Raw genomic sequence first — 144,179 nt, forward strand, 5'->3', positions numbered from 1 at the left:
CTCCCTAACTGCACATGAAACATTCTACAAGATAACATGTTAGGCCATTAAAAAAAGACTCAGTACATTTAAAGTAGAGAAATTTTACAAAGTCTGTTCTCTGACCACAATGGAATAAACTTAGAAGTTAGTAATGGAAGGAAATTTGGGAAATTCACAAATATGTAGAAATTAAACAATTTCTGCTAAATAACCAATGGACAAATAAGGAGTCACAAGGAAATGTAGAAAATAGTTGGGTATAAATGATATTGAAAAATAACATACCAAAATGAATGGGGTTGCCGCAAGCAGTGCTCCGGGGAGGCGGGAACTTATGGCTGTCAGTATGTGTATTAAACAAGAGAAAAGATGTTAAATCAACCCAACCTTGAAATTAGAAAGTGAAGAGGAATCTATATGTAAAGGAGCAAAAGGGAGGAAGTAATAAAGATTAGAGAACAAATATGAGAAATCGAGGATAGAAAAAAAATAGAAAAAAAATCAACAAAAATACAAAGTGTTTTGCTGAAAAGAGAAAACAATTGACAAACCCTATTATCTATAAATGATGTTAGGTCTAACTGCTTTAAAGCATTTTCAAGATTTACCAAGAAAAAGAGAAAAGACACAAATTACAAAAGTCAAGAATCAGAAATACACAGGATTATAAAGGAATATTATAAACAATTGATGCCAACAAATTAGATAACTTAGATGAAATAGAAAAATTTCTAGAAACTCAGAAACTACCAAAACTGACATCAGAAGAAACAGAGTATCTGAAAGACAAGAGATTAAATTAGTAATTTAAAACCTTTCCACAAAGAAACACATAGACTCAGTGTGGCTTTCCTGCTTTATTATGCCAAATATTTGAAGAATGAGTACCAATAATTCACAAAAACTAGAGGAAGGAAGACTTCTCAACTCATTCTAAGTAGCCAGTATTTTCCTGATACCAAAGCTAGATAAAGATATCACAAGAAAACTACTGCCTGGTATAACTATGAATCTAAATTAAAAAATCCTCAAAATGTCCTAATTCAAGTTAAATTCCCAATAGAAATACTGAAGGTCTTTTACCAATGAATTCACTGCTGTTCTGCAGCAGTAAACTAGACATAATTTACTATTTACTGAATCCACAGGCTTTGAAATAATCTACTTATTTTTATTTTTTTTAAAGATTTTTTAAATTTTTTTTAAAGATTTTATTTATTTATTTGAGAGAGAGAGAATGAGAGATAGAGAGCACGAGAAGGAAGAGGGTCAGAGGGAGAAGCAGACTCCCTGCTGAGCAGGGAGCCCGATGTGGGACTTGATCCTGGGACTCCAGGATCATGACCTGAGCCAAAGGCAGTCGCTTAACCAACTGAGCCACCCAGGCGCCCAAATCTACTTATTTTTAAAAATGTAGAATATATTTACTATTTCAAAACTTAGGTATAAGATAATGTTTATATAACAGACCTCAATTCTCCAGCATTTAAATTTGCATAAAATGTGAATGCTCTGAAAGTCTTTTTCCCTAATATAAAGAAACTATTCATTTCCAAATTTTATTAATGTAGATAATCTACATGAATATTAATTATACATTGTGCAGCAAAATAACAATAGCTGTTTATGGTGAGTATGTGTGAGTGTCCTTCTGCACTTTAGAAACATACGTTAAGAATTCAGTGGTATTTTTTTCATCACGTACTTATGTAGTTCTCTTTAGCTTCCTGTTCAAACTCTGTTTATGTCTGATCAGTGATTTCTTTGCATAGATGCTATTAGGGAAAGTACAAAATTATTAGTGTCTATCTGAAATTACTTAAAGTTCAGACCTTAAGATACAGTGTCATTATCAACTCTGTTTCTATTAATTTGTCCAAAAGTTTCTATTAATGTATCTATTTGCTATCAAATAGTTCTGTACAAATGCTGAAAGCTATGACAGGTTATCTGACTTTCCTCTTAAGATGTTTCAAGACAAAACTTTGGGAATGCCTCATTCTAGACGTTGTGCATTTGAGGAGAGAGGCTGAGGAAAAACTGGGAAGAAGATAGGAAATAAAAGATAGAAAATATAAAGACACCTTTATGTTTTTTAGCAAACAAATAAAACATCCATGGTTAAATGTAACTCTTAGGCTTTGAATGTAGAAAGCCAGTAAAAATGCTTTAACAATGAACAAAGCTGGATGGACTACAAAATCCCAGGTTTGTTCTTCTGTTGAGCCCATTAGATCACTGTGGTCTCCAGGCCACCAAGTAAGCAAGTGATGAGAACTCCAGAGCAGGTTAGTTCTTTCCCTTCAGGGGACCCAGTGGTGGACCACCTGGGCTCTGGCCATGCTTGGAGGAAGGGGTGGTGCCATCCAAGAGGGCTAAGAAGAAAAGCAGCTGAGAGGCTGACCAGTTATTAGAGGCCAGGGTGTGCCAGAAGGTCTACAAGGAGGAGGGTTCACACTGCCTCACCAACTCTTTTCCCTGGAAAGGAGGGCCATGATACTTGTATTAAGACTTGTTCCTTCATGCTTTATTAGTTGTATTATTTATGCCCTGGCAGAATATAGAGCATCTCTACCTTACTCTATAAAGTTCTGTCACAGTGGGAAATTAACTTGAGTATACAATCACTTCCGATACAAGAAGCCTCCAACCCCACCATGAACCTTGTTCTGAATAATGCAAAAACAGATGGCCCTTGGAAGACAGGCAAGAGACTAGAGAGAGACACCCCCTGTGGCCCACCAGCCCTTTCTGAGGAATCTAGTAGAGGACCAGTGGCATTGGCAACAAAGAGATAACAGAAATCCTAAAATAAATGCGGGACAAGAATATTAACAAACAAGACAAAGTATACATAATAAGTATGCAAGTAGTTTTTGAGCCTTGTTAAATATAAAGTGAATAGAGCATATGTGCTTTGAACATAGATAAGAAGGAATGAAAGGATCAAGTAATGGCCTGGTGGTATTCATAAGGCATCGAATATTCATGCCTTAAGTTAGCCACCTGTTGGGCAGACCCCCTGTGGGCCAGCATAGCCTCTGCTGAGATAGGTATGATAGAAATGAACCACTGCTCAGCAGCTTTGAGGCAAGCTACAATTATTGACCAGATATAATTGCCCCTGTTGGCTGGTCTTCAACTCCTGCTCTTATAACACACCATCACCAGGAAGGGCCAACAGGACAGACAGAAACATGGCACAACACAGAATTTAGGGAGTGAGGTCTTCTCCTCTTTCTTGTACCCTCTCCCAAGTGTGTGAATCCACCAGTGATTTCCCTTTGCTTCTCACTGCATGTGTTAAATAAACATGGGATTCAAGTGATTTAATTTTAGCTATAATCTTTTCTCTTCTGCAGTGAAGTGTTATGTCACTTGGTTGTGTGTTGGAAGTGATTGTATACTTCAAGTTAATTTCCCACCGTGACAGAGCTTTATAGAGTAAAGTAGAGATGCTCTCTATTCTGCCAGTGCAGAAATAATACAACTAATAAAGCATGGAAGAAAGAGACATATGATGGAAAGTAGAATAAACCCAAAGTGCCTCATGCATAACAGCTGGGAGCCAAAGGGTATCCTCTACAACTGTCCAATCAAGTAGTAGAATTTCAGCGTGTTTAAGAAGACAAAAGTAAATTCTGAGAAAACTAATGCTATTAAAATGGGTGGGAGGAAAAAGATGGCCAGGTAATTTTCTAGTTGCTCTTAATAAAGAATAAATACATTCTACCCAATGAAAAAGGGAAATAAGATTATAAACTCTAACTATAAAAGATACTATAAGAACAAAATAATACAAAACTTTCTTAGAGCTAAAAATAACCAAAACAAAGAAAACACCTTACATAATGAAAGCCCTTTAAAACATGCATATATGCATGACAGAAGCAAGACCAAACATATCAGTCATATCAACACATTTAAGTGGGTTTAATTTATCTATAAAAATAAACATATATTCAGAATCATAAAGCAAAACTCAACTCTGTTCTGTTTCAAAAGGCACATCTAAAACCACATCTTCTGAAAGGTTAAACATAATATGTATATAGGTATGCCAGATAAAGGAGAGCATATGTTGTTGCTATTTTATAAGTCAAGTAAAAAGCACGAATTGAAACAAAGAAGTATTATGCTAAAATGTATAATTCATACAATGAAAATGTGACAGTTTTGAATATCAGTGCATCAAATAAAAGTAATGAAGCTTACGTAGTAGTAATTAAAGAATTTTCAAAAAACTCTTTTATTCTTCTCCTCTTAATCCAAGATAGATCAAGCAGCTAAGAAAAAGTAATGATATAGAAGAAATAAGCAAAATAATCAATGAATTAGAGTGGAGGTTAATATATTTTATTTTCTACTATAATTGATAAGAAAATTTATTTTCAAGTATATATGTAATATTCATGAAAATTGAACTTACATTAGGACACAAAAATATATTAATGTATTCTAAAAAGAAGAATTACTACAGACAACATTGTTTTATGTCAATATAATGTAACCAGAATTTTATTTCACAGTTCAAAACAAAAATGGACTTCACCTAAAATTTGAAAATATTCTAATAACTTATACTTGGGTCAAATTAAAATACAAAACAAACAATGAATTTTTAGAGAAGGACAAGACAGTTATCATATGATCTCACTGATATGTGGAATTTAAGAAACAAGGCAGAGGATCATAGGGGAAAAGAGAAAAAAATGAAACAAGACAAAACCAGAGAGAGAGAGACAAACCGTAAGAGACTCTTAATCTTAGGAAACAAACTGAGGGTTGCTAGAGGGGAAGAAGGTGGGGGGGAAGGGGTAAAGGGCTGATGGACATTGGGGAGGGTATGTGTTGTAATGAGCACTGGGTATTATATAAGACTGATGAGTCACAGACCTGTACCCCTGAAACAAATAATACATTATATGTTAATTAATTGAATTTAAATGTAAAAAAAGTCAAAAAAAGAAAAGGAGACAATAATGAAAATAGCATGTATCCAAAGCTATGAAAGACATTCAAGTAATACTAAAAGAAAATTTGTAGCCTTTAACACTCATATAAGTTTAAGAAAACAAAGGAAAATAAACTAAGCACCTGGAAAAATATATTTTAAAATACAATTAAATAAATAAAATTAGAAGAAAGGAATTATTGAAAAATAAGACAAAGTAATCAGTGTAGAACAAAAATGAGTAAAAAAATGAATAAGCAGAAAAAATGGGAGTTTTGATGCACAAACATATTAAAGGTTGATATACCATTCACAAACCTAATCAATACAAAGGGAAAAAGCTCAAACTCACAAAAGAAATTCACAGGATCATAGAGAATGGAAATTTTTAAAAAATCAGGAAACTGTTTTGGATAATTCTATGAAAATAAATATGAAACTCAGCATACAATTTTTTTCTAGGAAAATATAATTTAATAAACCTGACTCTAGGAAGGATGAAAAGCCAAAATAGATTTATTTCCATAGAAGATAAAATTAAAATTGTCAAAGACCTACTCCTCAGACTTTGAAACTAAAGGTAGGCTGAGACTTTCACAGGGAAATTTTACCAAATCTTTGAAAGGCAGGTAATTCCAATAATATTTAAAATTGTCCTAAAGCATTATGAAAGGAAAACTTGCTCATTTTTTAAAGAAGTGGGCATAATATAGATACCAAATTCTAATAATGGTTGTATTAATATGGAAATTTATATATTGGTATTATTTAAGAATATCAGTGCAAAAGTCTTTATAAAAAAAGTATTCCATAGCACAAGAAATTATATATTATAACCAAGTAGGTTTTATTCCCATATAATTCCAATATAATTTTATATAAAATGGAATTACATAAAATTCTAATATAATTTTAACATTATATTGGTGCTATTAGTCAATGAAATTATAAGTACAGATGTATGGAAATATAACAATCAGAAGGAAGAGGTAAAACCACCTCTATTTGTAAATATATGATTATCTAAATTCCAAATCCATCAATTAAAAAATCACAAACAATAAATTAAGTACCAATTAAAGCAGTAGTACATAAATTATCTATATAAAAATCAATAGCCTTCAAATACACAAATAACAATGAACTGGATGATATAATTAAAGAGAAAAGTACATTTTAAAGAGCAACAGAGATTATCAAGAAATGTGTGATAACTAAAAGTTAAACTTGAAACCTTTTTTGATGGACCCCAAGTAGATTTGAACAAGTGGAAACACATCGTGTCCTTGGAAAGGAGCACTCCAAATCTGAAGAAGGTCCGTTCTTTATAAATGTATAGAAACTTAATATCTCAATAAAAATAACAACTTTTTGTTTGTTTGGAACTAGACAATCAAATTCTCAGATTCATATAAAAAAATGAAGAAGTGACAAAAATTAGAGAAAATCTGAAAATGGAGAGCAACTGGGAGGGATCTTCTCTACCACATACTTACACATACTGAGCCTCAAAGATTAAAACGAAATGGCACTGGCATATGTATAAACAGATATCACTGGAATGCTAGAGAAAGACCAGAAACAGAACCGTGACACACAAGAACTTCAAATGTGGTGACAGTGGCATCCCAAGTTGGATATGTCAAAACATGAAATTATAAAAACACCAGAAAGAAAGCATGAGTAAATCATTTATGCCTTGGAATGGAAAGGGCTTTATAACTATGATTTTAAAATCCAGAAGCTACAGAGGCACCTGGGTGACTCATTCGGTTAAGCATCTGACTCTTGGTTCTGGCTCAGGTCATGATCTCAGGGTCATGAGATGGAGCCCAGAATTAGGCTCCGTGCTCAGCGGGAAGTTCCCTTGAGATTTTCTTTCTCCCTCTGCCCCAGCACCCTGCCCCCCAATGCTCTCTCTCTCTCAAATAAATAAATAAATCTTTAAAAAAATAAAGTCCAGAAGCTATATAAGACAGAGACTTAATGATCTGTATTTATTTATTTTGTTTTGAGCTTTTAAATCAGGTAAATGTATTACTTATTTAAACATGTAATTATACTAAGAATATTCTTTTAGCTCTAGCTTTCTAAGTTTTTTTTTCTTCCTGTGTATTCTTTTCATGCCCATTTAGAAGTGGTCCAGAAATTAAATGAGCTACTTCTGTGACCAATTCAGCACACCCACAAAAGGGTTCTGTAATATACTTTAGAAGAAACACCTCTCTAACTGCACACAGAGAGCAAGAGGGCCGAGCACTCTCCTGGGACCAGGAATCTGGTTGTTAATCCCAGCTTGGATAGCAGTAAGCCCCAGTAGCTCACAGCTCCTCTTTCCTCCTCTATCAGGTAAGGTGGATGGATCGAAGATTGCCAGTGTTTCTTTCAGCTTGGGAATCCCTTAGCAACGTCTACTCAGTTAGACATTTGGCATAAGCACTTTCAGGCATGTCTCATATTTGTCTTGGGAAGAACTGTCCAACATTCTAGTCCTGCAACCGATTTAGAGATTAAGCAGAATTTTAAAAATTTCTGTACTCTTTGCACCTATTTTTCCCTGAGGTATTTCTTCTTACACTTTTTTTTTTTTTTTTAGTTTGAGCACTTGTGTCCAGAAAGTGGTAAGCTCAAGGCTTTTATCAAAACAGATGAAAACGACTAGAACAATGTAGGAAGGGTTACAGTGACTCCAGTGTCCTGCTTGTCAGTGATTTAAAACAAAGAAAAAGGGAAGTAGGGAAGTATGGAAAGAGACTGTTACGTCCTAAAAATTCAGAGTAATTACCTAAGTGACTCCCAAATTTACTTGACTGAATTTCTTGGAGTAAATTTGGCACTACCATCTGCTTACTTATTTGCTTGTTTAAAATAGACTATAATTGATTTTTAGATTTAAACCTTCTGAAGACATTAAAAAAATTAAAGTTTATTCTGTCAGTCTTAGATAAAGTCCTCATTTGTTTTCCAGGGTACATCTGACTTGTAAAGCTTTAGTTAGTAATTATAATTTATTGACCATGTTATTACTATGTAATCGTCATTTGGAGATGAACATCATGTCCTGTTTAAGCATATTACATTTAAATTATCTACTATATTTCATTCTGAGAAACATTTACATTAAAGTTGATTGATTAAAAAATAATGATTTGTAATGGAATACAATGCCTTTGAGGTCAAATCTGGACATTGAATTTGCAATGTGTCCATGAATAGCTAAAGATAGAAGCCTTTTTTGAAGGTACATCTTCTCTAGAAAAAACACCTTCCTTGAAAAGGAGAGAAAGAGAACTAGGGCACATGTTAAGAGGATTGGGTCATATTTATGGAACTTAAAACTTAAAAAAAATACATGTAGGGGAACAAAAACACAGTTGATGCTTGAGCATTGTGATGGTTTGCCTCTCTTTGCGGCACTTGAAAAATAATTAATAAATGATCACATGTGAGTTATGTGACACTTAATCAATTTGTACCCCAAAATAAGTATCAGGTAAGGCACACTGATGGAATCAGAGCTAAAGCAGCATTGAGGTATTGCGGTGAGGAAGTGGCAGCTGAGATTTATAGCTCAGCGCTGTTTCCTGGTTACTTGTCCCACAAAATTTTAATGGACGAATAGAAGAGGAAGAATTGGAAACTATGCAGGGCAAACAGCACTAACAAATGTTCAGAAATTGGAATTCTGTAAGTTGACAGACAAAAATATAAGTGGCTCCATTAAATCAAGAGTCTCTGCTTGGGAAGAAGTAGTGAATTTGGTTGCTTGAGTAGGGCAGGTGCAGATGATAAACAGTTTTTAACATCTTGGAGAAATTTGGGTGTGATAACCCAAGTCTGTGACCTCTTGGGTCTGTCAGGAAGGAAAACACTTTTCCTCTACCTTCTCAGATTCGGAATTGGATGACCTCATATAAAACTGATAAAAGACAGATTAGCAAGAGAAAAGACAAAGTTCATTGACATAAATAAATGGGATCTCACAGAAAATGTGGCTCAGAAAGGCAGCTAGAATTTGGGACTTATACACCATCTTATTAGGAGAAGGGGAGAGGGAGAAAGACACTTCTGGGTAAGAAAATGACTTTTAGGCAAGACAAATGGGCTCTGAGGAGAGTAGTTGGAAGATATGATAGTTTTCTGACAATGTCTGTTTAAGGCGACTTCTTATTCTTGTGCTGACCTTTCCAGTGATAGGAGTCTGTTTTTCCTGGTTGGAAAACTCCTGGGGAGGGCATTTATAGCAGTTAAGTTCTTTTGGGAGACTCTGCTTTTAGGCAGATAAGTGGGGTGCAGGAAAACACAGACACACACACACAACTTTTCTTGTGTCTGTTGATTCTCAAATGTCTTCCTCTCAAAATGATCTTTATGCCACCGTGGTGTATTCTGGATCCATTCAGGCAGCAAAAATACAAACCATAGTGACATTCCCCAACTAGCCATATGCAAGATGGATGGCCCTGTGGCTTACCTGGAAGCCCTCTGGGGAAGGGTTGCAATAATCCGGGTTTGTGACTGATGTGAGTGAGAACCACGTTCGTGATATGAAGGAAGTGTATAAGAAATGAAAAACTGTGCTATCTTCATGTGAGCAAAAACAAGTCCAAAATTATTTTCAAAAATAACATCATCTCATCAACAGAGCATCAAGGAGACACATTGCCATGTAAACAAGATGTGACATTCCACTTTGTTGTTTCAAATTGCTTTAGATGTGTAAATATTCATCATTGCTTCAAAACTCTGATGGACGTAATGTGATTACATTGTTTACTACGACAATACATATTAATGGCTTGTTGAAAGTGTACATTGTCTCATTAAATCTCTTCTTTAGAGTTTTAAAGAGATAAATGAAAATGAAAGCATTTACAAGATATTTTTATATCTCCTTTCCTCAAACCTATCATCCTGCAGGCCTACTTTGGTTCCCAATTGCTGTCCTTTGAATGCCGGGTCTAAAGTGCATATCTGAGCCCCATCATTTCAACTCCACCTGACATTTACCACATCAATCACACCTCTGAGAAAGAAAAAAAAAAAAAAAAGCTTAAATGATTTTTCCCTATCTGTAGTGCTAGGGAAAGAAAAGATCTTTTAAAAATAATATATTAAATCTTTGTCCAAAAGTTTTCTTTTTAATATTTACTTATTTAAGTAATCTCTACACCCATCGTGGGGCTCAAACTAATGACCCCAAGATCAAGAGTCACATACTCCACTGACTGAGCCAGCCAGGTGTCCCTGTCCAAAAGTGTTTAATATAAATTTTTTTCTTTTTTTATTCTATTATGTTATGTTAATCACCATATATTACATCATTAGTTTTTGATGTAGTGTTCCATGATTCATTGTTTGCATATAACACCCACTACTCCATTCAGTACGTGCCCTCTTTAATACCCATCACCAGGCTAACCCAATCCCCCACCCTCCCTAATATAAATTTTTTCAAGGAGAATGAATACCAGGATGTGTCCAAATTCCAATCTTTGATTCTGGATACAGTTTGCAGAGAAGGCTCTGGTGTGTGAGCTCTCAAAGGGAACAAGAAGGCAGAAGAAACAAGAGTGACCTAGGGCTTCCACTAATTTTCCTTAAACATTTCATAGTCTTGGGGTGTGAATGTTCTCCCATGAGCATTAACTCCCACACATTAAACAGGATTGATTACATTTCTCATTCCATTGTACTGGTTTTCTTAGACTCTTAGAATTTGCCCCCAAATCTTTTCCTCCCTTCCCACCTGCTTCACCCACTTACCCTGGTACCAGCAAATGCCATGACCTTAGCATGGGCTGATCTTTTCTAGGCTGAGGAGTTCTCTTTTCTGTTCCTGTCTGATGGACAATTAATTCCTTCAGCTGTTTTTCCAAAGTTTCTCATTTGATCCTAGTATTTTCTGCAGTCAGGAAGGGTAAAGCCAACAATTCCTAAATTTGAAATCCTAAATTCCTGGGTACTTGGAGTAGTGTGGATGGTTATTAAATGGACTAGTGAAACTGCTTGGAACCAGTGGCTTGGATAGCATCGTAGTTGAACCCTTATTCCATCTAAGCTGCATGCTCTGGGGTAGGCCATACCAAGTGGCACTCGAACCCTTCTGATTCGAAGACTAATATTTTGTTCAGAGCATAAAGCCTGGACTATGTTTTTGTTATAAATGAAATGAAACTGTCTTATGCCTTCTAATAATGAAGGGGTTTTAAGTCATAGCTTTTCACCTTCTCTTGCTTACAATAGGAAAAAATTGCTTTTGCAGCTCAACCAAACTTATGAATGCCTGAAGTGGAAAAAGATACAAAGCAGAGCAACTCCTGAGAATCTATAATTTCATCATTCTGAGATAAACTGCAATCTTTAATTGCTCCTCTATGATAATTGTCTATAAAGATGGCTATAAGAACACCTAAGACAAAAAATTCTGTTTCTGTTTTATTGTCCCCTATGTGTGTGTGTATTCCTTGAGTGGATGTCCCCACTAACTCCCTACTTGCTTAACTGGTTGAGTTTTTTAGAAACATCAGCAACTAATAAGAGGTCAATCATTCCTCTGAATTATTGTATTTATTTGTCTATCCCAGGTTTTGTCAGACTAAGCACACACAAATTTAAACTGAAATTCAACTAGCCAATATGTTTGGAAATCTGCAAAATTATAATAAGAATTTGACATGATTTTGATTTGCAAGAGTTAAATCCTTAAATCCTTTTCTTTCTGTTGTTAACACATTTGTCAAGGTGCTATCCTTATTAAAAATGGAAAATGCTGACTCACACCTGCCTCAAAGAAAATTCTGTCTAGTGGTCGACTTGAAGAAACAATATCTAAGATTAGTGATTATTTGACATCTGCCATGAACCTAGTTGAGAACATCCTGTGCCCTTCCTCATTCCTTCTAGCAGCTTTCAAGTAGGTGTTGTCCTGCACCCCCTTTCACACTTGGGTAAATTGAACTTACAAGGGGTAAATATCTTATCTAAGGTCATGAAGGAAAATGTAGTTGCTCCTCAGAAAATGTACCCCCAGGGACTATTTAATTATTTTCTCTGGTTAATGGTTAATAACTACCATAGTTTGACACCCAGAAATTTTCTCAAATATTACACGTGAGTAGCAGTTCTGCCTAAAATCCACTTTTTTGGATTGAAATTGATTCACTGATGCAGGGTTATCTTTCATGCATGAGACCCTGTTTGATATTTTCCTTTTTGAAGACTGAATATTGTCAGTTCTCTTTTTACAAATGGTATTTTTCTGAGAGTGATGACAAGTATCTGGCAGTTTTATTTTTGTCTGCTTTATAAAATTTATATTTAGGAACCTATGAAACTATTCATGAAAGTGAATTCTCTTCTTTAATTTTTTATTATCTTTATACAAAACCTCCACAGACATTCCACACTCAGTGTCCTCTGAATCCATTTCAATAACTGCAGCTAAACCTGACCTTTCCGTGGAACATAAATGTAAGCGTGATATTCGCCACTGTTATTATACATTAATTTCAACAAAGATTACCTACTGGAAAAGGAGAACTGAGTGAATGTCTCTTTAGCTTGTTGTATGTGAGAGAATTTTTTTTTTCTGTGTTTGAAGAGTTACAGATTTTGTCTGAATGAAATGTTCGCTAATGATATACCTGGAAATGAACAGATGTTCATATCTTGATGGTTAACAATTTCCTTGTTTCTACCTTTTAATCTCTTGCTCTTAGACTAATGGATTATAATCGTCTGGTGTTCTAGGGGCCTGGAGATCCTCTTGGAGCACAAGGACAGCAAAGGGCTTTCTGAAACTCAATTTTAAGCATTTTTTTTTGTTGTTGTTGTTAAATTAAAATACAGATACCATCAATTTGGTAGTATCATGATATAAGAAGAGTGGGGTGCTTGTTTTCTCCTCCTGGGCTTTACATGGTTTCTTTTCTAAAAGGAAAGTTGGCTTAATGGAGACATCCAACTTTGGAGGATGCATTAGCTAGCAGTGAGTGACATGAAGGTCTGTTTACAAGGCTTTGTACTGAAGTCAAACTCAGCACACTTGGTGATTTTGCGTCCACTTTTAATCTACAATTTATGTACCACTGCTCATTCAATCTGAGACTTTCTTTCTGCTGCTTAGCAATGTGATCTCACAAAACCCACATGGAGGAGCCCCTGCCTGGGCTGAGCTGCAAGTGCCACAGGAAACTACCACCAAGATTTCTTACCTGTGAATTTTGTCCTGAAATTTCTCTCCTTCTGCCCTTTGGAGTGGGTCACAAAAAATGCCTGAAAGGCTTGAACAGGCTGAAGTCTCTGAGACTCAGAACACGGCCTTTGGAGAAAGATGGCAGCAGAGTAGGAGGACTCTACAATGGTCTCACCCCTAGAGCACAGCTAGACTACTATCAGATCATTCTGAATACCCGTAAAACTGACCTGAGTACTGACAACAAACTACACAACTAAAGGGAGAGAAGAGGCTGCATAGAGGAGGTAGGAAGTGCAAAGACATGGTTTTGGGGGAGAAAAGGATCTCAAATGCTGTGGAGGGGAGGGAGTCCTGATCACAGAGAAAGGAGAGAGAGAGACGTGCACGAGGAATTGCACAAGAACACTTCCCCAAAGCCATTGACTGGGAAAATGAGAGGCAACATTTTTCATGAGTTTTTGCAACCAATGGGGTTCAAAGACTGGAGGTTTAAAGGTCAGTGGACTTGGCTGGGACAGAGACCTGAGGACATTGCCTTACTCCTGAAGAGTAAGAAGGCACACAAATACTGGGGCAGATAGCATGATCTGAGGATTGCCTGGGGCACACAAGTAGAGACTGTTATTTTTGGAGTGCATCTTTGAGAGGTGGCATTGCCTCTCTGGGGACAAAAGAACTGGCAACTGCCATTATACTCCCCTGCTCCTTGGCATAGGCACAGAAATACTTGTTGAGGGCAGCTAACTGGACACCACTGTTTAGCCTGCTTGTTCCAAATCGCACGCCCTGCACTCTGGAGCAACTGCCCTTCTGGGTCAAACCTGCATCAGTGCCAGCACGGTGAGACCCTCCCCCAGAGGGCCAGCACAGGTCCCCACCACACCAGGTCCCTGAAGTCTGGAATTTTAAAAAGTCAGCAGGCTTGGCTGGGATAGAACCCAAAGTGCACTGCACTGCTCCAGGCAGGCAAGTGACCCAGAGACAGACAGTGTGAAATCAGCGATCCGAAAAACACCTGTGACCCACGAGGGGAAATTATTCACTCCTCTGAAAGTGTTTCCCTGAGTGCAGCGAGCAGGGACTCGCCTCTCCAGGGACACCATTTCCCTCGCCTGCCCTTCAGCCTAAACCAACTTCAGTAAACAGCACTGTGCCAACACAGTCTGCCTAACCTGCCTACACCAAGCTCCGGCCCCTGAGCTCTGCAGGTGCTTTTTTGCTATGGCAAGTGTGCCTAAAGACCAGCACTATGCCCCTCTCCCGGAAGACCAGCACAAACCCCCGCACGCATATCCTCTACTGACCATAGAGTTCTGCAAGGCTTCAGTTCTAGTGAAAACAGCATCAGGTCTCATTAAGAAGCAGATCATAGCACACCTAATTAAAACTCGCCACACTCTGGCCAAGGTTCAACACTGCCCACTGCAGGTAAGGAGAGCCCCTGCAGATGATTGTCCTGAGGGACAGAGCAGAACACACGTGCACACACCAGAGACACTCCCTGAAGTGCCAGGCCCTGGACCCTAGATGACCTCTTCTTCATAAAGCCATTACTCTCAGGAGAAGGAAACCTAACAGGCCTTTCTACCACACAGAAGAAGACAGAGACCTAGACAAAATGCCAAAACAGAGGAATTCATCCCAGAGGAAAGAACAAGATAAGATCATGACCAGAGATCTAATCGAAACAGATGGAAGTAATATGCCTGATCCAGAATTCAAAGCAATAGCCTTAGGGATACTCATCAGGCTTGAGAAAAGAATGGAAAACTTCAGGAAGGCCCTTACCACAGAGATAAAAGAGTTAAAAAAATATATAGTCAGAAATGAAATATACAACTGACATTCTGAATAGTCTGGATGTAATAATGATCACAAGGATGGAAGAAGAGGAATAAATAAGTGATATAGAAGATAAAATTATGGAAAATAATGAAGCTGAACAAAAGAGAGAAAGAAGATTTAAGGAACACAAAAACAGATTTAGGGAACTCAGTGACTCAAACGTACTAACATTTGTATCATAGGAGCCCCAGAAGAAGAAGACAGAGAAAAAGAGGAAGAAAATTTATTTGAGGAAATAATAGCAGAAAACGTCCCTAATCTGCAGAAGGAAACGGATATCCAGATCTAGGAGGCACAGAGAGCTTCCATCAAAATCAGCAGAAGCAGGCCAACACAAAGATTTATTGTAATTAAATTTGCAAAATAAAGCCAAACAATTATGAGAGAATATTTTCAAAAACTATATTCCAACTAATTGGAACAACCTGGAAGAAATGGACAAATTCCCAGAAACATATAAACTACCAAAACTGAAATAGGAGGAAATAGAAAATTTGAACAGACTGATAGCAAGCAAAGAAATTGAATCAGGAATCAAAATCTCCCAACAAACAAAAGTCCAGGGCCAGATAGCTTCACAGGAGAATTCTACCAAATATTTAAATAAGAGTTAATAACTATTCTTCTCAAACTATTCAAAAGAATGTGAAGGAAAACTTCCAAATTCACGCTATGAAGCCAGCATTACCCTGATACCAAAACCTGACAAAGACTCCCTAAAAAAAAGGACTACAGTCCAATATCCACATTGAACATGGATATGAAAATTCTCAATAAAATACTAGCAAATTGAATCCAACAATACATTAAAAGAATCATTTACCAAGGTCAAGTGGGATTTATTCCTGGGCTGCAGGGGTGGTTCAATATTCCTGAATCAATCAATGTGATATACCACATTAATTTTTTTTGATACACCACATTAATAAAAGAAGGGATAAGAACCATATGATCCTTTCAGTAGATGCAGAAAAAGCATTTGACAAAGTTCAACACCCACTCATGATAAAAACCCTCAACAAGGTAGGGATAGAGGGAGCATACCTCAACATAATAAAGGCTATAGGTGAAAAAACCATAGCTAATATCATCCTCAATGGGGAAAAACTGAGACCTATTCTTCTATGGTGGAATAAGACAGGTATGTCCTCTCTCGCCTCTGTTATTTAACGTAGTACTGGAAGTCCTAGCCTCAGCAATCAGACACCAAAGAGATATAAAAGGCATCCATATCATCAGGGAAGAAGTCAGACTGTCATTATTTGTGGGTGACATGATATGTTATATAGAAAACCCAAAAGGCTCCACCAAAAATTGCTAGAACTCATACACAAACTCGGTAAAGTCCAGAATTCAAAAATCAACATACAGAAATCTGTTGCATTTCTATGTACAAATAATGAAGGAAGTTTATCCATTTCTGGATAATAGTCAAAAAAATTCAATGAACACGTTCATTTTCTCCACAGCATTATTCACAATGGCCATGAGGTGGAAGCAGCCCAAATGTCCACCAGTGGATAGGAGAATAAAGAGAATGTGGTATATGCATACAATGGAGTACTTACTACTCAGACTTAAAAATGAAGGAAGTCTCATCACATGCTACCACATGTGTCAAGAGTTTAGCTCAACTACACCTCAGTATTGCTGCCTCTTCATCCATTAGTTGGGCCAAATGGCCTGCAGGCACCTTAAAACTGACCCTAGGTCCTTCATTCAAGCGCATGCCAGCAGCCTGCAGAGTCTCAAGCAAACCTAAGTTCCTGATGACTTCTCCAACAGCCTTATCAGTCTCTCCACCTTTCAGTATCATATACTTTATGGGCCACTTTAAGCCCCGGGAGCCTCCCGTGCAGCATACCCAAACCCCCCTCTCTTGGTTTAAATTGGCCGATCTGGCCCCAATCCAGCAACCCAAAAGCACTCTACCCTAACAAACACATGTCCCCAGGTCCTGCCTCTCTCTTGGTCTGCACTCTGCCTTGACCTCCCCCTGTGGCCTCTTGAAGCATGTCATGTACATGCTCCAGGACCTGTGAGAAATAAACTTCTCTGTTTCAGTTTCTGTTGTGGTCTGTTGTTGAACAGGAAGAGAGATTCAGTTTTGCAGGATGAAAAAGTTCCAGAGATCTGTTGCAAAACAATGCAAATATATTTCACACTACTTAACTGTACTTTTAAAAAATCATAAAGAGGGTAAATCTAATGTTGGTTTTTACAACAATTAAAAATCATCTAGAAAAAGAAAATAACCAACACACTGATACACACATACATACACCAGGATCTTTCTCACTTTTTGTGGGGTGAGCACTATTCCATCTCTTAATCTCCTCTCAGTCCTGAGGATAAACGTCCCTGTCCTGAGGCTTAGTTTGGCATATACTCTCCAGGCTTCTATTCCTGACTTCATTTCAAAACAGTCTTTGGTACCATGAGAGACGATGGACTCAGAGAAACAAACCGAGGGTTCTAGAGGGGAGGGGGCTGGGGGGATGGGTTAGCCTGGTGATGGGTGTTAAAGAGGGCACCCTCTGCATGGAGCACTGGGTGTTATACACAAACAATGAATCATGGAACCCTACATCCAAAACTAATGATGTACTGTATGGTGATTAACATAACATAAATAAAATTAAATTTTAAAAAATGAGGAAAATTAAAATTTTTCCCAGAGGAGGGGAAAAAAGTAAAACAAAACAAAACAAAACAAAACAAAAAACAGTCTTTGATTATTTTGCTTTACACATAGTGTTGTCTATCTGTAAGGTCTTTATGCAACTTCTTTTCCTATCTTACTTCTATTTATCTTTACTTCTACTAATCCTTCCTTGACCAACCTGCTTGCTTGTTCTGGGCTGGGTGCCCAGATGCTTACTTCTGCCAAGTACATAATAGATGTGTTTTAGTTGACTAGTTGTCTGTTTGCCCCCAGTGGTCTGTGAGGTTGTGGGTATCGGTGGTTCACATTTTGTGGGCTTTAAAAATTTATGTGAAGTACCTACCTACTTTAGATCCAGCACTTGGCGTGAGAGAGAGAGAGGGAGCTAGGGAATGTTTTTGAATAGATGGACTCTCAAGTTCGCCTCGTAAAATGACTAGCCCAAATGTGGCATAGCCCAAAAGACTGAGATTCGGCATTAGCTTACTGGATGAATTCTTTCTTGTGACATTTTCAAAACACAGAAGTATGACAAAAAGGACTACGTTTCTGAAATCAATACCTTATTTGGCTTGTTTTTCTTTTACATAAAGAGTAACTGTATGTTCAATTCACAAACATTGCACACCCTGTCCTTTTAATAGGGGTATTCAATTACTGAAGATAGCTGGGAACTGTCATTGCCATGTGAAGAGATCCCATTCCCTTAAAAAATTTATTTATTTATTTATTTATTTATTTATTTATTTATTTATTTAATTTAGACAATAATACAGATTTATTCATTTATAAATGTTGGGGGGTTTTCCAAAATGAATCTTTAAAAATTTTTTAATTTAAATTCAATTTAGTTAACATATACTATACTGTGTTGTTAGTTTCAGGGGTAGAATTTAGTGATTCATCAGTTGCATATAACACCCAGCGCTCATTGAATCACCTGCCCTCCTTACTGCCCATCACCCAGTTACCCCAACCCCCCACCCTGCAACCTTCAGGTTTTCCCCTAGAGTTAAAAGTCTCTTGTGGTTTGCCTCCCTCTGTTTTAATTTAAATGACAAGTTTCCCAAAACACTGTGGATAGTACTAAAAGCAGCAGAATCTAAGAGATCAACATGCTTTTTGAAGGAGTGGAGAGAGGGACAGCAGAGGAAGGGGGAAAAAAAAAGAAGTTGATTGGATGCCATAGGGAGGGAAGAAAGTAGCATTTGTTAAGGACTGGTCATTTCATTTAATGCTTCTCTGCATTTCACTTAGAAGGGAATGGAGAAAAGTGAAGACAGGGAATCTGGATTGCTTAGCTTGCAAGTGGTCAAGTGAAATTTCAGTTCTGAGGTGTGCATGCCAAACTCTATGGCAACCAGTATTTTATAATTTAAATTTACCCTACATTTGCAGAAGAATAAATTTGAACATAAGAGAATAATTTTATTATGGCTAACCCAAAGGAAGAAAAAGAAAAGTCTTCAAGCCTTTGATTAATGACTCAGAGAGTAATTTGACTGCATTATGATATGTTATTTGTTTCCTTCAGCAGATGGTGAAGTGGCTGTGGCTAACTTGATTATACTCATGAAGAAACTGAAAGCATTAGGAAGCTGTCTTGACAAAAGTAAAGGTGAGGCAAAGTACCAGGAAGGCCATTTTCCAGGTTTAGGGACTGCTCCTCTAATGTGGCTGCTGGGGTTGTGTTCTTGTAGCTACTACAGGTTATGTAACCAGATTTGGTCTGAAACTGGTAAAAGAACCAATCAGCAGTTTAGTGATGGAAACATCCTATAACAGCTTGGGATCTACTGAGCCTAGATCTTAATCAAATCAGGGTTTTAGATTCCAATGTGGAGAAGTTAATCAATGGTATTGATGTGTGTTTAAAAAAAAATACCTGCGAATAATACATTTTGGTTTTAATTAGTGATGTGGGTCCACAAGCAAACGGTCAAGAAAGAATTCTCGAGACATTTTTGGTGCATAAAGGTGCTTTTATTAAAGCACAGGGAGAGGACTTGTGGGCAGAAAGAGCTGCCCTTTTACTGTATGAAACTGGTAGTTAGTTATATGCTTAGTGCTCATGGGGGAGGAGATGTGCAGGGAGTGTTAGATCATAAATGTCTTTGAATTTCTACTCGTAAAACTACTTTTGCAAGGTTTCCCTGGTGCTTATCAATCAGCTCAATATTAACTATTATTGGTGAGACATACAAGCAGTCCTGAGACCCTTTAAGAATGTAGCAACCAGCACGTATTTGATCCTTATCGAAACTATGCAGGCTATAGGTTAGCCTTCTAGCTAAAGGTGAACATTTTTCTGCTTCTATTCCTCATCATCTAGGACAATGCAAATAGAAGTAGAAGTTTCACACTTTATGGTGCTCTATAAAGCTACATTGGTATTAATATTTGAAAGAATATGGAACAAAAATCAGTTGGAAGCAATAGATATGTATCATAAATCACCCCTACAAGGGTTGCTTCATTGCTTTTCCATAATTTTTCGTGGGAGGTGGGGGAAAAAAGAGATGAGAAAAAAATATTACCTTAACAATAGTCAGAATTGGTGAAGGTTTTAGAGAAAAGTAAGACACAAAATCTATAACTTCTATGTGAGTCAACATTCTACTAAGAAAATTATGTCACAGAATCTTTTTATGAATTTCAAGAACAAGTGCATGAAAAGTGAAATTTGCAAATTTTTATATTGGCTAATATTTTTGAAGATGCTATAATACACAACGTGAAATGGAAAAAAAATAAAAACAACTGATGAATTAAAAATTGATACAATAAAAGAGAAGTTATCAGTCTTGTGTGAAGTGGAATCCTCAACAGAACACACAATTTTTATCAGTATTTCTTTTCTTAGTAGGACCTTTCTTTTACATGTCCAAGATATAAAGCCAGCAACATAAACCACTTTCTTCTACCAAGTGATGTTCTCTGGGTTCGCATGATTTCATTCAGACCACACCCAAGGTCATTCATGTCATCTCCTTCCCCAGGGGATGAGACCCTGTGTGTTCTCGTCACTACAACCTACCTGGCGCCACGTAACAGTGCTCAGCCCAGTGAATGTGTAGAAGATCTGTTGTACGTAGTCAACAGTCAACTTATGAATGAGGTGTGGTCCAATGGTAGCTTTTTAAGACTATTTTGCATTGAAATTACATTATGTGTAGTGATTTTATTTCCAAACTAGCACCAAAGTGCAGGTCAGTTTTTATTTCGAATATCCTCCTTCATGTTCTTCTTACAGCATGAAACATGAAAACATTTTGGTAGGACAGTGAGTTGGTATGGACAAAAGCTTCTGGTCAGTGTTAATGCCTGCGCCCATGGCCTCTTCAGAGCCAGAACTCAACTACTGCTTTCGGAGAGAGCCAGAGTTTGTCCCTCCTTTATGGTTTTGTCCTGAGCTTGCACAAGGGCCTTTTTTTAATTAACATATAATGTATTATTAGTTTCAGGGGCACTGGTCTCTGATTCATCAGTCTTACACAATTCACAGGGCTCACCATAGCACATACCCTCCCCAGTGTCCATCACCTAGCCACCCCACCCCTCCCACCCCCCACCACTCCAGCAACCCTCAGTTTGTTTCCTGAGATTAAGAGTCTCTTATGGTTTGTCTCCCTCTCTGGTTTCGTCTTTTATCATTTTTCCCTCCCTTCCCCTATGATCCTCTGTCTTGTTTCTCAAATTCCTCATATCAGTGAGATCATATGATACTTGTCTTTCTCTGATTGACTTACTTCGCTTGGCATAATACCCTCTAGTTCTAACCATGTCCTTGCAAATGGCAAGATTTCATTTTTTGAAGGCTGCGTAATATTCAATTGCATATATATACCACATCTTCTTTATCCATTCATCTGCTGATGGACATCTAGGCTCTTTCCATAGTTCGGCTATTGTGGACATTGCTGCTATAAACATGGGGGTGCACGTGCCCCTTTGGATCACTACATTGCACAAGGGCCTTTTGATTTTTTTGTTGTTGTTGTTGGGGGGATAAAGATTTATGTTACCAAAGAGCTACAATAGGAAACAGAATCTGTTCTTTCTTGCTTCTTCCTCTCCTTTCCCTTTTCCCCCTTTAGACTTTGTGGGAAAAATAAGGGCACACATAGCAGAACATCATTTTTGTATAGGGAATGGGGTAAAGAAGTTGGAATCAGGAGCAGAATGCATCAAGGCAATGAGAGGAAATGCCCCAAGGAAGATCAGTGCTGGGCTGAGAAGTCAGTAGCTGGGGCAGAGGGAGGCATGGAAGGCTTTGCCTTCCCTGTCCTCCCCTCCTCCATCATGATTACCCCCATTGCTATCACTGAAATCTACACTGCAATAGCCTAACTATGGAAGTAATCCAAGTGTCCGTCAACAGATGAATGGATAAAGAAGAGGTAGTTTATATACACAATGGAACATTATTCAGCCATAATAAACAATACTCTTGCCATTTGCAACAACATGGATGGATCTAGAGTATAATGCTAAGCGAAATAAGTCAGTCAGAGACAGACAAATACTGTATGATCTCACTTATATGTGGAATTTAAGAAACAGAACAAAGGAAAAAGAGAGACAAACCAAGAAACAGATTCCAACTATAGAGAACAAACAGATGGTTACTAGAGGTGATAGGTTAAATAGGTGACCAAAAAACCCCCACAAAACTGCCTACATTGGCTTAGGGAAAATCAAAATAGGAAGAAAGTTTAAAAGAAAGTAATGCAGGTCCCCCCAAAATACAAAAACTGAAGCTGTATAATGCTACTAAAAATCAGTTTACAGACACAATCTATGCAGATGTATCTATCTATACAAAAATATAAAAGTTGAAACCGAAGAAAACAATAGACACAAATCCTATAGGGAAGAGTAAGAAATTCCTCTACCAGTTTTGCTGGGCCAATTATATCCAGAGTCAATGCACACACATCCACATAGACTTTACATGTATCCAGGAGGATCTGTGCCTTTCTCTGTTCTTTGCACTTTGAACTTCAGTATGCCAAATCCTTTTCTAAAGCAAATTAATTTTTTTAAAAGGTGGTTAACCATTTCTTAAACTACCTGTTTCACAAGTCGGTGTTTTCTTCTCTCAGTTGAAATGAGTTTTATTTTGGTGGGACATTTGGGCTTATGCAATATTAATAAATCATATCAGTAAAGCAGCAGAAGAATAGAAAAACTGGATAATGCTGTACAGAATTGCTGGTGTTTAAATAATCAGTCATAGGCTTCTATTTCAGCAAATATTTGCCCCGGATGCACCCAAATTTATATTTGACAGCTAAGTTTGATAAGATTTGAAGGACATCTTTGTTAGAGATAAAAGTAAGGAAAGGAATTTTCAAAAGACAGCCCAGGCTTCTCAAGTGGTGGTAAGAAGGCAGAAAGAGAGATAGAATTGGATGAGGTGATGCTGAGAGAGCATGATTTTGTTCCTGCTGGTTGGGTCATTTTCCCAGTGGGGGTGAGGGCGATATTTACAGCTAGAGAGCAATGCCTGCTGGGCCTGCTGCCCCTGCAATATGGCGGCCTGCTGGAAGCGACGGGAGTCCCTCCACTCAGCAGCCCTGGCTACTTCTTCCAGATTTGCTCTTGGTAGTAAAATAATGTGCGTGCGTGTGTGTGTGTGTGCGCGCGCGTGCGCATGCGAGAGCGTGTGCGCGCACGTACGTATTTCTTTAAATGATGCTTTAATTAAAAAGAAAAACATGATTTGCTAATCAGGAGAGATCACATAAGAGCTTTTTCTCGGAGGTTTTGAGATAATAGAATGGGCTAATTAAGTTCTTTTCTGCTTCAGTAGCTTCAGTTGCTCCTGGTGCATGTTGTCATTCCTGATTTTGCAGATGCTCAATGGCACACAAAAGAGAGTAGTGACTGTCCTTGGGTTTCATTTTAGTTGTGTTACAGAATCGTCAGGAATGAGTTATGTTATCTTTGAACACAGATGGCAACCATGTACACCTTTTCCATAATAACTGTATCATATTAAGCAATCCTGAGAGTCACTTTAGGTACATATTGTATAATGTAACTAGCTATAATGTATTGCATAATGCTACTAAAAAATAGTTCACAGAGCAATCTATGCAGATGCGTCTATCTCTACCGGTAATAAATGTAAAGTAACATAAAATAGAGTTTGTCATGGAGCCTGGTTCTCTCACCTGATTGCAGAGCTAATGTGGCCAAGGAGGCAGCTTCAATTTCTGGGGATGCTGCTCACCTTTGTATCTGTCTTACTGTCACAAACTGTTACCACTTGAGCCATCAACCTTATGGATGTATCTCATTAAATCATAAGGTTCTGGAAATTGAGGGAATCTTAGCAACTAACAGTGTATTAATATATAGATAAGAAATGGAGGCCAAAATATGGGAAAAGGTGTACTCACGGGCACAGCAAGTGCCAGAATTTGTGAGTGCCTGGTTAGAAGGGGGGATGAAGGTAGCATAGGACTATGATTTACTTAAACGGCGCAAAGTTTCTGCCGTATTTATGGTTTTTCTGGTTGAATATGGATGACAGGACGTTGTTTAAGAAATTCAGAGACTGATACAGACATATTTAAATCCATCTGCATATTTCTGAGCTATTCTTACCCTTATTCTCCCACCTCAGACATTGTACAAAGAAATGAATTGAAATGTAGTTCATAAAATATGTGATGTTATAGACAGCAGAAGAATACCATCTGTCAGTAATTACAAGTTCCTCGGATGGATTGTCCCAGAGGGCATGTGGACGCTTGCTTGGTTGCCTGAAGATACACTGGAGAGTAGAATGGCAATTACCTGGAAGAGCCAGTTATCTCATACCTAACGTCAGCCCTGCAGGCGTATGCTTGTGCGCAAAGAGAAGGAACTGAGCTCAGGAATCAGCATCCTGGCTTCCTACCTCCTTCATCCTCTGACTGTAAGAATCGCCTTGAAGAGACTCATCCCTAACCGGTGACTTTCTCATCCTAGTTTTTCATGCTTCTCCTTCTGCTGCTTCTTCATGATATTAGCAGCTAAAATTTACTGAGTGTTTACTACATGTCAGGTAGTTTACAATATTATCTCATCTAATCTTCACAGAAATTCTGTGAGGTTAAGCAGGGCATTTAAATCCCAGGAGGTGGGATTTATACACGGACATTCTGAGTCTGGAGCCATTGTCCTTGATCATTACCTTATTCTCACTCTTCAATACCATCTTTGGGCTCAGGAAAGTAGTCCTAGTAATGAATTATGTTGGAAAATTCAGGATTAAAATGACATGATTAACATTAAATCATGCTAGGGATGCCAAACAGGGTTTACACGAAGTTGAAAATATGTCCATGTATTTCAGGTTAATATACTGATTTTTTTTTTTTACGTATAGTTTTCAAATTATTGAAAAGCTTATTAAAATCAATCATGTAAGTGTATAATCTAGTCCTTTTATTTTTATTTATTTTATTTATTTTTTAAAAGCTTGTATTTGTTTATTTGAGAGAGAGATTGAAAGAGAGAGGGAACACAAGCAGGGGGCAGGGGGAGAGGGAGAAGCAGGTCACGTGCTGAGCAGGGAGCCTGATGTGGGGCTCGATCCCAGGACCCTGGGATCCTGACCTGAGCTGAAGGCAGACGCTTAACCGACTGAGCCACCCAGGTGCCCCTAATCTAGTCCTTTTAAAAGGCATTATAACCCCAATGAAAATTTTAAAGTGATTGTTTTATTTATTTATTTTTAAGATTTTATTTATTTGTCAGAAAGTGAGCACAAGCAGGGGGAGAAGCAGGCTCCCTGCTGAGCAAGAAGCCCCATGTGGGACTTGATCCCAGGATCCTGGGATCATGACCTGAGCCGAAGGCAGACACTTAGCTGGCTGGGCCACCCAGGGGGCCCAAAGTGATTGTTTATTTATTTATTTATTTTGTTTATTATTTTATTTTATTTATTTATTTGACAGAGGGAGACACAGCGAGAGAGGGAACACAAGCAGGGGGAGTGGGAGAGGGAGAAGCAGGCGCCCCGCCGAGCAGGGAGCCCGAAGCTGGGCTCGATCCCAGGACTGTGGGATTATGACCCCAGCTGAAGGCAGACGCTTAACGACTGAGGCACCCAGATGCCCCCCAAAGTGATTGTCTTAAATGCTGATGCTAACTCACTACTCTGGAAAAGGGAAACCCAGCTAGGACCAGATTTCCTATTGAATTTACACATAAGTCATGAAATAAAGTATTTTGATTATTTTTATAATTCCAACATAAGAGATTTATTTATAGTTGTGTCATTTTGACAAATTCTGTGGGAACTTATTAGCAAGCAGAACAAAACATTGAGACTTGCAGAGCCTTCGTTTATTTACAGAAGTGGGGAAATACGCTGCCAGCATCGCAAGAACACAAAAGAAGCCCATTTCTCAAGAATGAGTATATACCAAAATGTAGGTAACTCAGATCCCCTGTCCTCACACACCCTTGAATACAAACATGTTGCACTTATAGTTATACCCCAAATCTCAGTGCTCTGAGCATCAGGCTTGCTTGGTTGCTCGGAAGCTTGGCCTTTTCCAGCATTTCTACTCTATAATTCCCTCTAGGAGAAGTGGGGTGTAGACGCTGCCATGTGATCAGAGCTGCTCCGTCAGTCCTGACCCTTAGTGTTTGCATCTTTTGCCTTCTTTTGGCTCCACCAGCTATTATCTCTCTGTTCCCTGTGGGGTCAATATGTGCTTGCTTTCCATGAATAGCTGATCTCAAACTGTCTACATTTGGCTGCCCACACTCTGCAGACTTCTGTGCAGTCACTGGCTTCTGCTGTTCCTCCTCCCCTGCAATCAGCAAGAGGGCTTCCTCTGGTCCTCCTTACCTACTGTCTTACGGGAACTTGTTACAGGTTGAATTGTGTCCCCCCCTAAATTCATACTTTGAAGCCTAGACCCCCAGTACCTGAGAATGTGACTGTGTTTGGAGATAGGTCCTTTAAAGAGGTAATTAATTTAAAATAGTGTCTTTAGGGTGGGTCCAAATCCAGTATGACTTGTGTCCTTCTAAGAAGAGATTTGGACACAGATACACACAGAGGGATGACCGTGTGAGGACACAGGAGAAAGGCAGCCATCTGCAAGCCAAGGAGAGAGGCCACAGAAGAAACCAAACCTGCTGACACCTTGATCTTGGACTTATACTTCCACAACGGGGAGAAAATAAATTTCTATCGTTTAGGTCCCCCTAAATCCCTTTAAAGGGGGATTTTAAAGATTTTAATTTTAATTATTATAATTAATTATAAATAAATAATATACGAGAGAGAGAGAGAGAGAGCATGAGTTGGGGGGGCAGGGGAGACACAGAGTGGGAGGGAGAGGGAGAGGGATAGAGAATTTGAGGTAGACTCTGCTCTGAACATGGAGCCCTATGCAGCTGGATCTCACAACCAACCACAAGATCATAACCTGAGCCCAAACCAAGAGTCAGACACTTAACCAACTGAGCCACCCACATACTCCAAGCTTCACCAGCTATTATTGGTAATTTTCAGAATTGCTTTTATATATGGAAAAATCTCAAATGTTTTTCGTATATGAGCTATAAGATATCAGAACATTTCATGTTTTCTTTTGCACTGATTTATTTTTTTTCCCCAATGTCTATTTATTTAGTTATTTATTTTGCCCTATTGAAGGGGTTGGCAAACCATGGCTCACAAATCAAATCTGTTGCCTGATTTTGAATGACTCACAAACTAAGAATGGTTTTTATACTTTTAAATGACAAAAAATTAAAAAAGATTAATATTCCATGACACATAAAAATTGTATGATATTCAAATTTCGGTGTCTACAAGTGAAGTGTCATTGGAACACAGCCAAGCTTGTTTATTGTCTACAGATGCTTTCACATTACAATGGCCATACAGCTCATGAAGCATAAAACATTTACTGTGTTACACTTTATAGAAAATTTAACAGGCCCATTGTCTAGGATATAGCCATACAGAAACAACCAATTAAACAGATAATGATCAAATCCCTACCACAATATCAAATCCAGTCATTTTTAAAGAGTTCAAAATACTTCATCTATTTTTAATTAATTCTAAATATCCTAAGCAGTCCATTTTGTTCATATTTCAGCATTGTAAATGGGGACAGACAATAACTTGGCCAAAGTCACCAGCAGGTGGAGGGGTATTGCTCTGGATAGAACACAGATCTTGAGATCCTTAGGACAACATTCACTACTCATCTGCAGTGGCTTATTTTATATACTCTTTGAGTTAACAACGTTTCACTAACCAATTGGTTGTTGATAACATATTGTAAGCAATAGATCATGCATTTTATGTTATCTTTGTCAATGACGGTGTTATGCATTTGTATGATTCATTGCTTTTCATTAATTAGATTATTAAACAAAATGAAATTCTTTACTTCTACTTGAAATTTGTGTTAGCTTTTTTTTTATGTGAATCATTAAATACCTTTTAAGTTTTTATTTTAATTCCAGTTAGCTTTTAACGAAATACTTCAATAGGATATGAAAAATTTCTTGTTGTAATTCACTTCTTGAAGTCAGAATAATCTCTATTGATTTCATTAACCATCTTTATAGATTTTGTTTCCTATTCTATTAATTTTATCTGAATTTTGTCACTTCTTTAATAAATAAATTTAAATATAACAAAAGAGATGTCCTTCATGTAATTTCAAATCAGGAATCTTTACTTGTATTTTTGAAATAGTCCAAAATGTGTCCAAATTGTGGGTAAATGGTATTTTCCCAGTGAAGTGTTCCCAGATCTTAGCTGGATTTTAGTCCCTCTACCACAATCAACAAAATATAAATTCAAAATTTGAAATCAAATTATAGTAGTCCCCCATTATCCATGGGGGATATGTTCCAAGACTCCCAGTGGATGTCAGAAACCATGGATAGTACCAAATTCTATATATGCCATGTTTTCCCCCTATGCATTTATACCTATTGTACAGTTTAATTTATAAGTTAGGCAGAATAAGAGATTAACATAACAACATTAGCTAATAATAAAATAGAACAATTATAACAATGTACTGTTTCTTCTACTTAACCGTAAATCTTTTCAACTTTACATTATATGTAATCATATATGCATTTAAAGATGAAAAATCTTAACATAATAGATACATTTGTGTATTTGGGTATTAAAACAATTCAAAGAAGCCATGCAACTTTTCTGATCAACGTATATTATTTATTTATAATTAATTATAATAAAACCACAAAACACTATGTCTCAGCAGGATCCTAAGTTACATAAGTAGTTTACAAATGAAACTATTATAGATAAGTACAAACAGGTCATGGTGGGTGGTTAATCCCCACAGAGACTATTGAAATAAATTTAAGGTACTCTTTGGTGAATTTTTACTTGTAGAGATCTCACACCAGATATTAATGCCTCTGCCCTGTCAGCAGAATATAATGTTTAAGTATGGTAATCAATTTCTAGCACTACTTGCTACTTCAAACTTGATGTAATTATTATTAAATAGAGAAGAAAGAGTGCAAATGAGAACTGCGAACACTGGAGTCATATATTAACTATCAAGACTGAGAATTCTTTGTTTCATGACATTCTTACCCAAGAAGTAAGACTTTAATAAATAACTTTACTGTTTGCCTCAAGAAATTTCTGACAACTGATTTACCTAAATAAGCCTGTGAATAACTGGGCAGAAGTATCTGGGCAAATAACTTTCCTACCAGCACAAATTTCCTCACCTGGGCAAAGAGCTTGCTGGTTCATTGATGAAGACCCACCGTAATCTCTTGTTGTACCATTAAGACTAAACTATTATATCACAAATCCCAATCAGTTTCCTACTACTATGGACTGCATGTTTGTATCTGCCCCCCAACCTCAATTCATATGTTGAAAGCCTGACCTCCAATGAGATGGTGTTGGGAGGTGGGGCCTTTGGGAGGTGATTAGGCCAGGACAGTGGAGGCCTCATTTTGGGATTAGTGCCTTTAGAAGTCAAGAGAGTGCTTATCTCCTCTCCCCTGCTCTCTGCCACACAGGGGATGCAAGGAGAAGTCAGCAGTCTGCAACCCAAAATAGGGCTCTGTCCAGAACTGGACAACATAGGCACACTGCTCCTGGACATCCAGCCTCCAGAACTATGAGAAATAAATAGCCACTTCAGCCATTTAGTCTGTGATCATTTATTAGAGCAGCCCAAGTGGATTAAGACACCTACCTGGAAACATCTAGCTTAATCTACTTGAATCCAGTTGCCAAGAACTTATAAATTTCTTTCCTGTCCTCTTACCCCTTTCTAATGAAACTACTGTTATCCCTCTTGTAGTAAGTTTAATGACAACATTGCTTGATCAACAGACTATGCTGGCGGTTTTTTTGTGGAGTCAGGAGCCAATAATCCGGTGAGAAATCAAATGCACAATATCCCACTTCATCCTCAAACTCAAAAGGAAAATTTCTCTAAATTAATCTTAAACCCCTCCACTGTTACACAAGCTGTGTCTTGATGACAATGAGCAATTCAGGAGCCAAGTCCTAATAACCTTCAACCACTCTTCATGTTACAGTCAACAACCACCATCCTTGGACATTTAGCTGAGAGATATTCTTTTCTCCTCCTGCTAACTGCATAGGAAGTGATCTATGTGCAAATGATATTGCTCCATTAAAAGCTCCCCTTTTAGGCCCTTCCTCCAAATCCCTGAGATCTACTCTCTTAAGTAGGTCACAGTTAATTTGCATATTGACTTACCAGTATCCTTGTGTCTACACCAAATTCAAATTGAAGATTTCTTTAGGTGCTGTACTCCTTGTGTACAAATATGTATGCAGTAAGTCCATCAAACTCAGATTATTCCACCCAACCCCCTAATGACCAAGCTTTTACAATATCTTTTAATACCAGAACCTAAAGAAAGTCTAAAACCAAAAATCAAAAGCTTAGCAGCAGAAAGGATCTCATACCCTCTACCAATCCTTATAATACTCTTCACCTCCTAATCATTACACTGCATATGAGAGGACATACAACTTTTATGTATATGGTTATTTCTCATATACCTGTGGAACCAAACTTACATACAATTTTACTTTTTGGTCCCACTTGAGGCTCTATATTTTCCAGTTGTAGATTTCTGTTCTGCTTTCCTAATCATCCCCAGATACCTATTTACATTTTCATTAGAAGGTCAACAATATACCTGGACATTTGGTCTCAGGGGTTTACCAAAACATTCTCCTACTTTAAGTAGTCCTTAACCAGAATCTCAAGAAGCTTAAATTTCCCTGAAATTCTACTCTTACTCAATACATGATCTTCTGCTATGTTCTAGAGAAGAGGTGATTTCCAAGAAGGTTTAAAAGGTGTAAAGTTTTTAATGAAAAGTTACAGACCAGGTGCATTACTTCAGGTAGACTTATCTAAAGAAGGTAAATCCCTTTTTCTCAACTGACTATAACCTTTTAACCTTTTTTAAACTCTTAGGCCAATAGCTAGGGGACATTTAAAAAAGTCCTTGGGTCTCACTAACTACTGCAAAAAATGGATTCCTAGTGTTTTTGAAATTGCCACACCTCTGTATTGCTCAACCAAACCTACCATTCGTTGACTTTTTTGGGAAACTAAACATATGCAGGCATTTTGCAATTTAAAGTTAGTTTTTCAACTACCCCTTCCCCTGCCTACCTAATTATCGTAAGATTTTTCTAGCTATTCATGTTAGGTAGTCCAGACAAGCCTTTGGTGTGATGTATTAGCTTTATGGGAAACACCTGAGACCAATGGCTTACCACAGCATTCTTCTTCCCTTAGTAGCAAAAGCCCACCTACCTTGCCTAAGCCCAATAAGAGAATCAGCTAAGCTAGGGCAGCTTCTGGCCACTTGATCCTTGGTTTTAAAGTCTTATACTTAATGGTCCCTCATGCTATGCAAATTTTGTTGTAGATAGTTCAAAACATTTCTCAGGCATATCTCCTGTGAAATTCTATTACTCTCTTCCTCACATACTTCTATTCACTGTTGTAGTGCATTTAATCCTCCTATTCTTCTGTTACCAGAAGAAGGGGAAACTCATGACTGCTTAGCCTCTACCTGGGAACTATCTATATCCCAGATTTATTAGACCCCTCTTTCCTAGAAACTCTAGATTAATCTAGATTCATCTAATCCTAGATGAACTATATTTTAAGACTGAAACAGAAAACTATCAACTCACCCCATTCTAGATGCCAAAATATGATAAATGGCATTAATTCATTTCACTCACCAGAGCATGCCAGTTAGTTAGAGATAAGAGGGTTAATATATACACTGATGGGAGGCATGCCAGTGAATTAGTCCCAACGTTTGAGGTGCTTTTGAAAATAAAAAAATTATGGAATTCACTGAGAACCCCAATAAAGATGACCAAAAATATAAATAATATTTAGATGCTCTAATGCTTTCTTACTAGAGAGTAATTTTAAATATAGAATCTTATGCCAAAAAAGAACATGAAAGATAAATGGAAAGCTATGACTGATCATTATGGTAGATAACAGTCCCCAGCAACATCCTTGCCCCACGATACCACAAAAGCCATGTAGTTAATAGAGTTCACAGTGTAGTTAGTGAATTCAGGAGCTTTTCATGATGATTTCTTGGTGGCTCTGGAGAACCTCAAGTGAAATCTTAACATTTTTTTTACATGAACTTGACCACCACTGAAAAGACACATTTCTTAATGTAGTTAATAAACAATGCTAGTGAAGATTTACTAACATTACATGTTTCATCTGTCACCAGCATAATATAGACCAATCTATAAAAGTGGAAAATGGATAAGAGCCCAAGTTTCAAGCTACCTTTTGAACACCTCCAAGTGACAAGTACCCATTCAATAGATCTTAAATATATTCTGTTCAGTGGTCACTTATTTTTGAGAATGAATTGAAAATTCCCCTTGCTGGAGACTTGCAGTTCCAATAGTAAATATTACTTAATTTTGTGTTCTCAGGCTGCAGAATTTTAACCCCTCTTTAAAGTGACAGGAGCAATCATTTTACCAGAACTGTCATTAAAAAGAACACTCTCAGAAAGACATGTGTCATATGACCTCACTGATATGAGGAATTCCTAATCTCAGGAAACAAACTGAGGGTTGCTGGAGTGGTGGGGGGTGGGAGGGATGGGGTGGCTGGGTGACAGACATTGGGGAGGGTATGAGCTATGGTTAGTGCTGTGAATTGTGCAAGACTGTTGAATCACAGATCTGTACCTCTGAAACAAATAAGACAATATATGTTAGAAGAAGAAGAAGAAGATAGCAGGAGGGGAAGAATGAAGGGGTGAAATAGGAGGGGGAGACGAACCATGAGAGACGATGGACTCTGAAAAACAAACAGGATTCTAGAGGGGAGGGGGAGTGGGACGATGGGTTAGCCTGGTGATGGGTATTAAAGAGGGCACGTTCTGCGTGGAGCACTGGGTGTTATGCACAAACAATGAATCATGGAACACTACATCAAAAACTAATGATGTAATGTATGGTGATTAACAGAACAATAAAAAATTAAAAAAAGAACACTCTCAGAAACTTTACTTCCTATATCAGATTCAATATTTAAGAAAGAAAAAGTGGGATTCAGGTACTAAAATAAGGAAGGTTCTTAGAGAATCCTTCAAAATTCCATAGCCTAAGGGTATTCCTATGGCCTTATTGGCAATGTTACTAATTTCTTTGGGGTTCATTGACTCTTCCTTTATGCATGAGTAACAGGTTAGCCTACATACTCATCCAGGAATATCACTTCTAATTGTAGGCTCTAGCTTATTGCAAGCAGACATGATCAAATTCTACAAGGAATTTATGTGACATACCCAACCTCATAATCCAAAAGTATGAGCAGACTTTCATTATAATCTTAAAAACATTTGCATGACCCTAAACCTGGAGAATGGGTGCTCTGAAAGAGACATGAGAAGAAGCCCTAGAACTCCAATGGGGGAAGTTCTCATCACACAAGGTTAACAGCTAGCACAGCAGTAAAACTCCAATGCACTGACCCTCAGATCAGTCTTTCAGTTAATGAAACATAAATAATCTTTGACTCCCTGGAAAGCAACCTCAATCAGAGATTTCAAGATGATGATTGTTAGGATTATTTTGGATTCAAGTAATCTTTTGGAGGAGATGGATTCCAACAAGACCCTTGAATCAAGGAGACAACAGTATGAAACAGATGGTCTATACCTAAGACCTATGGAATGAGATCTAAATGACCAAAGCTACAGATGTTCAAGCTTTAATCTTCATGTTTTTGTTCTTTTCTTAGGTATTTTCTCCCTCTCCTGATGGGATGTGTGTGTGTGTGTGTGTGTGTGTGTGTGTGAGAGAGAGAGAGAGAGAGAGAGAGACAGAGACAGAGACAGAGAGGGAGAGAGAGCTTTATTGAGATATAATTCACATACTGCACATATCATCAATTTAAAGTACATATAAAACAATGATTTTTAGTATTCATACAATTGTGCAACTATCCCCACAATTAAATTTGGAACATTTTCTTCATTTTCAAAGAAACCCTATACCCATTTGAAGTCACTCCCTTTTTTCCCCTCACCACAAGTTCCAGCCCTAAATAACCAATAATCTACTTAATGTCCATTCCAGACATCTCATATAAATAGAATCATGCAGCATGTGGAATTCTCTGATACATTTCTTTCACTTAATCTAATATTTTCAAGGTTCATCCATGTTCCAGTATCAGTATTTCATTCCTTTTTATAGCTAAATACAATTACATTTTACAGATACCACATTTTATTTCTCCATTAATCAGTTGATAGACATTTGGATTGTTTTCACTTGGCTGTTATGTGTAGAGTGATAATTTGCATACAAGTTTTTGTGTGGACATGAGTACTCATTTCTCTGGATATAGATCTAAGAGTAGAATTGATGAATCATGTAGTAATTCTATATTTAACATTTTGAGGAACTATCAGCCATTTTACATCCCCACCAGCAATTTATAAGGGTTCCAATTTCTCTGCATCCTCGTCAAACTTGTTGATATCCATATTTTTTATTATAGCCATACCAGCAGGGTTGAAGTGCTATGTTATGATTTTGATTTTAACTTACCACATGGATAATAATATTGAGCATCTTTTCTTGTGCTTATTGCCCATTTGTGTATCTTTTGTGAAGAAATGTCTAGATTATTGGCCCATTATTTAATTGGGTTATTTATTTTTTAATGTTGAATTGTAAGTGTTCTTTATGTAGCCCAATTAAATGCCCCTTAGCAGATTTGCAAATATGTTTTACTCATTCTGTGGGCCCTTTTCTTTCTTTCTCTCTTTTTTTTTTAAAGATTTTTATTTATTTATTTAACAGAGATAGCACAAGTAGGCAGAGCGGCAGGCAGAGGGAGAGGGAGAAGCAGGCTCTCTGCTGAGCAGGGAGCCCGATGCGGGGCTCGATTCCAGGACCCTGGGATCATGACCTGAGCCGAAGGTAGCCTCTTAACTGAGTGAGCCACACAGGTGCCCCTCTGTGGGCCCTATTCATTTTCTTCATGGTATCCTTTGAAGCACAGAAGTTTTAAATTTTGATAAATTTGTTGATTTTTCTTTTCTACTTATATTGTTGGTGTGATATCTAAGAAGGTTTTGCCCAACTTAAGGTCACAAAGATTTACTCCTATATTTTCTTCTTCTAAGGGCTTTATAGTTTTAGATTTTATATTTAGGTATATGATTCATTTTTGTTTAAAATTTGTGTATATTGTGAAGAAGTTTAACTTCATTCTTTTGTATATGACTACCTAGATGTTCTACCACCATTTGTCAAAAAGAATATTTTTTTTTCTCATTGAACTGGCTTGCTACCCTTATCAAAAATCAACTGACCATAAAAAAAAAAATCAACTGACTGTAAATGTGAAGTTTTTTGTTTTTTTTTTTTTTTGTAAATGTGAAGGTTAATTTCTGGAATCTTAATTCTTTTTTCATTGTCTAGATTTCTGTCCTTTGTCAGTACCAGACTATCTTTTTTTTTTTTTTGTACCAGACTATCTTGATTATTGTAGCTTTGTTGCAAATTTTGAAAACAATAAGTGTGAGTATTCCAACTTTGTTCTTTTTCAATGTTGTTTTGGCTAGTTTGTATGGCTTGCCTTCCCATTTGTATTTAGAATCAGCTTGTCAATTTCTGAAAATGAGCCATCTGGGTTTTTGATAGTGACTGCGTTGATAGATAAATCAACTTGGGGCATGTTACCCTGTTAGCAATAATAAACCTTGTAATCCATGAACATGAGGTTTCTTCCCATTTATTCTTTAATTCTTTCAACAGTATTTTTTACTTTTCAGATATATGTTTTGAACTTATCTTGTTAAATTGTTTTATTCTTTTGATGCTAGTGAAATGGAATTGTCTTCTTAAATTCATTTTCACATTGTTCATTATTGGTGTATAGAAATATAACCGTTTTTTATATATTGATCTTATATTCTGTGTATTTGTTTCCTATTTCTGCTGTAACAAATGCACTTAGAAGCTTAAAAGAATACAAGTGTACTCTTTTATAGTTCTAGAAGTCAGAAGCTTAAAATAGGTCTGCAGGGCTGCCCTCCACCTGGAGGCTCTAAGGAAGAATTTTTTTCCTTGCCATTTTCAGCTTAAAGGTCACTTCGATTCCTTGGCTCATGGCCTCTTCCTCCCACTTCTAAACCAGCAATGTATCATCTTCTCCCCTTTCTGATTTTGTTTCCATCCCCACATCTTCTCTCTGATTATGGCCTCTTAGGTCTCTCTTATAAGGACCCTTATGACTATGTTGGGTTCACCTGGATAATCCAGGATACTTTCCCATTTCAAGATCTTTAACCTTACATGCAAAGTTTTGTTGCTATATAAGGTAACATATTTACGGGTTTATGGGTTTTGAAGTTACAGAAATTCTTGGGAGGCATTATTCAGCCTCTCACACCCTGCAACCTTGTTGAAAGCGTTTATTGTTTATAGTGTTTCAGTGGTTTCCTTAGGAATCTCTATATATGGTAACATAAATAGATGGGCCCATAGTTCAGTCAGGATTTAAACATTTTTCCTATACCAAATTTCTCAACAGAAATTTGTAATTGTTCATAATGCATATTCTTTGTTGAAGTGTTAATGAAAGCAAACAGACAAAAAAACCATAAGAAACATGGTTTAGATAAGACACAGTTGGATAAGTATTATCTGATAGAAATTTTAGTATATTCCTTTAAAAAATGTTGGCTAGGGGAACCTAACATGTTCTGAATATCTTTCCTCCAACTGAACAGTAAAGCAAGAAAGAGTCATTATGGTATAATCGATCCTTAAAAGAGTTCTCAAATGGTTTCTGAGAGACATCAAATACTACATGGTGATAATTTTTTCTTCTTAGAGCAATACTCTTTTGTTTATTTTTAAAATGTGTATACCTGTATAAATAGATTATAGAGAAATTTTTCTCTTTGTATCCTAAATGAAGCAAAAGAAAACTTTGATAGGATTTCACCATTGGGCAGGGGATTTCAGTGGATTCTGACCATTAATGTTAATAAAATCAACCAAAGTTGCTAAGCACTTTTCAAGTGAAGAAAGGCTGAATGTCTGCCCAGAAGGAGAATGACTAACAAATGCAAATATCCTACTTGAGATCCTTTTTTTTTTTCTTTTGTAAATGTGTATGCCTCTATAAATAGATTATAGAAAAACTTGTCTCTTTGTATCCTAAATGAAGCAAAAGAAAAATGATGGGATTTCACCATTGGGTAGAGGTTATAATTGGATTTTATCTTGGGCAGAGAATATAATTGAATTTCACCATGTGCCCACAATTTCTGTCCCAGGAAACATAATTAAATGGGCCAGAACTTCTCCATCTCCATTTCTATAACAGTAGGCTGGCAGAACCTGAGGAACCTCTTTGTAAAGGCAAGGCCTTCCCTTTGTTGTCATTTATCCCCATTTGCTGAGGACCTGCTTTGGGAAGTGCAGTATTCAGATGATTAAGTGTCCGTTTTCAGGCAAAGGGCTGAAAACTGTACATACCACATTAGAGTACTGTTCGTCGTTGCATTTGATAAACAGTAAGAAAAATGAAAAGAACTTTGTTCAGTCTTCATCACTTGGTTTCCTTAAAATTTCCATTTTATTTTAATAGAAAGACCAAGATTTGGACATACCAAAGCGAGGCAGCCTTTAAGATACAGTGGGGAGTCTCATTGTGTGAGAACTGGAGCTTCTCCAGAGAAAACAGAGATGAAGGAAGGATCTGCAGTTTCCATCAGCCTTCCTCAATTTTATTTAAACACATGCAAGATTTGTACCTTCTTATGATAAATATAAATGTTTACATCCACTTGGAGATTTAAAATGCTTCTCTATTTCCAATGAAAATGACTACTCCAAATGAAGAGAGCCAAGGAGAGTTACCAGGGAAAAGACAGAGGAACAAAATAAAGGAGAAAGGTTGGAAGGAAGGAAAAAGGAACAAAAGAGAGAAAGAATTAAGTGAATGATGTCAAACAGAAAACTTAGAACAGAAAATGGTGCTATGAAGAGAGTTCAAATAAGGTTAAAGGGGGGAACAGATTCAGAGGAATTTTGGAAAAGCTAGTTAAAGTTATGAGATACTGAATTAGAGAAAACTAAAATCAGATTAAGGAGCAGACCGATATTTCTCAGCAAGGGGTGCTTGCTTTTCAAGGTATCTGTCTTCCTTCAGGTTGCTATAACAAAATCCCATAGGCTGGTTGGCTTAAATAACACATGTTCACTTCTCATAGTTCTCAGAGTATGTCAAGTCCAAGATCAAGGTGCTGGGAGATTTGGCATCAGGTGAGAATTCTTCTCCTGATTTGCAGCTGTCTTGTTTCTTGCTGTATCCTCCCATGGTGGAAGGATGGAAGGCTCTAGGCTCTTTTTGGCGTGTGGGCACTAATCCCATCAAGGCGGCTCCACTCTCAGGACCTCATCTAACCCTAATTACTTCACAAAGGCCCCACCTTCAAACACCATCATTTCTGGGGTTAGGGCTTCAAATCATCAATATTGGTAGGGCACAAACTTCATAGCAATGTCCAAAGTAGATAGTGATGGGGGAAACCAAGGCAAAAGAAAAAAAATGTCCTTACTACTTACAGCCCATTGACAATTCTTTCAAACAGGCAGAGTGACCTTCCTCTGGGAGCCCCGCTGCCTCGATGTTGACACTTTGCTGAGGGTAAAAGGCAATCTTAGCCCCCTGACCCCAGGATCCTGTGAGTCTATTTTAAACATATAGAAATTCCTTTAGAAACTTAACCTTTATCTCTACCCCCCAAGATATATGTTAATAATAATCCTCCAAGGGTATGGCCCCCTGATATATATCTGAAGGGTCTCATGACTGAGATTTTACCAATCAGTAATAAATGACATTTTCCTAAAAATAGCCAGCCCCCTCAGGGTCCTGGAAACCTTGTTTCCAAAACACCTTGGAGGTTTGTGCTAGCCCTAACCCCCTCCCAACTTGAAAGTATATAATCAGCCCCTCCTTACAATCCCAGGGCAGCTCTTCCTGCCTATGGGTCTTGTCCCCGCTTTACAAAAACCACCTTTTTGCACTGAAGACATTTCAAGAATTCTTTCTTGACCATTTGCTCTGAATCCCAACACTTCCACATCAGATAGCTTCCCTGTCACACTACAAATTTACTGAAGATGCCAGAGCTTTTCCTGAAGTTAAATTCACGCTAACAAATTATGTCTTACTAAACTTCACTGTCAATAAGTAAAAAAAAGTATTAATTGGATACTAATTCTCTAGGCAGTTTTATCCCAAACAATTTCAAGTTCTTGGAACCATTAAGTTTTATATTTTCTCCTTCAGATTAGAAGATCTTTTTTTTATGTTATGTTAATCACCATACATTACATCATTAGTTTTTGATGTAGTGTTCCATGATTCATTGTTTGTGCATAACACCCAGTGCTCCATGCAGAATGTGCCCTATTTAATACCCATCACCAGGCTAACCCATCCCCCTACCCTCCTCCCCTCTAGAACCCTCAGTTTGTTTCTCAGAGTCCATATTCTCTCGTGGTTCGTCTCCCCCTCCAATTTCCCCCTCTTCATTTGTCCCCTCCTGCTATCTTCTTCTTTTTTTTTTTTTTAACATATAATGTATTATTTGCTTCAGAGGTACAGATCTGTGATTCAACAGTCTTGCACACTTCACAGCGCTCACCATAGCACATACCCTCCCCAATGTCTATCACCCAGCCACCCCATCCCTCCCACCCCCCACCACTCCAGCAACCCTCAGTTTGATTCTGAGATTAAGAGTTCCTCATTAGAAGATCTTTAGGACTAATTCTGCTCAGTAGTATAGGAGGATACTCTCTATTTGGTTTTTCAGGAGCCTAGGGAAGAAGGTGACTGTGGTTTGATAAGGTTGGTAACAGTGGTTTATCAATGAGTGTTGATATCATGGACCATAAAAGAATCTACCTAATTAAATAAGCCTAGTTAAACCTAGTACATTTATTTATAGGTATAGCAAATGTCTAAAGATCTAATATATAAAGCATTATCTCAACTTTAAGAAATATTAGATCTAAATCTAACAAATCTAAAAAGTATAGATCTAATGAGCAATGCATATTTAGTATGTAATTTTAATGTTAATATATAATATATAACAGATGATATATATTATCTGATATTAATATATAAAATTTTAAACTTTAAATAGTAAATACTAATATTTAAATATCAAGTGATTGAATTATAACATGTCACATCTGGGTCAATTAAAAGCTCAGCTTAAAAAAGCAAAATTGATATATTTAATATAAGGATTTGAAAAGAACAGTGAATTATTTTACTTCAGAAATGGCATCTTTCTTTAGAGGGATATATTCTTATCTATCCCTGGGGCTATGAGCAATTTTTCAGCAAATAAAACCAGTCTTAAAAAATATGGGATTGAGATGCCAATTGCTAAACTGTTCACTATATCAGGGAAAGTTGGGTTTTATTTAGATCTTTCTAGATAATTAAGAATCTAGATCTAAATTTCCATCTGAAAAAGTAACCTAACTTACATTTTGCCAAACTGAAAAAAAAAAAGATATCAAGTGTATTTTGTGTGGTGAGAGAGAATTTTTTTTCCCTGAAGTTTAAGCTAATTTGACTTTGAAAACTACTAGAAAAAGACAGGGTCACAGTATTTATTTTAATGGAAGTACAGAAAGGCCTGTGGTTTCTGAAATTAATGCTTGCAAAGGTATTGTCTGATTACAGCTTTACTGCTGCTTTTCAGAGATACCCTACTGGCTTCTGGGCTTGTTATTTAGAGTCAAGCTGTAAAAAAATAAAATGAATTCTTCCTAAAAGCTCAGGATTCATTATAAAATGTAGCTTACTAATGTTTAAGAGATCCTGTGCCTTAAATATTTTTCATAGTTTTAACCTTAATTTGATAAAGAATTGGACAAAGCACAGACCATGGGAGAGACTCCTTTCTCACTTTGCATTTCCTCCTTTCTTCCCTTGATCTCCTCGTTTTTTCTTCCATCTACATCTTTTGAGTATCTTTGATATGCCAAGCCTGAAGTTATGTACTGGGATCATGAAGACAATTAAGACCAGTCACTCACTTGAGGAGCTGACATTTTATTGAGAGAAATATTTGAGCTAAAAAGTAAAATACAGTATATTGTTGTTCATGCTGTGAGACGGGTGAACACAGAAGTCAAGCACATATGAGGGACCCTTATGAGCATCTCTAACTTTTGGAATCTGTGAGGGAAGCATGATGTATATAGACAAGGGCAGGTATCTTCAACAACAACAACAACAATAGCAACACAGAATCATATTGGAAAGAAAGATGCAGTGATGACTACTGGATAAGTAATAAACTGTAATCAGTAGACAGATGGTTTCTAAGTTAAAAATGGTTGGATGTATGATTTTCTGACTTTATGATGTTGCAAAAGTGATACACATTCAGTAGAAACTGTACTACAAATTCTGAATTTTGAAGAAGATCCTCAGACAACAGCCTGCAAAATATACAGTCAGATCCATTTCAGGGACAATCTACAGATTCAATACAATCCCTATCAAATTCCAATGGCATTTTTCAAAAAAAAAAAAAAGAACAATCCTAAAATTTGAATGGAACCACAAAGACCCCAAATAGAAAAAGCAATCTTGAGAAAGAAGAACAAAGCTGGAGGCATCACATTTCCTGATTTCAAGCTACATTACAAAATTTTAGTAATCAAAACAGTATGATATTGACAGAAAAACAGACGCATAGATCAACAGAACTGAATAAAGAGCCCAGAAATAAACCTATGCATATATAGTCAATTAATTTGTGACAAAGAAGCCAAGAATATACAAGGGGGAAATGATAGTCTCTTCAAAAAATGGTTGGGACAACTTAACAGCTATAGGCAAAAGAATGAAACTGGATCGCTTTCAAAAATCAACTCAGAATTGATTAAAGATTTAAATTAAAAAAAAATAATAAAACCCAATCTGAAATGGGCAGAACGACTGGATAAACATTTTGCCAAAGAAGATACACAGATGGCCAACAGATACCTGAAAATGTCCTCAACATCACTAATCACCAGGGAAATGAAAATAGAAAAACCACATTGAGATATCTCCTCATACCTGTCAGAAAGGCTGTCATTCAAAAGGTAAGAAATAACAACTGTTGGTGAGGATGTGGAGAAAAAGGAACAGTTGTGCATTGTTGGTGAGAATGTAAATTGGTGCAGCCACTGTGGAAGGTGGTATGGAGGTTCTTCAAAAAATTAAAAATAGAAATACCATATGACCCAGCAGTTCCACTTTTGTGTTATTCCAAAGAAAACAAAAGTACTAACTTGAAAAGATATACGTGCCCTCGGTGTTCAATGCAGCATTCTTTACAGAAGCTAAAATGTGGAAGCAATGTGTCTACTGATAGATGAATGGATAAAGAAAATGGGGTATATTTATACAATGGAATGTTATTTAGTCATTAACAAGAAGCTATAAAAAATCTTGTCATTTGTAATTGGTGGATGGTCTCTGAGGGAATTATGCTACATGAAATAAGTCAGAGGAAGAAAGACAAATACTATATGAATTCACTTATATGTGGAATTGAAAATAAAGCAGTTTATAGATACAAAGAACAGAAAAGAACAGATTGATGGTTACTGGAGGAGATAGGAGTGGGCAAAATGAGTGAAGGGGGTTAAAAAGTACAAACTTCTAGTTATAAAATAAATAAGTCATGATAGTGTAATGTACAGCATGGTAAAATTATAGCTATGTCTGGTGATAGATGTTAGACTTTTTAAAAAAATATTTATTTATTTATTTGAGAGAGAGAGAGAGAGAGACAGCACAAGCAGGGGGAGGGGCAGAGAGAGTGGTGAGAGAGAGAACCTCAAGGAGACTCCATGTTGAACATGGAGCCTGATGAGGGGCTGGGTCTCACAATCCTGAGTTTGTGACCTGAGCCAAAACCAAGAGTTGGATGTTCAAACCACTGAACCACCCAGGCGCCCCAGATGTTAACTAGACTTCTTGGGTGATCATTTCACAACATGTACAAATATTGAACCATTATGTTGTATATCTGAAATTAATATGTTGTTATGTGTCAGTTATACCTCAATAAAAAGAAACTGACTGCATGCTTCGAAAGTTCTGTTCCATTATTTAAAAAATATTCTACTTAATACTTTGGTTTTCCAAAAGTTTACTTAATGTTCCCATGCTTTTTTTTTTTTTACTTTTTTTATTTTAAACTTTAACTTATCTGGAATTTAATTTTGAATATGATATGCAGTAAGTGGTTAACATTTTCCCTGGATAGAAAGTCATTTCTGTCAGCATAATGGGATTTACATAATGTGTTTTTTGTACTTCTATGTTTCCTCATTTATTCTTCATGCTAGAACAAACGCTACAAATTTATTTTTAAAGGAATTTATTTTCATATGGTTATCAGGTTGTCTATTATTATTAATTCATCACTTTCTAAATGACCCAGAATGATATATATTATTTTTTTCCAACACATTAGTTCATGTTTTGTTCAATAGTACCTACTGGAGTTAGCTAGATCTGAGTCTGAATTTTGACTCTACTCCTCCCTACCTATGTGACCCCTGCAAATTACTTCACTTCTCTTTACTCTATCTTCATTTGTGAAAAGTGTCTAAAATTAAAAATAACTTTTGTTTTGAAGCATTGCTGTGAAGTTTAAATGAGATAAGCATGTAAAGCACTTAGCACAGAGCTCAAATCTTTATTCATTGATAGTCATAACATTGTAATTTTGTAATAGTCATCAAAGTTGTATTTGACTTACTTTAATGATATCAATTTAATTAAAATATGAGTGCCTAAATTACTTGTCAGAGTTCCCATTTGGTATCATCAATAGGCTGATGACATGGTATAATTCTCAGCTGGATTTTTAGTACCTCTGGAAGATTTGCAAGACAACAGCCTTGTGATAGCAAGTGTTGAAGCACTCCTCTAAAACGGGGGCTTGAATTTTGAAATTTCTTATTCAGCAGTTAATGAAGCTGTGATTTTTTTGACAATCTGAGAAAATGCACTTTTATTGATATGTATATAGGTATATACCAGGCATCCTTTGATCCATTCTTCTGAAATTCGTTTTGTATGTTGGTGAGAGATTTAAGCTTTGAATGTGCAAACATGGAATGAATTCTGACAAGATTTGACCATAGACAAGACGGATTATTGATGAGGAGCTGACTCTGCAAAAGCCACCAGTTTACACAGAGTCCCATGTTATGTAATAAACATATTTTCTTTAATGGGTCGTTAAGGTATATATGTATGTCTACATACCTATATAGTTGTTTTTTGAACAATATGGGTTTAAATGCCACAAGTTCACCTGTACATGAATTTTTTCAATAAGTATATTGAAAAAGTTTTTGGAGATTTGTGACAATTTGAAAAACTGGCAGAAAAACCACATAGCCTAAAGATACTGAAAAATTAAGAAAAAGTTATGTATTATTGTAAGAATATAGTGTATAATAAGTTTAACATACATAATCTGTGTTAATGGAGTGTTTATGTTATCAGTAAGGCTTCAGGTCGAGAGTAGGCTCTTAGTATTTAGTTACTTTTTGGGGGAGTCAAAAATTATATGTAGATTTTCAACTGTCTGGGGGATTGGCACCCTTAGATCCCAAGTTGTTCAGGGTCAGCTGTATATTTCTATCTCTATCTATTTATCTATCTGTATATTTATATGTATGTTTCTATCTATCCATGTATGTGTGTGTGTGTACATAGTGTATGTGGATAGTTTTGAGGACTTCTTAGTGATATTTGTACATTTTTTTTATTACCATAGCTTTTTAAAAAATTTTTTATTGTTATGTTAATCACCATACATCATTAGTTTTTGATGTAGTGTTCCATGATTCATTGTTTGTGCATAACACGCAGTGCTCCACGCAGAACATGCCCTCTTTAATACCCATCACCAGGCTAACCCATCCCCCCAACCCCCTACCCTCTAGAAACCTCAGTTTGTTTTTCAGAGTCCATCGTCTCTCATGGTTCCTCTCCCCCTCCGACTTACTCCCCTTCATTCTTCCCCTCCTGCTATATTCCTCTTCTTTTTTTTTCCTTAACATATGTTGCATTATTTGTTTCAGAAGTACTGATCTGTGATTCAACAGTCTTGCACAATTCGCAGCACTCACCATAGCACATACCCTCCCCAGTGTCTGTCACGCAGCCACTCCATCCCTCCCACCCCCCACCACTCCAGCAACCCTCAGTTGGTTTCCCGAGGTTAAAAATTCCTCATATCAGTGAGGTCATATGATACATGTCTTTCTCTGATGGACTTATTTCACTCAGCATAACACCCTCCAGTTCCATCCATGTTGTTGCAAATGGCAAGATCTCATTCCTTTTGATGGCTGCATAATATTCCATTGTGTATATATACCACCTCTTCTTTATGCATTCATCTGTCGATGGACATCTTGGCTCTTTCCACAGTTTGGCTATTGTGGACATTGCTGCTATAAACATTGGGGTGCACGTACCCCTTCGGATCCCTACATTTGTATCTTTGGGGTAAATACCCAGTAGTGCAATTGCTGGATCGTACGGTAGCTCTATTTTCAACTGTTTGAGGAACCTCCATACTGTTTTCCAGAGTAGTTGCACCAGCTTGCGTTCCCACCAACAATGTAGGAGGGTTCCCGTTTCTCCACATCCCCGCCAATATCTGTCGTTTCCTGACGTTAATTCTAGCCATTCTGACTGCTGTGAGGTGGTATCTCATTGAGGTTTTGATTTGGATTTCCCTGATGCCGAGCGATGTTGAACACTTTTTCATGGGTCTGTTGGCCATTTGGATGTCTTCTTTGGAAAAATGTCTGTTGATGTCTTCTGCCCATATCTTGATTGGATTATTTGTTCTTTGGGTGTTGAGTTTGATAAGTTCTTTATAGATTTTGGATACTAGCCCTTTATCTGATATGTCATTTGCAAATATTTTCTCCCATTCTGTCGGTTGTCTTTTGGTTTTGTGGACTGTTTCTTTTGCTGTGCAAAAGCTTTTTATCTTGATGAAATCCCAATAGTTCATTTTTGCCCTTGCTTCCCTTGCCTTTGGCGATGTTTCTAGGAAGAAGTTGCTGCGGCTGAGGTGGAAGAGGTCGCTACCCGTGTTCTCCTTTTGGATTTTGATGCACTTCTGTCTCACGTTTAGGTCTTTCAACCATTTGGAGTCTATTTTTGTGTGTGGTGTAAGGAAATGGTCCAGTTTCATACTTCTGCGTGTGGCTGTCCAATTTTCCCAACACCGTTTGTTGAAGAGACTGTCGTTTTCCATTGGACGTTCTTTCCTGCTTTGTCAAAGATGAGTTGACCATAGAATTAAGGGTCCATTTCTGGGCTCTCTATTCTGTTCCATTTGATCTATGTGTCTGTTTTTGTGCCAGTACTATACTGTCTTGATGATGACAGCTTTGTAATAGAGCTGGAAGCCTGGAATTGTGATGCTGCCAGCTTTGCTTTTCTTTTTCAATATTCCTCTGGCTGTTCGGGGTCTCTTCTGGTTCCATACAAATTTTAGGATTATTTGTTCCATTTCTTTGAAAAAAGTCGATGGTATTTTGATGGGGATTGCATTGAATGTGTAGATTGCTCTAGGTAGCATTGACATCTTCACGATGTTTGTTCTTCCAATCCATGAGCATGGAACGTTTTTGCATTTCTTTGTGTCTTCTTCCATTTCTTTCATGAGTATTTTATAGTTTTCTGAGTACAGATCCTTTGCCTCTTTGGTTAAATTTATTCCTAGGTATCTTATGGTTTTGGGTGCAATTGTAAATGGGATCGACTCCTTGATTTGTCTCTCTTCTGTCTTGTTCTTGGTGTATAAGAATGCCACTGATTTTTGTGCATTGATTTTATATCCTGCCACTTTACTGAATTCCTGTATGAGTTCTAGCAGTTTTGGGGTGGAGTCTTTTGGGTTTTCAACATACAGTATCATATCATCTACAAAGAGTGAGGGTTTGACTTCTTCTTTGCCAATTTGGATGCCTTTGATTTCTTTTTGTTGTCTGATTGCTGTGGCTAGGAGTTCTAATACTATGTTGAATAGCAGTGGTGATAGTGGACATCCTTACCGTGTTCCTGACCTTAGGGGAAAAGCTCTCAGCTTTTCCCCATTGAGAATGATATTTGCTGTAGGTTTTTCATAGATGGCTTTTATGATATTGAGGTATGTACCCTCTATCCTTATACTCTGAAGAGTTTTGATCAAGAAAGGATGCTGTACTTTGTCAAATGCTTTTTCTGCATCTATTGAGAGGATCATATGACTCTTGTTCTTTCTTTTGTTAATGTGTTGTATCACGTTGATTGATTTGCGGATGTTGAACCAACCTTGCAGCCCAGGGATAAATCCCACTTGGTCATGGTGAATAATCCTTTTAATGTACTGTTGGATCCTATCGACTAGGATTTTGGTGAGAATTTTTGCATCCATGTTCATCAAGGATATTGGTCTGTAATTCTCCTTTTTGATGGGGTCTTTGTCTAGTTTGGGGATCGAGGGAATAGTGGCTTCATAAAATGAGTTTGGAAGTTTTCCTTCCATTTCTATTTTTTGGAACAGTTTCAGGAAAATAGGTATTAATTCTTCTTGAAATATCTGATAGAATTCCCCTGGGAAGCCATCTGGCCCTGGGCTTTTGTTTCTTGGGAGATTTTTGATGACTGCTTCAATTTCCTTAGTGGTTATAGGTCTGTTCAGGTTTTCTATTTCTTCCTGGTTCAGTTTTGGTAGTTGATACATCTCTAGGAATGCACCCATTTTTTCCAGGTTATCTAATTTGCTGGGATACAGTTGCTCATAATACGTTCTTATCATTGTTTGTATTTCTTTGGTGTTGGTTGTGATCTTTCCTCTTTCATTCATGATTTTGTTGATTTGGGTCATTTCTCTTTTCTTTTTAATGAGTCTGGCCAGGGGTTTATCAATCTTGTTAATTCTTTCACAGAACCAGCTCCTAGTTTCTTTGATCTGTTCTACTGTTTTTTTGGTTTCTAGTTCATTGATTTCTGCTCTGATCTTTATGATTTCTCTTCTCCTGCTGGGTTTAGACTTTATTTGCTGTTTTTTCTCTAGCTCCTTTAGGTGTAGGGTTAGGTTGTGTATTTGAGACCTTTCTTGTTTCTTGAGGAAGGCTTGTATTGCTATATACTTTCCTCTCAGGACTGCCTTTGCTGTATCCCAAAGATTTTGAACAGTTGTGTTTTCATTTTCATTGGTTTCCATGAAATTTTTTAATTCTTCTTTAATTTCCTGGTTGACCCATTCATTCTTCAGTAGGATGCTCTTTAGCCTCCATGTATTTGAGTTCTTTCCGACTTTCCTCTTGTGATTGAGTTCTAGTTTCAAAGCACCGTGGTCTGAAAATATGCAAGGAATAATCCCAATCTATTGGTATCGGTTGAGATCTGATTTGTGACCTAGGATGTGATCAGTTCTGGAGAATGTTCCATGGGCACTAGAGAAGAATGTGTATTCCATTACTTTGGGATGGAGTGTTCTGAATATGTCTGTGAAGTCCATTTGGTCCAGTGTTTCATTTAAAGTCTTTATTTCCTTGTCAATCTTTTGCTTAGATGATCTGTCCATTTCAGTGAGGGGGTGTTAAAGTCCCCCACTATTATTGTATTGTTGTCAATGGGTTTCTTTGCTTTTGTTATTAATTGACTTATAAAAGTGGCTGCTCCCTTGTTAGGGGCATAGATATTTACAATTGTTAGATCTTCTTGTTGGATAGACCCTTTAAGTAGGATATAGTGTCCTTCCTCATCTCTTATTACAGTCTTTGTTTTAAAATCTAATTTGTCTGATATAAGAATTGCCACCCCAGCTTTCTTTTGGTGTCCATTAGCATGGTAAATGGTTTTCCACCCCCTCACTTTCCATCTGGGGGTGTCTTTGGGTCTAAAATGAGTCTCTTGCAGAGAGCATATCGATGGGTCTTGTTTTTCAATCCAATCTGATAGCCTGTGTCTTTTGATTGGGGCATTTAGCCCACTTACATTCAGGGTAACTATTGAAAGATAAAATTTAGTGCCATTGTATTGCCGGTAAGGTGGCTGTGACTGTATATTGTCTGTGTTCCTTTCTAATCTATGCTGCTTTTAGGCTCTCTCTTTGCTTAGAGGACCCCTTTCAATATTTCTTTTAGGGCTGGTTTTGTGTTTTCAAATTCCTTTAGTTTTTGTTTGTCCTGGAAGCTTTTGATCTCTCCTTCTATTTTCAATGACAGCCTAGCTGGATATAGTATTCTTGGCTGCATATTTTTCTCGTTTAGTGCTCTGAAGATATCATGCCAGTCCTTTCTGGCCTGCCAGGTCTCTGTGGATAGGTCTGTTGCCAATCTAATGTTTCTACCATTGTAGGTTACATATTTCTTCTCCCGAGCTGCTTTCAGGATTTTCTCTTTGTCTCTGAGCCTCCTAAGTTTTACTATTAGATGTCAGGGTGTTGACCTATTTTTATTGATTTTGAGAGGGGTTCTCTGTGCCTCCTGGATTCTGATGCCTGTTTCCTTCCCCACATTAGGGAAGTTGTCTGCTATAATTTGCGCTAATATACCTTCTGCCCCTCTCTCTCTTTCTTCTTCTTCTGGGATCCCAATTATTCTAATGTTGTTTCATCTTATATCGCTTATCTCTCGAATTCTGCCCTCGTGATCCTGTAGTTGTTTATCTCTCTTTTTCTCAGCCTCTTTATTTTCCATCATTTGGTCTTCTATATCACTGATTCTCTCTTCTGCCTCATTTATCCTAGCAATTAGTGTCCCCATTTTTGATTGCACCTCATTAAATAGCCTTTTTGATTTCAACTTGGTTAGATTTTAGTTCTTTTATTTCTCCAGAAAGGGTTTCTCTAATAACGTCCACACTTTTTTTCAAGCCCAGCTAGTATCTTTAAAGTCATGATTCTGAACTCTAGGTCCGACATCGTACTAATGTCAGTATTGAGTGGGTCCCTGGCAGACGGTACTACCTCTTGTTCTTTTTGCTGAGGTGATTTTTTTCGTCTTGTCATTTTGTCCAGAGGAGAACAGATGAATGAGAGAACAGAATGTTAACAGGTTAACAACGTCCCCAGCAAATATACTCTATAGAAATCAGAAAAGACCTGAAACCAGGGGAAAAGAAAGGGAAAGAAAGAAAAAAGAAAGAGAAAAAGAAAGAGAAAGAAAAAGAAAAAGATAAAAACAAACAAAAACAGAACAAAACAAAAAAAAAAAACAGAATATGATCAGATATGATCAGGCTAGTGCATAGATCAGTGCTACACACTAGATTTTGGGTGTATTTTGGTCTGTTAGAAGAAAGTGCCTCCTAAAATTTTAAAGGAAGAAAGACTTATATATGTTTAAAATAAGGGTTGATACATTGAAGGGATGGAAGCTGAATGTAAAGATGAAACTTATAAAAGGTTTTATAAACGGAATTGATAAGAAGTTGTTTGAAAGAAGAAAGAAGAAGATTTAAAAAAAAGAAAAAAGAATAGAAAAAAATGGGAGAGACTGTGATCAGGCAGGAGACTAGAACAAAGCCATACACTAGTGATTTAGGGTATAGTTTGATCTGTTAGACGAAACTGTATATCAAAATTTTAAAGAGAGAAGAACTTACATATATATGCCAAAAATAAGGGTAACTACTATGAAGGGATAAAATATGACTCAAAAAATGAAAAATAAAAAATGTTTTTTTAAAAAAGGGATTGATAAGATGTTGGTTGAAAAATGGAAAAAGAGAAATTAAAAAAAAACAGTTAAAAAATTAACTTTGAAAAACTAATGAATCATGGTAAAAAAGCCATGAATTCTATGTGCAGTATTCCCCTAGTGCTGGAGTTCTCCCGTTCTCCTTGATCGATAAACTTGGTCTTGGCTTGCTGGCTGTTCGTGTTGATCTTCTGGGGGAGGGGCCTGTTGCCATGGTTCCCAAATGTCTTTGCCGGAGGCAGAATTGCCCTGCCCTTGTCCGTCCGGGCTAAGCAAGCTGCTTGGGTTTGCTCTCAGGAGCTTTTGTTCCCTGCAAGCTCTGGCACAGCTTTGGAGGACCAGGGTTAAAATGGTGGCCTCCCACTCTCTGCTCCGAGGAGCTGAGAACTCGGGGACCCGCTCCTCAGTGCACCCCCAGAGTAAAGCAGTCACTCCCGTCTCCCCGGTCTCCGGCTGCACTCCGTGCTCACCTGGCCTGTGACCGAGCGTTTCTATCTCTGGCACCCGACCCCATGTGGAGTCTCCAAACCCAGCAGATCCCTGCTGTGCTCTCCCATGCCACTCCTCCTGGGGGAGGAAGAGGAGTCTCCCCGGATCTGCCACTTGTTGCGTCCCTTCTAGTAAGTGGTCGCTTCTCTGTTCAGAGAGTTGTTGCTACTCTCTTCTTCGATCTCCTGTTGAGTTCGTAGGTGTTCAGAATGGTTTGATCCCTATTCAGCTGAATTCCTGAGACCAGGCGAAATCCAGGTCTCCTACTCCTCCGCCATCTTGCTCCGCCCTTCAGTGATATTTGTACATTGTGAAAGGTTTCACAGTGGTAAAACCCAATCAAATAGTTTCTGAAAAAGTAGCATTTTCTGTCATTTAATTTTCTTTTTGTTTCCTAATATTTTACAAGCCCCATTATCCTTTTCATGACTTACCTCCTGAGCAGTAAACGATTTATTTTTCTCCTGACTTTTTAGATGGCATTGTCCACAGTGAAAGCACTGGTGTAATTAGTTAGTCTTTAATACGGTCTTTCACTGGAAGCCAATGAACCTAAAAGATTCTAGCAGCAAGGTTTTAGTTATTTTGGGGTATAGTTCTGTTTTTCATCTTGTTTTATTTTGTTTTTGAAGATACTCTAGAGATAATACTCCCTAACACCTTCATTATTTTAATTACTTTTTGGCTTCTTCTCTCTTCCTGGAAATTAAAAGAACAACGTGTTATAAAAAAGCTTCTCTTAACCCAGCTTTTTGTATATAACCTTTAGATAATTAAAATTCTAAAGTCTTTCAAGAGATATTGTAATTATACAAGAAGGTGTGATGTCTAAAAGTTTTTTAACCAAGTGGACTCTTTGCTTTCTGATAATTACTTTTGGCAATATTTCTTATTATTTTAGGTCATTGCAAGGTTGAATTGAACCTGTACTGAACCAGTAAACTGTGTACCCAGACTACAATTTTGTCTCACATTAAAGTTTCTTTTCCACACTATAGTTTATTGCAATGTCCGTGACTTTCACAGAAGCTCATATAAGAAGCAGCCTTATGGAGTGCCGCCCCCTCCATCCCCAGCATGGGTCATGCGGTCGCCTATGACCTCACTTACTCCACTCTCCTTTACAAATACTATGATGGTTCACAAGTGTTGTGGGTGAAGTGAAGATACTTTTCCTTCCGTCCAGAACCAGATCCTTATTGTCAAGCTAAATACACATTCTGTCCAACTGGCTTACCTATCCCAGTTACAAAAGGTGATGATGTCATTGAAGTCTTTCGGTTACAAGCCCCAGTATGGGAATTTAAATATGGGAACCTCCTGGGACACTTGAAAATTATCCATGATGCCATTGGATTCAAGAGTACTTTAACTGGCAAGAACTACACAATGGAATGGTATGAAATTTTCCAACTTGGAAACTGTACATTTCCCCATCTCTGACCTGAAATGAATGCCCCTTTCTGGTGTAATCAAGGAGCTGCCTGCTTTTTTGAAGGAATTGATGATATTCACTGGAGGGAAAATGGGATGTTAGTTCTAGTAGCAACCATAACAGGAAACACATTTAACGAAATGGCCAAGTGGGTAAAGCGGGACAATGAAACAGGTATTTATTACTAGACATGGACTGTCCAAGCCAGCCCAGCAAGAGGGGCGGAGACATGGTTTGAATTCTACGACTGTTCTAAATTCGTGTTAAGGACATATAAGAAGTTGGCTGAACTTGGAGCAGAGTTCAAGAAGATAGAAACCAACTATACGAGAATATTTCTTTACAGTGGAGAACCTACTTATTTGGGAAATGAAACATCCGTTTTGGGGCCAACAGGAAATAAGACTCCTGCTTTAGCCATAAAAAAATTTTATTACCCCTTCAAACCACATTGGTCAACTAAGGAATTTCTCTTCAGTATCTTGCAAATTTCTGATGCAGTGATTATACACAGAGAATTCTATTTGTTTTATAATTTTGAATATTGGTTTTTACCTATGAAATTCCCTTTTATTAAAGTAACTTATGAAGAAATCCCTTTACCTAACAGAAACAAAACACTCTCTGGTTTATAATATTTTAATTCTGCTCTTTCTTTCCTTTTATCACTAGCATATATGTTTTTCACGGGGTGATTTTACATTTGTGGATTTCTTAGGCCTTTCTACCTTGGAGCAGAAATGCATCTGGGCAAAAAAAAAAAAAAAAAAAAAAAGAGAAATGCACCCGGGCAGAATTGCCACATACCATCTCAGGACTATTTTTGGAGAGAAGTTGAAACTTACTGCATTGGTCAAAGTGGGTACATTAGGTGATCTTGGATTCAAACTCCAAGCCTTTCTTAATATGAATTACAGTTCATATCAGATATATAGGATCTTTGGACCTCCCTTTTTTTTTTTTAATTGTGGATATGTTGTACTAAGATTTTTTTAATACACTCAGTGACATTTTCATGATGGGAGGTACTTTTTTCTGGTATAGTAGTTATGCATTTTCATTTAAGTACTTTTTGGTGGTTTAGATGGACTTTACAGCTTTTGTAAGTTTTGGGACCAGGTCTAGTAGTTTGATTTTGTTCTGTTCACTTAAAGACCAATCTGGACACCATAGCTGCAGCACTCGTGCTTCTGGATGAGGTAAAAACAGTGTTAAAGAGCTCAAGTTACTAGCTAGCATTTTAGAATTAGCCAGTAACTGGCATTTTGTGATTTAGGCAGCTTAGCATTTCTGAACCTTACTGTCCTTATATCTAAGATGATTCATCTGTCAGGATTGTTGTAAAGACTGAAGCCGTGTATGTTTGTCATAGGAAAGTTACAGTAAATGGTTACTATAATGATGAGTCAAAGAACAAAATGCCATCCTCGATCTGGCCTAATGTAGTTTAAATGCCAACCTTTCCTGGGGTTTATAGTAATTCCCTAGACTTTGAGCTGACAGTTGAATGCTTCTGCAACTCTTCAAACACAGGGGACAGAGAAGTATCTGACTGCAGGTGCATCTGGGTGAACAGGCACCCTCTGACTCCTCTACTCTTCTTGAATTCCTTCCACCCAGTTGAGGTGCCAACTCAGAAGAGGGTACACTTCTCAGACAGGGGACAGGTTTTTGTCAAGGATCTCCAAGTAGCTGTGCTTCCATTTAGGGCCATCAAACAAGGTTTCAAGGTCCTTTAAATGTTTGATGATGTCTATTCATGGAAAAAACACCAGTCAGTAAGATGATGAAGCAGAGACAATCTGTTAAATATGTAAACTATGTTATTCAGTGTCTACTAACATTTGAGTGCCTCTTGAGAGGTTAGTTATCACTGAGTTCTCCTACAAAGCCCAAACATAGGTATTATTTACCTGACCCAAATGAGTAAACTGGGGCTTAGGTTAAATGACCTTTCCCTGGCTACCCAGCTAATGGTAACCGAGTCACATTTTGAACCAGTTCTGTTGACTGCATGGCAAACGGCTATCAAGCAAGGTTTCACCATTACTCAAAATGTAGTCCTCAGACCAGTGCCTGCACCACAGGTTACCAACACCATAGGTTACTGGTCAAGTACAGATAATCTCACTCAGAGATGGTACAAAACACTTGCTTTAGAATCAACCCACCTGGGGGACAAGGGCTGGAATGTTTATGTATCAGCTCCCACACTCACTGATTGAGGGCTATTCCCAGCAGGAATTAATTTCTAAGAATTGGTAGACTTCAATGTATATGACAGTATGGCTTCTTACACTTCCAAGGAAAAGACTCTTTTGTGGACAAACTTTTCAATAATGGCAGTTGAATGTCCACAAGAACACACTAAAAGTTTTAAGGAATAAAAACATTGCATTAACAGCATGTGTCACACATGGAAAGAAAATAGGAGGGAAAACGCAGAGAAAAGAATCAGAGATATTTGGACTGTGTTAAAATGGCCTGACATCCATGTAATTGGAATCCTTAAAGGAGAATAGAAAGCAAGAATAGGCCAGAAGTGATACTTGAGGAGAGAATGGCCAAGGATTTCTAAAATTGAGAAGTGACAGCAAGCTATAGATTCAAGAAATGATACAAATGCCAATAAGGATACATACAAATTATATCTAGGTCACATCACTATAAGAGCTGAAAACCAATATAAAATCTTAAAAGGAATCAGAGAAAAAAAAAGATACATTGCCTCCAAAAGAGCCACAATAAGCTTGAGGGCAGATGTCTCTACAGAAGTGGTGAGAGCAAAATAACTGGAATGGCATTTTTAACGTACTATAAGAATTGGTAACTATGAATTCTATACTAAAAGAAAATATTCTTCAAATTTAAAATGGCATTAAGATTTTTTTCAGACAAAGAAAAAAAAGATGAGATAATTTTTGCCAGCAGAAGCACACTAAAAGAAATGCCAAAGGGAATATTTTAGTCAAAAGGAAAGTGACCCTGGGTGGAAAAAAAAAAATGCAACCAAAAAATAAAGCCATCAGGAGATGTGAATATGTGAGTGACTCTAAATGAATATTGATGCTACGACATCATAATAATGTTCCCTGTGAGGTTTCAAGTATTTTTAGAACTCAGAAACAGGGCAATACACATAGGATGAGAAAGGTAAGTGGAATTAAATTATTTTGAAATCCTTGCATTTTCTAAGAGCTGGAAAAGTACTAATTTAAAGTACACTCTAATAAGACAAGGAAGCATATTGTCAACTTGAAGGTAACCAATGAAAGGATAATACAAAAAATTCCAATTATAGAGCAATTAAAGTTAAAAGAATTATTTAAAAAAAAAAAACCTCTTCATTGATCTAAGAAAGCAAGAGAGGAGAGAAAAAACAAAAAAAAAATGATGAAATGAAGTAAAAGACAAATATTAAGGTGGCATATTTAAACCCCAATATTTCAGCACTTACATTAATGCTAAATGGATTAATTTTCCAATTGAAGGACAAAAACTAGCAGATTTGATTTTAAAGCGCTACTCACTGTTTAATAGGATAACTCAGACATAAGGACAGAGAAATCTGGGAGTAAAAGGACAGAAAGAGATGAATTGCAAACTAAAGAAAAAACAATCTTATGGAGATATGTTAAAAAACTAAGTAGACATTAATTAAACAGCTTTACTGATGAGAAAGAGGAACATTTCATAATGATTAAAGTAAAAATCTTAACATAGCTTCCAATCTCAATTGAAAAAGGGGATATCAAAAAAAAAAGAAAAAAGAAAAAGGGGATATCACTGTGGATCCCACTGACATCAAAATGGTAAGGTAATTTTTTTTTTATTTTTATAATTTTTATATTGTTATGTTAATCACCATACATTACATCATTGGTTTTTGATGTAGTGTTCCATGATTCATTGTTTCTGCATAACACCCAGTGCTCCACGCAGAACGTTCCCTCTTTAATACCCATCACTGGGCTAACCCATCCCCCCACCCCCCTCCCCTCTGGATCCCTCAGTTTGTTTCTCAGGGTCCATCGTCTCTCATGGTTCGTCTCCCCCTCTGATTCCCCCCCCTTCATTCTTCCCCTCCTGCTATCTTCTTGCTTTTTATCTTAACATATGTTGCATTATTTGTTTCAGAGGTATAGATCTGTGATTCATCAGTCTTGTACAATTCACTGGTAAGGGAATCTTAACAAATTTACCAGTGAAAATATAGGTGAAATTGATAAACTTTTTGAAAAAGCAAACATCATATCACTGACACAAGGTGTAAGATCTGAATATTTCTTTTGAGGAAACTAAATCTATAGTTTCAGAAATGTTCCAAAAAGGAAATCCTATGCTTCACCAGTGAATACTTTCACAAATATAAGAAAGTGATTACACCAATCTTTTTCTTTTACACCAATCTTATATAAATTCTTCCAGAAAACAGAGAGAAAAGAAATGTTTGGCAACTCATTTTATAAATAGAACATAAACATGATATAAAAGTCAGTCAAAGACATTATAAGAAAAGAACCCAAAACTTCATGGCATACTTACATTCATAGAAGCCAACACCTTCAACAAAACAATAGCCTCCCAAAAAAAGAATAATACATCAACACCAAATTAGATTTATATAGGGAATGTAAGGTTGGTTTTACATTCAAAGTCAGGCAATGTAGGGGCGCCTGGGTGGCTCAGTTGGTTAAGTGTCTGACTCGGTTTCAGCTCATGTCATGATCTCATGGGTCCTGAGATCAAGCCCTGCATCAGGCTCCATGCTCAGCAGGGAGTCTGCTTGAGAGTCTCTCCCTCTGTCCCTTTCCTCTCTCATGCTCTCTCTCTCTCTTAAAAATAAATAATCTTTAAAAAAAAAGTTAGCCAATGTAGTTTAGCAAATTCAAAAAATAAAGGAGAATAAAGTCATATCTTAATAGATGCAAAAATCTAGCATTCATTTATGATAAAAATTCTTAGCAAACTGGGAAAGAAGAACCCTTATTTAATATTAAAAATATCACTTAAAATACTACAAGAATCATACTGAATGATGAAAAAAATGAATGTGTTCCCTCTGAGATCAGGAATTATACCAAGACAACTGCTGTAACCACTTATGATTAACATCATGTCTTATCAGGGCAATAAGGCAAGAAACAGATATAAAAGATTAAAAGCAGACTTCTAAATAGATTAGAAAGGAAGAAAGAAATTGTCATTATTTGCAGACATGATTGGCTCTGTAGAGAATCCAAATCTACAGAGAATCTATCAAAAAATAATTATATTGAGAAAGTTTGCTGGATAAAATATGAAAATCAACTGTGTTTCTATATGCTATCAAAAAAAGTCAAATCTATAAAAATATTAGACTTTAGAATATTATTTATAATAGCAACAAAATATCAAATAGTGCAGAATAAATTTAATAAAATATGGAAGATTTCTACACTGAGAGCTATAAAAAATTGAGAGAAGTTAAGAAACCTAATAAATGGAGATTTATACCATATTCAGATTGGAAGATATTCTTTTTAAGATGCAAAATTTCCCCAATTCTTGTATAGATTCTCTGCAATCTCAATGCAAATCTCAGTAGGTTGTGTGTGTGCTATTTGGCAAGCTGATTTAAAAATTTAAATAAAAATGCAAAGGTCTAAAGACAGTGAAGACCATCTTGGGGAAAAAAAAACAAAAACAAAACCAAAAACAAAGTCATAGGACTTACATTACCAGATATCAAAATCTATTATAAAGCTGCAAAACTATGGTGATTAAGACACTGTGGTGTTGGAGTAAGGATAGAAAAGATAGATTAGTGGAGCAGAATAGAATGTCTAGAAACAGATGCAGACATATATGGTTGCTCAAATTAGGACAAAGATGCTCCTGCTCTTTCAGTAAAGGATGCTAGATCAATTGGATAGCCATGTAGGGGAGAAAAAATCACATCCCTTTCCTAATGTATATACAAAAATCAATTCCAAAACAACAAGAAAACAAAAAAGAAGAAGAAGAAAAGATAAATACATTAAAATACACAAAAAATACATTAAATAAATTAAAAAATCAATTCCAACGTAGACCTAAGTGTGTAAGGTAGAGAAATAAGGTTTCTAGAATGTAACATGTAAAAACTAACTTTTTGACTTTGTATTAAGACAGCATTTTTTAAACCAGACATAAAAAGACTAATGACATATTGGATTATATTAAAATTACAAATTTTTGTCTATTACAATATACTATGAAGTGAGTGAAAACACAACCCACAAAATGGAGAGGAAATGATATATAAAAATAGATTTGAGACATATATGAAATATACATGATATGTAACATTTGTATATGTCATATGTATGATTTCTACATAATCAACAAGAAAAACAGCCTAAGTGAAACAATTTTTTTTTTATCCCAAAGATTCGAACAAGCATTATATTTTAAGAGGATATTCAAAGAGCCTGCGGGGGTTTACACTGACACCCTTCCCATTAAGAAATAGTGTGTATGGCCCTTCCTCTTGAATATCAATGGGATTATGATCATTTTTGCCCATAGAATATGGTGAAATGATGTTATGTGACCTCTGAGGCCTGGTCATACCAGGCTGGAGAGCTTCCACCTGATTGTCAAAATGCTCCCTCTGGTGTGCTCTACCCTAAAATCCAGTGTCCATATTGTGAGAAGCCCAAACCACATGGAAAGCCCAAATGTAAGTGCTCTTATCAAGGGGCATCTGACTGCAGAAGCTGGATTGATCCCAGCCTAGCAGCCAGGCATGTGAAGAAGTAGTCCTCACATGTTTCTAGCCTTCAGCCATTCTGGTCTTCCCAAATTAAGCCCAAACATTGGGCAGCAGAAGTTGTACACAGTCTGGTTTCTTGACCAACAAAATCAGTGACTACTAGGAATTGGCTGGTACTTTATGACATCAGGGGTGGCTTGTTATGCAACATTAGTAACTGGAACGTGGCCCAAAACAGAAATAAGATGATCAACATTTTTAATCACCACATATACTAACATTAAAACCAGTGAGATATGACTCTTTGTTTTATTTATTACTAATCCTGAAGGTAACAGTTTAACACAACCAGCATTGACTATTATTCATGATTCTGTGACTTGACTGGGTCATCATTCTTCTGCTTTGTGTGGTGTTGGCTGTGTTGCTAGAATTGCTGGCATTTCCAAAATGACCGCCCTCACGTTGCTAGAAATTGGTGCCATAAATAAACTCCATTTATCTAAATGTTTTGAAAGAGGTAAAAATAATCTGTAGCAATAGAAGTAAAAAAAAGGAAGGGGATTATGCATTATGACTGGGTGTGGGCACAAGAGAATTCTAAAGTGTCGGTAATATACTTTTTCTGCTATGCTTTCTTTTTCAAGTTCATGAACTTACACACTTATGATTTATGCACATTTTTGTGTGTATTATACACTTCAGTAAAATTTACATTTTAATACTATTTCATTATTGGGTAGTTCAGTAAAAAATTACATTTTATAAAAAATTTCATTACTAATTCAGGAAAACTACATTAAAATAAAATTCAGTAAAATTTACATTAATTCAGTAAAAAATTCAGCAAATATTAAAATAATTAAGTGAAAAAATAATTCAGTCAAAATTACAGTCAAAAATTTTATTATTGAGTAATTCAGTAAACAATTACATTAAGATAAAATTCAGTAAAATTTACATTAAAATAAAAATTGCATTAAAATAGCATCAGATCCTTGCTCAGAAGTCATTAGGAAAGACTCCCATTTTTATTTCTAACAAAGAGAAAAGTGACTGTTCAAGTGGATCATACTGTGTAACATCTCAATGGTCTTCTAATCAGAAATTTTGAAATTAACTTTGTTTTAATGTAAAATGGAATGGAGACTAGCACTATCAATATATCTTAGAAGATGGTAGCCATGAAGTAAATGCACCATCTGTGATCACTTATGCTCAAAAATCATCTCCAGATTGGAAGAGAATACATTCTATTTGGGGTCTGATGAGGAATGGAAAGCATGATGTTTTATTTGGATAAATTGGGAGACCAGAAACAAACAGGAAAACCTTTGGTGTGTATGTGTCAAGGATAGTAAAATCTTTTGGGTCAGTGACAACTTTTTTTTAATCATTTTTGGTACCCCCATATAATAGCTTGGGGGTTCATCGAAGACCGCAAAGATAGTGGACACGTGATTTTCATGCAGTAGAAGTGCTAAGTGGGAATAGCAGTCATCTAACTCAAAATAACTTAAAAAATACGGATATAAGAAATAATGAATTTAAAATTCTGATGCAAATCACTATAATGATGTGAATTATTAGAATTTAGAGTGGAGGAATGGAGACAGGAATCAGAATTTCTCTCCTACTGGCTGAAATTCTATAATTCCTCATCCACTGAAAACTGGCACCCTGGTCATGTTGGTCACTTGTAGAAGGGTTCTCAGGGAGGAAGTCTAAGATAAGGAGGTAGTTATTTTATCCAGTGTTTCAGCTAACTACCTTCACTTTTCAGACACAACTTGATGAATTCAAACCCAGCTGAAACCTTCTTTCAATTGAGGCTTTTTAAAACAATTGCACCTAAGTTTGGAATATAACATACTTTGGGAAAGAAGAAGGAAGTCCCCATTTGGAGTCAATTTTACACATTGGGAAGTGCAAAGTTGAAGCAGCAATTCATGTAATTTTATAATGTCATGTAATTTTATATTTTCTGACAGTGACTGTCAGAAACATACAAATTTAGTGTGCAGAAAGGAGAATATTCACTAATCGGCATGTAAAGTTCAGCACAAAATTCTTTAGCTTGTGTTCAGTCTCTGTTCTCAGATTTGCATCAGAACTGATGTTTTGCTCAAAATACTGATATCAGGGCTTCAGACCAATTTCACCTGTGATGAGTATGTGACCAAAGAAATCAAAAATTGTGACCAATTGATTTCTTTGAACATCCAATTTCACGATATTGTCTTTGATTATGAGTTATGATTCTGCAAACAGTGCTTTGCAGAATGAAACATGTCTTCCTTTTTTAAGGAAGAATTTTTAAGGCTGGATTATTTGAATCAAAGCAAATAGTATGACAGTGTCATTTGACATTCACGGACAATGGGCCTGGAGATGTTTGGGAAGATATAGTGGTTGGACAAATAAGGCAAGACTGGAGGCAGTGGATTGGCAAGGCGTGCATAAGCCCAGTGCCATCAACTACCTGTATGTTGATTTAATCCTTATAGAAATATTATAATGTAATAATGGCATCCCACTTTTCCCATAGCAAAATTATTATTCAGGAGGCTAATCAGAATTCTAGAAAGCTACATATTTGAGATTAGAACCCAGTTTCTCCTTACTTGTCCATTTATTGTTTATCAAATATTTATTGAGCCTCCTCTATGCTTCAGCTACTGTGCCATGTGAAAGGATCCCATGGTTAGCTAAAACAATCCTGGCCCCTGTTCTGATGGGACTTAAAATCTAGGAAAGGGAAAAAGAACTCAAGTAAAAATATCCATGAAATGTAGTTGTAAGCTATGATAAAAACTATTTGGAAAATAGACTATTTGAGGGAGAAGTAAGGGGGAATTTAATTTACAATAGAAGGTTATGGAAGACCACTATGAGTTCATAATACTTAAGATGACTTAGAGTATGAGTGAGGGTTTATGAGGCTGTGAATGAGTAACAGTATTTACCCAATAGGAGATGTATGGGGAAGGGTCATGTGGTGTTAGGGAGCACAGCATCGTGATGGAACTGAAACAAGATGGGTGGTGTCCAGTAAGAGCAGTGAGAAAATAGCACAGGATGGGATTGGAAAGGTACACAGGAACTAGACTGTATGGGTATTTGTATACCAATGATGAGGAAACTGGGCATGAATTAAAGGGCACAGAGCAGAGGAATGATATTAGAAGACTACTTGGGGAGGGGGCATGTAGATTGAAGTGGGACAAAGGGAAGCAGAAATGTCACATGAATGATGACTGGCTTGGTCTACTGTGGTCTAGTCTAGCACAAGTGGAAAGGGAGAGAGACAGCAATATGGGGACATGGATATGCTTTGGCATAATCACCATGACTAAAAGATGAACTGGATTAGGAGAATGAAGGAAAGGAGGGAGTCATATGTATCTATCTTGGATAATCTCCAAATTAATGAGTTGATTGTTTACATGAACTGTCTAACATTTACTGGTATGTGGAAACTAGAGAAGTAGATTTAGGGATGAAAATGAGCAGTTTACTTTTTTTTTTTTTTAAAGATTTTATTTATTTATTTGACAGAGAGAGAGAGACAGCGAGAGAGGGAACACGAGCAGGGGGAGCGGGAGAGGGAGAAGCAGGCTTCCCGTGGAGCAGGGAGCCCGATGCGGGGCTCGATCCCAGGACCCTGGGACCATGACCTGAGCCGAAGGCAGACGCTTAGCAACTGAGCCACCCAGGCGCCCCAATGAGCAGTTTACTTTGGACCATGCTAAATCTTAAACCCCTCTGAAACACTCAAGTGGAAATGTCAAATGGAAAGCTGAAACTCAGAAGTCTAGTCGCACTAAAGTTATCAATTGGGAATTGTTTGCTGATGGGGGATCTATTAGTTTCCTCTTGTTGTTGTAACAAATTACCCCAAATTTAATGGCTTAAAATAATACATATTTATCATCTTACAGTTCTGGATGTCAGCAATCTAAGTTTCGCTGAGCTAATGTCAATGTACTACCAGCCTTGTGTTCCTTCTGGAGGCTCAGGAGGAGTGTTTGTTTTTTGTTTTTGTTTTTTTGTTTGGTTTTCTAGAGGCTGCCTGCATTCCTTAGCTCATGGACGCCTCCTCCATCTTCAGCCATCCAGGTAGCAATTTCAAATCTCTCTGCTTTAAGACCCCTGCTTCCATCATCACATCACCTTCTTTGATTCTGACCCAGATGATTCCAGATAATCTCCCCATTTCAAGATATTTAAGCATATCTGCAAAGTCCCTTTTGTTGTGGACATTAGAATGTGGACATTTTTGGGGTCATCACTGTATCCCGTAAAAGGAGTTTGCAGCCATTAGAGGGATGAGATCACTTAGGGAAATTCCTAGTCCACAGATTTTATGAGTATGTAAGCTCTTATCAAATGTATTTCCAAATAACTTATTCAAATTCTTATGAAAATATATTTTTTTAAGATTTTATTTATTTCTTTGACAGAGAGAGACTCAGTGAGAGAGGGAACACAAGCAGGGGAGTGGGAGAGGGAGAAGCAGGCTTCCCACCGAGCAGGGAGCCTGATGTGGGGCTCGATCCCAGGACCCTGGGATCATGACCTGAGCTGAAGGCAGGCGCTTAACGACTGAGCCACCCAGGCGCCCTTTTGAAAATATTTCAGTTTCAGATTATTCTTTAAATTTCAGATTATGGATAAGATTACAAATGTGTACAGCACTTATGGAGTAGCAGTTTCTTACAATTTTCTAATTGAAGACCTTCTGGTCTTAAGGAATATTTGTAAGGGCTTTATAAAAAAAATATGAACACATGGGTAAATCAATATCTATTATCTGTTTAAAGTTCTTGTTAAGTTTAAAATGGTAAGACTTTTATATATAACATATACTACATAATATATGGCATGTCCTGTCATACTATAGTATATATACTATGGTAGCATAAATAAAAATGAAAATATTAAAAATATTTTTATTTAAAATATTAATTAATAATTTAAATAATTTAAAAATATTAACAAAAATATCCATGACAAGGAATATAAATGGGTGATAAATATTAAAAAGTCAGTCCCTTCATATTGAATGAAATGTCAAACAAACTTAATTTATCAAATTAGCTATTGGTGGTAAGGATTTGATGAAATTCAGGCTCTTACATTATTTTTGTTAAGAGTCTTAAGAACATTTAATCATTTGGCTCATGAATTCTAATTCCAGGATCTATTCTAAGAACTTAATCATAAATATAGAGAAATATGTATGCATAAAGTTAGAGGTTAAACATGAACAGAAAAACCTATTAAGGATTGGCTAACTACATTGATATCAGTATAATGGAACAGTATTAGCAATTAAATGATGTTTTAGGAAGATCTGTAAGAATATGGCAAATCATTCATGTATTGATGCAAAAAAGGATGTTACGTTTTAAAAATATATGCCATTTATATGGACAAAAAGGAGACTGAAAGGAAGCGTGTAAAAATATTAATAGCATCCACTTTTCACTGGTAGGATTATAAGTGAATAATTTTGTGCCACAGTATAATTTTGTATTTCTCATTTTTTTAATGACAAGTATGTAGTTTTATCTTCAGGATTAAAATAAATGCAATGCAAAGTTTTAGTAGGAAATGTAGCCATTGCATGGTCCTATTGGAATTCTCCCTATTATTGGTATGTTGGCTCAAGATGTCACACCCGTGGTCCGAATGTGTGTCAATGAGAGGGAACAAGAACACTTGAGTAGATGATCTTTGCAGGAGAAAGTGGCAGGAGAATATAGCTGATTAATAGCAGCACTCAGGGAGAGAGATGAATGGGGGCTCTGCAGATACCATCTGTGTTTCATCAGATTGGATTATAGCTGCTCCGTTGCCCTCACATCAGGGAGAAGGGAATAGCATTGCTGTATATGCAGATTTTCTATAATAAAAATGTTCCTGGCTGGCATATAGGAGCGATCAAAGTCAGATTTATTTTTTTCTTTTAACCAACTTTATCTGACATCTCAAAAAACAAAACCACAATGTGTCAGGTTCCACAATTGGGAAATAAGATTTGAGCTGATATGCATTCTTCACCTAGAGCTTAATTAAAACAAGAATTAAAGCACAGTTGTATCAGAAAAAAGTTAACAGGGTTCAGATTAATTTACTTCATGGATAATCATGACTTGTTAACTTAGAACCTCTTCAGAATTTTTTTAAAAAGTAAAATGATTGGCACAAGGAAGTCTTCAAACATTTCATGCCACTTACTTTAGAATCTGCATTATACGTTCACTATTTATTTTTTCACTTAGACTATACCTTGGGGCATTTTTCCTTTAGTCAGTTATATTTCAAACTATAGAAACTGCCTTGTTGTTGGGAATGTCCATCTAAGCAAATTATCAATTAGACTGGGGAAGGGGCAAAAGTAAAATGAGATCACTGAAACCGTAGTTAAGAAATTGGTTTCTTTCCTTTTATGCTTTATTTGATTATACATCAGTACTGTTTTACATAAAATAATGTTAGCTTGGAAGATTTTCTAAAGGAGCCCTATGGATGAAGCGCTTCCATTGCATAAAAGTATCTGAACCTGCGGCACCTGTCTGACTCAGTCTGTAGAGCATGTGACTCCTTATTTTGTGTTGTGAGTTCAAGCCCCAAGTTGGGAATAGAGATTACTTAAAACAAACAAACAATCAAAAAATATCTGAATCTTATTAGTAAAGGGGAAAATGATGTTTATCTATCTTTGCATTCATAGTTTTAGATTCTAGAGTGCTTCTTGCCATCCCCAGTTACCTTAGTTTTACTAATTTTTACTGATTATTATCATCCTATGGATTGAGTTATCAGAAAGGGAAAAACCCTCATTGCTACTTCCGTATGTCCCTCATCAAATCTCTGCCTTGGGGGACGTCAGAGTGTGTGTGTGTGTGTGTGTGTGTGTGTGTGTGTGTGTGTGTTTGGTTTAGTTTCACAGTCTATCCAATGAAGAAATTTAGATCAGCAGCCATTGAAATTTTGCCAAGGTGTTCCAAACCATTAAGTTGTAAATTCTGAGTTATTCTTTTTTGGGCAGAAAACAAAACAAAATATGAAAGACAAGGAGACCAAGGAGTTGTGTGGGAACAGCTTTGGGTGGAAATGCAGGTATCCTGGATTCAAAGGCTCTAATGATGCTTGTAGAAGTGAATGTCAGTGATTTTGACAAGTCACATAAACTTTCTAAGAGATGAAACTAGATAAGCTCTGGCATACCTCCTTGTTCTACTATTCTATATAAATAAATAAATAAATAATAAATAAATAAATAAATAAATAAATAAATAAATAAATAAGAGAGAAAGAGAACAAAAAATACGAAAAGGAAAGAAGGGAAAGGAATAAAGAAAGAAAGAAACAATAGACCCTGGAAGGACTCCTTGCAGTAAATTTGAAACCAGCAATGGACTGAAATGTACAGAATTAAATTTCTAAGCAGGGAAATGCCTCCATGCCAGTAAGGACCTGCAAAGGAGCTCATGTAGACTCCTTTCTTCCTTGTTTTGTAGGGAGTTTGTGCCTTTGAAAAGATCATGCATCTTTATGACCAATGCTATTGTTGCTTTCCATTTTCCCTTTTTTTAGTAAGACAGGAAAATGAGACACTAGAGTGCTGAGAGCATTCAGGTGGAAAATTATTACAGGATCTTATCTAAATCTGACAGCATTTTTTATATGACTACCAGACTCTAGGTCCTGTATTTTGAGGATTATTTGTCCTTACATATTTGTTCAAGTTTTATTTAATGGTTTGTCAGTTTTTAATACAGATTAATGATGAAAAAGGTTAAAGGGACACACTTAAAGGAAACAGTTTACAAATGTGTTTGTAAACTGTTAGCTGGCCATTGTGAGATGAATAGCATGTTATATATCACCCACATGATTGGATAAATTAATAGCAAACAGCATTTCTGAACAGAAAATAAAATTGAATAGAAGGGAACTATAAATTTCAAAATTGTAAAAGAAAATGACACAAGCAAGATCATATTGAAAGAATTATCCTGAGAAGATTAAGATTGAAACATACCTTAAAACACAGACAGATGCACACACACATGCACACAGTTTAAGTATATGTTTTTTACAACAAACATAAAGCATAATAATACAGAATACATTTAATAACAATGATCAAGCAAATATTGACTTAAATCAGGAGTGATAATATTAACAACAACAGCAAAATGAAGCCAGGGAATCCAACATTTATTGGTAAAAAGAGTCATATGACTACTTCAAAAAAAACCTTGAGGAAAAAGTAATTCCCCAGATATACAACCTGTTCAGGAATATAGGAATTATGAAGCTACTCAGTTCCATTTAATATGGAATTACCTAACTAATGTGAATGCCACATCAAACTGGGATGGGGGGGAACTACTGGAAAACATTAATGCACAATGTTACTTATAAATTAAATGTAGAATTTTCAAAAACAATGAGAAAATAATTTAAAATAGTCCAAAAATGGTCTATCCTGTGATTGTAAAAGTAACCTACATAAATGGCAATGGAAAGAGGGATTGGGACAATGAAGAAAGTACAACAAATAAATTCAAAGTGATAATACTGGAAGTGAAATTTGAATAAAAACTAACCGGAGTCCCGGAAGAAAGAGCTGAAGACAGGGGATGATGATGCTAACACTGGGTATGTGGCCGGAGGAGCTTAGTGAAGGCAAACTTACCAACATACAAAAAGAAAATAGATGTGAAGGAAAGGATGAAGTCCCAGGAAAGTGACCACACATGACAATGAAAATTGTGTTTTCACACAATGGCTCAAATGTGGGAAGCTGATCCAAACTTAGAAAGGAGCCTGACAATTGGCGGAGCACAGAGAAGACAAGGAGGTTCTTCTGATTCCATATGATACCTTATATGACAAGGAGAACAAGGTGAGAACTATTCTAACCCTTCTTCACAATTTTTCCAAAGGAAGGAAGGAGGTAATCCTCCCGGTTTCTAATTTTAAAGTTACAGCGTACTTACTTAATAATGGCTAGCTTTACTTTTTTTCTTATTCTGTTACTAAGGTATGTAGTAACCGACAGCAAGAGATTTTTCAATACATTGACAACTTTTTTAAAGGTCATGGCGCTATGATCATTCCCCACTGGGTACTTAGATGTGTGTTCAGGGTTTCAGCAAGCGCCATCCGGCAGGCAGTCCTACACCGCTGTGCTGAGCGGGAAGCGCCCGGAGTTCTCATCAGTCATCAAATACGGAGTGTTAACCGCAGCATCTAAATAACTGCGGGGGTTAGTCAAGCTACCACACATTCTTAATAAATTATAGGAAAAAATAGGTCTAGAAGATATATTATAAAATGATAAAAAACACATCCATTTTGAAACGAGTATATCCTAAACTATAACACACTAGAAGAAACTACTTTAAAGTAGGGGATAGCTATGATTTTACGTGGGCATAAGTAAGGGAGGAATGATTACTTTTTAAAGGTAATTTCAGGACTACCTAGAAAAAATATCTATTTGAGGGGCGCCTGGGTGGCTCAGTTGGTTAAGCGACTGCCTTCGGCTCAGGTCATGATCCTGGAGTCCCGGGATCGAGTCCCACATCGGGCTCCCTGCTCAGCAGGGAGTCTGCTTCTCCGTCTGACCCTCTTCCTTCTCGTGTTCTCTATCTCTCATTCTCTCTCTCTCAAATAAATAAATAAAATCTTTAAAAAAAAAAAAAAAAAAAAGAAAAAATATCTATTTGAATCAACTGAGACTTCACAGAAACTTATTATTACATATCCATTTCTCAATAAATGTATAAAGACAATACTTTTTACATACCAATAATAACCAGGTAGAATCTATTGGAGTAAGATACTATAATTGCTCTAGCAGAATTCCTAATCTAGGAATCTGGGAAATTGTTTGTAACAAAGATGACAGATAAAATATTTCATTTCTTTAAATATAAAAAAATGAATACTGCTAAGATAAGGAACAAAGGTTATTAATATAACATTTTCCAATATGTGAACAAAAATGGCTAATAACTATTTGAAGAAATGTTTCATCTTATTAATCGAATTTAATTTAATCTTAATTTTATCTAAAAGAGCAATTTTTAAAAAATATTTCATTTATTTATTTGACAGAGAGAGAGAGCACAAGCAAGGGGAGCGGCAGCAAGAGGGACAGGGAGAAGCAAGCTCCCCACTGAGCAAGAAGCCTGACAGGGGGCTTGATCCCAGGAGCCCGAGATCATGACCTGAGCCAAAGGCAGATGTTTAACAGACTGAGCCACCCAGGTGCCCTGAGCAAATGTTTTTTTAAATGATAATATTTTGCACTGGTAATGGTGATATGAGATAAATTTCAATCAACCATGCTGAGGGAAGTATAAGTGATTATACTCCTATTAGGAATGTACTCTGGGGAAACGCCAAACCTCTACTCACATGGTTGGTCCTCCTGGCAACCAGGCCCTGTCCCCCCTCCCCTTTTCTTAACTTTTTTTAAAAATGGGTTTCTTCAGCTCTGTGAGCATCAGACAGTTCATTTAAAGTCTTTGTCTAATTATCCCAAAGTCTGAGAACCCTCAGGGATAGTTTCTAATTTTTTCCTGTGAATGGACTATGCTTTCCTGTTTCTTTGTATACCTGAGAATTTTTTGTTGGACACTAGACATTTTTCATACTGTAATGTGCTGACTCTGAATATCACATTCTCTCCTCAGGGACTGCTGCTGTTATTGTTGAGGGCTCCTGTCTTCTTTTTATTTAGGAATTAAAAAAAAAACTATTTTTGAAAACACAATTTTCATTGTCATGTGTGGTCACTATAGTCTTCCATTTTCTGGATGTCCAGCCAGTGACTTGACAGAGATTTCCATAAGTGCTAGAACACAGTAAGAAAAGAAAAGAGAAAAGAAAAGAAGAGAAAAGAGAAAGAAGAGAAGAGAAAGAAGAGAAAAGAAGAGAAGGAAAGAAAAGAAAAGAAAAGCAAAGAGAAAAGGAAAGAAAAGAAAAGGTGTTGTATCTCTTCAGCTCATTCAACAGAGGCTAGGAATGCTGATTCATTGGCTGACACAGTGGCCACCTGTCTTGCTGATCTCTCAAGGAACCATCAGGCAGATCAAAACACACAGCCCTGAATCTTGGGGGACAAGATCCTTATTGCCCACCCTGGCACCTGCAAACCATAACAGGAATGTGGCTTGTCACCCCCGCAGCTGCCTGATGTAGGGCTGGGGGATGTGGTATGGCAGTTTCTATTCAAAAGGCTGAAATTTACCAGTCTCTTTCTTCACCAAGCACTACCTTGGATGCCACAAGTGTTCAGTCTGACTCCAGAGTTGTGAAATAGTTGGTTCTGATAGTTCTTTCCAGCTGAATAGTTGTTTCTGTGGAGTGAAGGATACTTGGAGAACCCAACTTCATCATCTGTTATGATACTACTCCAAAATATGCTAAATTTTGATCCAAAGATAACTACAGAAATAGAAAGGGTGGAAGACATCTCCCAAATGGAAAAACAGTCCTAGCCCTTCTTATATTTTCAGGCAATTAGGAGGAAAAATGAGCTTTCTAAGGGTCAGAATCTCATCGAAAATAAGAACAACAGCCTTCATAATATGAATCAGTCTATAGAAGAAATTTGTAAATGTGGGTTTTCATGAATGGGAGAGGGGAAGAGTTAGAAACATCTCCTATCAGGGAAGCCTGGGAACAGGTAAGGGATCTCTGATATTGGTGTAGCGCTCCAATATTTTAGAAAATTTTACCCTGGTTACAAACCAAGGAAATATGGTAGAGGCCCGGATGACATAGGAATAATAATTAGAATTGCTGAGCAGAAACTATGCTCCAACACTATTTTGGGCACTATATGTTCAATATCTTAGACACTCAACTCGACCAAATAAATTTGGTCTTATTTTGCCTCTGTGGTAAGCAGAATTTTAAGGTGGTCTCTAATATTCTGGCCTTCTGGTGCACTCATGCTGTATAATCCCTTTCTTTTGAGTGTGGGTGGGGCCAGTGAATATCTCATATTCACTCTCGTACATCTATCACTCCCAATATTGTATTATTATGGAAAAAGGGATTTTGAAGATGTAGTCAAAGTTTCCAATCAATTGTCTTTGAATGAAAAAAATCACATAAAAGGGAAGATTATCCTGGGTGGACCAGGATAATCAGGTGAAGGGTAGGCCTGATCTAATCAGGTGAAGTCTTAAAAGAGAAGATAGCAGGAGCAAGCACTCTCCCGCTGGCCTGAAGAAGTGAGCTGTGATGTGAGAGGCTGCAGCAAGGACCTGAGGATGGTTTCTAGGAGCTCTGAAAGAGCTAGCAAGAAGGCAGTGACTTAAGTCATACGGACAAAAAAAATAGCTTCAAATGAAATCACAGCCCCAGACACCTGTTTGATTTCAGCCTGGTGAGATCCTGAGCAGAAAATCCAGCCAAAATCCAAATTCCTGACTCATGGAAAATGTGAGACAATGAACCGGTGTTTTAAGTTGCTAAGTTTGAGGTAATTTGTTACACAGCAGTAGAAAACTAATACACTCATTTTGTGTCAAAATCTACTCTATAATGTTGGAAGATCAGGGTGAAGACATATTTACTCTAACTAAAAAACAAGGAGGTGTCACAGAAACTCAGGTAACAAGGTTGGAGGAGGTCCAGTGCTAAGGTTCGCTCAAACTGAACCAGTAATTCTAGCCTGGGGCTCCTTAAACATGCCCTTTATAGTAATCTTCAATTTTTAAATGAGGCAACTGCAACTCTTATTTCTGGTTAAATTAATTGGTATTTTATTTATGTAAAAATAAGAATGAAATTCACCAGGAGAAAATGTGAAAATTTTCTGTGATTGATACTGGTAAATAGTAACAATTTCCTGCAGATCTGTTAAGTACTATTCTCATGTGGTTAGAAGCATCCCCTTATAGTGACTGGAAATTCAGGTTAAACTGAAAGGTAAAGCACAGAAAGTAGAAAAAGACTTTAGGAACATACATCTAAACAGTAAACTTTCCATCAGAAGACAGTATTATATTTCAGATATACATTTGATTTTAGTTTGTCTCTTTTGGTTTGTATGGGTAATACTTACTTTTTAAAAATTTGTATATGATACAAAATAATCTTAATGGCTAGTAAGAAATTTAAAGTAAAAGGGAATTTATTTTTACCTTTGTTGTTAAGAGAATAGCACTGGCTTGTTTCGGCCTGGATTGCCATATCAAAGAGAAAGTGTGGCATGTCACAATTGAGGTGAATTTCATCCAAGAGTTCTCCAAGGTGGCAATTCTTAAGGGCATTTGCCTTTTCATTTTGAAGTGTTGATCAGACCTCATGAGGAAATATATAAATCAGGCACAAATACATTAATTTCTAAAGGACGTTATTCTTTCTTATGACCTGAATGATTTTTCACCTGTCTGCTGCAAAATATAATGATCCCATTTTTATAAAAGGAATCACTCCTGAAGACCTTGAACAATTCAAAGCTTGAATAATTCAAGAGTAATTTTCACACAGAAATAAATGTAAGGTGGGTATTATGCTTTTTCCAAGCTTAAAAACAGACTGAAAATGCAGTGTAGGGGCACATTGCCGGGTGATTTATTTTGTAGCCATGTTCTCTGCATTTTTTTTTTCATGATCCTTGCCTGATACGCAGTGATTTTTGTCAGCACATAGGTGTGCTTCTTTAATGTTGCTTTTTTATTTTCAGAGCACCATCTCTGACATTAACTGACAAACATTTTGTCGTGTTTATTGTTTTATCTAGCTATGAATCCTTGGAGTGGGGTTCTGTTTTTCCACTCCCATATTGACACCTCCACTTAATGAACATTTGAATGATTATACTTTATAACATTATTCTAAATTGTATTTGTAGTTAATATTAAAATAAAAGCATCATAGCTCCTAAATCACTTTCAGAAATTTCTGATGCACAGAAAATCATGGAGATGACGATATTAACAAGGAAAAGGAAGGATTTCTGTTTCTATTTAAAGTTCTGTCTGCATGAATGCCAGAAGCATGGCTTCAAATTCATCTTTTTTTTTTTTTAAGAATTACATTTTGTATGCTATTTCAGTATTGTTTCCCTTTTCCTGACTATAAGTTTCAAAAAAAGCTAAAATATATCATCACACTGTGCTTGCTGCTCCTTTGATGGTCATGGAACATTGTTTTCTCATCTTGTTGGATGTAACTAGAATTGATTGAGCTGTAGACTGGCTTCCCCCCACATTTGGCTCAGCCCCAAGGCATAAACTCATAGCAGCAGTATTTACCCAACACTGCCCTTTCCCCATTTGATGTTTTATGGCCTATCATCTCATGGTCTTTAGGTTGCCAAGGACATCCTATCACTCAGGGCAGAATTCAAGTAAATGATTTATGACAGGAGTTTCATAAAATAGGGGAAAAGAAATAAGTCAAGAGGTTACATTCTAAATGTGTTAGTGTGAATTCTTGACTCGTTTCTTGCACACCTACAAAGACATTCATAGCCATAGGGTGAAAATAAAAGGGTTTCTTGAATTGAAGAAACAAAAATGACAACTTTGTTTTTAAATTGCAATTTCGAGCCATTTTATCAAATACAGTAAGAAGTAGATTCTCTTATATTTCTAGCAGCCATATAGCAGTTTTATGGCCCAGAATGGTGTTTATGAAAACATGTAATGTTAAGGCACTTAAAATCCATTTTACCGTGCAGAAATTCTTTTCATTTTTTCCTGCAGATTTTTTTTATTATGTTATGTTAATCACCATACAGTACATCATTAGTTTCTGATGTAGTGTTCCATGATTCATTGTTTGCATATAACACCCAGTGCTCCATGCAGTATGTGCCCTCTTTAATACCCATCACCGGGCTAACCCATCCCACCACCCCCTTCCCTCTAGAACCCTCAGTTTGTTTCTCAGAGTCCATAGACTCTCATGGTTTGTCTCCCCCTCTGATTTCCCCCCCTTCATTTTTCCTTTCCTACTTTCTTCTTCTTTTTTTTCTACATATAATGTATTATTCGTTTCAGAGGTACAGGTCTGTGATTCAACAGTCTTATACAATTCACAGTGCTCACCATAGCACATACCCACCCCGATGTCTATCACCCAGCCACTCCATCCCTCACACCCTCTACCACTCCAGCAGCCCTCAGTTTCTTTCCTGAGATTAAGAATTCCTCATATCAGTGAGATCATATGATACAGGTCTTTCTCTGATTGACTTATTTCGCTCAGCATAATACTCAGTTCTATCCACGTTGTTGCAAATGGCAAGATTTCATTCCTTTTGATGGCTGCATAATATTCCATTGTGTATATATACCACTTCTTCTTTATACATTCATCTGTCGATGGACATCTTGGCTTTTTCCATAGTTTGGCTATTGTGGACATTGCTGCTATAAACATTGGGGTGCACATAACTCTTCGGATCACTACATTTGTATCTTTGGGGTAAATACCCAGTGCTGCAATTCCTGGGTCATAGGGTAGCTCTATTTTCAACTTTTTCAGGAAACTTCATACTGTTTTCCAGAGTGGCTGCACCAGCTTGCATTCCCACCAACAGTGTAGGAGGGTTCCCCTTTCTCCGCATCCCCGCCAACACCTGTCGTTTCCCGACTTGTTCATTTTAGCCATTCTGAGTGGTGTGAGGTGGTAGCTCATTGAGGTTTTGATTTGGATTTCCCTGATGCCAAGTGATGCTGAGCACTTTTTCATGGGTCTGTTGGCCATTTGGATGTCTTCTTTGGAAAATGTTCATGTCTTCTGCCCATTTCTTGATTGGATCATTTGTTCTTTGGCTGTTGAGTTTAAGAAGTTCTTTATAGATTTTAGATACTAGCCCTTTATATGATATGTCATTTGCAAATATCTTTTCCCATTCTGTCAGTTGTCTATTGGTTTGGTTGACTATTTCTTTTTTTTTTTTTTAAGATTTTATTTATTTATTTGAGAGAGAGAGAATGAGAGATAGAGAGCACGAGAGGGAAGAGGGTCAGAGGGAGAAGCAGATTCCCTGCTGAGCAGGGAGCCCGATGCGGGACTAAATCCCGGAACTCCAGGACCATGACCTGAGCCGAAGGCAGTCGCTTAACCAACTGAGCCACCCAGGCGCCCTGGTTGACTATTTCTTTTGCTGTGCAAAAGTGTTTTATCTTGATGAGGTCCCAATAGTTCATTTTTGCCCTTGCTTTCCTGGTGTTTGCCGATGTTTCTAGGAAGAAGATGCTGCGGCTGAGGTCAAAGAGGTTGCTGCCTGTGTTTTCCTTTAGGATTTTGATGGACTCCTGTCTCACATTTAGGGTTTTCAAGCATTTTAGTCTGTTTTTGTGTGTGGTGTAAGGAAATGGTCCAGTTTCATTCTTCTGCATGTGGCTGTCCAATTTTCCCAACACCATTTGTTGAAGAGACTGTCTTTTTTCCATTGGACGTTCTTTCCTGCTTTGTCAAAGATGAGTTGACCATAGAGTTGAGGGTCCATTTCTGAGCTCTCTATTCTGTTCCATTGATCTGTGTGTCTGTTTTTGTGCCAGTATCATACTGTCTTGATGATTACAGCTTTGTAAGAGAGCTTGAAGTCTGGAATTGTGATGCCATCAGCTTTGATTTTCTTTTTTCACATTTCTCTGGGTATTCGGGGTCTCTTCTGGTTCCATACAAATTTTAGGATTATTTGTTCCATTTCTTTGTAAAAAGTGGATGGTATTTTGATAGGGATTGCATTGAATGTGTAGATTGCTCTAGATAGCATTGACATCTTCACAATATTTCTTCTTCCAATCCATGAGCATGGAACATTTTTCCATTTCTTTGTGTCTTCCTCAATTTCTTTCATGAGTCTTTTATAGTTTTCTGAGTACAGATCCTTTGCCGCTCTGGTTAGATTTATTCCTAGGTACCTTATGGTTTTGGGTGCAGTTGTAAATGGGATCGACTCAATTTCTCTTTCTTTGTCTTGTTGTTGGTGCATAGGAATGCCACTGATTTCTGTGCATTGATTTTATATCCTGCCACTTTACTGAATTCCTGTATGACTTCTAGCAGTTTTGGGGTGGAGTCTTTTGGGTTTTCCACATAAAGTATTCATTGATCTGCAAAGAGTGAGAGTTTGACTTCTTCTTTGCTGATTCAGATGACTTTTATTTCTTTTTTGGTCTGACTGCTGTGGCTAGGCCTTCTAATACTATGTTGAATAGCAATGGTGATAGTGGACATCCCTGCCGTGTTCCTGACCTTAGGGGGAAAACTCTCAGTTTTTCCCCATTCAGAATATTTGCTGTGGGCTTTTCTTAGATGGCTTTTATGATATTGAGGTATGTACCCTCTATCCCTATACTCTGAAGAGTTTTGATCAAGAAAGGATGCTGTAATTTGTCAAATGCTTTTCTGCATGTCTTAAGAGGATCATATGGTTCTTGTTCTTTCTTTTTTTAATGTATTGTATCATATTGATTGATTTGTGGTTGCAGGCCAGGAATAAATCCCACTTGGTTGTGAATAATCCTTTTAATGTACCGTTGGATCCTATTGGCTAGTATTTTGGTGAGAATTTTTACATCCATGTTCATCAAGGATATTGGTCTGTAAATCTCCTTTTTGTTGGGGTCTTTGGTTTGGGGATCAAGGTAATGGTGGCTTCATAAAATGAGTTTGGAAGTTTTCCTTCCATTTCTATTTTTTTGGAACAGTTTCAGAAGAATAGGTATTAATTCTTCTTGAAATGTTTGGTAGAATTCCCCTGGGAAGCCATCTGGCCCTGGGCTTTTGTTTGTTGGGAGATTTTTGATGACTGCTTCAACTTCCTTAGTATTTATAGGTCTGTTCGGGTTTTCCAATTCTTCCTGGTTCAGTTCTGGTAGTTGATACATCTCTAAGAATGCATCCCTTTCTTCCAGATTATCTAATTTGCTGGCATAGAGTTGCTCATAATATGTTGGTTGTGATCTCTCCTGTTTCATTCATGATTTTATTTTTTGGGTCATTTCTCTTTTCTTTTGGATAAGTCTGGCCAGGGCTTTATCAATCTTCTTAAATCTTTCAAAGAACCAGCTCCTAGTTTTGTTGATCTGTTCTACTGTTCTTTTGGTTTCTATTTCATTGATATCTGCTCTGATCTTTATTATTTCTCTTCTCCTGCTGGGTTTAGGCTTTATTTGCTGTTCTTTCTCCAGCTCCTTTAGGTGTAGGGTTAGTTTGTGTATTTGAGACCTTTCTTGTTGCTTGAGAAAGGCTTGTATTGCTATATACTTTCTTCTTAGGACTGTCTTTGCAGTATCCAAAAAGATTTTGAACAGTTGTGTTTTCATTTTCATTGGTTCCCATGAATTTTTTTAATTCTTTTTTAATTTCCTGGTTCACCCATTCATTCTTTAGTAGGATGCTCTTTAGCTTCCGTGTATTTGAGTTCTTTCTGACTTTCCACTTGTGATTGAGTTCTAGTTTCAAATCACTGTGGTCTGAAAATATGCAGTGAATGATCCCAATCTTTTGGTACCAGCTGAGAGCTGATTTGTGACCTAGGGTGTGATCTATTCTGGAAAATGTTCTATGGGCACTAAAGAATGTGTATTCTGTTGCTTTGGGATGGAATGTTCTGAATATATCTGTGAAGTCCATTTGGTCCAGTATGTCATTTAAAGTCTTTATTTCCTTGTTGATCTTTTGCTTAGATGATCTGTCCATTTCAGTGAGGGGGGGTGTTAAAGTCCCCCACTATTATTTTATTGTTGTGTGTTTCTTTACTTTTGTTATTAATGTTATTAACAATGTTAATAACTTTTATTAATGTTATTAACAGTTGTAAATATCTATGCTATGATATTTACAATTGTTAGATCTTCTTGTTGGATAGACAATTTAAGTAGGATATAGTGTCCTTCCTCATCTTTTATTACAACCTTTGGTTTAAAATCTAATTTGTCTGATATAAGGATTGCCACCCCAGCTTTCTTTTGGTGTCCATTAGCATGGGAAATAGTTTTCCACCCCTTCACATTCAATCAGGGAGTGTCTTTGTGTCAAAAATGAGTCTCTTGCAGACAGCATATTGATGGGTCTTGTTTTTTTATCCAATCTGATAGCCTGTGTCTTTTGATTGGGACATTTCGCCCATTACATTCAGGGTAACTATTGAAAGATATGAATTTAGTGCCATTGTACTGCTTATAAGGTGACTGTTACTGTATATTGTCTGTGTTCCTTTCTGGTCTATGTTGCTTTTAGGCTCTCTCTTTGCTTAGAGGACCCCTTTCAGTATTGCTTGTAGGGCTCGTTTCACGTTTGCAAATTCCTTTAGTTTTTTTTTTTTTTTTTTTGTCCTGGAAGCTTTTTAAACCCCCTTCTATTTTCAATGACAGCCTAGCTGGATATAGTATTCATAGCTGCATATTTTTCTCATTTAGTACTCTGAATATGTCATTGCAGTCCTTTCTGGCCTGCCAGCTCTCTGTGGGTAGTTCTGTTGCCAATCTAATGTTTCTACCATTGTAGGTTACAGACCTCTTGTCCCGAGCTGCTTTCAGGATTTTCTCTTTGTCTTTGAGACTTGTAAGTTTTACTATTAGATGTCAAGGTCTTGACCTATTTTTATTGATTTTGACGGTGGGTTCTCTGTGCTTCTTGAATTTTGATGCCTGTTTCCTTCCCCACATTAGGGAAGTTCTCTGCTATAATTTGCTCCAATATACCTTCTGCCCTTCCATCTCTTCCTTCTTCTTCTGGGATCCCAATTATTCTAATGTTTCATCTTATGGTATCACTTATCTCTCGAATTCTGCCCTCGTGTTTATCTCTCTTTTTCTCAGCCTCTTTATTTTCCATCATTTGGTCTTCTATATCACTGATTCTCTCTTCTGCCTCATTTATCCTAGCAGTTAGAGCCTCCATTTTTGACTGCTCTTCATTAATATCCTTTTTGATTTCGACTTGGTTAGAATTTAGTTCTTTTATTTTTCCAGAAAGTGTTTCTCTAATAACTTTCATTCTTTTTTCAAGGCCAGCTAGTATCTTTAAAATCATTATTCTGAACTCTAGTTCCCACATCTTACTAATATCCGTATTGATTGGGTCCCTGTCAGTTGTTACTGCCTCTTGTTCTTTTTTTCTAGGTGATTTTTTCCATCTTTTCATTTTGTCCAGAGGAGAATAGATGAATGAGAGAAAAAAATGCCAATAGGGTAACAATGACCCCAGAAAAATATACAGGAAACAAATCAGAAGAGACCTGAAGCCAGGGGAAAAGAAAGGGAAAGAAAGAAAAACGAAAAAAAAAAATGAAAATGATAAAAAAACAATATGATCAAATATTATCAGGCTGGCAAATAGATCAGTGTCACACACTAGATTTTGGGTGTATTTTGGTCTGTTAGAAGAAAGTGCCTACCAAAATTTTAAAGAAAGAAAAACATATATGTACAAAAATAAGGGTAAATACAATGAAGGGATGGAATATGACTGTAAAGATGAAAATTATAAAGGATTTTATAAAAGGAATTGATAAGAAGTTGGTTGAAAAAAGAAAGAAGAGGATAAAAAAAAGGAAGAGAATGTGATCAGGTAGGAGACTAGAACAAAGCCATACACTAGAGATTTAGGGTATATTTTGGTCTGTTAGAAGAAACTGTATCCCAAAATTTTAAAGAGAGAATAACACATATATATATGTACCAAAAATAAGGTTAACTACTATGAAGGGATAGAATATGACTCTAAAAATGAAAAATAAAGAGGATTTTTAAAAAAGGGTTGATACAATGTTGGTTGAAAAGGGAAAAAGAAAAATTCAAGAAAAAAAGGAAAAAGAAAAATAAGAAAATTAAAAAAAATTAACTTTGAAAGACTAAAGAATCATGGGGAAAAAGCCATGAATTCTATGTGCTGTATCCCCTTAGCGCTGGAGTTCTGCCGTTCTCATTGATTGGTAAACTTGATCTTGGCTGGCTATTCTTGCTGATCTTCTGGGGGAGGGGCCTGTTGCCGTGGTTCCCAAATGTCTTTGCTAGAGGCGGAATTGCCCCACCCTTGCCGGTCCTGGCTAAGTAATCTGCTCAGGTTTGCTCTCGGGAGCTTTTGTTCCCTGCAAGCTTTCCGTACAGCTTTGGGGGACGAGAGTGAAAATGGCGGCCTTTCAATCTCTGCCCGGAGGAGCTGAGAACTCGGGGCCCCGCTCCTCAGTGTGCCCCCAGAGAAAAGCAGTCACTCCCGTCTCCATGGTCTCCGGCCGCACTCCATGCTCACCCGGCCTGTGACCAGGCGTTTCTATCTCTGGCACCTGACCCCGTGTGGAGTCTCCAAATCCAGCAGATCCCTGCCATGCGCTTCCGCGCCGCTCCTCCCGGGGGAGGAAGGGGAGTCTCCCCGGATCTGCTGCTTGTTGGGTACCTGCTGGAGGAGCAGTGGCCTGACTGTGCTGCAGATCACGGTTTATGGCCACTCCAAGCTGCGAGCCCGCGCCTTGGCTCCGTCTCTGCAGCCGGCTTCCCCGCTCCAGTACCTGGGAGCTCTGTGCACTCAGGTACCCCCGGTCTTTCTGTGACCCCGAGGGTCCTGAGACCACACTGTCCCACAAGGGTCCCACCCCCCACTTAGCCACTGGAGCGACGTCCCTCAGCGGAGCCGACTTCTTTTTTTTTTAAGATTTTATCTATTCATTCATGAGAGAGCAAGAGAGAGAGGCAGAAGGAGAAGTAGGCTCCCACGTAGCAGGGAGCCCGATGCTGGACCCGATCCCAGGACCCCGAGACCATGACCTGAGCCAAAGGCAGCCGCTTAACCATCTGAGCCACCCAGGTGCCCGGAGCCGACTTCTAAAAGTTCTGGTTTTGTGCTCCGTGGCTCTATCACTTGCCAGAAGCGGCGGACAGAGGTCCCTTCTCCCCCATCTAGCCTCCCAATACATCACCTCGGATTCACTTCTCCGCACATCCTACCTTCCAGAAAGTGGTCGCTTTTCTGTTCAGAGAGTTGCTGCTATTCTTTCCTTTGATCTCCTGTTGAGTTCGTTGGTGTTCAGAATGGTTTGATCCCTGTCTAGCCAAATTCCTGCGACCAGACGACATTTAGGTCTCCTACTCCTCCACCATGTTGCTCCTCCTCCCCTGTGCAGAAATTTTTTATCCAATAGGTTGTTTGCCATTTTTAAAATGAGAAAGCTTTTACACCTGAAACTAATATAACACTGTATGTTAACTGTACTAGAATTAAAATAAAAACTTAATTAAAAAATAAGTGAGAACGCTTTGATCTTTCACATTCAGCCACTTCTCCATAAGAATTTTATGTTTTTATTTAAATTCAGTTAGCTAACATACAGTGTAATATTAGTTTCAGGTGTACAATATAGTGACTCAACACTTCCATACATCACCTGGTGCTCATCACAAGGTCATTCTTTAATCCTCAACACCTGAGTCACCATCCCTCCCAACCTCCTCCCCTCTGGTAACCATCAGTTTGGTCTCTATGTTTAAGAGTCTGTTTCTTGGTTTGCCTCTCTTTTTTTCCCCCATTGCCTGTTTGTTTCTTAAATTCCACATATGAGTGAGATTATATGGTATTTGTCTTTTTCTGATAGGCACTTAGCATAATACTCTCTAACTCCATCCATGTCCTTGCAAATGGCAAGATTTCATTCTTTTTTACAGCTGAGTAATATTCCAGTGTGTGTGTGTGTGTGTGTGTGTGTGTGTGTGTGTACACATTATCTCTTCTTTAGTCATTCATCAGTCAATGAACCCTTGGGCTTTTTCCATTTTCCATAATTTTGAGTATTTTTTTAAGTTTTTATTTATTTGAGAGAGAAAGAGAGTGAGAAAAACCATAAGAGGGGAGAGGGTCAGAGGGAGAAGCAGGCTCCTTATGGAGCCGGGAGCCCAATGTAGGACTACATTCCAGGACTCCGGGATCATGACCTGAGCTGAAGGCCGTTGCTTAACCAACTGAGCCACCCAGGCACCCCATAACTTGACTATTGTAAATAATCCTGCTATCAACATCAGGGTGCATGTATCCCGTTGAATTAGTATTTTTGGATCCTTTGGGTAAATATCTAGTAGTGTAGTTGCTCTGTCATAGGGTAGTTCCATTTTTAACTTTTTGAGGAACCCCCATACTGTTTTCCAAAGTGGCTGCACAGTTTGCATTCCCACCAACAGTGTAAGAGTGTTCCCTTTTCTCTGCAACCTTGCCAATACTTGTTGTTTCTTACATTGTTGATTTTAGCCATTCTGACAGGTGTGAGATGGTATCTGATTGCGGTTTTGATTTCCATTTCCCTGATGATCAGTGAGGTTGAGCATCTTTTCATGTGTCTATTGGCCATCTGTATGTCTTCTTTGGAAAAATATCTATTCATGTCTTTTGCCCATTTTTTAATTTGATTGTTTTCTGTGTGTTGAGTTTTAGAAGTTCTTTATATATTTTGGATCATATCTTTTATCACAAATGTCATTTGCAGATACCTTCTCCTATTCCGTAGGTTGCCTTTTAGTTTGGTTCATTGTTACCTTCATTGTGCAGAAGTTTTTTATTTTGATGTAGTCCCAATAGTTTGTTTTTGCTTTTGTTTCCCTTGCCTCGGGAGACATACTTAGAAAGAAGTTGTTGTGGTGTGGCTGATGTCAGAGAGATTAATGCTTGCATTCTCCTCTAGGATTTTTATGGTTTTGGGTCTCACATTTAGGTCATTAATCCATTTGAATTTATATTTGTGTATTGTGGAAGAAAGTGGTCCAGTTTCATTCTTCTGCATGTGGCTGTCCAGTTTTCCCAACACCATTGGTTGAAGAGACTGTCTTTCTTCCATCAGATATTCTTTCCTGCTTTGTCAAAGATTAGTTGAAGATACAGTTGTGGGTTCATTTCTGGGTTTTCTATTCTCCATTGATCTTTGTGTCTGTTTTTGTGCAGGTACTATACTGTTTTGATCACTACAGCTTTGTAATAGAACTTGAAGTCCAAAATTGTGATGTCTCCAGCTTTGCTTTGCTTTTTTAAAGGTTGCTTTAGCTATTCAGGATCTTTTGTAGTTCCATACACATTTTAGGATGGTTTGTTTTAGCTCTGTGAAAAATGCTGTTGGTATTTTGATACAGATTGCATTAAATGTTTATATTGTTTTGGGTAGTATAGACATTTTAACAATATTTCTTCTTTCAACCCGTGAGCATAGAATGCATTTCTTTGCATGACCTTGAATTTCTTTCATCAGTGTTTTATAGTTTTCAGAAAACAGGTCTTTCTTCTCTTTGTTTAAGTTTAGTCCTAGGTATCTTATTGTTTTTTGATTCAATTGTAAGTGGGATTGTTCTCCAAATTTCACTTTCTGCTGCTTCATTGTGTAAAACTGCAACAGATTTCTGTACTTTGATTTTGTATCTGTGACTTTACTGAATTCATTTATCAGTTCTACAAGTTTTTTGGTGGAGTCTTGTGAGTTTTCTATATATAGTATCATGTCATCTATAAATAGTGAGTTTTACTTCTTCCTTACCAGTTTGGATGATTTTATTTATGTTGTCTAATTACTGTGGATAGGACTTCCAGTACTGTGTTGAATAAAAGTGGTGAGAGTGGACATCCATGTCTTGTTCCTGACCTTAGGGGAAAAGCTTTCAGTTTTTCACCATTGAGGATGATGTTGGTCGTAGGTTTTTCACATATGGCCTTTATTATGTTGAGATATATTCCCTTTAGACCTATTTTGCAGAGGGTTTTTATCATGAATGGATTGTAATTTGTCAAATGCTTTTTCTGGATCTACTGAAATGATCATATGGTTTTTATCCTTTCTTCTATTTTTTAATCTTTTCTTTTATTGATGTAACATACCATGTTGATTGTTTTGCAAATATTAAACCACTCTTGCATCCTGAGAATAAATCCCACTTGATTGTGGTGTATAATTTCTTTTAATATATTGTTGGATTTGGTTTGCTAACATTTTGTTGAGGCTTTTTGTGTCTATATTCATGAGGGGATAGAAGTCTTTTATTAGGTATATGTTTCATATATATTTTCTCCTATGTTCTCTAGGATTTGCCTATTCATTTTCTTAGAAGTATCTTTTGATTAACAGAAGTTTTAAATTTTAATGTATTCTGATTTATCACTGTTATTTTTTTATAGTTAGTAATTTCTGAGTTATGCCCAAGAAATATCTATTTGGCCACAAAGAAATTCTCCCATTTTTTTCTTCTAAAGATGTTATAATTTTAGGTTTTCTGTTCTGTGATTCAACTTAAATTAATCTTTGTATACACGGTAAGGTGGTGGTCAAATTTTATTTTATTTTTCCCTAGTGGATATCCATTTTTTCCAGTACAGTTTATTGAAAAGATTTTCCTTTCTCACTGAATTGCAATGGTGTCTTTGTGGAAATCAGTTGACCTCATAAATGTAAATCTATTTCTGCACTATATATCCTGCATCATTGAACTAGCTGTTACTCCGAATGGCAATGTTAGACTGTTGAGAGTAGCTTTGTAGTAGATCTTCAAATCAAGTAATGTAAGTCCTTTTTTCTTTATCAAGACCGTTTTGGCTATTCTGCATTCTTTGCATTTCCATATAAATTTTAAAATTATCTTATTAAATTCTGAAGAAAGCCTACAAGAATTCTGATTGGAATTGTGTTCAATATGTAGGTTACTTAGGAGATAACTAACACCTAAAAATTTTGAGTGTTTCAGTCCATGAACATAACATTTCTCTTCATTTACATAGCTTTTTTGTAGCTTTTTTTTTCATTGCAGTGCTTTGCAATTTTCAGTGTAGATGTCTTGCATATCTTTGTTAAATTCTAATTTACTTCTCATTACTTTATATTTTTTATATTATTGCAAAAGAATTGAATTTTATTTCATTTTCTATTTTTTTGTTGCTGATACTTAGCAATACAATTGGTATGTTATAACTTGACATTGTATGCTAAATTCACTTATTAGTTCTAATAGTTTATAGACTCCTTAGTATTTTCAACCAAGGAAACAATCATGTTATCACTATATATAGGGAGTTTTACTTCTTAATTTCCCGACATTATTACTTTCATTTCTTTTTCTTTCCTTATGTACTTGTTAGGACTTCCTGTGTGAATGTGGAATAGAGGTAAGAGCAGGTATTCTTGCCTTATTCTCAAACTTTGGGGAAAACATTTACTATTTCACCAATAAGTACAATGTTAGCTTTGGGTTTTTCTTAGATGTACTTTATCACATTGAAAAAAAAATTCATTTTACTCTTAGCTTACTGGAGAGTTTGTATCATAAATAAGTAATAAATTTTGTCATCTAATTTTGTTACATCTATCAAAATGATCATATGATTTTTTTACTTTTTAATGTACATTTTTAAATGCTTATTAATGTGATAGTCACATTGATTGATGTTAAAATATTAAACCAACCTTACATTTCTTTAATAACCCCATTTTATCATGCTGTATCCAATTTTTTATTGCTGGATTATATTTTATGAGATACATTTTTAGAATATTTTCTCCCATTCTGTGGATTGTCTTCTCATTCTCTTGATGATATTTTTCATGGTGTGAAAATTTTTAATTTAACGAAGTCCAGGTTATCAGTTATTTCTTTCATGCATCATGCCCTTGGTGGTATAGCTAAAAAGTCATCACCAGGGGCGCCTGGGTGGCTCAGTCGTTAAGCGTCTGCCTTCGGCTCAGGTCGTGGTCCCAGGGTCCTGGGATCGAGCCCCGCGTCGGGCTCCCCGCTCTGCAGGAGGCCTGCTTCTCCCTCTCCCACTCCCTCTGCTTGTGTTCCCTCTCTCGCTGTGTCTCTCTCTGTCAAATAAATAAGTAAAATCTTAAAAAAAAAATAAAATAAAAAGTCATCACCAACCCACAATCATCTAGACTTTTTCTATGATATTTTCCAGGAGTTTTATAGTTTTGTGTTTTACATCTAAGTCTGTAATCCTTTTTGCATTAATTTTTGTGAAAGATAAGAGGTCTGTCTCTAGACTCATTTTTTGGAAAGTGGATTTCATTGTTCCAGCACCATTTGTTAAAAAAACTATCTTTCTTCCATTGAATAGATTTTGATCCTTTGTTAAAGATAAATTGACTATATTTGTGTGGGTCTATTCTGGGCTATCTATTCTGTTCCACTGATCTATTTGTCTGTCTTGATTATTGTAGCTTTATAATAAGTCTTGAAGCTCGTAGTATCAGTTATTTGACTTTGTTTTTCTTTTTCAGTATTATGTTGGCTATGCTGGGTCTTTTGTCTCTCTATAAACTTTAGAATCAGTTTGTCAATATTCAATGAATAATTTGCTGGGGTTTTGATTTGGATTGTATTGAATCTGTAGATTGAATTGCAAGGAACTTACATCTTGGCAATATTGAATAGATATTTATTTATTCTTTGATTTTTTTCAACAGACTTTTGAGTTTTCTTCATATACCCCTCAAATATATTTTGTTAGATTTGTACCGAAGTATTTCATTTTGGGGGTGTGCTAATGTAAAACGGTATTGTGTTATTAACTAAAAATTCCACTTGTTTATTGCTGATGTACAGCAGGAAAACAATTGACTTTTGTATTTTAACCTTATGTTCTGCAAACTTACTATAATTGCATATTAATCCAGGAGCTTTTTTTGGTCTCTTCTCTTGTATTTTCTATATAGAAAATCATTTCATCTGTGAACAGACAGTTTTGTTCTTTCTTCCCAATATGTATATCTTTGATCCCCTTTTCTTGACTTATGCATTAGCTAGGCCTTCCAGTAAGATTTTGGAAGGACTAGTGAGAGGTGACATCATTTCCGTTTTCCTGATCTTAGTGGAAAAGCTTTTAGTTTCTCACTATTAAATATAGTATTAGCTGTATATTTTTGTAGATATTCTTTATCAACTTGAGAAAATACCTATTACTAGTTTGCTGAGAGTTTTAATCATGAATAGGTGTTGGATTTTGTCAAATATGTATTTTTAAAATGCTTTTACAGGCACTATATAATAAGATTTTTTTACACTTTCCTTATTTTTCTTAATTTACATGTAATTGACCTATATCATTATGTTAGTTTCAAGTATGCAACATAATGATGCAATACTTGTATATGTTGTGAAATGATCACCAAACTAAATCTAGTTAACATACATCATCATATATAGTTATAACTTGTTTTCTTGTGATGAAAACTTTTAAGATCTATTCTTTTAGCAATTTTCAAATATATAATGAAGAACTATTGGGGGGGCAGAGCAAGATGGCGGAGGAGTAGGAGACCTGGGTTTTGTCTGGTCTCAGGAATTCAGCTGAATAGGGATCAAACCATTCTGAACACCTACGAACTCAACAGGAGATCGAAAAAGAGAATAGCAAAAACTCTCTGAACAGAGAAACGACCACTTATCAGAAGGTAGGACGTGCAGAGAAGTAAATCTGAGGTGATATTCAGGAGGATAGACAGCGGGGGAGGGGGCCTCCGTCAGCCGCTTCTGGCAAGTGATAGAGCCGCAGAGCACAAAATCGGAACTTTTAGAAGTCAGCTCCGCTGAGGGACGTCGCTCCAGTAACTAAGCTGGGGGTGGAACCCTCATGGGACAGTGTGGTCTCAGGACCCTCGGGGTCACAGAAAGACTGGGGGTGCCTGAGTGCAGCACAGCTACCGGCTATCAGAGCAGGGAAGCTGGCTCCAGAGACGGAGCCGAGGCACGGGCTCTCAGCTCGGGGTTGCCATAAACTGTGATCCGTGGCCCAATTGGGCCACTGCTCCTCCAGCAGGGACCCAACAATCAGCAGATCTGGGGAGACTCCCCTTCCTCCCATGGGAGGAGCGGTGTGGGAGCGCACCGCAGGGATCTGCTGGGTTTGGAGACTCCACAAGTGTTCGGGAGCCAGAGATAGAAACACTCAGTCACAGGCCAGGTGAGCACAGAGTGCGGCCAGAGACAAGGGAGATGGGAGTGATTGACTGCTTTTCTCAGGGGGAGCACTGAGGAGCGGGGCCCTGAGTTCTCAGCTCCTCCGGGCAGAGATTGGAAGGCCACTATTTTCACTCTCATCCTCCAAAGCTGTACCGAGAGCTTGCAGGGAACAAAAGCTCCCAAGAGCAAACCGGAGCAGATGGCTTAGCCCGGACTGACAAGGGCGGGGCAATTCCGCCTCCGGCAAAGACATCTGGGAAACACGGCAACAGGCCCCACCCCCAGAAGATCAACACGAACAGCCAGCAAGCCAAGGCCAAGTTTACCGATCAAGGAGAACGGGAGAACTCCAGCGCTAGGGGAATACTGCACATAGAATTCATGGCTTTTTTTACCATGATTCATTAGTTTTTCAAAGGTAATTTTTTTAACTGTTTTTTTTTTTTTTGAATTTTTCTGTTTCCCTTTTTCAACCAACATCTTATCAATCCCTTTTTGAAAAAAAATTTTTTTATTTTTCATTTTTAGAGTCATATTCTATCCCTTCATAGTAGATACCCTTATTTTTGGCATATATATATAAGTTGTTCTCTCTTTAAAATTTTGAGATACAGTTTCTTCTAACAGATCAAAATATACCCTAAATCACTAGTGTATGGCTTTCTTCTAGTCTCCTGCATGATCACATTCTCTCCCTTTTTTTTCCTTTCTTTTTTAAAAATCTTCTTCTTTCTTTTTTCAAACTACTTCTTATCTTATCAATTCCTTTTATAAAATCTTTTATAATTTTCATCTTTACAGTCATCTTCCATCCCTTCATTGTAGCAACCCTTATTTTGTACATATATAAGTCTTTCTTCCTTTAAAATTTTAGGAGGCACTTTCTACTAACAGGACAAAATACGCCCAAAATCTAGTGTGTGGCACTGATCTATGCACTAGCCTGATCACATTTGATCATGTTCTGTTTCTTTTTGTTTTGTTCTGTTTTTGTTTGTTTTTATCTTTTCCTTTTTCTTTCTTTTTTTCTCCTCTTTCTTTTTTCTTTCTTTCCCTTTCTTTTCCCCTGGTTTCAAGTCTTTTCTGATTTGTATAGAGTATATTTGCTGGGGATGTTGTTAACCTGTTAGCATTTTGCTCTCTCATACATCTATTCTCCTCTGGACAAAATGACAAGACGGAAAAATACCTCAGCAAAAAGAAAAAGAGGTAGTACCGTCTGCCAGGGACCTACTCAATACGGACATTAGAACGATGTTGGACATAGAGTTCAGAATCATGACTTTAAAGATACTAGCTGGGCTTGAAAAAAGTGTGGAAGTTATTAGAGAAACACTTTCTGGAGAAATAAAAGAACTAAAATCTAACCAAGTCGAAATCAAAAATGCTATTAATGAGTTGCAATAAAAAATGGGGCACTAACTGCTAGGATAAATGAGGCAGAAGAGAGAATCAGCGATATAGAAGACCAAATGATGGAAAATAAAGAGGCTGAGAAAAAGAGAGATAAACAACTACTGGATCACGAGGGCAGAATTCGAGAAATAAGCGATACAATAAGATGAAACAACATTAGAATAATTGGGATCCCAGAAGAAGAAGAGAGAGAGAGGGGGGCAGAAGGTATATTGGAGCAAATTATAGCAGAGAACTTCCCTAATGTGAGGAAGGAAACAGGCATCAGAATCCAGGAGGCACAGAGTACCCCTCTCAAAGTCAATAAAAATAGGTCAACACCCCGACATCTAATAGTAAAACTTAGGAGGCTCAGAGACAAAGAGAAAATCTTGAAAGCAGCTCGGGAGAAGAGATATGTAAACTACAATGGTAGAAATATTAGACTGGCAACAGACCTATCCACAGAGACCTGGCAGGCCAGAAAGGACTGGCATGATATCTTCAGAGCACTACATGAGAAAAATATGCAGCCAAGAATACTATATCCAGCTAGGCTGTCATTGAAAATAGAAGGAGAGATCAAAAGCTTCCAGGACAAACAAAAACTAAAGGAATTTGAAAACACAAAACCAGCCCTAAAAGAAATATTGAAAGGGGTCCTCTAAGCAAAGAGAGAGCCTAAAAGCAGCATAGATAAGAAAGGAACAGAGACAATAAACAGTCACAGTCACCTTACAGACAATACAATGGCACTAAATTCCTATCTTTCAATAGTTACCCTGAATGTAAATGGGCTAAATGCCCCAATCAAAAGACACAGGCTATCAGATTGGATTGAAAAACAAGACCCATTGATATGCTGTCTGCAAGAGACTCATTTTAGACCCAAAGACACCCCCAGATTGAAAGTGAGGGGATGGAAAACCATTTACCATGCTAATGGTGTCCACCAAAAGAAAGCTGGGGTGGCAATCCTTCTATCAGACAAATTAGATTTTAAAACAAAGATGTAATAAGAGATGAGGAAGGACACTATATCCTACTTAAAATGTCTATCCACCAAGAAGATCTAACAATTGTAAATATCTATGCCCCTAACATGGGAGCAACCAATTATATAAGGCAATTAATAACAAAAGCAAAGAAACCCATTGACAACAATACAATAATAGTGGGGGACTTTAACACCCCCCTCACTGAAATGGACAGATCATCTAAGCTAAAGATCAACAAGGATATAAAGACTTTAAATGAAACACTGGACCAAATGGACTTCACAGACATATTCAGAACATTCCATCCCAAAGCAACAGAATACACATTCTTCTCTAGTGCCCATGGAACATTCTCCAGAGGTGATCACATCCTAGGTCACAAATCAGGTCTCAAACCGTACCAGAAGATTGGGATTATTCCCTGCATATGTTCAGACCACAATGCTTTGAAACTAGAACTCAATCACAAGAGGAAAGTCGGAAAGAACTCAAATACATGGAGGCTAAAGAGCATCCTACTAAAGAAGGAATGGGTCAACCAGGAAATTAAAGAAGAATTTAAAAAATTCATGGAAACCAATGAAAATGAAAACAAAACTGTTCAAAATCTTTGGGATAAGCAAAGGCAGTCCTGAGAGGAAAGTATATAGCAATACAAGCCTTTCTCAAGAAACAAGAAAGGTCTCAAATACACAACCTAACCCTACACCTAAAGGAGCTAGAGAAAGAACAGCAAATAAAGCCTAAACCCAGCAGGAGAAGAGAAATAATAAAGATCAGAGCAGAAATCAATGAAATAGAAACCAAAAGAACAGTAGAACAGATCAACGAAAGTAGGAGCTGGTTCTTTGAAATAATTAACAAGATTGATAAATCCCTGGCCAGACTTATCAAAAAAAAAAAAAGAGAAATGACCCAAATCAACAAAATCATGAATGAAAGAGGAGAGATCACAACCAACACCAAAGAAATACAAACAATGATAAGAACATATTATGAGCAACTCTATGCCAGCAAATTAGATAACCTGGAAGAAATAGGTGCATTCCTAGAGATGTATCAACTACCAAAACTGAACCAGGAAGAAATAGAAAACCTGAACAGACCTATAACCACTAAGGAAATTGAGGCAGTCATCAAAAATCTCCCAAGAAACAAAAGCCCAGGGCCAGATGGCTTCCCAGGGGAATTCTACCAAACATTTCAAGAAGAATTAATACCTATTTTCCTGAAACTGTTCCAAAAAATAGCTATGGAAGGAAAATTTCCAAACTCGTTTTATGAGGCCACCATTACCTTGATCCCCAAACCAGACAAAGACCCCATCAAAAAGGAGAATTACAGACCAATATCCTTGATGAACATGGATGCAAAAATTCTCACCAAAATACTAGCCAATAGGATCCAACAGTACATTAAAAGGATTATTCACCACGATCAAGTGGGATTTACCCCTGGGCTGCAAGGTTGGTTCAACATCCGCAAATCAGTCAACGTGTTCCAATACATTAACAAAAGAAAGAACAAGATCATATGATCCTCTCAATAGATGCAGAAAAAGCATTTGACAAAGTACAGCATCCTTTCTTGATCAAAACTCTTCAGAGTATAGGTTGGACGGTACATACCTCAATATCATAAAAGCCATCTATGAAAAACATATGGTGAATATCATTCTCGATGGGAAAAAGCTGAGAGCTTTTCCCCTAAGGTCAGGAACGCGGCAGGGATGTCCACTATCACCATTGCTATTCAACATAGTATTAGAAGTCCTAGCCACAGCAATCAGACAACAAAAAGAAATCAAAGGCATCTGAATTAGCAAAGAAGAAGTCAAACTCTCACTCTGCAGATCAATGAATACTTTATGTGGAAAACCCAAAAGACTCCACCCCAAAACAGCTAGAACTCATACAGGAATTCAGTAAAGTGGCAGGATATAAAATCAATGCACAGAAATCAGTGGCATTCCTATACACCAACAACAAGACAGAAGAGAGACAAATCAAGGAGTCAATCCCATTTACAATTGCACCAGAAACATAAGACACCTAGGAATAAATCTAACCAAAGAGGCAAAGGATCTGTACTCAGAAAACTATAAAATACTCATGAAAGAAATTGAGGAAGACACAAAGCAATGGAAAAACTTTCCATGCTCATGGATTGGAAGAACAAACATTGTGAAGATGTCAATGCTACCTAGAGCAATCTACACATTCAATGCAATCCCCATGAAAATACCATCCAGTTTTTTCAAAGAAATGGAACAAATAGTCCTAAAAGTTGTATGGAACCAGAAGAGACACTGAATAGCCAGAGGAATTTTGAAAAAGGAAAGCAAAGCTGGTGGCATCACAATTCCGGACTTCCAGCTCTATTACAAAGCTGTCATCATCAAGACGGTATGGTACTGGCACAAAAACAGACACATATATCAATGGAACAGAATAGAGAGCCCAGAAAATGGACCCTCAACTCTATGGTCAACTAATCTTTGACAAAGCAGGAAAGAATGTCCAATGGAAAAAAGACAATCTCTTCAAGAAATGATGTGGGAAAATTGGACAGCCACATGCAGAAGAATGAAACCGGACCATTTCCTTACACCACACCAAAAATAGACTCCAAATGGTTGAAAGACCTAAACGTGAGACAGGAGTCCATCAAAATCCTAAAGGAGAACACAGACAGCAACCTCTTCGACCTCAGCCGCAGCAACTTCTTCCTAGAAACATCACCAAAGGCAAGGGAAGCAAGGGCAAAAACTTGAAGTCCCAATGAACTATTGGGACTTCATCAAGATAAAAAGCTTTTGCACAGCAAAAGAAACAGTCCACCAAACCAAAAGACAACCGACAGAATGGGAGAAAATATTTGCAAATGACATATCAGATAAAGGACTAGTATCCAAAAATCTATAAAGAACTTATCAAACTCAACACCCAAAGAACAAATAATCCAATCAAGAAATGGGCAGAAGACACGAACAGACATTTTTCCAAAGAAGACATCCAAATGGCCAACAGACACATGAAAAAGTGCTCAACATCGCTCGGCATCAGGGAAATCCAAATCAAAACCTCAATGAAATACCACCTCACACCACTCAGAATGGCTAAAATGAACAAGTCAGGAAACGACAGATGTTGGCGGGGATGTGGAGAAAGGAGAACCCTCCTACACTGTTGGTGGGAATGCAAGCTGGTGCAACCACTCTGGAAAATAGCATGGAGGTTCCTCAAACAGTTGAAAATAGAGCTACCGTATGATCCAGTAATTGTACTACTGGGTATTTACCCCAAAGATACAAAGGTAGGGATCCGAAGGGGTACGTGCACCCCAATGTTTATAGCAGCAATGTCCACAATAGCCAAACTGTGGAAAGAGCCAAGATGTCCATCGACAGATGAATGGATAAAGAAGAAGTGGTATATATACACAATGGAATATTATGCAGCCATCAAAAGGAATGAGATCTTGCCATTTGCAACGACGTGGATGGAACTGGAGGGTGTTATTCTGAGGAAATAAGTCAAGCAGAGAAAGACAGGTATCATATGACCTCACTGATATGAGGAATTCTCTAATCTCAGGAAACAAACTGAGGGTTGCTGGAGTGGTGGGGGTGGGAGGGATGGGGTGGCTGGGTGATAGACATTGGGGAGGGTATGTGCTATGGTGAGCGCTGTGAATTGTGCAAGACTGTTGAATCACAGATCTGTACTTCTGAAACAAATAATGCAGTATATGTTAGGGAAAAAAAAGAAGAAGATAGCAGGAGGGGAAGAATGTAGGGGAGTAAGTCGGAGGGGGAGACGAACCATGAGAGATGATGGACTCTGAAAAACAAACTGAGGGTTCTAGAGGGGAAGGGCGTGGGGGGATGGTTTGGCCTGGTGATGGGTATTAGGGAGGGCACATTCTGCGTGGAGCGCTGGGTGTTATTCACAGACAATGAATCATGGAACACTACATTAAAAACTAATAATGTAATGTATGGTGATTAACATAACAATAAAAAATAAAAAAAAGAATTATTAACTGTGGACTTTATATTGTACATCAGGACTCCAGGACTTATCTTATAGCTGGGAGCTTATATTTTTTAATATCCAGCCCCATCTTATTCATCCGCCACCTTTCTCTTTCTGCCTCTGGTAACCATCGACCTGTTGTCTATATCCATGAGCTCAGAGTTTTTTGTTGTTTTTGTTTTGTTTTGCTTGTTTGTTTTCTTTGTTTTTGTCTTTTGTCTTTTAGATTTCACATATAGTGAGATCATGCAGTATTTGTCTTTCTGTGTCTGACTTACTTCAGTTAGCAAAATGCCCTCAAGTTCCATCCATATTGTTGCAAATATGAAGAATTCTATATGGCTAAATAATACCCCATTTTGTGTGTATGTATGTGTGTGTGTATCCTATCCATGAACATGGAAATATCTCTCATTTATTTAGTATTCTTTGATTTCTTTCATCAGATTTTTGTAGTTTTTTTCATACAGATCTTGATTATATTTTATTAGATTTGTACCTAAGTATTTCATTTGTATATGTTGGGGGGGGGGTGTCTACTTCTTACCCAGCAGCAAGAAAATGCATCCAGGCAGAAAGTTGGAGTAAGCATGGAATGAGTTTGGAGCTTAATTGATGTGCTATGCTTTTCTCTAGGATTATATTCATGTGCTCCTTGATGTTCAAAGCATGAAAAATTTTACCTTATATATTTTTCCCACTTTTACAGTTTTTACCAAGAGTGCAAGTACTGTGCCATTTATTTTCTTGTTGCTGGAAGCAGAAGTTTCAGTGTGTATTCTTGTACATTATTCATTAATTAGACACACATTTCCTATGTCAAACACTGCTAGGATTCTGCAGACATAGAGCCCAACAAAAATGACCAAACTCCATCCTTCATAGAGCTTATTCTTTGTGGATACAAACAAGAAAATGAATGGACAAGACAGATAAAGAGGTGATTTAAAAAATCTGTAAAGAAAAAAGAACAATATGAAAGCAATTCAGGGTGTTGTGGGCTACTACAGTAGGTAAGATAATCAAGGTAGGATTTAAAATATATTTAAGCTAGTCCTTAAAAGATGAGGAAATTAGATATTTTAGGAAAAATTAGTCAAGAAACAGCAGTTGCACAGATTCTCTTTTAAAAATTTTTATTTAAATTCAATTAGACAACATATAGTACATCATTAGTTTCAGATGTAGTGTTCAATAATTTGTCAGTTGTGTATAACACTCAGTGCTCATCACATCACATGCCCTACTTAATGCCCATCACTCAGTTACCCCATCTCCCCACCTACCTCCCCTCCAGCAACACTCAATTTGTGTTTTATAGTTAAGAGTCTCTCCCTCTCTGATGACTTCCCCTTCAGTTTTCCCTCCCTTACTCTATGTTCCTCCACACTATTTCTTATATTCCACATATAAGTGAAACCATATGATAATTATCTTTCTCTGTTTGACTTACTTTGCTCAACATAATACCCTCCAGTTCCACACAATACTTATCATTGTAATTGATAAGTATTCATCCTTTCTGAAGGCTGAGTAATATTCCTTTGTGTGTGTGTGTGTGTGTGTGTGTGTGTGTGTGTGTGTGTGTGTGTGTATTTCACATCTTCTTTATCCATTCGTCTATTAATGGACATCTTGGCTTTTTCCAGTTTGGTTATTGTGGACATTGCTGCTTTGAATATTGGGGTGCAGGTGCTCCTTCATTTCACTACATCTGTGTCTTTGGGGTAAATACCTAGTAGTGTAATTGCTGGATCATGGGTAGCTCTGTTTTTAACTTCTTGAGGAACCTCCATACCGTTTTCTAGAGTGGCTGCAACAGCTTGCATTCCCATCAACAGTGTAAGAGGATTCCCTTTTCTCTGCAACCTTGCCAACAATTTATTGTTTCTATCTTGTTAATTTTAACCATTCTGACAGCTATGAGGTGGTATCTCATTGTGGTTTTGATTTGTATTTCCCTGATGCCAAGGGGTGTGGAGCATTTTTTCATGTTTCTGTTGGCCTTTTGTATGTCTTCTTTGGAGAAATGTCTGTTCATGTCTTCTGCCCATTTCTTGACTGGATTCTTTGTTTTTTGGTGTTGAGTTTGAGAATTTCCTTATAGATCTCAGATACTAGCCCTTTATCTGATATGTCATTTGCAAATATCCTCTCCCATTCTGTAGAATATCTTTTAGTTTTGTTTACCATTTCCTTTGCTATGCAGAAGCTTTTTATCTTGAGGAAGTCCCAATAGTTCATTTTTGCCATTGCTTCCCTTGCCTCTGGAGATGTGTCTAGCAAGAATTTGCTGCAGCCGAGGTCAAAGAAGTTGCTGCCTGTGTTGTCCTCTAGGATTTTGATGGATTCCTGTCTCACATTTAGGTATTTCATCCATTTTGAGTTTATCTTTGCCTATGGTGTAAGGAAATGGTCTAATTTCATTCTTCTACCTATGGCTGTCCAATTTTCCCAACACCATTTGTTGAAGAGATTGTCTTTTTTCCAGTGGATATTCTTTCCTGCTTTGTTGAAGAGTAGTTGACCATAGAGTTGAGGGTCCATTTCTGGGTTCTCTATTCTGTTCCATTGATCTATGTGTCTGTTTTTGTGCCAGTACCATACTATCTTGATGATTATAGCTTTGCAATATAGCTTGAAATCTGGCATTGTGATGCCACCAGTTTTAGTTTTCTTTTTCAACATTTATCTGGCTATTCAGGGTCTTTTCTGGTTCCATACAAATTTTAGGATTATTTGTTCCAGCTCTGCAAAAGATGTTGATGGTATGTTGATATGGATAGCATTGAATGTGTAGATTGCTCTGGGTACCATAGACATTTTAACAATATTCTTTCAATCCATGAGCAGGGAATGTTTTTCCATTTCTTTGTGTCTTATTTTCTTCCATAAGTGTTCTGTAGATTTTAGAGTACAGATCCTTTACCTCTTTGGTTAGGTTTATTCCTAGGTATCTTATGTTTTTTGGTGCAATTGCAAATGGGATGGATTCCTTAATTTCTCTTTCTTCTGTCTCATTGTTAGTGTATAGAAATGCAACTGTACATTGATTTCCGTACATTGATTTTATATGCTTTCACATTGCTGTATGAGTTCTAGCAATTTTGGGGTGGAGTCTTTGGGGTTTTCCACATAAAGTATCATGTCATCTGTGAAGAGTGAGAATTTGACTTTTTCTTTGCTGATCTGAATGCCTTTTATATCTTTTTGTTGTCTGATTTTGTTGTCTGCTCTTATGATATTGAGGTATGTTCCCTTTATCCCTACACTGTGGAGAATTTTAATCAAGAAAGGATGCTGTATTTTGTCAAATGCCTTTTCTGCATCAGTTGAGAAGTTCATAAGGTTCTTGTCCTTTCTTTTATTAATGTGATGTATCAGGTTGATTGATTTGTGAATGTTGAACCACCCTAGTTGCATAGATTCTTTTTTTTTTCGGTTTTAACTCACAAAGCAGGTTTATTATGACAAAATTTAAAATAAAAGAAATCTGAAAACAGATTTTTTTTATTATGTTATGTTAATCACCATACATTACATCATTAGTTTTGATGTAGTGTTCCGTGATTCATTGTTTGTGTATAACACCCAGTGCTCCATGCAGTACGTGCCCTCTTTAATACCCATCACCAGGCTAACCCATCCCCCCACCCCTCCCCTCTAGAACCCACAGCTTCTTAAGTAAGAAAGGACCTCGAATTTAGAGAAACAGAATAATGCCCTGATTATTTTTACATATGTCAGTCTGTAGTTAACTAAAATAATTTCTTGTTAATACTCATTTTTTAAAAGAATTTTCCTTTTGAGTGTTCCCTTCTGCCTCCTGTAAGTCAGTTTGATAGTACCCTTTGTGAAATTATCTTTTGGTTTTGGGTAACCTCTCCCACTTCTTCATTTCTGGGCACTAATTATAATAACCTTTGGTTTGTAAAGACTATAAATGAGAAGTGCCTGATAGAAATGTTTATGTGTGCATATGTGCATGCTTCCATTACTGCCCATGATGGTATTATCCATTCTGGGTTGTGAAAACACAGATAATAGACGGATGTTGGCAGAGCTGACCTTAAAGAAAGACAGTTATAAAGGACTTTAAGGGATGCCAGAGGGCTCCGGGTTCTAAATTATTCCTGTTAGAATGACTTCAATCAGAAAGTGAAGAATATTCATGGATATTCATAATATATTTTGGGTCTGAAATCACAGCTCTTTCAGAATAAAGTCCCAGGTTTTATCTATTATTTCCTTATTTGCACTTTATCTTTGAGACAATCCTTTGAGTCTGGGAACATTTTTGGGTTCTTATTGAAATGCAAAGACCTTTGGAAGATATAACCTATTAAATCATTTTTAACCAACTAGCAGGGATTATTTCCTTACCTATAATGAACTGAAGGAGAAAGGCCAATAGGAAAGGGCCACATTCCTAAGGAAGTAGAGGCCTCTGAAAAATGAATGGGAGGGATTGAAGGTAAATACCTCATTTAAACAGTTACATTAATATTAAACCTAGCATCGAGTTGTTGTGAAATTAAAAAAAAAATTCATGAAACACTGAGCATGTAGCCTGGCATATTGGAGATACTCAGCAGATGGCTACAATTTATTGACTGTTTAGGCTGTGTTCAAGAGAAAGATTAAAATGTCATAGGCAAGCAAATTCTAGATAACTGATGATAATATTAAGGTGAATGAGTAAGATGGCATAACCTTTTGTTTCTATTTTTCTTCAGTATTATCAAAATAATTTTGAAAAATGATAAACACCTGACACAACTTTTAAATTTAATGTAAAATTTCCGTCATGTGCTAATCATCATAAAATTAATAATTTATATTATAGTGCAATTTAAAATTTAAAATACATGGGTGCCTGGGTGACTCAGTTGGTTAAGTGTTCAACTCTGGTTTTGGCTCAGGTCATGATCTATGGGTCATGAGATCGAACCCCATGTCAGCTCAGCATGGGGTCTGCTTGAGATTCTTTCCCCCTCCCGCTTCCTTCCCCTCTGCTCCTCCCCTCTGCTTGCCCTCGCTCTCATTCTCTTTCTAAAATAAATAAATAAAATCTTTAAAATTTAAAATACAAATGTTATATCACTTTTAAAATGTGTCACATATAATCTAAATAGCATAGGACTTAATATTCACTGTTATTTTTTAAAAATACATACACAAACTTTTTTAATCCAACCTTTTGAGATATAATTGACATATAACATTGAGCAAATTAAAGGTGCACAATGTGTTGATTTGACAGACTTATATACTTATACACTGTCATATAATTACCATTGTTTTGTGAGTGGCAAGAATTTGCAATCTTAGCAACTTTCAAGTATATAATACAGTATCATTAACTATAATCACCATGTTGTACCATAGAGCCTCAGAACTTATTCATCTTATAAATGGAAGTTTGCTCTCTTTGACGAGCATCTCCCCATTTCTCCTAACCCAATCCCATCATAATCACCATTCTATTCTGTTTCCATGACTTCAGTTTTTTAGATTCCGCATATAAGTGAGATCATACAGTATTTGTCTTTCTCTCTCTGACTTATTCACTTAGCGTAATGTCCTCAAGATCCATCCATGTTGTTGCAGATGGCAGAATTCCCTTTTTTCACAGGACTGAATAAGATTCCATTGTATACATATACCACATCTATATTCATTCATTCATTGATGGACACTAAAGTTGTTTCCTTATCTTGGTTAATGAGAATAATACCACAGTGAACATTGGCACTACAGGTATCTCTTTGAGATTTTGTTTTCATTTCCTTTGGATATATACTGAGAAGTGAGATTGCTGGATCATATGGTAGTTTTTGTTTTTAATTTTTGAGGAAGCTTCATACTGTTTTCCACAGTGGCTGCACCAGTTTGCATTCCCACCAACGGTGCACAAGCATTCCCTTTCTCCCATGTCTTCACTAACATGTATTATTGCTTGTCTTTTTGATGGGAGCCATCCTAACAGGTGTGAAGTGATATCTCATTGCAGTTTTGATGTGCATTTCTTTGATGATTCACAAATTGCTTTTTTTTTTTAAGATTTTGTTTATTTACTTGACAGAGAGAGACAGGGCGAGAGAGGGAACACAAGCAGGGGGAGGGAGAGAGGGAAAAGTAGGCTTCCCTCGGAGCAGGGAGCCTGATGTGGGGCTCGATCCCAGGACCCTGGGATCATGACCTGAGCGGAAGGTAGACACTTAACGACTGAGCCACCCAGGCGCCACCTCACAAACTGCTTTTAAGAGAAAGAATTTTTATATTGTTTAATTTTCATCTTAAAACTATATTCATTCTATTTTCCCTATAAAATTTTATCATAAGGCAACTAATGACTTATTTTTGCCTGATAATCCCTTCTCAACCTATCACAGTATTCTGGCAAAAATTTCTGTATATAAATTAAAAATAAAAATTATAAAATAAAAATTTATAAAATTTTTATAAATTTATAAATATAAAAATTATAAAAATAAAAATTATAAAAATAATTAAATAATTAAAATTAATTATAAAGTCTCACATGGCATACAAGGAATGGAATCATTGAGTCAAGGTCTGGGCCACAGGTGATAGAGCCAGTAGAGACCAGGTTAAGCCATGGAAATCACATTTGTGTTATCTCTCTCATTGCACTGTAAACTTTTAACGAGACTGTATCTTATTCTTTATTGTATCCACAATGTCTAGAAAATATTTGTTTGATAAACTTGGTTGATTTGACTTTTTAAAAGTCTACCATGTGCCTTGATTAAGAGACTAGAAGCTGAGAGCTGAAATGGTGAATAAGCATCATTCACAAATCTATTGTTGGCAACAGCCTGGAGCACTGTCCTGAAAGGGTTCTGAGGCTTCCTGTGGGCTGAAGATAAAAGAGCACAGATTGATTAATGGGCGTGTGCAATGAGTATGGACTGGGATACCTGTCTGCCTGTCTAGAGCTAGAGCATGAGTCATAATCCCAAAGCTGTCTTCCAGAGCACAGGTTAGAATAAGCCTCTTTTTGAAATTTAGCTGACCAGGGAGGCACATACCTTAGAATTGTTCTTTTCTCAAGATAGTGGTTTGTGGATTAAACTCAAAACATTTATGTTGAACTTTTTATTAAGATAAGCAATGAAGGGCACCTGGGTGGCTCAGTCATTAAACGTCTGCCTTCAGCTCAGGTCATGATCCCAGGGTCCTGGGATCGAGCCCCGCATTGGGCTTCCTGCTCAGCGTGAAGCCTGCTTCTCCTTCTCCCACTCCTCCTGCTTGTGCTCCCTCTCTCTCTATGAAATAAATAAATAAAATCTTTTAAAAAAAGATAAGTGATGAAATTAGGCTGTTAAGAGACATGGATCCCATCTCTGGAGCTCACCATGAGAAATCCGTGCTGGCAAGAGGCTATACAACAGTGCTCCCAAGGTTGGCTTAAGGTAATAAGGTGTGTGTATCACAATGGAAGGAAAAACAGATTAAGGCATGAGTTTAGACCCAAATCTGCAAATACACTCACTGCTTTGATCCGCTGTTAACCCAGGACAACCCAGTCATTCTCCAAGGAGCCAGCAGCAGTGAAATGAGCTATTGGCATTGAAAATTTTCTTGGAATATCCTATCATCTAATTGCCTTTGCAGTTTGCTTCTGTTCGATTTCGATTTCCATATAGGTCTTGGACTTGATCTTTTTCCTACTTCAGGGCTAAAATTTGCTACTTAGAGCAGCTGGTAGAAAGATACCCCAGGAAGAACTCTGTTGGAACTCATCACTGTGTACTACGGCTGTCTGTTTTCTGACTGGTGACCTACTGACTCTAGAACAGCCTCGAGGGCATCACTGTTCAATTTCCCACTGCCTGCATTTGTACCCGAGTGCCAGAGTTAACAAGGTTTTTCTAGTTGCCATCGATATGACATATGAAACTTAGACTAAATTTATTATTAGAAAAAATCAAATCATATGATTAGGATGATGAAAATATATTACAACCTATAATATTTTACCTTTAAATGCATTCCTAACATTCTCAAAACACCCTCCGATTGACAGGTCTACATACTGTGCTCATTGTCCAAATGAAGGAGGTGATGGGCAAGGAAGCTAAGACACTGTTTAAGATTATACACTTAGCAAATAATACAGGTGGAGCTATACTTCAAGGCTTGTGAACCTTAAGTCAGTTCCTTCTAGAAAGTACATTTGAGCTGAATGAGTGTGAAGGGGGTTGTCACAGACCAATATCAAACCTCCAATGGTTCTTCCAGTTCCTGACTGCAGTCACTTCCCAGCTTTGTTAGAGCAAATTCCTTCTACTCATTCAGGATGGTGTCTCTATTAGTTAGTTTTACAGAAACAGTATGCTAGAACAGGAAGTTAAAATAGATTTCCCCTAATAAATTTGATTAGAATTCTCAGTCTCAGTCCAGCCAATGTTATATCACTTAGGATTTATTGACAAAGAGATATGAAAAATGTGCCCAAATCCAAATGGGTTCTCAGGTTTGGGCTGAGGGTTCTCTCTTTGAGCAGTGAGTTATTGAGCTGCCACATATGAGTGGCAATATATCTGATCTGACCTGTGAGGAGATTTCATTGTGGAAAATGTCATTCCCAAGCTTTGTCCTTGACTGTGTCACATGGAAGAATTATGTGGTATCCACCAAGGAAACATCTACTTCTGATGCACTTGATGGAATATAACCCGAAGTTTATTTCATGAAGAATGGGCTTTTGTTGAGGTAGGAGTCCTGACTTATGGTTCCATTACTCCTCTGCTATAATATTAGTAAGGGTACAAAGGTATGAAAGCCAAAATAAAAGCCAAACCTATCTTTCTGTGGCCGACTCTAATGACATTTTATTTTAAGAGTCTGGGGATAGTCTGGAGATTTGGGGCAGGGAGAGATTGGGCAGGATGTTCTGATGTTGAATCACTATAGAAAAGGCCATTTTTACTCTTACATGTTAATGGAGTGTAGCTGAAATGTAGCTGTTAACAATCCACATTCACTTTAGTGATAATATGTACGCATATATACATGTATATATCTCATATATAATTTCATATTTTAAATAGATTATATATAATTGTTTTATATATGTGTAATATTCTAATTGTATAATCTTCTATATGTGTGTGCATATATGTATGTGTGTGTGTATATATGTATGCATATACATGAGAGGCACTCTGTAATTTGTTAATTCAATGAATGCATGCGCCTTAGGCTTCATCTGGTTCAAGTCTTCATTTTACAAATGAAGGAGATAATTCTCTACATGAGTGGAGGGGGGTAGAGTGGCTAAGGCATCGGATAGTTAGCACTTTCGCTTAGTTCTAGGTAATCTTAGATATTATAGTGGGAATGGAATTAACATTAATATTAGAGGCATCAGCTGCTCTTTATAAGCTGTTACATTTTGAGAGAGTTAATTTCTCCAAGACCAAGTTCCTTTTTGGTAGAATTTGAACAATTGTACATACTTCTCTGGAATGTTGTGACCACTGAAAGAGAAAATGCAATTAAAAGAGCTAATATTTTCTGCTGTGTTCCAAATAACTGTTAAGTTTTTCCTTAAGCCTTGCTATTTCTTGCTGTAGTTTTGTACGAGGCACAAAGGGTTAAACAAGTTCCAAGGGGAATTACCATGATTAAAGAGCCCGGTGTAGGCAAGGAAAAAAGACAACAAACCCTGACTTCTTCCATTCATTTTATTTTTATTCAGTTCATAAAATGATGAAAAGCAGAGACAACTGTGAGATCTCTGTGTTACTGAGATTAAGAATTTGTAGCCTGGGGGCACCTGGGTGGCTCAGTCATTAAGCGTCTGCCTTCAGCTCAGGTCATGATCCCAGGGTCCTGGGATTGAGCCCCGCATAGGGCTCCCTGATCAGCGGGAAGCCTGCTTCTTCCTCTCCCACTCCCCCTGCTTGTGTTCCTTCTCTCGCTTTGTCTCTGTCAAAGAAATAAATAAAATGTTTAAAAAAAAAAAAAGAATTTGTAGCCTGATCAAACAGGACAATGTGAATATTACAGTACTGCAAATAAGGTAAACAGTTCTCTGCTTGAAAATATGTATTCATTGTAACCTCTCCGATGAGGACAATATGAATTCACATGCAGATATTACTAGAAACCATGCTTTGAAATGTGCAAAGAAATGACAAAATCATATAAAGTAATAGGCTGTGGAAGGGGGTAGGAATTCTAAAGAAACATAACCAAGTCATAGTGAAGAAAGTTAACTTATTTTGTAGCGACTGAATTATCAACATTATATAGTTTGTGAGTGGATCTTTAAATCTTTTGATTATGTGCAGCATTGAACTTATGCTCAAGTTCACACCAGAAAGTATATTATAATGCATTGAGGGGGAAGAGCCGTTGCCCAAGTGTTTGAATATCTTATGAATCCCTATGTTGCTTCAATGTTAGCTATATAGAGAAAGTTGTTTTAGGAAACATTAATTAAATATTTGTGTATTGCAAATACTTGAAATTAGTGTCAGAATCATTATTTGGATGCAGTTTTCCTTCAGAGCACCTGTTGAAGTAAGATTTTAGAATTTTTTGTACTTACATGTTCATTGCCACTGCTTCTTCTGTGGTATAAGATTAATAATGGTAGTTATCGTTTCTACTTCTTCATTTCTTTTTCCTGTATTTGGCCATAAAGAGATGCTCAATAAATGCTTATTGAATAAATGAATGATTCTTCTTCCTGGTGGGATATATGTTTTATTTGTCTCTATATCCTCAGTATCTGGCTTAGTACCTTCTGCATGATCGATTGTCTCAGTCTATCTAAGCATGCGTCATTCTCGTCTATCTATCATCTATCTATCTTTCTCTCATCTGTTTTGATGTGGTACCTGAATAGCACCAGCAGTCCACTTACCATTTGCTGGGCCTGCCCTGTATTACCCTATCAAGCCTGGATTCTTTACACATCAGATACTCAAAGAATAACCATAACTGAGATCACTAGTTTTCCTTTAGAGGCTGACTCACAAAAGCGCTAAAGACTAGAAAAGTTCAAACAGGGTTATCTGTCTTCTTCTCAGACTTTAGTGGGTGTTGAACTTATGATATGGTTTGAAAAAATTTTGTGTGACTTGCTCAGGCTCCAGAAATATGTGAAATGCATTACTGATCACATTAATGGTTTGAACATAGAGAATTCTTTCTTTTTTTTTTTTTAAAGATTTTATTTATTTATTTGACAGAGAGAGACACAGCAAAAGAGGGAACACAAGCAGGGGGAGTGGGAGATGGAGAAGCAGGCATCCCGTTGAGCAAGAAGCTCATGCGGGACTCCATCCCTAGCCTCGAGGATCATGACCTGAACTGAAGGCAGATGCTTAACCGACTGAGCCACCCAGGCATCCCTAGAGAATTATTTTGAAGAGACTTTTTCCCAGTCAGGTACCAATGTAGTTTTATACAAGGATTCTACATAAACCAGAAAGATAAGGGGCATTTAAAACTCAAATATATTATAACTGCCTACTCCTAGTAACAATATGAATTATGCATAATAATATGAGCAACAGTATGAGAGTAACAATACAGAAAGCATCAGTAAAACACCAGTACTGCTATGTAAAAACATGATGAAAAAAATAAACTTTTCAAATGATAGGATATTCTTCTGCTGTGGACTGAATTGCATCTCCCAAAATATGGTGAAGCCCTATCCCCCAATGTAACTGTATTTGAAGGTAGGGCCATAAGATGGTAATAAAAATTAAATGGGGTCCTAAGGGTAAGGCCCTGATGAGATAGGATTAGTGTTCTTACAAGAAGAGATACCAGAGAGCTCGCTCTTGCACAAGCCAGAGGTCACACAATGAGAAGGCACCTGTGACCCAAGGGGAGAGCTCTCACCAGACACCAGCCCTGCTGGCACCCTGATCTTGGACTTTCTGCCTCCAGAACAGTGAGAAGTTAAATTTGTATTGCTCAAAGTCCCTGGTGTTTGTTATGGCAGCCCAAGCACGACATCTTCAATGGAGCAGGGCCAGAAATGTGGGATTCATTCTTTTCTATTCTGATGAGAAATCATTTTTGAAAATGTTATTGCCTTACTGTTTCCTGTCTAAAAGCTGAGTCTTTCATCGCACTGTCAGAATCTTCACTTTGAGTCCCTCATGCAGGTGATTGTGAGACTCCTGTCTCCCGGTGCCTGCAATACTCTCCTTGCTCCCGTTGTCACCAGTGGGTTCTTTCCAAAGGACAACTTTGGTCATATTGTTCCTGTGCTTAAAACCCAGAAGTAGATACCCTTTGTCAGAAGAACAAAATCCAATTTCCTTGAGTGGAATTAAGCCCACCCTGTACCAGCCCTCATCTGTCTGTAGACTCATCTCTTGCCAAGTGGCTGATGTCTTCAACTCAGTATTTCAACCCTAGTGAGCTACTCAAAATTTCTTAAAGGCATCTTTCTGTTTCAGAACACTGAAGTGTTTATTATACTGTTGGACTACTATTTGCCTGTAATTTCCTTTCCCTCTTTGCCTTCATTGAAAATATGTTTATCTTTAAAAATTTGGCTTAATTAAAATCACCTTTATAATACTGCTTTCTTTGACATTTTTGTATCCATATTGGTAAAACTGTCTACACCTTGTCTGTATGTGTCCTTCCATAACAACTGGACTATAACATGATCACAGCACCTGCAATTTTCTTTCTTTTTTAAAAGATTTTATTTATTTCTTTATTTATTTGAGAGAGAGAGTGAGCAAGGAGAGAGAGAGAGAGAGAGTGCACAGAGGGAGAAGGAGAAGCAGACTCCCCACTGAGCAGGGAGCCTGACCCGGAGCTCAATTCCAGGATCCCAAGATCCCAAGATCATGACTTGAGCTGAAGGTAGATGTTTAACCAACTGAGTCACCCAGACATCCCATCACTTGCAATTTTCTATTCTTATGTTTTTATTTTTCTAAGTATTTATTCTTTTTTTAAAATTTAATTTAATTTTATTATGTTAGTCATCATACAATACATCATTAGTTTTTGATGTAGTGATCCATGATTCATTGTTTTCGTATAACACCCAGTGCTCCATGCAGTACGTGCCCTCCTTAATACCCATCGCCAGGCTAACCCATGCCCCCATCCCCCGTCCCCTCTAAAACCCTGTTTGTTTCTCAGAGTCCATAGCCTCTCATGGTTCGTCTCTCCCTCCGATTCCCACCCCCCTTCATTTTTCCCTTCCTTCTCCTAATGTCCTCCATGCTATTCCTTATGTGCCACAAATAAGTGAAACCATATGATAATTGACTTTCTCTGCTTGACTTATTTCACTTAGCATCATCTCCTCCAGTCCCATCCATGTTGATGTAAAAATTGGGTAGTCATCCTGTCTGATGGCTGAGTAATATTCCGAAGGAATATTAGAAGGAAGGGAATAATAGAAGGAAGGGAAAAATAAGGGGGGGGGGAATCGGAGGGAGAGATGAACCATGAGAGACTATGGACTCTGAGAAATAAACAGCGTTTTAGAGGGGAGGGGGGATTGGTTAGCCTGGTGATGGGTATTAAGGAGGGTACGAACTTCATGGAACACTGGGTGTTATACGAAAACAATGGATCGTGGATCACCACACCAAAAACTAATAATGTATTGTATGGTGACTAACATAATAAAATTAAAAAATAAATAAATAAAATCCCACAGTACATTACTACTTTTGTTTAAACAGTCAATTATCATGTTTATTTCTACTTACGATGTCAATTTCCAATTGAGATGTTATAAAGTATTTTGATTTTGTCAGGTTTTCTTTATATTTTAGTAATTTCTGATATATGGGTATATACGTGTGTGTGTATGTGTGTAAATTTTCTATTTTAAGGCTGTAGCTTTTTGTAACCTATAGGTTCGTGGCAAGCATATCTCCATTATGTGCCGTACCTTTCTTTAATAAGAAAATAAGCCTCTTTGTTCAATGCTTTCATTCTTGAACTTTATATTGAATAAAATTTTACTTTTTCTTTATTATTATCTTTTGTGTGTTTTTAAGGGCATGAAATTGAAATTCTTGTCCCTGTCTATTAAAATGATAGTAATTTTACATTATTTACATTACATATTTTTTGGGGGGTATAATATCTACATTCTATTTGTCAATTAAAGTTATTAATGGTTCTTCAGACTTACTGGCCTTAGACTTAGCATTTGCCACCAGCTATTCATACCTTTACTTACTTGTTTATGAATTCTTTGTTTTCACCCCACTTTACTGAGGTAGAATTTATGTACAGTTCAATTTGCCCATTTGAAGTTTGATAGATTTTAGCAGTTGTACACGGTCTTCTGACCACCATCAAAATCAATTTCCTTGTGCCCCTGTGCAACTAGAAAATATCTTCCTGTTCCCAGCATAGGCAACCACACCCTCTATTTTCTGTCTCTATAGTTTTACCTCTTTTGTAATTTTATATAAACTGAATCATCCAGTATGTATTATTTTGTGTTTCTCCTTTTACTTAGTGTAATATTTTTGTGTGTATTTTGTTTGTTTTTATTGCTAAATAGTATTCCATACTATAAATATACCATAATTTGTTAATCTACTCACCAGTCGATCAGCATTTGAATTGTTTCATTTTGAGCCATCAGGAATAAAGCTGCTATAAATATTCACGTGAAAAAAAAAAAACCCAGTAGGAAATCAGGAGCTCGTGAGAAGAAAGGAGGAGACAACAGATGCTGGAGAAGCGAAGCAACAAATGCCCACTACCCAGTCTAGGGCTTTTCCCATTCATGCACAGTGGTAAGGAAGATAAAAAGGAGGTTAAGTGAATGGTAAACGCAGATGTCCCGATATATTTTGTAGCACTGGAGATGAACTGGAGAGTCTGTGTATATATGGGGATTTTCCTCCTATTAGGTGTGCTAAGCTGAGTAGGCTAAAAGCTACTTAAAAGATTTGCTCCCTAAAGCACTTACTTATCCTGCGTTCCTGAAGCAAAAGGAGACCAAAAGACACATGTCAACATTAAAACTTGTCCAACAATTGTGCAAGAGACAATGCTCTTTCCCCTGCTCCATATGCATAATCAGAGCTAGGTGATGGTGGTGTCTGGACTAGAGACCACACTAATGACTAACAGGCTGACTACCGCCTGTTACTAGAATTAAATGTCTTACACATTCAGTTACTGCTCACAACACACTCTAGGAAGTAGGTACTAATAATTACTATCCCTAATTTCACAGATGAGGAAACCGAAAATCAGAGAAGTTAAGTGATTTATCCAAGCTTACTCTGGATAGAAATTCAGCTCCATTTCAAAGTCTTAAATATTGTGCCATTCTGTCTTAAGTGAACAATTACAAATTTTGCTTCTCTGGCTCTCTTGGAGACTTGTGCCATTTGCAGGCAGTTTCTTGCAAAGCAAAACCCTTCTTTCATCACAACGCACCCCTTATTTTAAAAAGGGAGGGGCATCCAAAGAGTCCCTAGAATCCTTCTTCAGACTCTTTTGATGTTTTGATATTTTCAAGAAAGTAGGGTTCTGGGGTCCCAGAGACCTGTGTTTGAATCCTGACTTTGCTACTTACCCGCTGTTTGACTTAACAAGCCAGTTAACCCTTGTGAGCCCCACCTTCTTGATCTGTAAGATGTAGATACGACCTGCCCCTTGGATTGTGTGAGACATAAACAGGGTCATAGGCTGGAACACAGAAATTAGCGGCTTTTCCCTCCTCTCCCATTAAGGATAGGGAGCTCAGAACACATTTGCAGGGTCTTCTTTTTCAATATGTATTCCTTTCCAGAACTCTTGGTAACCATATACACCAAATAGGACAATTTCATTATTTGCAAATTTTTTCTCCCATTCTGTCGGTTGTCTTTTGGTTTTGTGGACTGTTTCTTTAGCTGTGCAAAAGCTTTTTATCTTGATGAAGTCCCAATAGTTCATTTTTGCCCTTGCTTCCCTTGCCTTTGGTGATGTTTCTCGGAAGAAGTTGCTGTGGCTGAGGTGGAAGAGGTTGCTGCCTGTGTTCTCCTTTAGGATTTTGATGGACTCCTGTCTCACGTTTAGGTCTTTCAACCATTTGGAGTCTATTTTTGTGTGTGGTGTAAGGAAATGGTCCAGGTTCATTCTTCTGCATGTGGCTGTCCAATTTTCCCAACACCATTTGTTGAAGAGACTGTCTTTTTTCCATTGGACATTCTTTCTTGCTTTGTCAAAGATGAGTTGACCATAGAGTTGAGGGTCCATTTCTGGGCTCTCTATTCTGTTCCATTGATCTATGTGTCTGTATTTGTGCAAGTACCATACTGTCTTGATGATGACAGCTTTGTAATAGAGCTGGAAGTGTGGAATTGTGACACCGCCAGCTTTGCTTTTCTTTTTCAAGATTCCTTGGGCTATTTGGGGTCTCTTCTGGTTCCATACAAATTTTAGGATTATTTGTTCCATTTCTTTGAAAAAGGTGGATGGTATTTTGATAGGGATTGCATTGAATGTGTAGATAGCTCTAGGTAGCATTGACATCTTCACAATGTTTATTCTTCCAATCCATGAGCATGGAACGTTTTTCCATTTCTTTGTGTCTTCTTCAATTTCTTTCATGAGTATTTTATAGTTTTCTGAGTACAGATCCTTTGCCTCTTTGGTTAAATTTATTCCTAGGTATCTTATGGTTTTGGGTGCAATTGTAAATGGGATTGACTCCTTGATTTGTCTCTCTTCTAACTTGTTGTTGGTATATAGGAATGCCACTGATTTCTGTGCATTGATTTTATATCCTGCCACTTTACTGAATTCCTGTATGAGTTCTAGCAGTTTTGGGGTGGAGTCTTTTGGGTTTTCCACATACAGTATCATATCATCTGCAAAGAGTGAGAGTTTGACTTCCTCTTTGCTGATTTGGATGCCTTTGATTTTTTTTGTTGTCTGATTGCTGTGGCTAGGACTTCTAATACTATGTTGAATAGCAGCGGTGAGAGTGGACATCCCTGCCGCGTTCCTGACCTTAGGGGAAAAGCTCTCAGCTTTTCCCCATTGAGAATGATATTCGCCGTAGGTTTTTCATAGATGGCTTTAATGATATTGAGGTATGTACCCTCTATCCCTATACTCTGAAGAGTTTTGATCAAGAAAGGATGCTGTACTTTGTCAAATGCTTTTTCTGCATCTACTGAGAGGATCATATGACTCTTGTTCTTTCTTTTGTTAATGTATTGTATCACATTGATTGATTCGCAGATGTTGAACCAGCCTTGCAGCCCAGGGATAAATCCCACTTGGTCGTGGTGAATAATCCTTTTAATGTACTGTTGGATCCTATTGGCTAGTATTTTGGTGAGAAATTTGCATCCATGTTCATCAAGGATATTGGTCTGTCATTCTCCTTTTTGATGGGGTCTTTGTCTGGTTTGGGGATCAAGGTAATGTTGGCCTCATAAAACGAGTTTGGAAGTTTTCCTTCCATTTCTAATTTTTGGAACGGTTTCAGGAGAATGGGTATTAATTCTTCTTGTAGTGTTTTGTAGAATTCCCCTGGGAAGCCATCTGGCCCTGGACTTTTGTTTGTTGGGAGATTTTTGATGAGTGCTTCAATTTCCTTAGTGGTTGTAAGTCTGTTCAGGTTTTCTATTTCTTCCTGGTTCAATTTTGTTAGTTGATACATCTCTAGGAATACACCCATTTCTTCCAGGTTATCTAATTTGCTGGCATAGAGTTGCTCATAATATGTTCTTATCATTGTTTGTATTTCTTTGGTGTTGGTTGTGATCTCTCCTCTTTCATTCATGATTTTGTTGATTTGGGTCATTTCTCATTTCTTTTTGATAAGTCAGGCCAGGGCTTTATCAATCTTGTTAATTCTTTCAAAGAACCAGCTCCTAGTTTCGTTGATCTGTTCTACTGTTCTTTTGGTTTCTAGTTCATCGATTTCTGCTCTGATCTTTTTTATTTCTCTTCTCCTGCTGGGTTTAGGCTTTATTTGCTGTTTTTTCTCTAGCTCCTTTAGGTGTAGGGTTAGGTTGTGTATTTGAGACCTTTCTTGTTTCTTGAGAAAGGCTTGTATTGCTATATACTTTCCTCTCAGGACTGCCTTTGCTGTATCCCAAAGATTTTGAACAGTTGTGTTTTCATTTTCATTGGTTCCATGAATTTTTTTAATTCTTCTTTAATTTCCTGGTTGACCCATTCCTTCTTTAGTAGGATGCTCTTTAGCCTCCATGTATTTGAGTTCTTTCCGACTTTCCTCTTGTGATTGAGTTCTAGTTTCAAAGCATTGTGGTCTGAACATATGCAGGGAATAATCCCAATCTTTTGGTACTGGTTGAGACCTGATTTGTGACCTAGGATGTGATCACTTCTGGAGAATGTTCCGTGGGCACTAGAGAAGAATGTGTATTCTGCTGCTTTGTGATGGAATGTTCTGAATAAATCTGTGAAGTCCATTTGTTCCAGTGTTCCATTTAAAGGTTTTATATCCTTGTTGATCTTTTGCTTAGATGATCTGTCCATTTCAGTGAGGGGGGTGTTAAAGTCCCCCACTATTATTGTATTGTTGTCAATGGGTTTCTTTGCTTTTGTTATTAATTGCCTTATATAATTGGCTCCTCCCACCTTAGGGGCATAGATATTTACAGTTGTTAGATCTTCTTTTTGGATAGACCCTTTAAGTAGGATATAGTGTCCTTCTTCATCTCTTATTACAGTCTTTGTTTTAAAATCTAATTTGTCTGATATAAGGATTGCCACCCCAGCTTTCTTTTGGTGTCCATTAGCATGGTAAATGGTTTTCCACCCCCTCACTCTCAATCCGGGGGTGTCTTTGGGTCTAAAATGAGTCTCTTGCAGACAGCATATTGATGGGTCTTGTTTTTTAATCCAATCTGATAGCCTGTGTCTTTTGATTGGGGCATTTAGCCCATTTACATTCAGGGTAACTATTGAAAGGTATGAATTTAGTGCCATTTTATTGCCTGTAAGGTGACTGTGACTGTATTTTGTCTGTGCTCCTTTCTGATCTATGCTGCTTTTAGGCTCTCTCTTTGCCTAGAGGACCCCTTTCAATATTTCTTTTAGGGCTGGTTTCGTGTTTTCAAATTCCTTTAGTTTGTTTGTCCTGGAAGCTTTTGATCTCTCCTTCTATTTTCAATGACAGCCTAGCTGGATATAGTATTCTTGGCTGCATATTTTTCTCATGTAGTGCTCTGAAGATATCATGCCAGTCCTTTCTGGCCTGCCAGGTCTCTGTGGATAGGTCTGTTGCCAATCTAATGTTTCTACCATTGTAGGTTACATATCTCTTCACCCGAGCTGCTTTCAGGGTTTTCTCCATGTCTCTGAGACTCGTAAGTTTTACTATTAGATGTCGGGGTGTTGACTTATTTTTATTGGTTTTGAGAGGGGTTCTTTGTGCCTCCTGGATTGTGATGCCTGTTTCCTTCCCCACATTAGGGAAGTTCTCTGGTATTATTTGCTCCAATATACCTTCTGCCCCTCTCTCTCTCTTCTTCTTCTTCTGGGATCCCAATTATTCTAATGTTGTTTCATCTTATTGTATCGCTTATTTCTCGAATTCTGCCCTCGTGATCCTGTAGTTGTTTATCTCTCTTTTTCTCAGCCTCTTTATTTTCCATCATTTGGTCTTCTATATCGCTGATTCTCTCATCTGCCTCATTTATCCTAGCAGTTAGTGCCCCCATTTTTGATTGCACCTCATTAATAGCCTTTTTGATTTCGACTTGGTTAGATTTTAGTTCTTTTATTTCTCCAGAAAGGGTTTCCCTAATAACGTCCACACTTTTTTCAAGCCCAGTTAGTATCTTTAAAGTCATGATTCTGAACTCTAGGTCTGACATCGTACTAATGTCCGTATTGAGTGGGTCCCTAGCAGAGGGTACTACCTCTTGTTCTTTTTGCTGAGGTGATTTTCTTCGTCTTGTCATTTTGTCCAGAGGAGAACAGATGAATGAGAGAACAGAATGCTAACAGGTTAACAACATCCCCAGCAAATATACTCTAAACAAATCAGAAAAGATCTGAAACCAGGGGAAAAGAAAGGGAAAGAAAGAAGAGAGAAAAAAAAAAGGAAAAAGAAAAAGATAAAAACAAACAAAAACAGAACAAAACAAAAAAAAACAATATGATCAAATGTGATCAGGCTAGTGTATAGATCAGTGCCACACACTAGCTTTCGGGCATATTTTGGTCTGTTAGAAAGTGCCTGCTAAAATTTTAAAGGAAGAAAGACTTATATATGTACAAAATTAGGGTTGCTACAATGAAGGGATGGCAGATGTCTGTAAAGATGAAAATTATGAAAGATTTTATAGAAGGAATTGATAAGAGAAGAAGTTGTTTTTAAAAAGAAAGAAGATTTAAAAAGAAAAACAAAAAAGAAGAAAAAGAAACAAAAAAGGGAGAGAATGTGATCAGGCAGGAGACTAGAAGAAAGCCATACACTAGTGATTTAGGGTATATTTTGATCTGTTAGAAGAAATCGTATCTCAAAATTTTAAAGAGAACAACATATATATATATGCCAAAAATAAGGGTAACTACTATGAAGGGTTAAAAATATGACTCTAAAAATGAAAAATAAAAAATGTTTTTTTTAAAAAAGGGATTGATAGGGCGCCTGGGTGGCTCAGTTGGTTAAGCAACTGCCTTTGGCTCAGGTCATGATCCTGGAGTCCCGGGATCTAGTCCCACATCGGGCTCCCTGCTCAGCAGGGAGTCTGCTTCTCCCTCTGACCCTCTTCCCTCTCATGCTCTCTCTCATGCTCTCTCTCTCAAATAAATAAATAAAATCTTAAAAAAAATAAAAAAAAATAAAAAAGGGATTGATAAGATGTTGTTTGAAAAAGGGAAAAAGAAAAAAGAAAAAAACAATTAAAAAATTAACTTTGACAAACTAATGAATTATGGTAAAAAAGCCATGAATTCTATGTGCAGTATTCCCCTAGCGCTGGAGTTCTCCCGTTCTCCTTGATCAGTAAACTTGGTCTTGGCTTTCTGGCTGTTCATGCTGATCTTCTGGGGGAGGGGCCTGTTGCCGTGGTTCCCAAATTTCTTTGCCTGAGGCTGAATTGCCCCGCCTTTGTCGGTCCGGGCTAAGTAATCTGCCTGGGTTTGCTCTCAGGAGCTTTTGTTCCCTGTAAGCTTTCCCTACACCTCTGGAGGAGGAGAATGAAAATGGCGGCCTCCCAATCTCCACCCCGGAGGAGCCGAGAACTTGGGGCCCTGCTCCTCAGTGCGCCCCCAGAGAAAAGCAGTCACTCCCATCTCCCCGGTCTCCGGCCGCACTCCGTGCTCACCGGCCTGTGACCGAGCATTTCTATCTCTGGCACCCGACCCCGTGTGGAGTCTCCAAACCCAGCAGATCCCTGCGGTGTGCTCCCGTGTCCCTCCTCCTGGGGGGAGGAAGGGGAGTCTCCCCGGATCTGCCGCTTGTTGGGTCCCTGCTGGAGGAGCAGTGGCCCGACTGGGCCGCGGATCACAGTTTATGGCCACCCTGAGCTGAGAGCCCGCGCCTCGGCTCTGTCTCTGCAGCCGGCTTCCCCGCTCCGATACCTGGGAGCTTTGCCGCACTCAGGCACCCCCGGTCTTTCTGTGACCCCGAGGGTCCTGAGACCACACTGTCCTGGGAGGGTTCCACCCCCCGTTTAGCCACTGGAGCGACGTCCCTCAGCGGAGCCGACTTCTAAAAGTTCCAATTTTGTGCTCCGCGGCTCTATCACTTGCCAGAAGCGGGGGACAGAGGCCCCCTCCCCCGCCGTCTATCCTCCTGGATTGTCTTTTTTTTAATGTAAAATTTTCAGACCTTGTTTTTAATTTCTCCTGCCTTTCAGCTGAGAAGTTAAAATCTTTAGGAATTCCTTGTCACATTAGAAAGAGCAAGCTATAATTTATTATTTTACAAAATTTTAAAATATAAGTTCATTGTGATTACACAAATACAGCTGAGGTCTGTTTGTGGCTAGGTGTAGTCTTTATTAGTAATACAAATCCTGCAACTCTATTCTGCTGGTATACGATTTCTGCAACTCTACTAAAATGCTTGCTGGTGGCTTTGGAGTGATAATTATTCCACCATACTCACATTTCCCAACTGTGTTCTGTGGGATGCTTGTTCTTTAACATGTCAGAGCTGTGGTCATATAGGCTTGAGAAATTATATTAAAAAGTTCCAGAAGTTCTCTTTGCTCCAGAATTTCTCAGAGTCCTTAAATAATAATGCTCATTGTGAATCTGTAGGAAGGAGATATGTTATAGGCATATCCAAACTTATTTGAGCACAGAACCTTTTTTTTTTTTTTTTTTTAATAGAAAACCCACTCACACTCACTGGAAGTCTTGTTCAGAAGAACAGTTTGTGAGACAGTTGTTTGACTATAGTAGGAAAGAACTGTCTTCCCCCCTTTGATTTAATCAACACCAGAATCAAATAAGGGAACAGAGGCTTATATGTGTTAATAATATGCCCACATTTTTTCCCCAAAGTACAGCTTTCTAAAACATAAATATGCCACACAATTTAAAATCCTACACATATAATTTAGGGCTCTAGTGGAAGAGGGCCCCTTCATGGTTATATCATGTCTTCTTTTGTTTTAAATTAAACCATTTGCAATTCTGTCATATCAAAATCTGCCTTTTCTTGTATCCCTTTACAATTTTGCTTCCCCTACCAAAATCAAATAAAGAAAAATTTTGAATTTTTAAAGGAATTTCTATAGGGAAAAAAACAACAACAACAATAGATGACTTGATTTATTTTCAGGGCCTGATCTAGAAGAGTTATAATAAGGGGTATTTTCAAAGTTTTTATTTCAAGTCATAATTCTCAAAACTAGAGCTGGATTATTTTGTGTATCTTCAGAGACACCTTATATTCATCACATAAGGCTGTGTTTGTCTTTTGGATATAATAGATTGTTATTTGAGCAATGCCTTCTGAATAAGCTTGATTAGCATACTCATAATAGCATTCTTGGCTAAACATAAAGTCTGATTATAAAGACACACCATTGTGTTGTTGGCCATTTCAGAAAATGGAATACAGAGTATGTGTTAAACAATGGAATTATTGACTCAGGCATATTTCAATCCAGTGCAAACACTCACAGGATGAAGAAACTCTAATATATGTACTAAAAATGTGGTGGTCTTGTAACTTTTTCTAAGCTTTGGTTATAAACATTGTAAATATGGTTAAGGTACAAATAAGGCCATATTCCTTTTAGTGATCAAATTAATATGACTTTGAACTGCTCTGTTTAATATTGAAGGCTTTTGTGTTCTCCAATTTTTTCTTCCACCAGTAGAAAAGATCAGCCTAGTTACTAAAATCTGGACAGTCTGTCATGGAGTCGCTCTGTCCCCTGACTCACGCAGGCTGGTTTCATGTTCTGACAGGGGCATGCATCTCATTCCAGATGTTCCTGGACTTCAACTCTTAGAACTTTCTGATCAGTTCATTTGGTGCTCGGAAGCAGGTCTCACCTAGGCATAGGCTCACGATCAGGATGGGGACCTGCTTATATCTGTGGAACCAAGATGGCATCCTGTGATTTCCCAAGAGCAAGGTGGGTCCATGCCAAAAGAAATTAAAATCATCTCCCAAGAGACCAAGCCTACAACATTTCCACATGTTGGTTTCTGAACCCAACCAGAGAAAAAATTCCTTTTTATGGGAACCCAACCACACATACTTTATTCTAAAAACAACATCAGAATTATGAAAGAGGACATAATTATATAGTCAAATTTGACTCATAGCACACATTGTTTTTGTTTTGTGTCACTGAAGCAATATCCTCCAGCTGGTATATTCTGATATGTTGGTATAAAGTCATAAAACATTAGAGCTGAAAGTAGCCTTAGGTATAATCTATTGAGTTTGCAGATGAGAACAAGAAGGATAAGCATAAATGCTTGCTCAGTAAAGGAGTGGCACAATTCTAAAATGGTACTCAAAGACACATCAGCAATTCTCAAGATTCATAAATTGAATAAACTCATAGTTTCATACTAACTAGACCTAAAAATCATTAGCACAAACACTGCTTGAGAATCAGAAAATAGATGGTATATGAATTTACTTAAGAGGTAAAACATAATTAACATTGAATAAGACCAGTATCCATTTAAAGCAAAACTATTCTAAAATTTATGTTATCATGGTGTCTAAAACATGTTTTTATAATGTTTTCATATCTCATTTTTAGAAAAAATTGAAATGTTTTTGGATATTTTTAATAGACAAAGAGCAAAAATAGAGCAAAAGAATTTTCCAAATTCAGTTTAAATTATGGTTGCTATTATTTAACATCACCCCTAAAAGTAGGGATCGATAAAACTGGTGTGTAAAAATATTAAAGAACTGTGGTGCTCTCTGGTGGTAATATTTTTGTATCTTTCTGAAAAAATAAAATCATCTAAGTTCTAGAAGGGAAATATGCAGTAAGTAATGATTTTTAAAAACTTCTATTCAATAACATTTTCATGTAATTGCGTTGTATTTTTTTTTTTTAGCTTAAGTTCATTATGAGAGTCAAGCACACATGTTTAGCCCAAGGATGTATGGGAAATGCAATTCTGTTCTAGGCTAGAGTGAGAATTCTGTCTGTGCTTCTGTGCCCTTTGATGTGTGTGAATGGTGTAGGTTAAGGCATTTGTGGATAGAGGGTGAGGGATAAGTAAAACCATAAGAAACTGAAATGAGGGATTTGGAGCTATTGCCATTCCTGAATTCGGGCACCACCCAGAAGGTAGATGACATCTTTGTGGTTGCTCGCTGGGGACACCTCTCTGAAGTGGGTCAGGAATTGATTCCAGACGATTGTAAAGTACACACATCCCCACAAAGCCCCTGCCCAATCATATGTATTCTAAGCTTATAAGAAAGTTTCTTATATTAAGAATAAATGACTGGGTCCTGGGATCAAGCTCTGCATCGGGCTCCCTGCTCCGTGGGAAGCCTGCTTCTCCCTCTCCCACTCCCCCTGCTTGTGTTCCCTCTCTCGCTGTCTCTCTCTTCAAATAAATAAATAAAATCTTAAAAAAAAAAAATGACTGGGTGAATGCCCTGCTTAAGAGGTAAGATACAAAAAAAGGAGAAGGCACAGGGAAGCGTGGACTCACGTGACGATAGGATAGACCTATGTTACCAATGCAAATCCACCAAAATATGCCACAGATTGTGTGTGACACAGGAAGCAGACAATGATCTCAAAACTAAAGGAATAAAGATGATGTTTAGATGACATAACATGGTTCTTCCCACCAGATTCAAAGCCCTTCTCTTGTAACAAAATAAAATTTTGAAACAACCTAGCTAATATTGTGTAATAAGTTAGCATTACTTAACAAGAGCCTATAACATAATTAACACACAAAGACTTTGTAATAACTTTTATTATTTAAATGGGAATTATAGATAACATAACCTACCTACAGATGTAACTTTAAAAAAAAAAATCAATGTAATCCCATAACTGCATTCTAGAGTAGACATAAAGAAAAGTAACTTTTAAAAAAATGTATTGCAATATAAGTTTTCAAGTAATATAATGAAGTAAATCTATGAAGGCAAAGCTAATGCAGCCTGATACTACTGCATTATAATTACATCAGTGTCTCCAATATGTTATTATGAACAAATCTTGCTAAAGATCTATTAAAAAAATGTATGCTCTTCCCTTAAAATTGCTTGGTTGTTACATTTTTGGAAATTTAGTGTATCTTAATTGAAACCATGCAAAAATACTTTGTATTTACATATAAAATGGAGAGAATTTCTAAACTCAGAAAAACATAAGCAGATTTTCAGCTACAGAATGTCTCATAGACTTTTGAGTTTTGTCTGGAACTTAGGACAATTCTTCATTTTGTAGTCCTGTTCACTTATGGAAATAGTCTAGCCTCTCTCTTCTGTGACTGTTAAATGCCAGTAGAATGTCACATCATTGTGACAACAAGAAAGATCTTCCAAAAATGCCATCTGGAGATCCGTAAGCTCTGTGAGAGCCACTTGCGTGAACACAAAGTGTTCAAGAAGGGTCTTGAGCCACTCAGCTGATTTGCTATCCTGACTCAGTGTGTCGGTGTAATTTTATTTTCAGATTAATTGTAATCCTAATTTCTTTTAAAAGCATAAAGTGTTTAAGTCCCAGGAGATGTCTGGCTTGTACTCTTATAACTTTATTACCTTTTTCATTTAAAGAAACAAAATTGCCCTTGTTAGACTCTCATGAGCAGACCGTTTGGTCTACGGAAGGATTTCCCTTGTCCCTCTCACCAGCTGCCTTATCCCTCTCAGCGGAATCACAGTTTACAGGAACATGCGGTTCAGGCCCGCAGAGAGACAGACAGGGCGTGCGATCCAGGTCATGTTCTGCTCACCTAGCCAAATCCTGGTATGTACCCAAGCCATTTTCTGATTTATGTACCCAAAGGGGATAACTTTTCCTTAGGGGAGTGGTGTAGACCAGACACAGAAGACAGGGCTTGATCTGGGCCCCCATGCGGCTGTGGAGGCCCGGGGTTTCTGTGCTCTCCAGTGACTGCTCCCTTTTCTCCCGAGCACGCACAACGCACCGGAGGCCAATGATGGGTGGCAGGCGGTGACATGCAGGGGCACAGCTGGAGTGCTGGCCCCAAGTGTGCACACAGTGGTGGGGCCGAGCTTGGAGGGGGACATCTAGGCTGGCGTCTTGCACTCATGCTGGTGCTGAGGACTGAGCTGGCTGCCGCTGCGGTTTCTAGGATCTGGTGGGGTTCAGGAGGGATTCGGGTGGCTGGCGTCTTGCACTCGCACAGCTATAGAGGCCTGAGCCGGCTGCCGGGGCAGTTCCTGGGCTCTGTCGGGGACGGGGAGGGACTCACAGCTGGCATCCCCCCATGCAAATATCTGTGAGGGCAAAAGGCCAAAGAAATACGCAGGAGATCTGTGGCAGCTGTGCCAGTCATTGGTTTCATCAATGGCCAAATCTGATGAGTTTTCTGCAGAGCAGGTCTCTGTGAACCATGATTGCTTCTGCTGCCCGGCTGCTGTTGGTAACCCTTGCTTTTCTTCCTTGTTCCTGCTCACCTCTCTATGTCTCAGCTTTGCTGGTCCGAGTTGAAACTGAGGCAGAATTTCTGTGTGGTGTCCCCAAAAGCTGGAGAAGCTGGTTGCTCACCCCACTGTGTTCTCTTTCTGGCAAGGGGATCTCTTTCTAGCTGGGAAATTCCATCTTGGGACTGAACAATGACAGCTTGGGGGATGGGATGATGCAGGTGAAATAAAGCTGTCTTCCTTCTCTTCTTGTGCAATTATTCTCAGGTGTTTATTTTATTTTATTTTATTTTATTTTATTTGTTTGTTTTATTTCACATGTTTCTAGAGTTTCTTAAGTGGATGTGAGAGTGCCCCCAGATCTGTTTTTATTAATGGATAGATGTCTAATTATTGAGGGATGAAGAAGTGTTTTCTAAGTAATCATTTTGGTGACATCTGTGGGGGCGGTTCTATAGTTCTGATAAAGTTTGCCCATAAAATGGGAATTTTAAAATATGTTGTTCGTTTGTTTGTTTGTGTTTTAGCTTGGAATATGCTCTTGAAGCTGAGAGTTTATTATTTTATTATTTTATTTTTTTAACGATTTTATTTATTTGACAGAGAGAATGAGAGAGCACAAGCAGGGGAACAGCAGAGAGAGAGGGAGAAGCAGGCTCCCTGCCAAGCAGGGAGCCCGATGCGGGGCTCGATCCCAGGACCCTGGGATCATGACCCAAGCCGAAGGCAGACGCTTAACCATCTGAGCCACCCAGGCACCCTGAAGCTGAAAGTTTATTTACGTCATCTAGTCTGGAAAGTTTTCAGTTGACATTTCTTAAGATATTGCCTTACACTTCTTTCTCAGTTCTTTCTTATCAGTGGTCTTATAAAATTTATATTGGACCTTCTTATTTTGTACTTCATCTGTCTTAACTCCTTTTCATATTTCCCATCTTTTTTTCTCTATGTCATGTATTCTAGTTAATTTCTCTCTATTTGTCGTTCAGGTCATCATTCTTCTCTTCAACAGTATCTACTTAAAATGTATGCTATTTATTAAGTTTTAAATTTCAGCGATGATGTCTGTTAGAAGTTCTTGTTTCTTTATAAAATTTTACTGGTAATATTTTATCTTATTTTTTTTAAAGATTTATTTATTTATTTGAGAGATAGAGAGAGACAGAGAGGCAGAGAGAGCACAAGCAGAGGCAGAGGGAGAAGCAGACTCCCCGCTGAGCAAGGAGCCCGACACAGGACTCGATCCCAGCATCTGGAGATCATGACCTGAGCAGAAGGCAGATGCTTAACCATCTGAACCACCCAGCTGCCCCTACTGGCTAATATTTTAATAGTATCTTTTGCCTTCTCAGAATTTCAGTTCCAGGTTTAATTCTTTAAATCTTTAAAGATTCAACTCCCTGCAGTCCAAACATACTATAATGCCATGTATTTCCTGTGTATTAAGCCTCTCTCCGGCAACAATAACTCTGTGTATCACTACTTAATTAATTTATGCCCAACAAAATATAAGCTATAATGTTAAGTTTAAAAAAAGTTCAAATGAAATTTAAAGGATATGTTGATCTCAGAAATAGTAACTCAAAGAAAAAGAAAGAAAGAATAACTCAAAAATAATAATAAAGGTAAGATCCTCCCTGGTTCTGCTTATTTATTCTTTCCACAGATATTTGAAGAGCATCTACTAGTGTGTCTGACACTATCCTATATGAGACTATGAGGTAAAAAAAAAAAAAATCACTATTCCTTAAAGAACTTGGAGTTACAAAGGTGAACTTATAGAAATGATGGAATGCATCGATAGGGCATAGCTCTCTTTTTCTGATTAATTGACTAGCTAAGAGAATCATCCCAAGGATATTTTCTTTGCAATGTCTTTTACATAGAAATAAAAAATTAAGTGAACAGAAACCTACATATTCAAATTTGGTCAACCGTGATAGCCATTAATGAAAGAGGCTCATATCATGGCCAGTACAAGATGATTCTCCAGTTCTAAGTTGAGCCTAACAAGTATATGGAGCAAGAACTCTATGGATAAATAAGAAGTCACGTCTTAAATATTCTCTTGAATTGACTGTTATAAAATATCCTTTCATTTCAAGTGCATAAAAATTTTCAAAAAGGAAACACATTGGACTTTGTTTCAATAGATATATAAAAAAGCATTTTTTAAATAGTATGTATTTAAGATAAAACTCAGCAACAGGAAGCAGAATGGCATTTTCTTAATCTGTTAAATGCTAGTTATCAAAACCTACAGCAAATATTATACATAATGGTAAAATAGCAGAAATAATCTCTTAATGTCAGGAGCACTACAGAAAGCCGTCTGCTATCTATTCTATTTAACATCTGCACATTTATTCAATGTCATGGTCATGGCTGAAGTACTAGCCAGCACAGTAAGGCAAAACACTAGCAACAACAAACCAGCAAGGACAGAAAATTTCAAAAGCCCTAACATTGAATGAAAAACCAAATTGCAAGAGAATATATTTAAAATGATCATCGACATCTATGTGTATGTGTGTGTATATCATTCAAATCACAAAATAATAGTTTATAGCCATTATGAATATACATAGATGGATGGATAGAGATAGATAGATAGATAGATAGATAGATGATAAATAGATGATAGGGAAGAAAACAAAATACTCAGAAGTCTGCTATTCCATCTGAGAAGGGAGGGATAGGAGAGGGGAAGGGTTGACCTGGCTGCATTTATAAGGATTACTTCTTGAATTAAGAGAGGGGTCTGAAGAAAATATCATAAAATATTGAGTACATGAGTACTTGTATTATTTCTGTACTTTTTAGTACATATGAAATCTTTCCTAAGTTAAAAATGATGTAAAAAATAAAATGAGTATCTATCTATTACCACATGATGGCACCATAAATCCACTAATATCTCTATCTTGCCCTTAGCAGTTAGGAAAAAAAAAAAAAAGATATGCATTATAGTCTATTGATCTATGTAGAAATGAGCAAAATGTCTATGGTTTCCCAAACACGGGTAATAACATATGTGCGCCTGCATGTGTGTATGTGAAAGAGAAACAGAAACAGAGAGAGACAGAGACAAACTTTTTCTTAGAATAGATGTCCCTGGCACTCAGAATTAAGAAGAAATCCAGCCTGCAATAAGAGAGAACTGGAGAAAAAGTAAAGTAAAACCTAATTAATCTGGAATCTGCTAAATTTGAATTCAGATTATTTGGAAAGGAAGTTGTTCTTTGCATTAATATAAATGGCTTGCTAAAGGCTTCTTTTCTGACCAGCAGAAATAAGATGCTGTGGTTAACTTAAATATGGATGGTCTTAACTTCCACTTGCTAGCTTTGGGATTACTCTCGATTCATTTATCTACAAAATGGGTAAAACAACAAAACCCACAGAGAGTTGTTTTGAGATACCTATCTTATTACACTCCTACTGATAAAGGACTCTCGGTTAATATCCTTGGAACCTCTTTATTTGAAGGGAGAGATCATTGCCATATATTTTAAGAATCCCATCCCACTAAACTGTAAAATACATTCTTAGATATAAAAAATGCTTAGTTAAAAGAAAAGGTTTTACACTGTATACTGGACTTTTGAATAATCAATTTAAAATACCTTATTTTTTTAAGAGCCTATATTGTGTTTCATGGATAAAAGAACAAAGATTTTATTTATTTTGGTTTTAAAATAAAATATTTAAAATTCTTACCAAAGCCAAGACTAGAAAGAACATATTTTTTTTTTTTGTCTTTTCTGTTACCAGTAGGCCTAAAATAAAAATATAATTTGACTTCATGGAATGATATGACGATTTTTTATGAATTTTGCATTTCACAGCTATCATAATAACAAGAAAAAAAAAAGTAGTACTCCCAGATATATTCTTCAGCCAACTTTGTGATTTCTGTGTTATCTCAAAAACATGCACAACGTTTTTTCTCAGTTGGCATGTGATAAAGTTTCAATAACATTTAGATAACAGTATTTAAGTAAGACATGCTGATAACACCACTGGTCTAGTGCTGGGCTATGGATTCACCAGGGTGAGCTGCAGATTTGAAAGCCAGAATGGCATGAAGGGGTTTTCTTTGTTTGACTAGGTGGTTTTGGTTTTATGAAAGAAATTAAATTTGAAATTCTAGGTTAGAGTTATGTAGTTAAAGAAGGAGAGGACACAAATGCAGAGGATGAATAATCTAATCTTGCTGGCAGACATAGGATTAGAAGGTAGGTACAATAAAATCAGATAGGCTTTGTGAGGGGTGAAATTAATAAAATAATTTATAACCACAGTCTACAGGGATGAGGTCTGAGGCTGATTTGAATTGTGGTCTTTTAAATGTGTGTGTATTTTTTTTAAAGATTTTATTTATTTTTTGACAGGGAGAGACACAGCGAGAGAGGGAACACAAGCAGGGGGGGTGGGAGAAGGAGAAGCAGGCTTCCCGCTGAGCAGGGAGCCCGATGCAGGGCTCGATCCCAGGACCCTGGGATCATGACCTGAGCCGAAGGCAGACGCTTAACGACTGAGCCACCCAGGCGCCCCTTAAGTGTGGTTTTATGAGTCATCAAGTTTAACATACAAAGTTTGAAGCTTATATAGGTGATAGTTTTAGGACACAGGGAAAAATAATGTTAATGCGGTGTATTACAGTTATGGGATCTTCATATATTTAAAAGGCCTAGAAGAAAGCAAATCATGCAAATTTGTTCGCTAATGTCCAAAGGAAGTTTTGTGCCTTTGCTCAGAGAGAAGCTCAGGATGTTTGGCGAGTGAGAAGACAGAAGGGAGGGAAGGGTTAGCACTCTCATCCTCACCTTCCTGCGAATTATTTTCAATCCAATTATCTTTAGAAACTTAGAGTTGGCAATAAGCTTGCCATCTAACCGCCTTGTTTTAAAGTGAGTAAACAGATACAATGATGTTTCCTGGCTCATTTCAAAGCAGGGGAAAACTAAGTTATCAAGTAGTGGAGATGTTCCAGGATAATTTGATTTTCAGGGCGTGGAGTGCGTGGGAAGAATGCACATCAGTGTGATGGTCACCCTTCCGGAACCTCTGAGAATCAGAGAGCAAAGATCAAAGGAAGAATGCTAGACGTTATAGGAGAGGGTATGCTACCCAAAGTCAGGATGTAATAAAGAGAATGTTCACTGACATTGCATGGGGTGGGTTTTTGATGAGTTTGCTAAGGCTGTCATGGATAAAGTACCACAGACTTGGTTAAAAAGTAGAAATGTATTATTTTATCGTTTTGGTGGCTAGAAGTTTGAGAGCAAGATGTCAGTGGAACCATGTTCCCTCTGAAGGTACTAGGGAAAGTTCTGTTCCAGGCCTCTCTCCTAGCTTCTGGTCGTTCCCTGGCTTGTGGTCCATAACGCCAGTCTTTGCATGGCGTTCTCCTTGTATGTGTCTGTTTTTCACATGGCATTCTTTTTCGAAGGATGCCAGTTATATTGGATTAGGGGCCCACCCTACTTGAGGAAGACCTCATCCTAATTGTATATGTCCAATGACCCTATTTCCGAGTAAGGTCACATTCTGAAGCACTAGGGTTAGGATTTCAGCATAGCCAGTTTGGGGGCACACAATCTGACCTGTCACAGGGAGCGGTTGAATGTTTATTAATAATAACGGATTCTCTGAGTAACCCAGTCTTTCTAGTTATGTTGAGGGTTTTTATTTACATCTTATATTTTGTTGTTCCCTAGGGCTCCATTCTTAATCTTTTTTCCCATCCTATGCCCTTTCCCTGGAAGGCTCATCCACTACCAGGGCTTAGGCTTCTATCCCCATATCGATGATTGCCCACTCTATATGGCCAGGCCATGCCCCTCTCCTGAAGTCTGGACCTATTTACTCCCCCTGCCTGCTGGCATATCACTGAGGATCATCCAGGCACAGAAGCCTCCATGGGCACCAAACTTAACTTATTCTTCTCCAACCCCCAACTTAAGGAAGTTCCTATCCCAGGTAAAAGGTGCCTCCTTCGGGTCATCACCTGATCCTATCACCTGGACAACATCTTTGGTCCTTCCTTTTGGTGCTTCCATTTTCACTAAGCCATTTAGTTTCACAGCTTCAATCTCCTCCTCTCTTAAAGACTACCTCTTTGCTTTAACTCCTATGTTTAGTTCTGGTTCTCAGCTTCTCTGCATGGGATAAAATCTCTACTTCTGTCCTTTGTCCTTCCCCAATCTGTCCTCAACACTGGGACCAGAAAAATCTTTCTGAAACTCAAATCCAACCATTTTACTCTCCTATTTTAATCCAAAGTCCTGAAGATTTTATCCCTGGATCCAGCTCTAGCCCATCTTTTCACTTGTTTAGGTCACTAATTTTTCAAACATTTCTTGAGAAACTGCTGTGTGCCCGGCACTTGTCTAGGCACAGAGAGGCACAAGGAAGAAGTGAACGACACATTCTAAAGTTGTACGTAAATATCTAAAATCAAAACAAAACACACAAAAGAGAAACCTGTCTGTTCCTCAGGAGACTGACACCCTAAACCGGGGTGTGTGCTCACAGTATCCCCCTTCAAAACTTTCCCTAAACATGTTCTCTCATGCCAGAGGGTCCATAAGTTATACAGAATTTACACAGATCGACTTTTATATTTGAAATGTGTTTGTGAAAATAGTGTATGCAATAAATTCTGGTCATTATGCATAATGTATAAAACATTGCTGCAGTAAGCACTCATATGGATATGTTTTCATTTCTCTTGAGTATCTATTAAGAGTAGAATTGGGGGTTACGTGGCAGCTCACTGATTAACATTTTGAAGAACTCTTCAACTGTTTTACAAAGTGGCTGCACAATTTTATATTCAGACAAGCAAAGTATAGGTGTTCCAATTCTTCCACATCTTCCCAGCACTTTCTATTGTCTGTCTTTTTAATATAGCCATCCAGTGGATAGGACGTGTTAACTCATTGTGGTTTTGATTTGCATTTCTGTAATGACTAAAATTTCCACCAACTGATGAATGGGAAAATAAATATGGTATACCCATACAATGGAATGTTATCTGGCAATGAAAAGAAATGAAGAGCTGATCCATGCTGCAACACGAATGAGACTCAAAGACATTATGCTCTGTGAAAGAAGCCAGTCAAAAAAGATCACATATTGTATGAACTCATTTACGTGAAATATCCAGAACAGGCAAGTCTTAGAGTAAGAAAGTAGACTAATTGTTGCCTAGGGTTGGGGTCAGGGGGGATGGCGGGTGAATACTAATTGGTGTAAAATTCTTTTTTGAGATGATGGAAATGTTCTAAGATTAGATTATGGTGATGGTTGCCCATACTTTTAAATATACTAAATTCCATTAAATTGTATATTTAAATGAGTGAACTTTACGGTATGTACAATTATATCTAATAAAGCTATGAAAAAAATAACTATGCTTTGGATGACCAAAACTGTGGTATTTTGCTAGTCTATAAATCTTTTGTAATATGAATAAATATCCAATAATTCGCCTTTTACAAAGTATGTGTTTGGAGATATCCAGGTTGTTTAGAGCGTTTATCAAGCCCTTAAAAAAACCACTTGTTTTGCAAGAGATAATAATCCATTAATCTTTGCCAACTTGAAATTGAAACCTGAATGTGAAATTAAAATTATTAAATGCCCACTGTCTTGACCAAATATAATTAGAGATTGCTCCAAATTGAGAGCTTACATATCAAATAATTGGTATATCCAAGGGCAGAAAGTTCTGAAGAATCCAATTTTCTTTTACGCAGTTCATAGTGCAGTGATCTCTTTGTATGCTAGAGATGAAAATCAGAAGTAGAACGGGGAACAAAATTTGAGATTAAATTTACATGCCTTATCATTGACATACACTATAAAGGATGAGTTCATTGTAATATTTCAGATTTCTTTTCCGAACCAATTTCACATGAATTTATCTTATTTGGTTCTGGGGGAGGGAGCTGTGTGGTAGGCACTAAAGGTATTTACTGCCAACTTTTGACATTAGAGAGCTTTAACAAGACCTAGCATGTAATTTGGCATTGGGTATGGAACTGAGATTGGGAATTAAATTCTCTGACATCCTGCCATTGTCATCATAACCTGGAATCTGCCCTCAGTTGAGACTGAGATTACAAATATAAAGAAAGCAAGCCGCTGAAACCGAAATGAATAGTTCACTCCGGGTGGCACGGGAAAAGGAATTCCTTCTTGGAATCAAAACGTGTGTTAGGAACAAAAAAGCATTAACCTCATGCTAGCTTGTTCAATTAATCATTGTAGGTATTTTAGTTCAACTTTGTTAACATTTAAGATTCCTGTCCTCAAAATGCTGATCTTCCAGACGTGACTCCTAGGGCTTTTCTGTTTTAGTTCAAAAGAGGATTGTTTCGTTTTACCTGATGAGGTCTTCTCTTAAAATTCCATTGGATGCTTAGCTCCAAAGCTTGCAAAAATGGTCTCAGAGATACGCCTTTGATTTGCTTCACAACTTTGTGCAATAACGAGGGGCCCATTTGAAAGATTGCAGTTTAATAAGGCTAACCTAACAAAATAGTTAGAAATACAAGATGAACCTCTCAACTTGATATTTTGTTCACTTGTAATCCTTTTGTGTTACAGGGGCCAGGATGTATAGAAGTCTTCATAGGTCTTCAGAAAGTGCAGATCTCTTCAAAGCAAAACCAATTTCACAAACATCTCCTCCTCCCCGGCTGGCCTCAGTCACATGATCAGGTAATGTACTTGATTCATACAAACAGGTAATCCAGCAGGCTGCACTCTAGACAGTTAAGTGGCTTTAACATAAACTCTTATTGTAAGGGGGGGTGGAGAATGAAAGATAAAAGCATCATTTGTCTTTTGAGCACTTGCTGAAAATCTACCCATTATACAGTGCAGACCCGGATGAGGGCTGCTGGTGCCTTTTTGATGTGGAAGAATTTCCTACGTCTTGTGAAGAGTCAGTGACCCAGCTTTTCTTTTTCCTTGGCAGAATGTGGGTATTTACTTGCTGCACATTCCAGTGCCTTGATAGATGGCTGAGCTGAACTTGGCCTGCACTGAGCTAAGGGGATCAAGACTTGGACAGATTCTTTGTTCTGTCCCATGGTGTCAGCAACTTGGAGTAGTCAGTCTGTCGACTCAGGGACCTTTCAATGGGAGGACAGATCCCTTAGCTCATAGATAGAGCAACAAAGGTTTGCTTATGGTGTCGGGGCCTCCTCGAAAAAATAGCTTTTTTGTGTCCGGATATTTATCATGTACCCATGTCATCATTTCAGGGTTACTGTGGCAGTCCTCGCTCGGACAGCGCACCAAGCCTTTTATCTACAAATGTGAATATCGCTTTGAAGCCTGCGCAAGGAATACATTACAGGTCTACTGATAGAGAAGCTCAGATGGTTGAGCGAGAAGTGAGAGAGGACGGAGAAAGATACAGAGCTGCTAATGGGAAAACAGGGGGGGAAATTAATCTAATCATTCTTTAGTTAGAGAAATAAATCCTTTGTTCCCCACCTTCCTAAAAAATCCCAAGTATTTAGGGTCATGTCAGTGTGGTTTCATCTTATTCCTTATCTGGTTTTATGATTCACATAAAGCAAATATTTCAAGGCATTCAAATTAATTAGAATATTTTTATGTCCATAGAATGGTAAGATCACAGCACCCGGGGCAAACAGAGACTGTCTTGTCAATACTCCTTTTGTGGAACCATACCTCCTAGTCCAAGTTTAGATTTTACTTGATTTCATTATTCTTCATCCAGAAAAGCCAAAGAGGCAGCTTGTTTGGGTGTTCCATTCTCTCAAAACTCTTTGGTCAAAATTTCCTTGAGTTTATTTATTTATTTGAATTTGAAAATAACCTCAAAGTGAAGCATTTGTTTCCAATTTACTTTAGTTTGTTATACAGACAAAAATCCAGGTGTGATCACAGATCTTTAAGTGGGGGCAAAAGAGGAGTGCTATGTTAAAAAACTGAAGATGGAATTCTGAGTGGAACTACTGAACGTTGTTTTATGAACTAGGTGGTGGTTGATAAAGTCTAGGAAAATTAAAGATGGGCCATAAGCCATTTAATTGCACTACATAATATTTAAGTTAAAAATCAGATAACAATCTCTTGGACAGAAATCTAACCTGCTGAGAAAGGTAGCTGGTTTTTGCCACTAAGTATTGTTTAATATTCAGTGATTTTTATCCATAGAAAATCATGACCAAACTTGCACTTTTCAAAAATGTTGAAAAAAAACAACAACCCAGGTTTATTTATGGACACGAGTATATATTTACTTAAAGCTAACACTAAAGTGTGTTTTTAGCAATGCCAATTTTAGTAGAAAATCCTACTTAGTAATTTTTTGTAAATATCTAATGAGAAAACAAGATATACGTTTACTTGAGTGAACAGACACTGGCATTTATTTTTGTTTTGATTATTCCACTACGTATGAAGATAGATTATGGCTTATCACCTGTGAGCTACCATCTCTCAGCAAAACCCACACCAAATAAAGGATATTTATTTTACTCCCTCAAGCTGGTCATTTCCTTCCATACAGATTTCTTTGTCTGCTCCTTTTTCCAAATCTTACATTACTGCAGATATGTAAAAAGCTTACTTACTCTTTTCAATGAGCTAGATGTATAGAATAATCAAATAGCCATTTGTAAGAGCACCATGGTTTTCAAAGGAAATGTACTCTGTTAATGTTAATGATTCATGTTATAATCAGCTCTTGAAACTATGAAAAAATATTATATTTTATGATGGTGATGTGTTGAATATGAATTCAGTATTCTGTTCACAATAGCAAAAGAATGTTTTAGAAGGAGGTGTATCCATTATAATGTGTTCAACTGCAAGCAACAATCAGGCTCAAACCACATGATGTTTGTTATTTATTTAGCAAGAAATTGGAAGTGGGTAGTTGTAAGGGCTTTGTTTTGTTCTACCACCCGAAGTATCTTGATTTTTGGTCTTTATACCCACTTCTTTTCTTTTTATAATAAAAACAAATTAAAAAGGGCCAATATAATCCCATCTCCCAGATTCAACAATTCAGATTGTCTTCATATATTCTTTTCCCTTTCTTTCTCTTTTGCCTAATTATTTCAAAGAGCAAATACGGTACTTCAGTATGCACCAGTAAAATTTATAGGTATTTTCTTACATTAAAAAATGAACAATAATTCATTCATATTGTTTTATATCTATCTCCTGTTCAAACTTTCTAGAAGTGTCAGAAAGCACAAAGTGCCTGCCTTTCTCACCCATCCAGGTTTAGAAGAATTACATCTTTTGGTTTAAGAGATGTCCTTTTTCAGGTTCTTTTGGACTAAGCTAGCATGTAGAAATTAGGGGAAAATATGCAAATGAGCTAATGAGTTACAAGAGGCATTTAGCGATGACAGTGGACTTATTCATTTAACAAATAGGCATTGAGTTTATTTCTATTTTGAAGCAAAGACCATTTGATTATAGATTCCTCCTGAGTTATTTCCTTTTTCCACTCTTACTCAACTAAATTCACTGTAAAACTTACTGAGCTTAGTTTCTATTTAATGGCAATCTTAATGTCTTGCTTGTTCTGGTTCAAAAACCTTGGGGTCAACTTTGGCTCCTCCTTTCGTCTTGTCCAACTCTCTAAAATGGTATCCAGTTCTTTGATGGACTTTCAAAATATCTCCTTTACCTATTTCCTGCTTTCCACTTCTGCCTCTTGTACTCTAGTGAAGGGACTCACTACCTGTGCCCCAAACTCCAGCCTCCTGTTTGGAGACTCCGTGCCAGCTCTCTGGTTTAACTCAATTTACTAACAGCTTACGGATTGTCTTTCTTTTTCTTTTGTTTTTGTAATAATGGTAGGACTGAACTTTATTAATGAAGTAATATGTGGAGATCACTGTGTCTGATAATCTCTGGCATGTTCTGTCTCATGTAATGTTTACAATAACCTAACAAGGAAGCACCTTCATCATTCACATTTTACTCATAAGTAAATTGCACTTCAGAGACTTTAATTAATACCTGAGATTATCTAGCTGGTAATTAGTTAGCATTCCAACCAAGATATCGCCCACAAGTCCATACATGTAGTGAAGACACTAAAAGGAAAATTAAAATGATGCCTTCAGAAAGGGCAATCTTTCCAACCCTTTGGAATATTCTTCACAGGTTCTTCAGGGTTTTCATAAAAGTTTGAGATTTTGTCCTAGGGGAACAGCTTCCTTAGCACTTGCAAATAATAGCAAAGTAAGTTATCAATGCATCCACCCTAAATCCAATAAGTGCCGTCTGAATGTACTAGACTAAAATTAATTTCTTCTGATTGAACAGTCAAATGGTACATGCAAGGAACTGTAAATAAAGTAATTGGACATATTGGACAGACTCCCTAAGAGTCTCCTATGCCACAATCTACAATCTGGTCTTGTTCTTTGGAAAGATAGAAAAGGGAGGTAGTGAGAACACAGGGTAGGAGGAAGGGCATATAGGAGAAAGTGTTTAGCTTTGTCACTAAGTGGCATAACCAATTGGAACCACGTGTCCTGGTCTGTAAAAAATGAGAAAATTAATACTCAACTTAATTGAGAAGCTGGAATGGGAGGATATAAATAAATAGTGCCAAGTGTAACACACAATACACTGTATACATGTACACTATTTCTTTTTTTTTAAGTGTATAATTCAGTAAGTGTTAGTATTCATTTGCAGAGTGCTGCAATTCTCACCACAGTCTAAGTGTAGAATATTCTATAACCCCACAAAGAAACCCTGTACCCTTGTACCCAGTGGCAGTTACTTGCTCCCTTATCCCCCGGTTCATCCCTAGGAAATCACTAATTTATTTTCTGTCTTGGTAGATCTGCCTATTCTAAACATTTAAAAAAAATGGACACATACACTATGTGGTCTTGTATTTGGCTTTACTCTCTTAGTGTAATATTTTCAAAGTTCATCCCTGTTGCAGCATGTATCAGTACTATTTCCCTTTTGATCACTGAATAATATTCCATTGTATGGATATACCATATTTTGTTGATCTATTCATAACTTGGTGGAAATTTCAGTTATTTCCACTGTTTGGCTATTATAAATAATGCATCTATGAATATTCACGTGTGAGTCTTTCTGTGGATATGTTTTCATTTCTTTTGGGCGTATGCCAAGGACGTACTGGGCCATATGGTAATTCTGTGCTGATTATTGTGAAGAGCTATCTTCAAACCGTTTTCCATGTTTATCATTTTGAAGAATTACCAAACTGTTTTTCAGAGAGGCTCTTCCATCTTCTATTCCCACTGGCAACATAGAGTATTCCCATTTCTCCACATCTCACTGTTGCCTACCATGGCCTGTCTTATTTATTAAAATCATCCTACTGGTTGTCAAGTGCCATCTCATTGTGATTTTGATTTTCATTTCCCTAATGTCTAGTGATGTGGAACATCTCCAAGCTTATTTGTTTATCTCCCTTTGCTAAATGTCTATCCATTTCTGTGACCTTTTTTAAAAAAAATAATAGTTTGGGGCACCTGGGTGGCTCAGTCGTTAGGCGTCTGCCTTCGGCTGAAGTCATGATCCTAGGGTCTTGGGATCGAGCCCCGCATCGGGCTCTCTGCTCAGCGGGGAGTCTGCTTCTCCCTCTCCCTCTGCCTGCCTGCCTGCCTACTTGTAATCTCTCTCTCTCTAATAAATAAATAAATAAATAATCTTTTAAAAAAATAATAGTTTATTTTTTAAGAGAGATTTTAGATATATAGAAAAGTTGATTGAAAAATACTTATCAGCTTCTTTTTCTCACCTCGCACACATACACAAACACACACACACACACACGCACACACATGCAGGTTCCCCAATTAATAACATATCACTTTATTGTGGCATATTTGATATGATTGCTGAGCTAATATCAGTACATTGTTATTGACTTCTTAACCACATTAAGGCTCAAGGTTTGTGTTGTACATTCTATTTTTTTCTTTTTTTTACAAGTGTACGATGACATGTATCCACTCTTACTTGATAGTTTCACTACCAGTCACCTATGCTCTACCTATTCACCTTTCCCTCTCTCCCTGAATCCCTGGCCTCCAGTGATCTTTTTACTATCTCCACACTCTTGCTTTTTCTAGAATGTCATAGTGTTGGGCATATGTATGACATTTAGAATGTAGCCTTTCCAGAGTGGATTTTCCCACTTAACAGTATGAATTTAATATTTCTCCATGTCTTTTCATCATTTGATAGCTCCTGTCTTTCAGTCATGGAATAATCTTTCATTATGTGTGTGTACCACAGTTTATCTGTGTACCTACTGAAGTTTATCTTGTTTGTTTCCAAGTTTGGGCAATTATGAATAAAGCTGCTATACACATTCATATGAAGGTTTTCTTGTGGGCACATGCTTTCCCTTCATTTGGGTTAATCCCAAGGGGCATAAATGCTGGATTGTAAGATAGGAATATATTTAGTTTTGTGAAAAACTGCCAAGCTACCTCCCAAAGTGTTTATGGCATTTTGCATTCTCACCGGCAATGAATGAGAGTGCCTGTTTCCCCTCCTCTTCTCAAGCATTTGGTGTTGTCAATGTTTTGGATTTCAGCCATTCTAATGGACTCTAGTGGTGTATCAGTGTTGTTCTAATTTACAATTCCCTGAGGCCATGTGGTGTTGCACATATGCTTCTCTGCCATCTGTATATCTTCTTTGGTGAGGGATCTGTTCAGATCTTTTGCCTCTTTTTTAAAACTGGGTTGTTATTTCCTTATTATTGAGTGTTAAGAGTTCTTTGTATATTTTAATACCAGTCCTTTATCTGTAGGTGTTTTGCAAAATTTTAAAAGTCTGTGGCTTGTCTTTTTATTCCCTTAAACTGTCTTTTGCAGAGAACTGGTTATTAATTGAAGTAAAATTTATTAATTTTTCTTCCATAAATTGGGCTTTTGTGTTTTATCTCAAAGTTATCACCACACTCAAGATTACCTAGATTCTCTCCTATGTCATCTCCTAGGAGTTTTATAAGTTTTCATTTTTTATTTAGGTTTATGATCCATCTTGTGTTAATTTTTATGAAAGGAGTAGTGTTTGTGTCTAGATTTCTTTTCTTCTTCTTCCTTTTTTTTTGGTCCAGTTGTTCCAGCACCAATTGTTGAAATGATTATCCTTTTTCCATTGAGTTGCCTTTGATCCTTATGAAGGATTAGCTGATTATTTTTATGTGAGTCTATTTCTGGGCTCTCTCTTCTGTTCTCTTGATCTATTCGTCTGTTCTTTCACCAATACCACACCGTCTCGATTGTCAGATCTTAATAGTTAAGTCTTGAATTAAGTCAGTTCTTTGACTTTGTTCTCCTTCATTATTGTGTTGGATGTTTTCAGTCTTTTGCTTGTCTATGTAAGTCTTAAAATCAGCTTGTCAGTATCCACAAATAACTTGCTATGATGTAGATAGTGACTGAATATATATATAACAAGTTGGTAAAATACTGTCTTATCTTATCCATGAACATGAAAGATCTCTCCATTTATTTAGATCCTGGATTTCTTTGATCAGAATTTGTAGTTTCCCTCATATTGATCTTGCACATTTTTGTTAGATTTATACTGTAAATATTTAAAATTTTGAGGGTTAATTGTAACAGTATTGTTTTTTATTTCAAGTTCCACTTGTTCATTACTGGTATACATGAAAACAATTGACTTTTGCATAATAACCCTTATATCTTGATCTTGACACCTTGCTATAGTCACTTATTAGTTCCAGGAGGTTCTTTTGGTTGGTATTTTCTACATAGACATAGACAACCATATCATCCGTAAACAAAGACAATTTTCTTTATAACTTTGCTTGTTTTATTGTTTTTAATTTATTTTTTTAAGATTTATTTATTTATTTGATAGAGATTGAGAGAGAGAGATAGAGAGAGGGAGGGAGGGAGCACAAGCAGGGGAAGCTGGGGAAGCAGGCTCCCCACTGAGCAGGAAGCCCCAACATGGGGTTCAATCCAGCACCTGAGCTGAAGGGCAGGCGCTTAAGCAACTGAGCCACCCAGGACCCCACCTTTGCTTGTTTTAAAAATTGGTTTATCTTTTAAATTCCTAATCCAAACATTAGAAATATTTCTTGTTTTCTTTTAAGAGTTTTATATTTGAGCTTTTTCTTTTAGGTTTATGATCCATTTTGAGTTAATTTTTGTGTGTGTTGTGAAGAAAAAAATTATTTTGCTTTAGAGATCTAGCTGTCCCAGCACCATTTATTGAAAAGATTATTCTTACTCCATTTAATTGTCTTGGCATCCTGTTGAAAATCAATTAATCATAAATGGAAGGGATTATTGCTGGACTTTGAATTATATTTTATTGAACTATCTGCCTGTCATTATGCCAATACCACACTGTCTTGAATGCTGTAGTTTTATAGCAAGTTTCAGAACCAGGAATAGTGTGTCCTCTAATTTTGTTCTTCTTTTTTTTTTTTTTTTTTTTTTTTTTTTTGCATTTTAATTTTTTATTGTTATGTTAATCACCATATATTACATCATTAGTTTTTGGTGCAGTGCTCCATGATTCATTGTTTGTTCATAACACCCAGTGCTCCATGCAGAACGTGCCCTCCTCAATACCCATCACCAGGCTAACCCATCCCCTACCCCCCCTCCCCTCTAGAACCCTCAGTTTGTTTTTCAGAGTCCATCATCTCTCATGGTTCGTCTCCCCCCTCTGACATACTCCCCTTTTCTTCCTCTCCTGTTATCTTCTTCTTTTTCTTTTTTCTTAAAATATGTTGCATTATTTGTTTCAGAAGTACAGATCTGTGATTCAAGTCTTGCACAATTCACAGCGCTCACCGTAGCACATACCCTCCCCAATGTCCATCACCCAGCCACCCCATCCCTCCCACCCCCCAACCACTCCAGTAACACTCAGTTTCTTTCCTGAGATTAAGAATTCCTCATATCAGTGAGGTCATGTGATACATGTCTTTCTCTGATTGACTTATTTCACTCAGCATAACACCCTCCAGTTCCATCCACGTCGTTGCAAATGGCAAGATCTCATTCCTTTTGATGGCTGCATAATATTCCATTGTGTATATATACCACATCTTCTTTATCCATTCATCTGTCGATGGGCATCTTGGCTCTTTCCACAGTTTGGCTATGGTGGACATTGCTGCTATAAACATTGGGGTACATGTACCCCTTCGGGTCCCTACATTTGTATCTTTGGAGTAAATACCCAGTAGTGCAATTGCTGGATCGAACGGTAGCTCTAATTTCAACTGTTTGAGGAACCTCCATACTGTTTTCCAGAGGGGTTGCACCAGCTTGCATTCCCACCAACAGTGTAGGAGGGTTCCCCTTTCTCCACATCCCCGCCAACATCTGTCGTTCCCTGACTTGTTAATTTTAGCCATTCTGACGGGTGTGAGGTGGTATCTCATTGAGGTTTTGATTTGGATTTCCCTGATGCCAAGCGATGTTGAGCACTTTTTCATGTGCCTGTTGGCCATTTGGATGTCTTCTTTGGAGAAATGTCTGTTCATGTCTTCTGCCCATTTCTTGATTGGATTATTTGTTCTTTGAGTGTTGAGTTTGATAAGTTCTTTATAGATTTTGGATACTAGCCCTTTATCTGATACGTCATTTGCAAATATTTTCTCCCATTCTGTCGGTTGTCTTTTGGTTTTGTGGACTGTTTCTTTTGCTGTGCAGAAGCTTTTTATCTTGATGAAATCCCAATAGTTCATTTTTGCCCTGGCTTCCCGTGCCTTTGGCGATGTTTCTAGGAAGAAGTTGCTGCGGCTAAGGTCGAAAAGGTTGCTACCTGTGTTCTCCTTTAGGATTTGGATGGACTCCTGTCTCACGTTTAAGTCTTTCAACCATTTGGAGTCTATTTTTGTGTGTGGTGTAAGGAAATGGTCCAGTTTCATTCTTCTGCATGTGGCTGTCCAATTTTCCCAACACCATTTGTTGAAGAGACTGTCTTTTTGCCATTGGACATTCTTTCCTGCTTTGTCAAAAATAAGTTGACCATAGAGTTGAGGGTCCATTTCTGGGCTCTCAATTCTGTTCCATTGATCTATGTGTCTGTTTTTGTGCCAGTACCATACTGTCTTGATGATGACAGCTTTGTAATAGAGCTGGAAGTCCGGAATTGTGATGCCACCAGCTTTGCTTTTCTTTTTCAGTACTCCTCTGGCTATTCTGGGTCTCTTCTGGTTCCATACAAATTTTAGGATTATTTGTTCCATTTCTTTGAAAAAAGTGGATGGTATTTTGATGGGGATTGCATTGAATGTGTAGATTGCTCTAGGTAGCATTGACATCTTCACAATGTTGATTCTCCCAATCCATGAGCATGGAACGTTTTTCCATTTCTTTGTGTCTTCTTCAATTTCTTTCCTGAGTATTTTATAGTTTTCTGAGTACAGATCCTTTGCCTCTTTGGTTAGATTTATTCCTAGGTATCTAATGGTTTTGGGTGCAATTGTAAATGGGATAGACTCCTTGATTTGTCTCTCTTCTGTCTTGTTGTTGGTGTATAGGAATGCCACTGATTTCTGTGCATTGATTTTATATCCTGCTACTTTACTGAATTCCTGTATGAGTTCTAGCAGTTTTGGGGTGGAGTCTTTTGGGTTTTCCACATACAGTATCATATCATCTGCAAAGAGTGAGAGTTTGACTTCCTCTTTGCCGATTTGGATGCCTTTGATTTCTTTTTGTTGTCTGATTGCTGTGGCTAGGACTTCTAATACTATGTTGAATAGCAGTGGTGAGAGTGGACATCCCTGCCGCGTTCCTGACCTTAGGGGAAAAGCTCTCAGCCTTTCCCCATTGAGAATGATATTTGCTGTAGGTTTTTCGTAGATGGCTTTTATGATATTGAGGTATGTACCCTCTATCCCTATACTCTGAAGAGTTTTGATCAAGAAAGGATGTTGTACTTTGTCAAATGCTTTTTCTGCATCTATTGAGAGGATCATATGATTCTTGTTCTTTCTTTTGTTAATGTATTGTATCACGTTGATTGATTTGCGGATGTTGAACCAGCCTTGCAGCCCAGGAATAAATCCCACTTGGTCGTGGTGAATAATCCTTTTAATGTACTGTTGGATCCTATTGGCTAGTATTTTGGTGAGAATTTTTGCATCCATGTTCATCAAGGATATTGGTCTGTAATTCTCTTTTTTGATGGGGTCTTTGTCTGGTTTTGGGATCAAGGTAATGCTGGCCTCATAAAATGAGTTTGGAAGTTTCCCTTCCATTTCTATTTTTTGGAACAGTTTCAGGAGAATAGGTATTAATTCTTCTTGAAATGTCTGATAGAATTCCCCTGGGAAGCCATCTGGCCCTGGGCTTTTGTTTCTTGGGAGATTTTTGATGACTGTTTCAATTTCCGTAGTGGTTATAGGTCTGTTCAGGTTTTCTATTTCTTCCTGGTTCAATTTTGGTAGTTGATACATCTCTAGGAATGCACCCATTTCTTCCAGGTTATCTAATTTGCTGGCATAGAGTTGCTCATAATATGTTCTTATAATTGTTTGTATTTCTTTGGTGTTGCTTGTGATCTCTCCTCTTTCATTCATGATTTTGTTGATTTGGGTCATTTCTCTTTTCTTTTTGATCAGTCTGGCCAGGGGTTTATCAATCTTGTTAATTCTTTCAAAGAACCAGCTCCTAGTTTCGTTGATCTGTTCTACTGTTCTTTTGGTTTCTAGTTCATTGATTTCTGCTCTGATCTTTATGATTTCTCTTCTCCTGCTGGGTTTAGGCTTTCTTTGCTGTTCTTTCTCCAGCTCCTTTAGATGTAGGGTTAGGTTGTGTATTTGAGACCTTTCTTGTTTCTTGAGAAAGGCTTGTATTGCTATATACTTTCCTCTCAGGACTGCCTTTGCTGTATCCCAAAGATTTTGAACAGTTGTGTTTTCATTTTCATTGGTTTCCATGAATTTTTTAATTCTTCTTTAATTTCTTGGTTGACCCATTCATTCTTTAGTAGGATGCTCTTTAGCCTCCATGTATTTGAGTTCTTTCCGACTTTCCTCTTGTGGTTGAGTTCTAGTTTCAAAGCATTGTGGTCTGAAAATATGCAGGGAATGATCCCAATCTTTTGGTACCGATTGAGACCTGATTTGTGACCTAGGATGTGATCAATTCTGGAGAATGTTCCATGGGCACTAGAGAAGAATGTGTATTCCGTTGCTTTGGGATGGAATGTTCTGAATATGTCTGTGAAGTCCATTTGGTCCAGTGTGTCATTTAACATCTTTATTTCCTTGTTGATCTTTTGCTTAGATGATCTGTCCATTTCAGTCAGGGGGGTGTTAAAATCCCCCACTATTATTGTATTGTTGTCAATGTGTTTCTTTGCTTTTGTTATTAATTGGCTTATATAATTGGCCGCTCCCATGTTCGGGGCATAGATATTTACAATTGTTAGATCTTCTTGTTGGATAGACCCTTTAAGTAGGATATAGTGTCCTTCCTCATCTCTTATTACAGTCTTTGTTTTAAAATCTAGTTTGTCTGATATAAGGATTGCCACCCCAGCTTTCTTTTGGTGTCCATTAGCATGGTAAATGGTTTTCCACCCCCTCACTTTCAATCTGGGGGTGTCTTTGGGTGTAAAATGAGTCTCTTGCAGACAGCATATTGATGGGTCTTGTTTTTTAATCCAATCTGATAGCCTGTGTCTTTTGATTGGGGCATTTAGCCCATTTACATTCAGGGTAACTATTGAAAGGTATGAATTTACTGCCATTGTATTACCTGTAAGGTGACTGTTAACTGTCTGTTGTCTGTGTTCGTTTCTGCTCTTTGCTGCTTTTAGGTTCTCTCTTTGCTTAGAGGACCCCTCTCAATATTTCTTGGAGGGCTGGTTTCGTGTTTGCAAATTCTTTTAGTTTTTGTTTGTTCTGGAAGCTTTTGATCTCTCCTTCTATTTTCAATGATAGCCTAGCTGGATATAGTATTCTTGGCTGCATATTTTTCTCGTTTAGTGCTCTGAAGATATCTTGCCAGTCCTTTCTGGCCTGCCAGGTCTCTGTGGATAGGTCTGTTGCCAATCTAATGTTTCTACCATTGTAGGTTACATATCTCTTCTCCCGAGCTGCTTTCAGGATTTTCTCTTTGTCTCTGAGACTCGTAAGTTTTACTATTAGATGTCGGGGTGTTGACCTATTTTTATTGATTTTGAGAGGGGTTCTCTGTACCTCCTGGATTTTAATGCCTGTTTCCTTCCTCACATTAGGGAAGTTCTCTGCTATAATTTGCTCCAATATACCTTCTGCCCCCTCTCTCTCTCTTCTTCTTCTGGGATCCCAATTATTCTAATGTTGTTTCGTCTTATCGCATCACTTATCTCTCGAATTCTGCCCTCGTGATCCTGTAGTTGTTTCTCTCTCTTTTTCTCAGCCTCTTTATTTTCTATCATTTGGTCTTCTATATCGCTGATTCTCTCTTCTGCCTCATTTATCCTAGCATTTAGTGCCCCCATTTTTGATTGCACCTCATCAATAGCCTTTTTGATTTCGATTTGGTTAGATTTTAGTTCTTTTATTTCTCCAGAAAGGGTTTCTCTAATAACTTCCACGCTTTTTTCAAGCCCAGCTAGTATCTTTAAAGTCATGATTCTGAACTCTAGGTCCGACATCGTACTAATGTCCGTATTGAGTAGGTCCCTGGCTGACGGTACTACCTCTTGTTCTTTTTGCTGAGGTGATTTCTTTCGTCTTGTCATTTTGTCCAGAGGAGAATAGATAATGAGAGAACAAAAGGCTAACAGGTTTACTACGTCCCCAGCAAATATACTGTATACAAATCAGAAAAGACCTGAAACCAGGGGAAAAGAAAGGGAAAGCAAGAAAAAAGAAAGAGAAAAGAAATGAACAAAAAAAAAGAAAAAAAGAAAAAAACAAAAACAAAACAATTCAAAAAAGGCAGAATATGATCAAATATGATCAGGCTAGTGCATAGATCAGTGCCCACACACTAGATTTTGGGTGTATTTTGGTCTGTTAGAAAAAAGTGCCTCCTAAAATTTTAAAGGAAGAAAGACATATATGTACAAAATAAGGGTTGATACA

The 144,179-nt window shown here is 37.3% G+C and overlaps 1 pseudogene; it reads left to right on the forward strand.

The window, feature by feature from the left end:
- Positions 1–14,357: 14,357 nt before the first annotated feature.
- Positions 14,358–53,581, forward strand: LOC113920420 (annotated as a pseudogene).
- The last annotated feature ends 90,598 nt before the right edge of the window (positions 53,582–144,179 follow it).

Source organism: Zalophus californianus, chromosome 3 (assembly GCF_009762305.2).
Source record: "Zalophus californianus isolate mZalCal1 chromosome 3, mZalCal1.pri.v2, whole genome shotgun sequence".
Taxonomy (NCBI): Eukaryota; Metazoa; Chordata; class Mammalia; order Carnivora; family Otariidae; genus Zalophus; species Zalophus californianus.